Here is a 121896-nt window from a genome sequence, read left to right on the forward strand (position 1 = left end):
ATAAAACTGTGACTAATGTGGCTCTGTTTAGCTCATGAAGTCTTAATTCATCTTGGCAAACCGGCAGAACCTCTCTAACAAATTTTTGACAGGTTTCACTTCATTTGTTTTATCATAAAGTGAAATTTAGAGCTTTTTTGTCCTGACTCCAAAAGTTAAGTGCAGGAGTTTCTATTTTGAACCTGCACTTGAATAAAGCAGTAGAAGAGGAGGCAGATAAGATTATATTTTTATGTTTGGATGGAGGAGACGGAAAACACAAACTGGTGAGACTGTCTGCTGTTGAAGTGCAGATTTTAACACTTCTCCTGTTTGCTCTGTGAATTTTTACACTTACTCAATTTTAGTTTGGATCTCAGCTCTCAGAGTTGGCCGAACGACACCGAAACTCCTGCTTCAAATTTCTGCTCGTTTTCTTGCCTGTGTGGCTGCAGAATAAATTTGCCTGTCAGGATATCTCTGAAAAAATGTAATGGATTCCTCTGACATTTGACGGACAGCTCAGCCCTGACTCATTTGAACGGTTATTATTTCCGAGGCGTAACCGTGAACCCGACGGCGACAGTGAAATCCTAATCCTACAGGGACATTTGTCAGGTGGAGAAAATGCTCTTAAAATGAAAAAGGATGGGGATGATTTATTTGGGTATAACAGCCAGATTAAAGCAGCAAGCTTGTCCCCGTAAATCCCAAAAATTCATCACCTTCAACTCGAAAAATGATGCTGCAGAAACCGACTCTTACTCCAGACGTGTCATGTTTCATGTTTAGGGTTGTCATCGTTTCCCCACACCATATATTTAATGCATATTTTATCTTTATTATGTGGTATTTAAGGTGTTTTTAGACGCTTTACTGTGTTTAGTGACACTGGATTTTACTTTGCAGTACAATGAATGGCGAATGTATCGTCTTTTTTGGAGAACGGGTTTATTTTTAAGAGCTGTTAATATTCAGGTACAGTATTTACAGTTACAAATAGTGTTTTTGTCCAGTTTTTCCAGGTGTTATATAAGTTATCAGACAAATAGTGGAAACTCTCTCGAAGAACTCCCTGAAGTCTTATGTCCTACCTTTTTTTGCTTTCTTCATCTGCAAGTGGGTTTAAATTTGAATAAAAGTGCACCAGAGAGGACTGAAGAAGGCTGGTTTAGACCCGGAGTGAGGAGAAATCCACAGCTCGATGTAAGATCCTGCTTATCTTGACAACTGTACACTCTTAATTATCATTTAAATAAATGGGCATGTGCATGTAACCCTCTATTGTGTCTTTTTTTTCCCTAGCCAAACCTTTAGGGTTGCAGGTTAAAATATGGAAATTTTACACTTTAAAGCTAGGAGGCCCAAGGAGGACATGCAACCACGCATTTCATTTTATTTATTTATTTTTTTCCTGTGATAACAGTATGTTCAACTTGTTTTCTGAGGATCTAAAGAGTTTATCGTATGAGAAAAGCACAGTTATCTAGAGCGGTGGTTCTCAGCCTTTTCAGAGACCGGGACCCCCACTGTACCTGCTGTACCTTAAGGTGGTTGAACACATCCATGCACAATCAAGAACAGTCATGTAAAGACATTGCCACCCATAAGGGGGGATAAATGGGAGAGCTTTCTGGGACCCAGCCAAACTGGGGGCCCATGGAGGTCAGGAAAATTAGGGTCCATTGTAAAGTTAGCTTGATATCCATATTTTATATTTGACCTGAATAATAACCACACTTAACATAGCAATAAATATATTTTTTAAGTCATTTGTGCTGTAGTTTATAGTCATCTTAAAAATGTAAATCCCTTTTCTTAAAACAGAATTAAAATAGTAAACTAGAAAAGCAGTCGGAGAGCGTAGACCTCCACCCTTAGCCCTATCTCCCAAAAAAATTCCTGGATCCAGACGGTGATCCGGATCACTCCCAAAATCTAATCTTCCTTATACCATTTCTGACATTTCCTGAAATTTCTTTAAAATCCGTCCAGAACTTTTTTAGTTATGTTGCTAACAAACTACTAGTAACTAACTAACAAACCCTGCCGATCACATAACCTCCTTAGCGGAGGTTAAAAAATGTCCAAAAAGGGTGGTAGGAAAGGTTGTTAAATGGGATTTTAGAAGTAACAGAAATGGGTTAGAAGTGACGTAAATTTGATAACAGTGGCAAAAAGAGCAAAAAATGGCAAAAATGGGTTGAAATGGCAAAAACAGTTGCAAAAAGTGGCAGAAATAAGTTTAAAGCAGCAAAAATTGGTGAAATAGGATTTAAAAGTGGGAAAACGTGCTGTAAACTGTCAAAAATGGGTTGAACTGGTGAAAATGGGCATATTAAACAGTGAAATGTGGTTGAAATGGGCAAAAATGGGCATAAAATGCAACAAAAAGGGGTTGATAGTGGCAAAATTGGGTTAACAGAGGCAACAATATACAGAAAGTGGCATAACAGGCAGTTACAAGTGGTGTTAAGGGTTTAAAATTGATAAAAATGGGTTGAGAGTGGAAAAAATGCATCAAAATTGGCAAAAATGTTTCGCAAAAATGGGTTCAAATTGTGCAAAATTTTTTGAAAAGTGGCAAACAGTTGTAATGAAATTGGGTGAGAAAAAAATCAATTCAAAAGTATTCTCCATTTTTTTAAGGCATCTGGCGACCCCCTCTTAGTTTTTCACGATCCCCAATGGGGTCCCGACCCCCAGGCTGAGAACCATTGAGCTAGAGAAATTAACATGAATGAGACAAAATCTCAACAAAGGAAGAATGAAATAATCATGGGAAAATAAATAAATAAAATAAATAATAAAAATAAATAAATCAATAATTGAATCTCTTTGAGTAAAAAAAGATTGATCTGGTTGGCATAGTCAATACTGTTAGATTCTGGCTTTATTTGATTCACATTGGTGATGTGCTGTAAGTTAAATAATATACATACAGCTGTTTTATCAACAGGTGATCTGATTGGTGACTAGAAGCATTAATCCTGATCTACTGATCAAATATTTTTATGGTTCTCCATCAGTCTGCAAAGTGAATTTTATAATTTGCGGTCAGAAGTTTCTTACAGGGTTAAAAAATATTAATTAGATATGGACATAATTGTAACAGTTTTCAGTTATGTAGATGTAGTTATATAAACTTGCAGTCTCCTTTTTTTAAATGTATTTTTAATTGCACTGTTGGGCTTCCGTAGAAAATTTCCCAGCATAATTTCCAATGAAGAAGTCCATAAACTTTTACAATAAACTGATCCCTGGGGAGTCCTGTGAGGATCAGTCAGGCCTACAGTGAGGGAGGGGAACAGACACACACACATTTACACGCACGTGCACGTGCACTCTGACGCTCGCGCACGCAGCCTGCTGCAGGCTGCATCCTTCCTCTCCATCAGTGTTTTGCACAGAGCTGCACGGATCTGATCCGACGTCTTCTGCAGCTGCAGCACCATGCACCGGTGAATCCGCGCGCTCATCGATTCCCGTATCAGAAAATAATCCATAGCCGCATGGTGACGTCACGCCGTTGATCGGTAATAGTGGCTGGGCGGGCTGGTTGGTGGGCGGGTGGCTGCTGGGTGTAGGTAGATGGGCGCATTGAGAGCGAACAGACGAGATAAGAGAAAAGGAAGAGAAATACCGCACGAGGAGTGCTTGAGGACGCGCGCGGGGACTGTTTTTGTTTGTTTGTTTGTCGCGTGGGGGATGTAGGAGCTGTCTGCAGGAGGAGGATGGATGCGTAACAGCACGGATCGAGCCAGCTGTGGCCTGCTTCTCACAGCAACATCTGGCCGGTGAGTCCACTGACAGCCGCAGCCGCTCCGGGCATTTCTGCTTCTATGTGAGCCAGAGAGATGGAGAGGGGTGAGGGGGGAGAGAGAGGGTGAGGAGAGGAGGGGAGGCTCGGTTTCTGAGCTCCCCTCCTCGGTCTCCTGCCCGGTGAGTCGCTGTGACCTCGTCCTTGGCTGACAGATGGTGCTTTGACTGATTGATGTGCACGTTTGACAGACAGGCTGCGTCCGGCATGCTGTATGATGAAGGCTCACCACGGACCGAGCTCGTGCTCTGATATGCAGGGGGGGGAAATCATGAACGTGACATGCTGTTAAATGCCTCGTGTGCAGCGTGCATGCACACCTGCAAATGCAAAACCTCTTTATGAAAACTAATGCAAATGGAAGTAAAGGCATTACATTCGTCATTTATGGATTAAATCAATCATAATTCCACCAGATTAATCAAATAAATATAAAAGTAAGCATTTTAATCTGTTTATTGACCCTCATTATTAATCCTTGCAGATATGGACACTATAGATCAGGGATGGGCAACTTTGGTTGCTCCGTCGGGACTAAAATATTCTCAATTCTAGGACTAATTTAACAAGTTTACTTATGATCAAACAAAGGGAAACTGCTAAAAATTTCATCATAATTTATCATGTTAGATTTTTTTTTAAATTGGCTAAGAAAGCCAATTCAAGCTCCTCTCAATGCATTAATTAACACAAGTTACTGAGGCAGACATGACTGTTAGTATATCCGGTAGGGATGGACTATGATTTTAAATATTCAAACTGCCATTAATTTATTTAAAAGCCAAAGATTTTATTTCGCTGTTTTTTAAATCAAAAACTATTTTTTCCATTGCTGAAACCGCGCCTGGCTGTAATGTGGTGCTGCCACCAGAAGGTGGCTGTAGTGCATCTGAAAGCTGTTTGCTAACCGCCATTTAGAGCCGTTCACAGCTGACGCTTTTTCGCGCCGCAGCGCTTACGTTTTATACAAAACTAATGTCGTCCAGTGTTTTCAGAGTTCAACGGCCTGCCCTTGGAGTCAGCTGTTTTTTTTTTTTTTTGTCCGCTCACTCGCGTGCACACTCATGGTGCAACCTCACCAAAAGCGGCCAAGCCGGGCAGCGATGGAGCGTCGTGCTCCGCTCTCTTCTGCGGCTTGCTTGCTTTTTAAAAATGTAGGTGTTTGTTCATCGGATACTGGATATTGCAGTGTTAATTTTGGCAGCTATTTTCAGTTTTAGTCTTTAAATGAAATGCATTTTAGTTTGAGTCACATTTTAGTCATTTCTATCCTTTTTAGTTTTAGTCAAAGATAACTCAAAACATTTCAAATGTTTTTATAAGTACTTTAAAACTGTTGGAGGATGAGGCATCTGGTTTTAGATATTTTGACTAATGACTTTTACTCTGTGACATGGATTTGTTTGATTTGTGTTTGTAATAATTTCTCTGTGTTGTTTGTAACTCTGTTCATTGTGCTGCTGCCTATCTTGGCCAGGACACTTGTAAATGAGATTCTTGATCTTAATGAGGTTCTCCTGGATAAATAAATTCAAATAAATAAACAAACAAATACATTTCAGTCTAGTTTTAGTTGATGAAAACTCAAAACATTTTGGTCTAGTCTTCTTGCCTAAATCTGAATCCAAATCATGTTAGTATGTTCTCTGCACCCTGCCAAATCTGGGGTCCCTGCTTTCTACAGCTGCATTGTTTTTTTACAGATTTACCTTCAGTGGAGAAATATCACAGATTTTGAATGTCTGACAAAAACTACATTACATTTTAGTCTAGTTTTAGTCATTTTCACGAAAACTAGACTAAAATGTAAGTCAGTTTTAGTCATCACAGATCTACTTTTGTTAGTTTTAGTCTAGTTTTTGTCATTGAAAAAAGGCTGTCGATGACCATTTTTAGTTTTAGTCACCGAAATTAACACTGGGTTGTTGTGTATCTATTAATTAATAAACAGCTGTTGTCGTTTCATGGATGAATTTCACACTTTAAAGGAAAAAGAATGGAGAATTTTGCCTCCCTGCAACAGGGTGGGAAATTAGCACCTGCCACCAACCAAATGCTGGTACTTTCTAGTGGTGTCAGGTGAATTTTCTTAACTTACCAGCCACTGGGGCAGGTGAATCAACATAGCCTAAATAAACAGAGTGAAACCCCTTATTTCCGCTTGTTCCTACTGACTTTATGAGCAAAGGTAAGCAGACCTACACTCTGAACCTCACCTCCTCCTCCCTGTGTCAGAGCTGCTGTCAAATGTTTACAGACAGCTGTGTCCTATCAGAGTACTTCTCCACTGCAACGTGTAAATCTGCTAAAGGTGTTTGACCAATGTCTTGCTTGTTCCAAGTCCAATAAAAGTAAGCAGAGCCTAAATTTTGGAAGAAAATGCACAAAAAATAGTAAATAATAGTAAGTCAAAAAACATATAATGCAGGAAAATGCCCATGAATTAACAGTACCCCTGTAGGGAATACAGCAAATGTTTGCATGGCTAACTAAAGGGAAAAAATGGTTGAAAAACGGTTACTCTTGCAACATAGCCTATTAACTTGCATACGATAAGCCTTGATTTTTATATTTGAGCCCATTAAATATTGCTGTTTGAGAATCCTCCAGCTACAGTGGCAGGCAGATGAAAAAGTGAAATTCCAACCCTGCCATGCAAAGCATTTTGGGAACATGTTTTAACGTCTTTCCCCCCTCTTTATGTGAAATTAAATACCAAACAGAAATGTTGGTTTACAGTTTAAAGTCCCTGTAAAGTAAAATCCAAACTTTGTGTCTTAAAACACGAGGTATGTTGGAATAAGGTTGATGAATTTTACATTTAGACCGTCAGAAAATTGTACTCCTCTTTCCTGGCCTGGTTTAATTTAAGCAGGGAGGCCATGATATCACTGGTCTTGATGGAGAATAACCCCGCCCCCCTCACACCACAACAATGTAAAATCACTGGCCGGTTTATCTCAGTGCAGTCTTTTATTAGCTGATGTCGCTGCCTTTATTGTAAGTTAACAGCCATGCTGCATGCTGTTTTTGTTTATTGTGAGGTAAATTTCCCAAATCTTTCAGCCACAGTAGCCTACGGGTCATTGAAAGTATAACAGGAAGATTTGTACCAGAAAACAGTAAATTTAACCCCCAACTTCTGTCTCCTGCTCTGGCACAGCGCCAGGCAGCTACGCTCTGATCAGCGTTGTTTGTTTTTTTCAATCTGAGTGGATCGTATTTCTCGTGGGCGTGGCTTTGGCTCATCCAACAGACACGCCCACATCATCCTTGAGCAGATTTTACGGTCTCATTTTTCGTGATTTTGAAGCTTAATTTGATAAACTTAGCAATGTTTTTCATGACTGAATCTTGGCCTAGTGGTTCATAACATAGTGCCCTGTCATGCAACACACCCGAAATAAATATATTTTTATTACTTTACAGGGACTTAAATAACTACTCCTCATGGAGTTCAGCTTTTATTAAAAAGACTTCTCAATTCAATAAAAGCAAGTAAGCAACAGAGGAGGACGGAGCACTATCCCCTGACTTGGAAAGCCACCGCTTTCTCACTGACCGATCAAAATCAAGCAGGGTTGGGACGTATGATATCAGCTTCTTCAACAGCAATTTTTGAGGAAATAATGATTTGACTCGTCTTTCGAAGGCAGTGTCAATCTCGTGGACTAAAACTATGACTGAAAATGTTCGCAAACAGCCCTTTTTTCCTAGAGAAAGATGAGACTAAAGGCTCATTTATGCTGTATGTGCGCATTGAATAGGTCCGTGCGTTATGAACTTTCTGGTGTCATTGCCCTCATACTGCTGTGCGTCTATGCGGTGCTGCGACACTAACTTTGCTTCCCTTATTTTAAGAAAGCATCCACTTAACTTCAATTTTTTAAACAATTAGGCTTATTGAACAGTCGATTAACTAAGAATTGCCCAGTTAGTGTGAATCGATGCTAAATCTGTTAGCTCAATAATGCAAATTCCATGAGGTGTTAGCATCAAGCTAACAAACTTATAAGTATATTCTGTCCAACTGTTATGCGTCTGAATTTTCTTTGAGTAACTGCCAGTGTTTCAGAGTATTCTCTATGAAATCTCTAGCATTTAATAATGAATATAAAAGTAGAAATTTCAGCCATTTTTATCTTCTAACTTCTTCAAAGATTAACATTTGACCATTCTTATGTTCACATCTGCAATGTATTGATATTTGAAACTGACTTAAGGGCCACATGTGGCCCCTGAGTTGTCCACACTTAATTTAAAACTAATGCAACTGGGAAAAAGGAAGTGCATGCAAGGATTAAATCACAATAATACCTCTAGATTGATGAGAAATAAATGAAAAGAATCATATATTGATCCTCTTTATGATTCCCTATAGACACTGATATTATAGATGCATAAATGCAATAATCTCAGAGACAGCATTGCAGCAATAGCGTGTCATAAACACACTATAAGTCCCTGCAGATATTCAAGAGGTCTAAACACAAAATAGCACAGAGGTTAAGGTCACAGAGAATCCCTGCAGGATTATTATAGGAGGTAAAACACAATATGCTCTGTGTAAACTCGCCCTCTGACGGTATGACAGTGATTTTCTGCTCCCCGTGTCCCCTCCTTGTCCACGTCTTAACCGGCTTGTAGTCCTCCCGCAGGGTCAGAGAGGGCGCCTCAGCAGCCAGCCGGTTCTGGACGATTGAGGGGAGGAGGCGGAGGAAGAGATGGAGATGGAGGAAGGGGACGCAGAGGGGGAAGGGCCCATGGTGGTCAGAGAGGGGACGAGCGGTCACGGCCTCCAGCAGGACGACAACAGTGGCACGACTACCACGACCACAACCACCAACCTCTTGGCTTCTGTTAAAGAGCAGGTAAGAGGATGAGGAGGCTGTGGTCACACCCATGCTGCTGTCCCTGTTTGTATCATCACCTCTTGTTTTATACTCACCTCTGTACACTTTTACTTTAGTTTATATCTGAGCTCATATCTAATCTTCCCTCCATGAGGATATAACCCATCTAACTCCTCTTCAAATGGTCAAAAATTGACAAGTAAATCACACAAATATAACAAGGAATAGTATTGAAAAGCAGCTGTTTCATGTATTTCCAAATGGCCTCGAGCCACAAACAGATTATGGAACAATGGGTCCCTGGACATTAATATAAAAGTCCTTAGACATAAAAACGAGAAGCTGTAACTAAAGAAGGCAGAGAATACATTGGCACTGTTTGATGTTTGCATCTTTTTATAGGAATTTTAATCCTGTTGTAGTAATTTTTTTTTTACCTCTGTGGTGGTTTTGTATCACTTTGTTGGCTTTTTTTCCCCACTGCTAGCCAGTTGGAGTCTTACTGTAGCTGGTTTGCATCCCTTCACAGTCAGTGCGATCTCTTTGTGGCTATTTTACATCCTATTATGACTGTTTTGCACATTTTCTTCGTAGCGTTTGTCCTTTTTATAGTGCTTTTGGTTCTCCTTATATAGATTTTGCATCCCTCTGTGGTCATACATATTCACTTGTGGCAGTTTTTTTAATCATATTTTGCATCGTTTAGTTACAATTTTGCATTCTAATGAAGATGTTTGCATCATTTGGTAATTTTAGTATCGATTTTTCACTACTTAGTGGTCATTTTTGTTACTTTTTCATCATTTAGCCTTGTTGCGGCTACTTTTGTGCATCTGTGCTGGTGATGGCCGAGGTTGGAGGCGTTATGTTGTCAGGTTGTCTTTCCGAATTGCCCGTCTGTCCGTCTATCTTGTCCATTGTTGTGAGCACAGTGTCTCAAGAGCTCTTTGAGGGCTTTTCTTCAAACATTGCACAACTTTCCACTCTTGCTCAAGGATGAAGTCATTCGATTTTGGAGGTCAAAGGTCAAGGTCATTTGGCCTCATGTTTATCTCTTCGTTGCAGGCGCATTATCTCGTGAATTATTTGAGGATTTTTCTTCAGACTTTGTCACTCTGACTTACTGATGAACATGGGATTTTTACGCCACATACAGAAATATGTAAGAATGCTGGGGCCACTTTCATGTACTGTACCTTGAGGATATTAAAGTGAGTAAATCCAGTCTAAGTAGGTTAAGATATTTTTAGTAATTGAGTTTGCTCTCATGGCTAGTTAGTGGCTGGCAAGGCAAACAGGTAATCAATTTAAGGATTTTCCGAAGGCCAATCAGATTTCAGGGGAACCTGGTTGGCCCTGGCCACCACTGGCTCCGCCCCCAGAACGCTATTGGTACTGCTATTTGTTGGGGTACTCAATTAGGTAGTTCTAAATGAAGATATCAATATTACTTTGGTAGCCAATATGTTTATCATTCATGTGCCATCTTAAGTTAATCACAAATTTTAAAAACATCAATAAATTCTACTTGTCAAAATGTTTGTTTACAGCATTAACATGCTGAAAGTAAGAAGTACAATAGAGTCAGGCAAAAGCTTCATTGTCAAATGTGGGCCATGTTTCATTTAATTTTCAAAACTGATTGCAGGCCAAAAAAAAGTTGAAGGCGGGCTGCATTTGGCCCCTTGGGCCATAGTTTGGACACCCCTGCCTTAAATCGAACATCAAGGGCACTGGGTGTCATGTTTATTCCTGGTCTGTGAACGTGTTGGGTGGTGAGTCAGGAGTGGGGGTTGGGTTAATCCTACATCAGTTGTAATCGAGGTAAAAAGTTAAATTAATCATGATTCTGGTTGTCATTTTGCATCCTGTAGTTCCATTATTTCATGCCTCTTTGTAACAATTTTGCATCCTTGTACACTTTTTGTCTCTGTCTTTTCAATTTCTGGAGTAACTCTAAATCCTGTGATGTCAATTTTACATCTTTTGGCTGTTTTAGGTTTGTATCTCTTTAAGGTATTTAATTTCTATTAGAAATCTGTCTCCTTTGGATCAATTTTGACTTGTTTTAGTGGTCTTACAGTGAAGTTTGGCATTATTTTGTGGTCAGTTTGCATCCAAATGAATTTGCTTTGCACCTTTTGATTCTTGTTGTTGCTTTAAGCATCTCTTGGTGGTAATTTATACCCGTTAAAGTCATTTTGTGTTGCCATTCTGTGGTTACTTTGCATGTTTCAGATCTCTCTGTGGTCATTTTTTCTTTTTCTCTTCTCTGTTTTGCATTTCTGTGAAGAAGTTTTGCACAACTTTGGAGTCATTTTGCTTCTCCTGTTGTAAATTAGCATTTGTTTTTAACAATTTTGCAACTCACTGTGACAATTTTGTCTCCTTTTAAGTCATGCAATTTTGTGTATTTGTTTTCAGTGGTCATTGTATCTCTCTTCATGACTATTTTGCATCCCTTTGTGATTTATCTGAACCACTTTTATTTCTCATTGCTTGTTTTGCATTATTTCATTGTCATTTTTCACCATCTTTGTGTTTTTTGTATCTATTTCTGTTACATTTGGCCTTTTTTTAATCTTCTCTGATCAGTTTTGTATTAAACTGGTTGATTTGCTTTCTTTAAGGAGGATATTTCATCTTTTTTTGGTGGTCATTTTGGATCCTTTTGAGTCAGGCTGCACTTCTTCAGTGTCATTTTGCACCTACCTTACAATTGCTCTGCACATAGCCTCTGGTCCAGGCATTTTTATCAGCCTTTTTAATAAATCCTGCAGTCCTAACAAGCCAACTCTTGCCTGCTACAGAGGGGAGCATCAACCGTCTGGCGCCGCCCCTGCTCACAGAAGAAATGAAGTCTGTGATTCACCCAAATTTACCGAGCAAATCCAGAGGATTATCTCCAGATGACACTGAAACGTAATGGGTCTCCGTGCTGAGCGTTCCAAATTTACATTTAAAATTCTATTAAAACTGTCGTTAATAATTTACTCATCAGGGACTTTTAATCTCCAAAAAATGGGATGGAAATCAGCATCAAAGAAACACACTGAGGGACACATTTTTTGACAGGTTTCATGCAGGAGTATGTTTATTTGATGACTCATTTGCACTGGACATATTTTAGATCTGAATATTTATGTGAACTGACAGGCAGGGATGTTAACTTTTGCTATTGACACATAAAAACATCAGATCTGTGGTGCATATTAATGGAGGAAATATAAAATCAAAGCGACTTGCAGCTGCAGCGTAAAATCAGCCCCCTTCTCTCCGTCTGTCTCTCATCCCCGCTGTTATTTTTATGCTCCTGTCTATCCCGTCAACATGGGAGCCTGTCTGTTCTCCTGCTCTTAATTATGCCTGGACCGTGGCCATGTTCTCAACTTATTCCCTGGGTGTGTGACTCTGAATTCGGCACACTGCTATTTAAAGGCTTATGATGTCCAAGAAAAGGGAATCTGCTCTTACTTTTAATCTGCAATTTTCCTCGGAGCGAGCAGACAGAAATGTTGATGTGAAGTTTAGGATGTTTTGGCTGCAGTGATGAGGCTTTGATATTCTTTTAACACAGCGGGGGCCGGTTTGTAACCCTTCGATGGTACTTAACGTCTAAAGAAGCTCTGCTTCCTGGTGGAAACCTGCTCATTTCACACATGGAAACCCATTCTCCTGCAGATTTGAAGTTTTGTTGGCTCATTTCTGCAAGAATATATGTGCGATGCTTTCATGAGGACAGCTTTCAGTCACAACAGAGCACTTCAGCCCATGTTTTGAAAATAAACAGTTGCATAATTCACAGTTATGATGCCACAGTAATTAACAGTAATGGATGCTGAACCAGTTAAGGGTCATTATGTCTGAAACTGTTATTACTGCTAAAAACTCCTTGCATCTGGATTATATAGCTGAAGCCTGACTGCTGTATCAGTCTGTAGACATTTTCAGGCCTATTACAGATATTTTTGATTTGTTTTTATGTCATAATTTGGATGAATACTTAAACAAACACCATTGTCTCTGAATGTTTTACTGAGGAAATAATGATTTCAGTGATTCAGAAATGTTTTTTCTCACAATAACAATTCTCTTAGTACTTTAAAAAGTTGATCAGTCGCTAGTTTATACAAGAATTGCCTCATAGGGAAGCTTCAATTGATTGTGCAGGATTGGTACACTGGAATGAATGCTTCAAGTCTCTGATCACCAAAACGGATCACCTGTGGTTCATTTGTAGGTGTCTGCAGCTGAAAGAGGCTCAAGCACATCAGTATTGTGAATTAAATTGAACTAAAATGCGGCACCTAAGCCACATAGACCGTTTCATCTCTCCTTTGCATGGACATATTCCATGTTCTTCTGGGAAAGCTCCCTTGGAAAGCGTTTGGGAAGGGCAGGAATTTACTTTTATGACAGACCAATCAGAGCAACAAGACAAAATGACATGTGCATGCGCTTCTCTTGAGGTGACAGGTCCCCGCTGCCTGGTCCCGGATCCGAGTGCTCTTGAGCCTGAAGTCCGGTTTGTTTTGATCGGTGTGAATACAAACGAACCGCACCTGGGCCCACTTGGGAGATGGTCTCAGGTGCGGTTCAAGTGGACTCTGACACGGTGCGGATGAGATGTGAATGCAGCCGTACCCGGATACAGGATAGAGTTTCATACCGTACGACGTCTTAAAAACTAAGCCTCTTTCCCCGGCGCGGCAATTAGCCAACATTTTTCCTCAATAAAAGGTAGAAATCATGAGACACAAGTCAATGAACATGACTCACGAGTTTGACTCAGTAAGATGAGATGCAAAGGTTATAAAAGTCTCTGCTGTATCCACACAGTGCGAGCTCATTCAGTCCTCTGAGCTGCACGTAGATGTGTAGATGTGAAGAACGACTTTGCTGGCATCTTAGTAAGTGATTTTAAAAACTTCCATGCTGGTAGGATGGACTTTTTTTCCAGGTTAAAACATAAACAATCTTCGCTCAGGTCCTGCCCTGAGTGGTTGCCATGGTCAGACTAAGTACACATGCAAGGGGGCCTGGCGTGGGTGTGAAAGCAAGCCAGCAAGGGGAAGGGGGAGGAATCCTGTGAAAGCACGCTTAGTTCTTTTTTTAAACAGAAAATGTACTCCAGTTCTGATTAAACTGCCACTTTCCTACAGCTAGATCCATGCTAGTAGCAACCACAGCAGCAGAAAATCCCACTGTAATGATTGCAAAACCATGCCGAAGCAGGCAGAGAGAAGGTGAAAACATCTTTTCCATCATGAAAAGCTTTTAGTGATGTTTTTACTCTCTATTTCAAACAGAAATGTGGTCTAGTTCTGATAAAAGTGCTGCTATGTTGTAGCTACGTCCAAGCTAATCACCGCACTGGAGGCAGCCATTGCAATCGTCTTGTACAACCAAAGCCCGCCCATAGCTACCGCCTCGTTATCCTTATTTAACGCTGATTGGTCTGAGCAGTATTCGGTGAAGCACAAACCTTGTGGACCTGAGATTTGCCTGATGACAGACATGGAGTCTGGCAAATTCGTCTACTTTGCAAGGTTAGAACCTTTCACCATCAACTTGTCTACTGCTGCTGCTGGTCAGTCATCCTCTACTCAAAGCAGCCGTGGTAAAATACCCCAGATTTTGTTGCAAGACCCAAGTTAGTAAAGCTACAGTGGTAAAAAAAAAAAAAAATCTGCATTTCTTTGCATCAATCACTGTTTTGATTTTTCAAGAAGCAATAATCGGGCCCTAAAATTTTTTTGTTGTGGTACAAATTTGCCAAAATTTTTGATACTTTCAATACCAACTGTTTTGAAATAGTGCTAAATCCATTGAGACATAACTGTATTGAAACAAAAGCGTCTCAGCACTGTCATGGACATGTGGCAGTTTCAATTGAAAAAGAAATCCGATGTATGTAAGCATTTCGGTTTCCTGGTGTCAAGACATGAGAAAGGAGTAAAGGTGACAGACACAGTGAGACATCTATAAACGAATTTTTGTAGCTACTTTGAATGGTAGATCCGTGCATTGAAGGGTTATATCAAGGACGTCTGGTCTTTCTTTAGATTCCCAGAGATGTTTGGCCTCTCATGGAAAAATCCTCTCCACTACTGATTGACTGGCGGGGAGTCTAATGCATCCCTTCACCTCTGCGAGGTTGCTGAGGTCACATTTTGGCTGTAAATCCACCTGACTGTCATACGAGAGCCGTTAGAGTGACACAAGTCAAGGCTTGAATGGGCTTTAAAGCGCTTTATAATCCTGCAGGGGCAATCCGAGCACAGGATAAACAACCTTCACAGGGACAGCCTTGTGTCCTTACAGTTAAGTTGCATACTGTAGAAACACAATATCCTCTGTCTGATCGCTACCAGGGAAAGAAAGCTCGCCCTGAAAATAATGCCTCTCAATAAAATGTTACCTGCATCTAGAGTGTGTTGAAAGCAGTTTTATTAGCTACTATCAAGGCTCAAAAGAAAAGTAAGTTAAAAGTAGGGATGTGTTTTAATTTAGCAGCTGGTTTAGGGGTTGGTCAGTCTACTTAGCTCTGTAGTTCACAGGGACCTCCTATAGGTGGCAGTGTAACCTGATAAAAGAAGGACAAAATCATCCTTACTCAGTCAACAACATGCATTTACTTCTTTAGTTCAGCAGAGCAGTAAAAACCTCTAAAGGAGCAATACAAGTATCTTACAGCAAGGAAAACAGTAACAAAATGTTAATTTTGTAACAGAGCATTATGTCTGCTTGTTTAGTCAGTTAACTAGCTTTTATCCTGCAGATTTGAATGTTGGATTTATAAAGCTTTGCAATAAATCATGCAGGTCGTGATCAGCTGACAGCCAGCTGATTCCAATTATCGACTCCCTAGGCCAGTGCATTTAATTACTTCTCACTAATCCCGCTTGCATTCATGATGATGCACCACATTGCTGCTAGCAAAGGTGAACCTCCTCCACCCCATCCACCTCCTTTATAGCATAAAGCTTGTCATTAATGTATCTATCCATGGTTTCTAGCCATGTGCTTCCTGGAAAGTCAAAGCATGTTGCTTGACTAACGCAGGGAGCATCTTTTGAGCAGTGTCGTCTTAACCAAGTAAAACTGCATATCCATTTTGCAATAAATGGAGGATGACTGACTGCAGTAGCAGCAGAGAAATCTCTTTTCAAACCTGAAGGCGATGTGCTTTATGCTTTTATCAGCCTTTATGTTACACTACACCAGTGTTAATTTTGTCAGATATTTTTAATTTTAGTCTTAGTTTTAGTCTTTAAATGAAATGCATTTTAGTTGTAGTCACGTTTTAGTCATTTCTACCCTTTTTAGTTTTAGTCCATTTATTTTCTTGCCTAAATCTGGTACCAAGTCATGGTAGTGTGGTCTCTGCACCCTGACAAACCTGGGGTCCCTGCTTTCTACAGCTGAGAGGCAGAATTGGTATAGATTCATTGTTTTTGCCAGATTTACCTACAGTGGAGAAATATCACAGATTTTGAATGTCTGACGAAAATTACATTACATTTTAGTCTAGTTTTAGTCATCTTGATGAAAATGAAACTTACTTTTTGTCAGTTTTAGTCATCACAGATCTATTTTTGTTAGTGTTAGTCTAGTTTTTGTCATGGAAAAAAAGGCTGTCGAACATTTTTAGTCATAGTTTTAGTCAACGAAATTAACACTGCATTACACAGCACATGCAGTACTTCTCTCAGCTGCTGACACCAGCGTATTAACCACAGATGATTGGATTGATCACTATCACTAACGAGAGACAGGAAACATGGGCATAGAGTCTGGGGGGGAAGACATGCATCAAACAGCACAGAGACTGGGAATCAATCCTGGACCAGTGCATCCTCCACACACGGGTGCCAGCTCCACCAAGTGAGCCAAACTGGTGCCAAGTCATGTATTTTTTAATGAAAATCAGCTGATAATGACTGGTTCCCAGTCTGACTCTTGCTTATAAGCAAACTGGAAATTCCAGATTTAAACAGTGCTGCTATTTGTGCACATTTTCAAACCTCCCTGTCACAAGGGACAAACAAATGAAGAAGTGTTGCCAATTATTCTGTAGTGAGTCTATGTAAATATTTGCATCTTGATGAGGAATATGTAGGCGATGGACACATTTTTGTATCAGAACCACTCTGGTTTGTAATCCAAGTAATATTTTTCAATCAACTTTGAGCATCCCATTGTACCATGCAGGAAACTGTCCACAGAGAGAGCTAAATATGTGGGAGGCAATTGCTGCATCACAATCCCTGAAGTCATCAGTCATTCTCTGATGATTATTCTAGTCATCTTTATTTTTGTAGCTAACAGTCCTCTTGGACTTAACATTTTTCCACTTCAGTTCTTTCATCTGCAGATTGTAAACAATGACCAGTGCTTGCAAACAAAAGTCTTCATCTGGATCCTTTCTCTCATATCTGGATGTCATCAGAAGCCTCTAGAAATTGGCAGAAGGCCCCAAAATATTTGCTAAAACATCGCCAGACCAGAGCCGCCGTTGTGTTCCCAGATTGCAATGAAGCAAAAAACAACAGAGCCAGGTTCTCGTTTGTTTGTCCAGAAAGCACTGAGGTAAATGTAGTGACTGGGCCGAGGCTGGCTGCAGAATTTGAGTAATAAGCAAACTATCTTTGACTTGGATATCGGAAGCTGCAGCCAACAGTCAATACTGGCTTATTTATTTTTATCATTACTGTTATCTTTGCTTAGGTTGTCAGAATACCCATTACTTTGACCTTTTGCAGTACCATGTGTTTTCAAATGAAACAGTCAGTCTTATCGCAGTGATATTTAAAAGCACTAAGACATCTAAAACCATCTATTTCATGAGACGTATCTTGGAGAAGGCAGACCCAGAATGCTTTAGGAGGAGCTGGAAAACGTCACTGGGGAGAATAATGTCCGGGATGACTTGCTTAGTCTGCTGCCAGAATTTTATGATGCTGAGATAAGGACTGATTCCATCATCATTCCCACATCAGCCAATCTGATGTTGCCATCATGTTGTCATGTTATATAAGCATCCAGATTCTTAGGACTTTTATATTTGACTGTCTCCTGACGGAAAAGGGACTAGAAAGACGGTGGAAACTAAAAATCCTGAGAGAAATCAAACCACATTTCATGTTTCATTTTATTTTTATTTTTTAGTTTATTATCCCAGCCTAGAACAGCACACATTCCTGCCGATCCTGTGCTTACAAGGAAAGCCTGAAGCAGGTAGAGAAGCAGCAAAAACCCCAGAGCAGAGCAGGCATCAATGACAACATAATGACATTGATTAAGTCATAAGCAGGATAAAGGAGGAGCTGGGGTGGAGGAGGGTTGCAAAATTGCAGAAGCAACTGTAAAGAGAGGCATGCCAGAGAAGCTTAGAAAAGGCAGCATTAGTGTGATTAGCCAGTCGCGGAATTACAGGCAAATCAGCTGGCCTCAATTATATGGCAGTGCTTGACTCCATGGCCTGCCTGAACTAATGCTTTAGGCTCAATTTGTTTGATAACGACAAGCCAGTGATTTCTGGTCCACATGCGTTACTCTACTTTGGGAACCACCATGTTTATGTATCATGTGTGCAGCCTTTAGTCACACAAAAACATCATTTTAATACTTGCACACATCTTCTAATAATGCAAGCATTTTCTGTTACTCATCCGTCCAATCTGACAATTTTTTCTGTCTCTTTGGGGTCTGGTGGTAGCAGGCTAAGCAGGTCAATCCAAACATCTCTCTCCCCAGCGATACTTTCCAGCTCTTACATGGGGATTTTGAGGCATTCCCAGGCTATATAATCCCTCCAACAAGTCCTGAGTCTACCCCGGGGTCTTCCACAAGTTGGACACGCCCGGAAGACCTCCACAGGGAGGCGAACAGGAGGCATCCTGATCAGATGCCTGAACCACCTCAACAGGCTCCTTTCGAGATCCCTGCGGATGTCTGAGCTTCTCACCTTACCTCTAAGGCCGAGCCCCCTGAGGATTCCCCTTGTATCTGCAATCTCATTCGTTTAGTCATCACCTAAAAATCCTGAAAATTGAGAGCTTCGCCTTCCAGCTCAGCTCAGTTCAATACAACATCTCGTGAACCAGACCTCAAGATACTTGGAAGTCTCTCATTTGGAACGAAGACACCCTCCCCGGAGCAATCTTTTCGGTTTGCCCATGATTATCAAACATACATATTAACCAGGATGTGGTTAAATGATAAAGTTAGCTCCATTGTAATGGTAGCTGTTGGGTTAATAAACATTGTTTGAGCATGAAATGTGGTCTGATCTCTCTGTGGATTCTCAGTACCCATCATCTTTATATTTACCTTTTGGCTGGGAACAATGAAATAAAAAACGTTGTCAGAATCTTAACTTTTATACAACCAATGACTGGTATTGTAACAGTTCAACATGACATTATGGAAATTTGATATATTGCAGCTGAACTTCTGCACTATGTCAAAAATTGCACAAGTATGTTGGAAACATTTTGGTATGGAAATGTTGCAAACATGCTTGTGCAGTGTAGACAGTTTGCAGGAGATTTTCCACCACTTTTAGGAAGATTTTTAGGGCTTTTTGCCTCTATTTGGACAGGAAAGATAGGGAGAGAGTGAGCAAGACATGCACCAAGTAGCTCTGGGATCGAGTTGGAACCTGTGACCAATGCAGAGCCCTTGCCTTTGACAGATATTTTTAATAGTTGAACCAAGAAATTTCCAAATATTGGATGCCTAGGGCTTGTATTTTTCCCATTGTTTTGAAACAGGTTTTCAGTATCAACAGATTCTTACTTGTTAGATATACCTGTATAAGTTGTTTTAGTCACTTTGCATTAAAAAACTTGCAGCTGCAGATAGTTTTTTGTAATCTTCAGATTAATCATTCTGATCTTGTTGGTTATATTTTTAGAAAAGATACCTGGAGGTCATGAGCTAGACTGTGCTTCTGAAAAATGGGGGTGGATTTTGTTTATAAGACAGCGATAGATGGACTATTAAGCATTTAAAAACAGTCTTTAACATAGAGCTAGACTGCCATTCTGAACTTTGAGTTTGCAGATAGCAAACATGTTATCTTGTCACTTGTCTCAGACTATTGAACAGGCTGCGACTGGAAAATATAATCAAGTTGCTTTACAGTTCTCCGTGTTGAGATTCATGCTGCAGCGCTGCTGAAGCGACAAATCTACCGCCTGCAGTTCCTCCGCAGAAATGTCAAATTAGACGTGCTAAATGGAGCACATCAGTTATTGCCTTCTATTGTGTTCGGGGGCCTGATGCTTTTTCACTTTGCCCTCATTTAGCCCATTAAAAGTTGGAGAGTGATAGACGTGAGCAGGGAAATACCGAGGCATGGGGAGGAGAGGGGAAACATAAAACCGATGCTGTGTCAGCGCTCGGTTTAATTTTGTCACTTGGAGAGCAAACACACAGAGATTGATTCCATGTTGAGACAACAGCCTGCAGCGAAGATGCTGCGAATTGAAATATGAGTCGGATGTTGCAGCTATTTGCATCGTTGTGTGGATTCAAGAGTGAAAAATGTCTCTGGTATTAGATCTAAACAGTTCACAGCGCTGTCACAATATGCATCAGAAGTGTGCATGCACAGTTTGTTTGTTGCTTTTATCAGAATTAATATTTATCTTGACCTAGAGCCTCAAGAATGACACTTCAAATGAAAACTAGAAGCCTGGAGGTCATGTTTCCTCTTGTTCATCTAAAACATCTATCAAGGAAACACTTTACTCTTTAGAGAATGCTTATTTGATTCTGCAGACAGACAGATGTGAGATTTATTCCACTCTTGAACCTAACCACCCCAACCCCACTATTTCAAAACACACATGCTGTTACCTTCCTTTCATGTGCACTGACAAAGTCCAGAGATATTACAGGATGTTATGCAAGTTTTTTAAGGTAGGTCACAATTCCAAGCCTTGACCCCTGAGTCCTCACCAAAGCCTGATGCTAACACATACATGCTACATTGCATTAAAAGACGGACAACCTATGGACTTAAATTGTCATAAAGTTGGAGTCAATAATAGCAAAATCTGTGAAGAAAGAAGTAGCAACTGTGCTAAAACGGTTGAAAGCAAAAGTTGCTGCACAAGGTGGGACTATTTTGGACCTAGAGCGTTCGGCTAGCAAACACAGCAATCAGCTTACTAGCATGGAAGCTAATATAACTGAGTTCTCTGTTATGGGAGGCTCAATTAAGGTGGGATAGTATTCGACTAGTGGGACTACCTGAGGGATCCAAGGGTTCCCGACCTACAAATTTTAACTTTTGCAAGACTTGTTGAAACTCGAGACTAAGCTAGGTTTAGGATGGAATGCAAATCTGACTTTGCTAGTGTATACAGCCTGTTATTTGCTAACTGTTAGCATTTGGAGTGAATGAATATGTAATCAGTTATTGTCATTATGTCTACAGTCTGTGGCTAAATGGCTCCATTTTAACTGCTAATCTATCAAATGCTAGTTGAACATTTCCATCCTAATGAAAGTTTGCTGTCTTAATTCCTTGTGACATTTATAATTTTTTTTTGGGGGGGGGGGTTTCGTGCATTTATTAGATAGAGGAGGACAGTGAATAGACTCCAAAAGAGGGAAGAGAGTGGGTAGAGACATGCGGGAAGTGCTACAGACCAGATTTGAGCCTTGGCCGCCTCGGTGCGCGCCTCAACCACTCGTGCGGGAGGTGCCACAGGCCAGATGTGAACCCAGGCCGCCCGCTTACACGGTGCGTGCCTCAACCACTCGACCACTGACACAACCCCCTTGTGACATTTATACTGATACCTTAACAGTGTGATATCACCTGTCGGCCAATCTCAAAGTTTGAATTTTTTCTGCTGTTGTTTCTCTGGCGAAAGCAACCAATCAGGGCCAACCAAACATCAGCAAGAGACATGATAGTTATCTGCCAGTTTAGAAAGGCAACAAATAGTCCTCTGTGGCCCAAATAATGAAAACAGGGTGTTTGCACTCCTAAAACGGGATTCATGGGAATTTTATGCACTGGAATACCACTTGTGCACAAAATGTGAATTGGTATTAGTATGGTTTGTTCAAGGTTTTTTTTTTTTTTTTTTTTTAAGGTTTATTTTGGGCATTTTTGTGCCTTTATTTGATAGAGGAGGATGGTGGATAGGGTTGGAAACAGGGACAAGAGCAGGGGACCACCTGCGCCCCAAGGTTTGTTCAAGTTTTTATATATTTCCTCCTTACAGACAAAGCCTGGAGGAGCTAAATGCAGATATCAGAAGTCTTGGTCGTTGTTAAACTGTGTGTGATTTGTATGAAGTTCTATGAGATTTATTTTTGTTCTTTTACTTGGTCTTTCAACGTTTGATTCATTCATCTGAATTCCTGTAGCACACATAGTCTGATAGCTGAGGTTGTCCTGAAAAAATATGTCTACAACTTGATTGTTCACCTGAAAAAATAACAAAGGAATCCTAGCAGGGATCACTGCATAGCAGGCAGGCCCTCCAAGGTCAACATTGTCGTGTAAACAAGAAAAGACACAGGTTACAAAAAGTTGAATAACTTTTTTACTCTTCATCCTGCCATTGTGCCATTCTAATGACACTATCCATGCTTTTGTGGCCCTTACAAAGGCTTTTCTAGCAAGGCTGGAACTCCTGAGACTTTCCTGGATCTTTAAAGTTTAAATCCACACTAGTAAAGTTGATATTAAAACTATTTTTTTTAATCAATTTGAATCCATTTTGGATGGATTCTGCAGCTAGCTTAGCATGCTATCGACCATATTGTTTTGTCACATAGGCTGTGACAATCATGCTTTGTCAACTGTGCACATCTTTACTCAGATCCTTCAGGAGATGACCTGAATAGCTCATAATGGAGAGAAAGAGAGACAGAGAGCCTGTGACATGTCCTTCTGTGTCACTGCAGACAGGAACTACTTTGTATAATGGCACAAATAGAGCCAATGCAAAGAAGTGCAAGGAATTTTTGTAAATATGTGAATATTTTTAAGACTTTTTTGTCACAGAATGATTTTTTTTTTTTTCACTTTTTGGTCCCAAAGAGTTGGAAGCACAAGCTTGGGTAAAAAAAAAGTCTTCGTTGTCATCATTATATGTGTCACTCATAAAAATCTTTGAGTTTTAATCTCTGTTTAGCATTTCTTCTTGTCTTAATAGTCCCAGAACTTTTAATTTCAAATTCAAGCGAGACTGCTGTAGCAGACACATTCTTAAAGCCCAGGTTGTCCTGAAAAAAGGATGTTTAGAGCTTGAATTTGCAGCACAGGGTTGATGTTTCACAAGCATTTTAAGACAAATAGTCCAGGTGAGACAAAATGGTAAAAAATAACAAATGGCTTAGAGGGTTAAAATTCTGGTGTTATGGCAGCCTGATTGCTACCACCATGAAAAATGGGAAGAAATCAGACAGACAGATGTTTGAATTTTATTAAATACTGAGCTTTAGACTCAAATCTGGTGAGCAGACTCCTTCTGAATAATCTCTACCAATCTCTTCTAAGTCTTTTAAATCATTATTAAACTCTTAGGCACTTTTGTCAAAATGTTTCCATGACTTTCTTTTTGAAAAAGCACTAGAAATCCTTTACCAACACCACACAATTGGAAGAAGTTAACGCTTTTTTATTCACACATGCCGTTATCTGATTTTTGCAGGAACTGATCAAAGCTGCAAATGTTTAGATTATTAAAAAACTAAACCACCTAGTCTGCTGAAAACATCCCAGTCTCCTCTTCCTCCCTGCACACATTTCTCTCTGTGATTCAGTTCTGACATATTTAATATCTTTGGTTACTTGCCTACAATGTGAATTAAAGCTCTCATGGTTGGTACAATTCTTGGCTGCACAGCATTAGCTCGCATTTACGGCCCAAACAATCGCTTCAGCGTGGGCGAGCAGGTCAATAAAGCACAATAACATCAGACTAATTCCCCCATAGGTCTGCTTTTTATCCTGTTAGGGAAAACAAAGCAAGTTTATGTTTCACTATGTCCAAAATACTGAGGAATTATTCTGCCAAGCCGATATCAGACATTCATTTGAGGACTTGTTTGCTTCCCCGAGGCCGTCATGAGCAGACTGTTGCTGTGCGGGGCAGCTCCCAGGTGTGCGAGCAGCATCCCAGAGTATGAGTGTGACGCATGGAGCTGCTGAAAAAGAACATGCCTGCTCAGCGAAATGCCTTCCCAGGGTGGAGAGGAGCTCGATAAAACAACAACAACTGGGCCAAGTCAGCCCTCTACACGCTTGGATTGATTTCAGCGACGAGGACAAGGAGCTACACGCTAAACATCCAAGCAAATTAACCAAATAGCAAAGCTTGATTTTGATTTTTTTGATGTCGCTGTGTGGCTTTGTTTCTGTAGCAATTTTCTCCGCAGGGTCCCCGTTTGAATCTGAGGGGTTAAACCTGCTCCCTCAATCCAGTTATGTCTTCCCCTCAGTGCTTCCCTGATCATATCTGAGGCACAAAACTGGATTTCTCTGCCTGATCTGTGATGTATTTGTGGAAAAACAGACCGATGATAGCCTTTTTTTTGTGGCCTTTTTTGCTGAATCCAAATCGCTGATTCCCAAGGTTGCATTCTAGGTTAACAGCCTTAAATGAAGTCTTTCTGATGGAAGATAAAGCCGATTTTCTCTTTATCCATTGTGCGAGGAAAATCACCCTCAGATGCTGTTTTAGATCACATAATTCTTTGTGTTTCCAGGGGTTATTTACTCTCCACCTGCCTCTTCTACTTAGCCACTTCCACTGTCTACCAGAATGCCTCATGACAGCCCTCAAAGAGCTAACACGACTTGTTGCTTCCCATTAAAGGTGGGTGTTTGGGCGTTTAAAGAGACTTGAAGTGTTTTAATCCATCTGTGGGTCAGAAGTGTAGGCGTAGAGAGCAGAAGAGACGGATAAACACAAGCGGATGTACGGCGTTCTGGTCAGATGAGGCTGTTGTGGGTGTAGTAGCTCGTATATCTGCTTTTTGCTGTGATGATTTGTCTTTTTATCATTGTTGTATGTCAGAGAAAAATGGAGCTACAGGAAATAAAAAAGGACACGCAACTAATCAGAGGCATCCATACTATCTTTGAGTATTTCAGGTCACTATGATATAAATACCATCCGTTAAGAAGGATTTCTGCGTGGTAATCACAACTTTTCATGTGAATTTTACAACTGTTGGTGCAGGCACTAGCTTACAACTTCCTCAATCACAACAACTTCCCTGTTTGCTAACAGTCACAGCATTAAAAAGGCCCAAAATCTGGCAGTGGTGAAAAGGCACAGACTAAAGAGATGCTGTTGAGCTTGACCTTGGCTAAATTTGTGCGAACTGTGAGTTTTTTACATAGAGTGGCAGCCCAATCCTTAACAACTGTTTTGAACATTTTTGCAGTGAAAATACACCAATAATGCAGCATAACTTTTTAATTCTACTATCAATCATCACCAAACTTCACAGGGAAGTTGATCCAGAATACCTTCATACATCAATATCATTACTTTGTTACAGCGCCCCCTTCTGGCAGTGAAACTTTACCGCCTCTGATTTTTTTACATTTTCCCTTTAAATATTCACCCCCACACACCTTTCAGCCTAGGCTTATGGTTTTTGGTCTGCATATGGTTCATCACAAGGCCAACAAAAAAGTCTCTTGGACCCATGCCAAAACCCCAGCAGGAAGTCTGTGAGCTTTATCTCTATTTCAAAATAAAACATTTTTGATGGTGCCAGTTGATTTTAACCTATTATAACTTTACTATAAAATATTCTGTGATCTTCTGCTCTTTCCTGCAAGGCAACAGTCACACTTGACAAGCACATGCAAACATTTCATCATAGCGCCTTCTACTGGCAACAGGAAGTGACACAAATGGGTCCTTCCTCTTGTGCTGAACCCAGGCGTGTCCAAACTTTTTCCACGAAGGGCCACGTCCAGAAAAATAAAGGAATGGTGGGGTCACTTTGCTATACTGCACCTTGAGGTTATAAAAGTTAGTACAACCAATCTGATAGGTCAAGATAAGCTTTAGATAAGATTAGTGATGGGTAAGGTAGATGACTAATAATGGCTGACAAGGTAAATTAACTTGAGGATTTTTGGGCGGCCGATCAGATTTCAAGAGCCTTGGTTATCTGTAATGCCATTGGTGATATTGTTTGCTGCTGTAAGCAATCAGGGCATTATAAATGAAGATGCAGTTATTATTATGGTTATTATTGTCTAAATCTGATTTGTTAAAAAACATTAATAAATTCTTCTTGTCAAAATGTTTGTTTACAGAAATACTGTAGTAGCACTGCCTTGTGCTAGAACTAGGAAGAACAAAAAAATTAATCGTTAAATTGTTGGCCATATTTTACTTTTATTCTAGGATTTGCTGCGGGCCAATCAATAAGGCATCGTGGGCCACATTTGGTCCCCGGGCCATAGTTTGGACACCGCTGGCTTAACCTATTAAGCTCTGATTTGATAGAAAAGCCTTTATTATTGGCCACAACCCAGATAGGTTTTGATGACGGATGTCTAACTGGTAATGTCGAACATTTCAATGTCTCGCCAAATTGACAGGAAGTAAGTGCAACACTCATACCAAACACCTAATTGCCTCTCAATTTCATATTTAGGATCAAGGTTAATGTCATTGTTTTGTTGTAGCACCCCTACTGGCAACAGGAAGTAACACAATTGGGCAGTTTCCTTATTGGCGAGCAATTTGTTATCTTGCCATTTCACAGGAAGTCACTGTAACTCTTATATGAAACTTCTGATTTGCATCAAATCTCATATGTATGATTAGGGGCTTCCCCCTATAGATTATATATATTATTATAAAATTTTTCATTATATTATAAATGTGTAATACACATTTTTGCAAATGCACCACCTACTGCAAGCAAGCAGAAGCATCTCTTAGATAAACTGCTACATTCTTTCTAATTTTAACTGAAAAAAACAGTGGTTGTGACATATCGACATACGCCAGGGTGTGAGGAGAATAATTTAAGTTTGCTAAATATGGCCTGAGGTTCAGTTAGCTTTAGCTCTAACAGTGGGTAGAAATATCCATCAAAGGGACACTTTTTGCTCTCAGACTGAGGCCGACTCAGAGCCTGCACCTTTTCACCTTACTTCAGTAGAGAGGTTGAGCCAGGACTTTATAATACGAGCACTTTTTTCACCTCTGCATTAAAAGCCATGCTGAAGAAGTTCCCCGCTGTATCAGGCATGTCTCATTATGTCACGGACAGTATGTTGGGCCAGATATTCGTGAAAGTGTGAGTAATGCTTCTTCAAGCAGCAAAATGGGCTTGAGAAATGTTAAGCTGCCCTTTTTTTAACAAAGTCTTTACGGGTGAATTCTCCCTTTAAGACGGCGAGTTACAGCCAGAGCGGCAATGTGTCGCAGCGGCAGAACTAGGCCGAACATTTCACGGATATCACAGATGCGGTCTGGATAAAGTGAACTGCCGGGCTATGATTAGACACGGCAGAAAAGGGAGAAAGACGCAGAGGTCTGCGGTTGGTGTCACTTGATAAGAGAGAGAAACACTTTGTGACGGCACACAATACGCAGAGGAGAAAAGCCTGGTAGCCCCCAGCTGGTACAAGACATCGCCTGGCACGGCTCAGCGTCGGCCTGGCAGGGTGAGCCGCGTCTACAGAAATCATGAGGTGACTGGTGCGGGGCAAGACGTGGCTCTGTTTGTCCCTCCAGGCCTACCGTAACATGGCGAAGCTGAAACAAGGAGAGCTGTGTGTTTGTGTGCCGTCTCTGGGCTGCTCTGAGGTGATGTAAGGAGATGTCAGGGAGAGTCAGCAGCTACGCTGAGACTGTATGCAGCACGTTTAGACACCGTGGGTTTTGAATGGCTCACAGCTGTGTCTTTTTAAGTGGTGAATGCATCAATAATTCATCTCACATTCACTGCATACTTCAGATGATGTCTCATCGACTTTCTCTGACTTGAAATACACCTTAAATCTCTCTCTTCATTTGATCTAACTTTTTTGTGCTTTTCTCTCTCTTAGATCGTCTCATCCAACAGTGTTGTATTTCTTTCTTCTGTCTTCTGTTCTAAAGGGACAGCTCAAAGCCTTACTTGTGCAACGCTCTTTGTTAAATGGGATTTTTTTTGTCCAACTTTTTGTGTGGTGGATTAAAACCCGCCTCAGCTTCACTTCTTTCTCTCTAGGATGATCTGAAGTAAGTTTGAGACAGCGTTTTCAATCTGGTGACCGCCATGGGATGGCTAATGAAGGTGGCTTCAGTAACCCAATGTCACTCACGCGAGGCAATCTGTACCATGCATAAATACATTTCAGCCCCATAGTCCAGTTTGTTCGACCTCTGTGAGTGCTCCATACCGCCCTCAGGCATCGCACACTTCTTTGCCCCTGGCATGGATGAAAGAGATGTACTTTGGTGTACAATCATGTGATCCCAAATGTCAAACCCTGTACAAACCCTACACTTAACTATGATTTTAACAACTTTAACTGATTTATGGTGTGGAGTCAATCAGTATCACAAATTACCCTGTCCTACAGACCTCCTAGCTTTGTCTTTGTCTGATGAAGGGTGACAGGAGTCTTGGGGAGTCTTGTACTGAGCTCCAGAAAAGGTCCAGAAAAGTGGCAAAAATTGGTACAGAGGAAAAGGAGGTGTAAAGGGGCAAAAAAATGGGTTAAAATGGAAAATTAATGGAAAAGCAGGTGAGAGGGATTTAAAAAGTAGCAGAAATGGGTTGAAAGTGGCAAAAAGTTTCAGAAAGGTTGGTGAAAGGGCAAAAATAGGTTAAAAAATCCAAAAATGTCCAGAAATGTTAGTAGAAGGGGACAAATGGGTGAAAAAGGTGGTGAAAAAGAAGCAAGAATGGGCTAAAAGTTCCAGAAAAGGTTGGGAATGAGGAAAAATGTGTGGGAAAGGCAGTGAAAAGGATTATAAAAGTAGCAGAAATTGGTCTAAAGTTGCAAAAATTGTTCAAGATGCAAAATCTTGCCAATGGGGAAGTCAAATAGGCAGAAAATTTTAAAAAATGGGCCAGAAGTGGCAAAAAGGGGCAGAAATGGTGGTGGAATTGGAGGAATGGTTAAAAGTAGCAAAAAAATGTGTAAAAATTTAAAAAATGGGTGGAAAGGGTGGTGAAAAGGGATTTTAAAAGTAGCAGAAATGGGTCAAAGTGCCAAAAAAGGGGCAGAAATGGTGATGGAATGGGAGAATTCGGTTGAAAAGTAGTACAAATTGGTTAAAAGTCGCAATAATGTGGATAACAGGGGCAAAAAAAGGGTTGGAAGTGGTAAAAAGGGGCAGAAATGATGTTGAAATCACAAAATATTGGTTTAAAGTGACAAAAATGTGTTAAAAATGGAAAAATGGGTGGAAATGTGGTGAAAGGGGATTTTTAAAAGCAGCAGAAATGGGTTCAAAGTGGCAATCATGCATTTCAAAGTGACAAAAATGTGGATAACAGGCAAAAAAGACAGAAAATGACAAAAATGGAGTTACACTGGCAAAAATGTGTTTAGTGGAAAAATGAGCAGAAAAAAGAATGAATTGGGGTTCAATTGTGGCTTGTGTTGTAAAGTGGCTAAAAATATTTTGTAAACAGATAGAAAATAGTGTAAAACTGATGAAAAGTGAAAAGCAAAATGGAGGGGAAAAGTGGTTAAAAAGTGGTACAAATAAATAATTTGCATTTACTGGTTTAGTCAGGGTCCAAGCCAAAATCTGTGGGCAGGTCTGCTCCCACTGATGGTTTATTTTAGCATAACCATGACTAGAACAGTTTAAATGTAATGAATAATTCATAGATTCCTTTAAATACACCTTTTTGTCTAAATGAAATGAATTTTCTTTGTGCTTTAAACCTCTTTGCTATTTCAAAATGATACTGGGTATTTTGGGAATTCCTCTCAGAGGCATATGAGCCCCGGCAGTGGACAAAAACACTCAGATAAATTCAGTAGAATCTTATTTTGGATATGCAGACCAGACAGATCTGAGGGTGTTTGTGTGTGGGGAGAGAGCGGTGGAGCAGCAGCAGGTCAGCACATCTGGAACCTTCCGCTGCAGTCAGCGTCATCTTTTGTTATTGTATTGATTCAGAGCCACCTGGCAGCAGAATTACAGGCTCTATGTTTAATGATGACTATTGAAAAAATATCAACTTCTCAGAGGTTTAGAGGAAAATAAACCCCACAGCTTTTTTACTGCCCTCGGTTTCTGTTTTATGAATATTGCTCACTTGGCATGTTTTTGGAGCTGCTGCCTCTGAGGCACATCAGCCTGATAAGTGGACAAACATCGCTCCTATTAAGTCTGAGTAATTGCTCCAGAAAAATCAACACTTATTAACTCTGCAAAACTAGTTTTGTGTACCCAGCTTCCTCACGGGGTTCATTAAAGTTTCATACAATCAGAGCTGCTGTTATAGTTATTATAGGCCTCTTTCTATACTGTACAGAGGCTGCATATGTTCCTATACTCAGAAAGTTTGGATTTTATGAGTTCAGTTTAATGTCAGAAACAGACTCATGGTCTTCGAAATCAGGCCAGCTTACTTTGTTTTCCTTCGAGTGCAGGCTTCCCCAGTCCATCGTGGATGAGACGTAAATAAACATCCAGCATGATGAGACTTTTGAATAAATCACCCGTCTGACTAAATAGACGGTCAAGGTTATGTTATTCAAAGGGACAGACGTGACCTAAATACAAAAAGCTTTTATACAGAGATATAAACACGCTGAAATATGTCGTTTCTACAACATTGTAATTTCAGGGACTTTTCTTCTATTATACTGAAGATAAAAAAAGGTACATAGTGAAATAAATGTACCATTTTCTATGCAATTTAACATGTGTTTGAATTGTATTTTATTAGTACACATTCACCTTCTCACATTCATTTATGATAGATGTTCAAAGACTGTCAAAGTGCATGTTTGGGCCAAAGATTCAGGCTGAAATAAGGCGTAGATGTGGCGAGTAAGCTGCCTGGCAGGCCCCATCAGGCACGAAGGATTAGCACAACCCCGGTCATACTCTGGATGTCCTTGCATATTACCAGGGGAATTGGAAAATAATCTATTGAAAAAATAAACAAAATGCACACCTTAATGGGATGGATGTGGCGAGTAAGCATGGCTGAGGGCAGTGGTTCCCAGCCTTTCTCCTTTGAGCCCCCCCATACTTGCATCTAAGAATGTTTTCGAGGCCTGCCCAGGACAGATGTGCAAAAAGAAGGGATACATTGTGGTAAAATATCAACATTCATTTAAATTCTTTTATCTTGTATGAATTATTCAGAGGTGTTTTATCATGACTTTAGTCGGAGTATGCAAATCTTCCGCCTCCGAGCAGGGACGACCTTGTGCGCCCCCTGAAATCTCTGGCACCCCCCTAAGGGGGGCCTAGGGTACCGTCTAGTTGGGTCGTGGGGTAACCTCAAGGCCTTGCTGTACTGTAGATGTCCCAATGGCCTGTAATCTGCCGGCGTCTCAGGGGGTTGAAAAGTCTGGACAAAAGAGATGCCGTTGAGCTTGACCTTGGCTGCCAAGTGGCACATGTGTCCAGCCTGACTCCTGCTTCTTTTAACTTCAGAAATGAACGATTTTACTGAAAATTTTTTGTAAGTGACAAATTATGTAGCTCAGTCTCGTCACATAAAAACAGATGATTTCCTAAGTTAGAATTAGCAACAAGCAATGCTTTTCTGTCAGCCCATTAATGGTAATTTCCATTACGCTTTTGCATGGAGTTAACACGCAGATGTACATCCAATTCCATCTGTAAAAATCTTTGAATTTTCTTTGAAGTAGGTTAAAATGATAATCTATTTGAAATGCACACCTCTTACTTACAATAACTGATGTATTGGCTAGTAATACACAGTCAATTTACCTGAGAAATTTTACTCAAATTGAATACAATTTTACTAACATTCGGTTCAAGTCTATTCAGAGTAAAATTCACTCTGCTGGCCCAAGGGCCCACACTGGACACTTGGTGTGTACTAATAGAGTTTGAACCCCCAGTCTCCTGTAACAAGACAGATGTAAACTGAGTTATCCAGCTGATATATGAGTTTATGAGCAAGATAAGTTGCAGGTGCAGTGCAATGTGTTGCCCTCATTATAGTAAACTTGGCTCATAAGTACAGTAAGAGCATGGTGTTTCCAGCATTTCCTGCTGTCTGGCCTCATATAAACTCGTCTTATAATCTCTATGACATATATATTTTACTGCTAAAATGTAATTTCCTGTCAGTTTTTTTGTTCATCCTGACCAAATAACCCCAATTACACTCTCTAATATTGCCTTAAAACTAAAAATAACTGCAGAAAACCCCGACTGAGTGTATCAAAACAAACATAATCGACCTTTTCAGACCTTTCACTCCAATAGAAAACATTTCCTGGATTACTTCACAAAAGGTTTCCCGGGGAGCGGTGTGTTTTCCAGCCGAGTAGTTTTATATTTAGACATTATTTGCAGACAGCTAATTCTCTGGTGGACCTCCGTGATGACACCAGCTGTGGTTTTCGAGAAGATTTATGAAGCAGCTGGGAAACCTGGGTGTTATGTAACTGAATTCAAATGAGAGGGTGTCGGAGCTACCAGCCACTCGGCGACAGTCGGTAAACATCTGCTTCACTTTCATACCCTTGAGCAAGGCATTGGATCCCTACCAGCTTTTAGAGCTTTTAATAAGTAGAGCGTGAAGTGCTGTGTTTGTATTGTCAGGTTGCCAAAAGTAAGCTCTAATGACTAACGTTTATGGATATTTAAAGATAAATATCACTGGGTTCTTAACTAATCGACTTATGGAAATGTGCATACTATTTTTCAGCTTTCCATTTAAGTTTAAATTTGGTTTTCAGGCTAAAATGGGTCATATTTGATCAAATTAATTATCTAAACTATAATGTATTTAGCCAATAAGCAGCATCTGATTCCCATTAACACACAAAAGCCGGTTATTCCTTGTCCAGTAATGAATGAGAGTTAAAGGCCTGAAAGTTACATGTTCTAATAAAAAGATCTTTACTTAAGGCCTTAAAGGCTTTTGAATGTATTCATTGAAAGTCTTACTTTGCAGGAAAAAAAATATTACTGCAGATGAAGGGCTTAACAATGCATATTTTTGACATCCAAACCATACCACATTCAAAATGACAAAATTCACAATCCGTCCCCATCTGGCTCTCAGTTTGATCTTCTTGACCATGCCTACTTCCCTAATCGCATTGTTTCCTGATGTTTGATTTTTTAAATTTGGTAATCATTTTGGCTTCAGCCAATGCATTTTGCTCCCTCTGTACACCTTTGAGGCAAACAGGCAAAAAAAATGCTATTAAATCATACTTTCATAATTTTTTTCTACGTTGCCTCCATGACAGCCCTCCGATTGTTTTGCAACCATTCCAGTGTACACCTGTCATGCAGGAATACTCTTCAAAATGAAGTCATCTGTTTAACCAGATAAGCTAAACACAGATGAAGCCCTCTGCTGGTTAAATAGGAGCATTGCAATTTATATTTTTTTCCAGTTGATTTATGTTGTCCATATTTGTGTAAATTCTGAATTTTGTCTGTACTAATTGTCAGTTCCACATATTCTTCCTGTGTTAGATATACTCAAGATAGGTCTATTTTGATATTTTCTATTTTACTTTACAGTAATATTTTCCTCTTCTGTGTACACTGCGGCCTTGAGATTGATATTTTATCTTTCTCTGCTCCCTCCTTTGTGCCTCCTAAATAACATTTTCTGAACCAAAGCCCATGACAGAGCTGTGGACACAGCTACAAATTTTAAAGAAGCACTGCAGTCCCTAACAACCTCACAAACGATTAGAAACAAGTCACACAGATAAAAAAAACACTATAAGGGTTTTACATTTAATTCTAACTGGCATCAAATAGGCCTTTCAAAGGAGGCTTACACTGCAGTGTCACGGTGGATATGGGGATGTAATGAGTGCCGTAAATGTCTTCCCACAGGAGCTACAGTTCGAGCGGCTGACTCGAGAGCTGGAGGAGGAGCGGCAGATTGTGGCGAGCCAACTGGAGAGGTGCATGCTGGGAGCTGAGTCACCAGGGGGAGACAGTAGCAGGTAGATATTTTTGCTTCATGTCACCTCTTTTAATTTCCGCACACTAAATTAAATTATTCCGAAAGGAGTTAACCCTCTGGGGACCTGGAACCCAATTGGGTCCTTTAAGATATATAAAGCATTTTAAAAAATAAATTAAAAACCCTCATAGTTCTGATTAGGACTGAAGCAAATTAAAAGATTTAAGCTTTGAAAGAGGGAAAAAATGTTTATTCATATGATTCTTTAGCACTTTTTCTAAAGGGACCGTTTTGGTTCTTAAGGTCCTAAGTGTGAGTTTTTGCAACAAAATCAGTGTTGCTTTAATTTTTGATATATACAAGGCTCTGAAAGTCACCCTTAATATTCCACTCTGCAGCTCAAAATGTATATTTTGCATTTTTAATGTTAAAATAGGAGGTTCTATTATGGCAAAAATGACAAAAGTGTAAAATATATCCAAAAAATGAATTAAAACTTTATAGCTCTGATTAGGGCTGAAGCCAATTAAAAGATTTAAGCTTTGAAATTGGAAAAATATAAATTGATATGCTTTTATAGTACTTTTTCTGAAGGGACCCTTTTGGGTCCGAAGGGTCCTAAGTGTGAGTTTTTCTGGAGGGATACGTTTTGGTCCCAAGGGTCTTAAATGTGATTTTTTTCTGAAGAGATCCTTTGGCCCCAAGGCTCCTAGGTGTGATTTTTTTCTGAAGAGACCCTTTGGCCCCAAGGCTCCTAAGTGTGATTTTTTTCTGAGGGGACCCTTTGTCCCCAAGGGTCTTAAGTGTGAGCTCTTCTGGAGGGACCCGTTTAGGTCCCATGGGTCCTAAGTGCGAGTTTTTCTGAAAGGAGCTGTTTAGGTCCCATGGTCCAAAGTGTGATTTTTTTCTGAAGGACCCGTTTAGGTCCCGGGGTCCTGTGAGTTTTCCTGGAGGGACCCCAGAGCATTAAGATGCTCTATGACTTTCTGATGTGAAGTGACAATGAGGAACCACTAGCTAACTTTCTGCCACCAGTTTGGCTCCGCCCACAAAACTTCATCACTGTAAACACCAAAATGGTCTGTACGGATTGTAGCTGGCAGTAAATCAAGCTTGGTTGCAGACCGTGCCGTCAGACCTCATAACGTTGATATCTGTCCTCACGAGGAGTGATGTTCAGATAGTTGACAGTCACATTGTGCTGTCACAACTCACATTCATCAATCTAAGCACAAACAGGGAGACTCAGATGTACAAGACAAAAAAACGGGGCTTTATATCAGCACAGCATTTATGTTTAATCATCCCTGACCCTCTGATGTACCTTCATGATTAATAATCTTTATCTTATAGCTTAAGTAGGGCTGTGATTTTGATTGTAATCTAGCAGATAAACACTTATCAGTGCAGGTAAACACTTCTTTTGTCCTTGTTATCAGCAGAAATGATTTGTCTTCCGGCCCCAGCCAAGATAACACAAGTCATGGCTGTGTATCAGGTTATATAACATCCGTTCCTCAGCTGGGGTCAACTGACTTCAATTTTTTTTAACAATTTAAAAAGTAAATAGCAATTCACACAAGGCTTTATTTGCCCACAAGTTCCTGTACTGTAAATTGAATGTGAAGCAGTGATTTTTATGTGAATATTTCATTTTTATTTCTATTTCTGTAACATTTTAAACACTTTCCGGCTTCCTTTTCCTGCACTGATTGAATATGAAGTCTCTCACCATGACTCTGATTTGATTTATGTCTCCCTCTGCTCTCTCCTCTCCTCCATTTCCTCCTCTTCTCCACTGCTGAAGCTCATCTGAGAAGTCGTATGCATGGAGGTCTGCAGGTATGGTTTCTTACCTTTAATGCTTTATTCTATATAGATATTTTGGAATACTGCAGCTTCAGATTTTGTAATCAGAAGTGAAGAATGCAATTTTAACATCCCAAACTGTAAACTAAAAGTCTTGTAGCTCAGATGCACAGGATTTTGGCTTTTAAGGAGGCGTTTTCCAGATGTATAAAGTCAATTTAGCCTCCAAAGGGGCTGAAAATTGGCTGAAAGCAGCACAGGCTGGTGGAGCAAAACAAAACAATGTTTCCGCCAGAGTATATGGGCTCTGAAATGGAGCCATTTACTATTCTGTCACAGATCCCTCTGCTCCGTTTCCTGGTTCATTCCTCACTGTCCGCTTTGCAATAAAGCGAAAGAACGGCTATAAAATATTTTACTCTTTCCTGTCAATGCATCGACACTTGTAGTCTCTTTCTGTCTGCAGAGGTGAGGCTGCTAAATTGTTTTTGATGGACTTTGGGAGCATTTGTTTTATACTTTCTAGCTTTAATGCACATATATATTAATTCATATAATCATAACCTACACATTTAGGCATGGAATTAACTAGAAGATTTGCTGAAGTTCACACTGAGCATCAGAATGATTAGAAGGACATTTAAAACATCAGAGGAGAATGACCAGACTGGTTCAAGCTGTTAAAAACAGCAATATGTTAAATAACCACTTGTTATAACTGAAATAGATGCAGAAGAGCATCTCTGAATGTTGAGGCTCAAGCCCCTAAACACTGGGAGTCAGCTAAAAACAGGAAACTGAGGCTATGGTTCTCAAAGGCCCACCAAAACTGGACAGTGGAATAACATTGGTGTGATGAGTCTCAACTTCCACATTTAAATGGTCTGACATGAACACCATGATAGCATGGATCTGTCCCTGGTTATATAAATGGTTCAGGTTGCTACTGCTGCAGATATAATGGTGTGGAGATTTGTTTGAACATTTTAGCAACTTAAAATGAAGTAAAATAAGATTTAAATGTTTCTTTGCAACAAAAAAACTGAACCAAAACTCCTCACTGTGGTGGAAATCATTCGCTATACAGCGCCTATTAAAGCATTCCCCCTTGGATGTTTAACCGACTGATGGTTTTTAAATTAATCATGGTCAGTATTACATATATACAATTACATATAAACCTCTTTAATGTCAAAATGAAAACAGATTTCTGCAAGGTAATATCAATATAATAAAAATATGTAATGTAAGATAAGTGACTGCATAAATGGGCTTTGGTGCGGCCACTCCAGAACTTTTACCTTTTTGTCTTTAAACCAGAAATGCATGTGGTTAATCGCTAAAACATGTATAAAGTTAGCCGGCGTGGGATTTATGAGTCTGTTAAACAAATCACCCATCATTTTTATACACACAGCCTTTAAATCTCTGGAAAGTTTTTTAAAGTAGTAAATGGAAATAAAGTGGTATGTTGAGGATTGAACTCATGTATAACTTCCACCTGAAGTGAAAACACGTCATCAAAGCACAATATTAGACTGTAATGCGGCACTAGCTTTTAACATTAGCCTTGCTGTAGAGAGTATATCAGGCTAACATCACACTTGACTATGACCCTGGAAGGAACTTGTCTGTTTTCTAAGGCTTTGCTCTCTTTAGACTAGTCAGTTAAACTAAATTTAAATGAGCATTCAACAGAATACAAAAATAGACGCTTAGGAACATCCTTACTTTAAACCATTCTGTGTAGCTTTCTGGGTCGTTGTCTTGCTGGAAAATAAATCTTCTCTCAAGCATTATTTCTCTTGCAGACTGCATAAGATTGTCCTTCAGGCTGTCCTATATTTTGCTGCATTTGTTTTACCCTCTACCTTAACAATCCTTCCAGGACTGGCTGCAGAGAAGCATCCCCACAACATGATGCTGCCACCACCATGCTTCACAGTGGGGATGGTGTGTTTGTTATGTGCAGTTTTAGCGTCTTGTCTGATGGCCAAAAAAGCTCAGTTTTGGTCTCATCAGACCTATGAAGTTTCTCCTACTTGACCGTGGAGTCTCCCACATGCCTTTTGACAAACTCTGAGTTTACTTCAACAGTACCAAAACATCCAAGAGGGCGAATACTTCACAAAGGCACTAATCTCATGTTTTTGACAAAGATTGTTAAGTTTAAAAGTCTATGTTCTCCACAAACTTATCAGTGGCAATTGTTAGTAGAAATTTTCATATCTACCATATGATAATTTACCTTGAAAGCTAATACCAACTGATATCGATATCGTGCAGATAATATCCGCCATCCCTACGTCCTTTTGACCGTGTTTCAATAACAAATCAAGTCTTGCAAACATTTGAGCTTCATGCATGAAGTAGCAGATTTTTCTTGGTGAAGCATTAGTTAAGAAGTAAGTTTTCCTTTTACATAACTTAACTCCCTCAACAAATTGTAGCTTAAATTTTCAGCAGATTGCAGGGAATTAAGTGTTTGATGTTAAGAATTTCCTGGGGGAATATTCCTAGACACTTCCTATTACTTGTGCCTCCAGTGAGCCAAGGGGGTAAGCTTTAGGACCCCCTGAGCTGGCTACTGTTTCCCACAGGCTGACTACTCCATATGTTAGTGGAAAGCCCTGCTTTAGGCTTGTTAGTACCACCTGAGCATCGTTTAAATGCCACAGCCTACCTGAGTATTAAGACTGACCGTATCCATCTGCTTCTGACTTCAGTGTACCCATCTTCTGCACCATGCACAGTCACCAGATCTCAGTTTAATAGAGCACCTTTGGGTTGTGGTGGAGCAGGAGATTCACCTCATGGATGTGCAGCTGAAAACTCAATAACTGTTTGATGCTATAAGGTCAATACAGACCAAAAACTCTTATGTTCTGAAGTATTAAGGCCTTTCTGAAGACAGAGGAGGTCCAGCTGGGCTCTAGTAAGGAGTAGCTAATAAAGTGATCTGTGAATATATATTTTGAGCTTAGTAACCCATCTTTTCTGCAGGTGGAGAGTCACAGGTTGGAGCCATGGAGGCGTCTGGACGTCACATGGAGGCAGAGGACGGACTTTTCCTGCCTGAACCGGACCGCGCTTCCCTGCATGACAGTGAGGGTCTGTTAAATTTACACACCACACAGTCTGAAGGGCCAAATGTTAAGCATTAAACACAAAACAACATAGCTCAGTTGTAATTATTAAGAGCTGGATGCTGTCTTAGATGTTTTTTTGTGAGGAAATCTTCTTTTACAATGAGGTTTATCAACTTTATGTGCTTATTAGATGCTTTTTGCTATTTTTCCCTTTTCTAAAATGGGTCAGCAGGGAAAAAAAAGGTTTCAGTTGGAGTCACATGATATAGACTTAATAGAGATTAGACTTTTATTACTTTATTTTTGAGTAAATGAAATCAAAAGATGCAAAGGACTCACCACTTTGACTTAAAAGCCCCAAAAACCGTGGTTTAAGATCAGAACTATGTCTCTGTAAAATGAAATATTCATGACTAAAAAGTACATGAAGAAGTGGGTGGAAAATAACACACATAGTTATGATTTATTAAGAGCTTGTTGCTTGAAAATTCAGCCAATCTGCTTCATCAGGACTCTCAGTGTGATCAGATTTGACTGACGTCTCCATAAACAACATCTGAAAATCTGCTTTATCCTTATTGGTGCATAATGTATGTTACATCATCTTTTTCCATCTGAGACACTGAAAGATGGGGAAAAACACCAAAGTCCGATCATTTTTGTTGTTGAACAAGCCAAATTTCATGACTTTAATAGGAAATAATGAATAAATAAAGCACCATATTACCTCTTCTACAATTAAGTCAATGTTAAATGAATAATTTGTAAAATCAACCACCTGGGGGAAGATGGTGTTAAGGGTAGTGGGGAATCTTAGGGTGGTAAAGAAAGAGAGAAGAAGGAGGTGCAGAAACAAGGAAGACGAAGGTACAGAAAGAAAGACAAGAGAGAAAGAGAGAAGATGGAGGTTCAGGAAGACAAAGAAGAAAAGGAATGCAGAAAGGAAGACAGGGAAACAGAAAGAGAGAAGAGGGAAAAGGAGAGAAGAGGTAGACATAGAAAGAGGGAAGAGGGAGATACAGGAAGAGAGAATAGATGTGTAGAATGAGAAAAGAGGGAAATGCAGAAGGACAAAGAAGACAGGGATTAAGTATTAGAGAAGAGGGAGAAACAGAAAGAGAAGAGGGAGATGTAGGAAGAGCAGGGAGGTGCAGCAAGAGAGAAGAAGAAGATACAGAAAGAGGGTGATGCAGAAAGAGAAGAGGGAGATGGTGTTGATAAATGAGATAAAAATAATGACTGCTCTGGCCATAAACTTGAACTTTTTTTCTTGAATATCAGTTTTCCGAATATGGCTGTCGCCAAAGAACAACTTCAAAAGTCAGCTTCAGTAACCAGTGCTTGACATCCTCCAGGAAAGCTTGTGTAACAGATTGCACAGCCATTAGGAGAGGGGAGATCATGGTCCATGACACTCCAGCAGCACAAAACATGAACATAGCGACAGCTTCCAGTAACGGTTCACAGTCCTGTATGTTGTAGTCCAGCACTTTTGACTCATAAACCAATAGGATTTAAGTATTACTGTGTTGTAAATCTTTTAAACCTTTCCTAAATTTATTGTGTAATTTTAAGAAAAATGGGTTAGTTATTTCATAAAACATGGGATCTGCATTTTCTGGCAAATCCGTTAAAAAAGAGATGCAGTGTGTTTGTTTTGGACTATTTTCTGCAGTGGATTAATCCACATGTAGAGCTCTAGTGAGTATTTAAGGCAGTAGGATGATGTACGTGGGATTAAACGAAAATACAAGAGTGTTTTGTGTCACGTAGGACAACATTTTGAGCCATTGACGTGTTTGTATTTATTTTTGGAGCACAGTGGATCCCTGTAGCACAGAGAGAAAAGATACATCTTTGAACAGGGATTTAACTGGGACACCATTGGCCTACTGGTTATGTCAGCTTTTGTCCTCAAAGTGCGTGGTTTCCTGCATGTCAATCCCTCTTCCTTCCTTGGTTTCTTACGCTATCCTCAGTTCTGGTTGAATAAAAAGTTTGTCTAAATAAAGGCCTAAATATCCAAAAAGAAATCTTAAAATAAACTAGGGCTGAAAGCAGAACTGAAGAACCCTCACACCCTGGCATGTGAGGATGTGAGGTAACTGTGTGGCAACTGCGGATGTATGGGAATAACTGGGTGTTAGTAATCTATGCAGTGTGCTGCAGCATAGAGAGATCCTCCCAGGACGCTCATTCAATTCAAAATAGTGAGTGCATTGCACTTTGTATATGAGGTAGTACTGCCTGTCAACAGTAGGTGGCATTATTACAAAGGAAGATTCTGATCTATAGAGGTGATCAGGGCAGGACCAGTATTATAATTTGCAAAATTATTTTAAGCAAATCAGATTTTTTATATCAGAATAAGGCCAGCTTCCTGTCAAATTGGGGAGATACTAAGATGCTCCCCATTGGGAGTAGATCATCCTTTAATAAGACATGTCAGCCCTATAGGGGGCGCTGCTGTAAAATTATCAAATTAACCTTTGCATGTGTAGAGGGGCAGCCCTTGATCATATATGTAAAATCTGAAGTGAATTAGATGTTTTATATTAGAGTTTTGGCAACTTTCTGTGAAACTGGCGAAATATCTGAATGCTCGCCATTGCCAGTAAGATGTCTATGGATATAACATGTCAGTGTTATGAGCACTTACTGAGGACTTCAGTTGACAAATCTGAGCTTGATAGGTTTGGCACAGTAAGAGGCCTAAACAAATGGCCCATTTGTGTCACTTCCTGTTGCTAGTAGGGGGCGCTATGTTAAGTTGCTTGCGTGTGAACGTGTTGTCGAAGCTGGAGGACTTCCTGTTGGGATTTGGGCATGGGTCCAAGAGGCTCTTTTGTAAGTCTGATGATGATCCAGAAGCAGACCAAAAATCATGAGCCTAGGTTGAATGGTGTGAGGGGGCTGAATGTTTAAAGGTGTTTTTGAGGAAAAAACAAAACTTAATGGAGGAAAAGTTCAGTTGGCAGGGGGCGCTGTGGCGAAGAGATGATATTGATGCAAAAATGTATTCAGGATCAATGTGTGATGATTCCTGTTAAGTTTGGTGATGATTGCCATTAGCACTGTAGAGTCATTTAGAATAGAAATAAATGGCTCACTTAAAAAATATCAAAAAAAGGTTTTCCAACTTTGGGCTCAGGTTACGGCCCCGCCCTGTGATGAAAACTCCTGGTTCATACAACTTAAGATATCCATCTTGTCTAGAATAAGCACAAAAAATGTTGAGGCAATCTGATGAAATTTGTAGTTGGAGTTCTTTTAGATATGACACAAGTGATGCAGCTCAAAACAGCCAAAAGTGGCCCCAGTTTGACCTTTAACTGTTTGTAGTGCACCTCCTGTACATTTTAGAGGATGGTCAAAGAGACTTTTCTTTTTTTCTTGATCTGATACATATGTGTACTGATTTTCATGCATGTAGCTCGTACCTAGTCCCCTATCTCACATCCCTCTGCAATGGGCTCGAATAAAAAAATTCCACTAAAGGTGCAGTATTCTGGTCCTTGCTCCGAGGTCGGTGCTCAGGCCCTAAGAATACATGATGAATAGAAAGGTACATAGCTGCCACATTTACAAACTTCCACAATTTCTGCTGCAAATTTGCAGAAATCTAACATGGACTGTAGCTGTTTTTACACCTCAGCAGGGGGCTAATGCGCATGTTATGCTGGAAAGTCACTGACATTTATGTGTAATTTAGAATTTAAGAATACAGTGACAAAAACTCAGTGACAAAAATTGTTCATCTGTTTGAAATGAGAGGTCTGCTCCCTTCTACTTTTTTATTTCTTTATTTCTTTCACCATCTTGTCAGGAAAGTTTCACATATATTCACACCTGGGAGCTCTGCAACACAACCACAGCCGGTCGCTGTTGGACATTAGGCATCTTCACTGGAGCGGATGACATTTCGGTCCATCAAGCTCCCTCGGATCTCATGTTAAACCACAAAAGATGGGAGGCCGATAGAGCGGAGCGCTGAAGCAGTCAGTGCAGCTGTGAAATCATATGTGTGCTGGAGAGCATCTATTTTATCCTTTTTTTTTTAACCAGGAAAGGGTTTAAAATGCCTCAAAACATGTCAAAAGTGCAGCATCCAAACCCAAAGATGATTCAACTCTGGCTTTATTTCAATAAATTACAATATCATAAGTACACATAGCTGCAGTGTAGCAGTTTGAAATTTTAAAAACAAACTTGCCTTTGGTCTTATTTATATTGCACATACCCGGAGTGGTCTGATAGAGTAAAAATATCCCCCACATGCTCCCTCCTCTTCATCCTACAGGAGAAAAAAGTAGGCCAGCTTTATTGCAGCTGTACACTATATATGCAGATTGTTCCAGGAGCTTAATGCAGAGATGTGCACGAATGTATTTATATGCACAACGGCTATGACAAGATATGAGCCCACTGAGATAATATGCAAATCGATAAATCCACAGCAACTGATGTGACGGCTGTAATCACACCACAAACTTTCACAAGAAACTCTGGTGATGTAATGTAGATTTATTGTTTGTCCTTACCCTCTTGTGTCTCCGTCCTGGCAGGTTCTGGAGGTCTGTCGGCCCACATGACCTCGTATTCAGACAGCGGCTACCAGGACAGCAGTGTTAGCTACTACAGCAACCAGAACGTGGTGCGATCAGAGCCCCGAGCATCCATATCCAGAAGCCCAAGAGCTGAAGGTCAAGCCTCGGGGCAGGTAAGCTGGATCCTCACTTGGTTATTCCATCCTTTGTGATGATGATTTTTTAAATTATAAATGTAAATTGCACATGCACCAGTCTCTGGCAGACAGATACGGAAAGTCTTGCTTTTCAAAAGGGGCAGAGGTTGAAGGCCCAGCTTTCGATTTACCTGCTCATTCATGCTCCAACACTCACCTACGGTCATGAGCTTTGGATTAAGACCAAAAAAAGTGGCTGCAGATACATGCAGAGGACATTAGGTTCCTTTGAAAGGTGGCAGGACTTAGCCTATGGGGTAAGGAGCTTGGTCTTGCTGCTAGTTGAGCCACAGCTTTGCATCAAAGAAGTAAGTTTAACCCTTTAAGGTGCAAGGAACTATATATACTAGTATATATATATATACACTATGACCATATATGGTCACTTTGGTCGACTTCCTTCTTGGCCTCCCCCAACTCTCTCTCAGCTCTGTGATACAGTAAAACCTGAATGATTTTTCTCAGTCAATCAAGATGGAGATGATGTCATCCTTAAAGTTTATTAAACATTTCACCTTTTTCTTTGCAGATGATGTCATCTTTTAACCCTTTGTGGGGCAAGGAACCATATATGGTCACTTTGGTTGACTTCCTTTGTGGCCTCCCCCCAACTCTCTATGATACAGTAGAACAGGATGAATTTTTCTCAACCAACCAGTGGCGATCAGTCAACATCATGAAATGTGACATCACACCATCTGACCAATCAGCAGTGGCCCAGAGCATCTCAAACTTCCTGTTTCCTCCAGAACTCGAAAAATGCAGTTTTACGTTTCTTTTGGTCCCAATAAAATCATATCTAACCATGAAAAGTTGATGAAACACACTTTACACCAGTAAATAGTAGTGCTAAACATCATGGTAGGTTTTGTGTGTAGGATTTCTAGCAATTACTTGAATTTTAGCACGAAAAATAAAGGAGCCATATTTGGACACAGACCTGTTTAGAGGTATAAATCTAGCAACCATACTAAGGGTATTTTCTTGAGAAATAAATCATCATATTGATGGTTAATAGCACTCTATAGTGTAAGACAAATTTGCCACAGGTTTGTAAAAACATAAAGTGATGCAGTGGTAAATTTGACTATTTTTTTTGTAGTTTTCCAGGTATTATTATCAAAACAGGTGTAATTTTTGTCCAGTTTTATAACATGATAACAGTTTTATTATACTTATGTTGTTTATAACGGTTTTTATTTTTATGGTTAGCTTCATTCTGCTTAGATTAATTCAGATATTTAATATTTGTGATGTTTCTTACGGTTTTGGGTGCAATTATAAAGAAAAATAAGTGGTATAAATAGTGAAATATATGTGATTTTAGTCAGTTTTACAACAGCATAACAGTTTTATCAAACTTAAATTGCATATAGCAGTTTTATTTTCAATTTACATAGCTGTTTTAATGTGCAGGTATATACTCATTAGACTCATTAGACCCATATATGATCACTCCGTTTACCTTACCTCACCATTATAATAAAAAACTATGTATTCGTGACAAAAGTAAAAAAAAAAAAAGAAGTATTAGGATACTGTTGTAGGGCTGAATTTTGAATTTGTGACTATTTCAATGAGTGCCCTATAAATGGTTTAGTGGTTTGGACATCTGATTAGGAAGTTTCCTTGGATCCTGTAACACCCACCAACATAATAACAGACCACAAATGTAATAAACCGCAAATGTAATACAGATCTGCAGTTTTAATGTAATAATCCTGCAAATCTAATACATTTCTGCAAACATAATTTCTGAAACTTTTTCAGATAAATCAATGGCTCTATTATGTGTTACACTTACTTTAACCCACTTAGACCTAAGGCTGACCAAAAACATACCCTAAAACTGAAGAACTGTTTGAAAAGAACATCTGGAAAAACAGCACAGAATTTCATCATTTAAAAAATCAGCTTCTCTCGACAGTAGACATGAAATGAAAACTGTTTGGAAGCTTCTTTTGGTATTTCAATAACACTTTGAAGGATTTTCTTCAAACTTTACTCAAATGTCATGTCAGTGTCAGTGATGAACTGATCAGAGTTTGGAGGAACATGGTCATGGTCACAGTGACCCAAAATAATTCAAGGATGAATCGAGGGATTTTTGAAATCTAAACTTCAAGGTGAACTCATTAGATTTTGAAGGTCAAAACTCGCTGCGCACTGAAATATTATGAGGTTGCAGTGACCTTGTTTCATACTGTAGCCTCTTGGAAAATAACAAGCAGTATCAGTATGTTTTTCTTTCTAGGGACCAGTGGTTCCCTAATGATTTGTCAAGGACACTGGTGTGCTTCGAGGGAAATAAATGTACGCCATGGAAATGTGTGCAATATGTTATTTCTTCAACTGCACAACAGCTTAAGATACTATAACACATGTTTAAAGGGGCTGTCCTGAATGGACAGGGGTGAAGTGTGCCTTGAGATTTTGACTTGACCTTAGACGGATGGCCTAGCAATAGCCCGTGTATGCTTCTTTCCTGCATGTCTCTCCCTCAGTCTTTTATCCCTGTTTCTGACTCTATCCACTGTTCTCCTTTCTAAATTAAGCCATTAAAAGACCAAAAAATATATCATTGGAGAAAAAAAATTACTGCTGTAGAGTAACATAAACTTGAGGAGACATACAACAGAAAACCTGTAATAAATAAAAGGACTGAGGAGTTCTAGGCCAGTGGTTTGCAACTGGTCTTGCACCAGGATCCATCACCTCCATAAGTCCATCCATCCATCCATCCATCCATACACCCATCCTCCAATCAGACATCTCTCCTCAGCAACATTTCCCAGCTCTTCCTTGGGATTCAGAGGCATTCTCAAGCCAGATGAGATATATAATCCCTCCAGCGAGTTCTTGGTCTACCCCGTGGTCTCCTTCCATGTTGGACTCGCCCGGAGGACCTCCACCCTCTGTAGAAAACTCATTATTGCCTAAATTGAAAGTGTTGCCTTTTGGCTCAGCACTTCACCACAACAGACCAGCATAACACCTGCAGTACTGCATTACTGCTGATCAATCTCACACTTCTTTTTACCCTCACTCATGAACAAGACCCGAGATATCTGAACTCCTTCACTTGAGGCAGATACCGACTGGATAGTTGGGCTCACCTCCTTGCACAGCTCTGGTTCCAGAACCAAACTCCTAGAGAGGGGCTGGACTGTCCTTTTGAGGAGTTGCCCAGGTGTGGGGATACTCTCTTTTGGAGGGGGTCCTGCCTCAGGACTCTATGGTTCTACTGGGGGACTTTTAGCTCATGGTAGGACAACCTGGAGGGGGGCGATTGGGAGGAACGACTTGCATTATCTGAATCCAAATGGAGCTTTGTCATTGGGCGTTTATGCTCATCATAGACCGTCCATAACAAACACAATGTTTTTTTTGCTTTTTTTTTACAATGATAGTTTAAATTTCCTATGATGGTTAGAAAGGGTTCCTTTTGTGGTAAAATATACCACTAAGTCCTTCAGAAAATCAAATCTTACCTTTAGATTGTCTCCAACCAACACAACACCATTCCCTTTCATGGTGGCCAGTCTACATCATTTCTTTTCATGTCAGTAAAACATTAATTGTGGCTAATAATGAGCAGGTTTGATGAAACTAAGCACCCTCACTGGATGGGTTTTATGTCTCGGCTCCTAATTTCCCTCCAAGGCGTTTGAAGCTTTGATGGATTATGGCGGCACAGATCAGCAGCCAGTTGGCCAACTTTGTAATTGAAGGACAACATTTGTTAACGGGGGAGGGAGAAGTAAACATTTCACCAGATATTTGAAATATTCTATCAAATAAAGCATAAAATATCTGCTTTCAGCAGAGCTTCACTGATGTTGTAATGAATTTAGGCACTAATTCAAAAGCATGCATGTTCAGTTAGTTGAACAAATGACAAAGATAATGGTGCTTTTCATCCAGAGTGATGAATCACCCTGCCTTCAAGTGTCATATTATGGGTAATTTGGTGACTATATTTGCAAACTGGAGCAGAGTACAATTTTCTCTTTTTTTCCCATGTATTTAATGAAATAAGAGAACTGGTGAATTGTCAAGAGGGGAATGGATGTAATGCTCAGCATATTTATAGTTTGATTAGGCTTAATGTAAACATGAAATAAAGGCAGTGATTTTCTCTCACTCTTTCTGCAGGTGTCTGGTCGGATGCTACGCAGGATGGCCTCCCTCCCCTCCAGGAGTCAGTCTCCGGGTTGCGGCACTGCCGGCACCGTCTCGCCTTCCCGCATCTCCCTGCGAACATCCCAGGGCAGTACCTACGACTCGCCCATCCTCTCTGAGCCGAAACCTCTTGCTGCCGTTTTCCCCGGCACCTCCATGCCGCCTTCCTGCCCTTCACCGACCTCCCCAACTGACGGCACACAGGCCCTGGGCGGGGGCGGTGGCGGAGTAGGAAATATCGGAGCAGGAGGAGGTCGTCTTGGCTCCACGCTCTCGCTGGTGGAGGGGCGGGGTCTGACAGGGTCACCGCTGCGTTCGGGGATGACGGCCGTGCCGCAGCATTACGGCTCCACGCTGCCGAGGCAGAGTCAGCCGCTGGCGTACGGGGCGGATCCGTACGGCCTGTACCAGAGGAGCGCACTGCCCCGCCCAGACTCTCTCATAGGTCAGTCTGAGACATTTCACATAAAAACTCACAAATAACGTTAAAAAAACACTTTCCTGAAATATAAAAAAGATAAATTACATCCTTAATAAATTCATAAGTGCTTCAGATACAGGTGGCTGGAGAGCAAAAAATCACAACAAAAAAGATCAGAAATCAGTAAAATTAAGCATAGATGTGTTAAATAAAGCAAAATAAACACCAGGTATAAAATCATGCCTAATTTGTGATGCCATATAAATGAAATCAGCTAAGGAAGAAAGAGAGAAAGAGGGAAATGCAATTAAAAATAGTAACAGAACAGTCATCCAAAAAGCTTGTAATTACACTTGATCTCATATTTTTGTACCTTTTTAACATAAAACTGACCAATCTTTACAAATCCTGCTCAATTGTTTAACTCATGTTTTAATTAAACCGTTTAAATGAGAACAGAACTTCAATCTAGTCTAAAATCATCTAAAATCACCCCAGAAATGTTGGATACATCAGAAACTGATTCACTCAAAGTATTTTGAACTATTCTATCTATTCTATTCTGTCATCCCTTTGCAAATAAACTGCTGAGAAATCCCAACACCATCTGCCTTTGGCTGCAGATTTGTGGTGCTGTCTTTCACATCATGTTGCTCTGCAGCATCCAGACAACAATCTGATTTCCTGGAGGATTCTTGTCTAGATTTGTTGAGCTGTTCTTCAGCTACGAGACCATGTGCAGGACGGAATGATCTCGATTTCTCGTCTCCATGGCCTTTTGAACTTCATGCTGCAGCACAATCAGAAGAGAAAATACAACGCAGAATAGTCCCACACATTCTCTGCACCCATGAACCATTGCTGTATGTTTGTGGTGTTATTACAAAAAAGGGCCAGCAGTAGATTTCACCTAAACAAGATGAGCATCCCCTGATTTGTGATTCCTGCAGGCTTCATTTGAAGCTGATTGGATGCAGATTGAATATTCACACAGACAGATGCTGGTGTGACCGCACCTTAAAGCTGCTTTGAAAGTTTTTTTTTTTTTTTTTTTTTTTTTTCCATGCTGGCAGATGTTTCACGCTGTCAGAAATTAAATTAGAGAAACGCCTGGAGCAGCAGAGGTTAGAAAATAAATATGTTATGAACTACTTCAAGACGAAATACACGCTTCTCTTTTATTATTGAAACCTAGGAGCATGTGCATCGAAAAGAGGGTAGTGTTTTGTACTTTTATGTTATGATTTGGACATCAAAACAGCAAAATTAAGCAACTATTAGCTTCCACTTGTAATGCAATTACATTTTTGGGGCTATTTTTACTTGATTCAGATCATATTACATCGTTATTTTCCCTCCTAAAGCAGAAACCAAATATGGGGTTAATAAGAATACGGTTTTATCTGCTTCCTGAGAGATGAATGAGATGAAATGTAAGTTGTATTAAACAGAATTTTCTAGTTAGTTAACCTCTTTGGACAGGCTCTTCAATTAAAACATCGTCCACATGTGACATGGCACAGATAAATATCTAAAAAAGAGGACATCTTAGCACTGAAATGTCACATTTAATTCAACATTTATGGCATATATATAAAAGACATATCAGTTTTTGAAATAAAATAGAAAACAAGTAAATCTACTGAGATAAAAAGGTCAAGTTCTATTACATTTTTAAAGCATGAATTTAACTCACAATCTCAGTGGCACTCTTTAATGGCAAGGAGGGACTTAATTCAAGCATTTATTTGCAACAAGGGATGTTTCAAGCCATCATACTTGGATTGAGGTCTGAGCTTTGACTAGATGAGATTGTTTTCAAGGATTTTCCTGTATTTTGTTGCATTCTTTTTACTTTTACAAGCCCTCCAGGGCTGGTTTGTCAAGAAGCATCCCCACAGTATGATGCTGCCACCACCGTGCTTCACAGTGGGAATGGTGTGGTTTTACCTACCGAGCCATAGTCACCTCCTGTTGAATTGTGATACAGCAACAGAACAGCAGCTTTCTGGAGCACTATGCAGCCGTTTTTCACGTAGCATTCAGTTTTTCCATTTTGAAGATGAACAAGTCGTTTTGTCATGGTGGCTCTGTGATGATAGCCACAATAATAAGAAACATCCTGTTACAGTTGTAAAAATAAAGACTTGCCTGGCTTTGAAAAATGTTGGAAATACAGTACCTGTGCCAAAAGTTGAGGCAGGCAAGTAAGGCCCCGTTTTGTTGTATCGGTTTTTCATCCACACAGAAACGGCGTTTTGGGCGACTGTAAACAATATTTTTTTGAAAAATGGGTCCCAGAGTGCATGAATCCATAAACGACTACCGTTTTGTCTTCGTGCAGACGGCTATCCACATCTTTCTTGAAACCATTACGTCACACAAGTGTAGCTCTCTGAAGACGCCTGCGCAGGGCCGACCAAAACAATAATGGCTGATTACAGGGTTGTGTTCGTGCTGCAGAAGCTACTGAGCTTATTATGGCTTTTACTGCAAAATCTGATGGTCCTTTACAACCACTGCGAAACGTGTACACCATATGTCCTTAAATCCAACGCGGAGAACAACCAGAAGGGTTAGAAGAAGAAAGTTTGTGTCAGTTTTCTGCGATCTTCTTCTTCTCTTTTGGTGCATTTCCATGGCAGCAATACAGCGCCACATACAGGCTTGGCATATGCACTACAGTGTTTTCAGTCGTTTTCAGTGGCTCCGTGTTTATGTGGATATTTCCTGAAATGTTCCCGTCTTTACGGAAAACTTTTTCAAAACGAAACGGCAATATATAATTTTTGTCTCTGTGTGGACAGGGCTAAGCCTGCCTGAAGGCACCAATGGGGGGAAAGGAGGATTGACGCAACCCCAGTCATGCTGTGGATGTCCTTGCATGTTACCAGGGGAAGGGGATAATGATCTGTTTTAAGTCCACACTTTTAGGGCCGAGTAAGAGGTGTGTGGCGAGTAAACACCCTCTCGAGTACCATCCAGGTGGGTAGTAGGGTTGCCACAAGCCCCTGGTCATGCTGTGGATGTCCAAAGGGCCCAAAAACCATCAGTGTGTCAACATGGGTGAAACGGCCAGAGAAAAGAAATGCAGTTGAGCTTGACCTTGGCTGCTGAGTGACACTATATGTCGACATGTCCAGCTTGATTTGGCTGCCCCCAGACATCTCCAGCCCTGGCTTGTGGCACATTAGTCCCCATGATGAATCCTACATGCCTTAAACTTATGCAAATTACTGTACTTGAAGTAATGTAAGAACTCAGCTGTCATTTACTGATTAATATTGGCATAAATAAATCTGCATATTGTAGCTTTTATTTATTTTTCACCTGTCTGCAGGGAAATCTGATTAAAAACCATTGTTTTAATCAAAATAGAAGGATTTGGCACCAATGTCTTGATGACCAATCACACAAGACAGTGCCATGTTGACATTTTGCCCAACCCTGATTGATTTTTAAAAGCATGAAAATCCAACCCACCCTCTTCACTGTTGTTCTCTTACCATCCCATAAAAAAGGCCGGCTTGAAGCAAATTAAATGAGACAAATTTAATGGCATGATTAAATCCTTATTGCCTCATCAAACCCCCATGAGAGGACATTTGTGCATACATATCTGCATGCAGGAACCTCTGGGGCCCTTGCATCCAACGCCCTTCACTTGTCTTTTTAATGGTGTTGTGATATGTTACACACAGGCTAATAAATACATGCTCATACAGCCCTGTGGTTGTTAAAAATGCTGTATTAATAAAGTTAGAGGTGCCAGATCATGTCCATGGAGGTCAAAACTGTGGGCTGGAATCACATACATAAAGTTTCCTGCTGAGTTTCAAACATGGACGCTGCAGCAGACGACTGTGTGAGAAAGAGTGCGTGTATTCGTGAAATATTTGCTGCAAGCCTTCCCCTTGTAAATAAACAAAAGCCACGCTCCGTAGCCTCGACAACCATTTCCTCTGTTGATTTAATAACCTTTCCTTTGTCCGGGGAAAGTTGACTGAGCAGTGCTGATTTAATATCGTGGCACACAACGCATGGACTGTGCAGGATCTCTGCAGAGTTTCTCTATCTCTGAGAGAAATTATCAAACAAAACCGCATGTCGAACAGAATGGCTGTGAGGCAAAGTGCAAGCTCTGCAGGTGATTTTATCTCGTTTCCAGGCTCAGAGAGCTCATTTCATGCTGTTTTTAGTTGAATTATCTTCCCACACTGCAAGATAATGCTGCTGGATTTGAGAACGTTTTATTTGATGCATACAAGTATGAAAATAAAGAGAGTAATCTTTGAAGGAGGGGGATTTTGCTCTCACCAGGTAGATGTTTGAAGTAATCCTGTGTGGCGATTGATCCAGAGAAGATCACACTATAGAGTATAAAAGCACACATCTAGAGTACAAATGACTCGCAGTTTCCTTGTTTAAGTGTGCTCTCTCTCTCTTTCCCCCTTCTCTCTCTTACGCCTGTCGTTTAGCAAACAAACTGTGTTAGTATCAATTGGTCTGGATATGAAGCGGTCGATAGGAGCAGGAGAAGGCAGCGGGGGGTTACAGTCCAGTGTTTCCTCTTGACTTGTTTCATGCGGCTCAATTTTTTCCTTCACAGATGCAGCCTTGTTAGCAGATTGGCACACATGCGGAAATACTTTGTTAATGGACTCCAGGAGGACGAGTAGTCTAATTTTAGATCGATGTTTGGCCGTCTTCTGCAGAAATAAGGAGCCTTAATAGCTGGGATGAATGCATGCCAAAGCTAAACTGAAGAGGCATTCATAATGGAGCCAATTCTACAGTAAAATGAGGCTGATATGTCATAGTAATACTGCAAAATTTACTGTGTCTTTAGTGGCTGGGCATTTGTTTCATTTAAGTCATGTAAAACTAAGATTTCTTAAAAAGAAACCCATTAAAGTTAACTTACAATGAACAAAAGCACGCTGCATATACTTGAGAAAAAGGCTTCTTTAAAGTTCCTATAAAGAGTATTCTGTCCCTTGGGTGTTTAACCCTTTTATTGATTCTAAAAATCAATCACGATCAATTTTATTTGCTTTAATATCAAAGTGAAAACAGATTTCTACAAAGTAATGCAAATTCTATTGCAATATGTAAGGTAAAATTAGTGACTGCATAAATATTCACCCCCTTCATGTCAGTACTTAGTAGATACCTTTGGCTGTAATCACAGCACTGAGTCTGTGTGGACAGGTCTCAGTCAGGCTTTCACATCTAAACACTGTAATTTTACTCCATTCTTCTTTTCAAAACTGCTCAAGCCATGTACAGGGATTGGGTGTGAGCAACTCTTTTCAAGTCCAGCCACAAATTCTCTATTAGCTTAGGTCTAGCCTTTGACTCGGCCACTCCAGAACATTCACCATTGTATGCCTCGGGTCTTGTATGTATTGTATTCGGGTCTTGTATTGTATGCTCACCATTGTCTTGTAAGAAAGTACATCTTCTCCCTTGTTCTCCTGCAGACTGGATAGAACTGTCCTCCAGGATTTTACTTTCCCTTTTGCATTAATCTTTCCCTCTACCTTTACAAGCCTTCCAGGGCTGAGAAGCAGCCCCACAGTATGATGCTGCCATCACGATGCTGCCATCACCTTGTTTCACAGTGGGGATGGTGTGCTTGTGGTGATCTGCAGATGATTTTTGGTCTCATCAGACAAAAAAACTTTCTTTCACTTGACCTTGGAGTCTTCCACGGGCCTTTTGGTGAACTCAAGAGCAGATTTTATGAGTTTTCTTCTCCTGTGCAACAGTTGTTGTATGCAGAGTCTCTCCCATCTCAGCTGCTGAAGCTTGGAACTCTTTCAGAGTAGTCATAGCTGTCTTGTTAGCTTCTCTCGCTAGTCACCATCTTGCACAGCCCCTCAGTTTGTGAGAACGGCCTGATCTAGGCAGTTTTACACATCTGCCATTCTCCTTGAACTCCACAGATGTTCAGTGCCTTGGAAATTTTTATTGGTATCCATCCCGTGACTTATACTGTTCAATAACTGTTTCTCTGAGTTGCTTGGAGTGTTCTTTTGTCTTCATGATGTAATAGCAGTAGGAATACTGATTCACCAGTGACCGGACCTTCCAGACACAGGTGTCTACATACTACATTCACCTGAGACACATTCACTGCACTCAGGTGATCCCCATTGCACTAATTATGAGACTACTAGCACCAGTTGGCTGGACCTCTGTTGAATTTGGTTGGTCACTTTAAAGGGGGTGAATATTTATGCAATATTTTTCAATGGCCTCAGTTGATGTCTGGGTAATCAGGTGAGCTTCAGCAACCTTTCTGTGATTGCTGGTCATTATTTGCCCTGAGCATTTTTCATTTGTTAACATGCACAATGCCCCTAAATGTGACTTGTTTTTCCAAATACAGTTAAGACCGGAGTAGTTACCATGAACACTAGCAGCTCTGGTCATTTATCTCCCTGGATAACGAGGTGCTCTCTGACACCTGGGCCTACAGGTGTCGATTAGAGCTAATGAGCTGCTGGAGCACAGGTATCACAACAGTGGCTTTAAATCTTAACTTTTCCTTCATCCAGCACAGCTGTGGTTAGATTGCAGGTCTTCCTATCAAGCTCTTTAGAGTCACTTTTGTAGTATTGATCAGTCTGTTAGTGAATGCAGTGATGAATCAATCATTTTACTCTTAGATCTACTAAAAATGCCAGGTGCCCTAGAGGACTCACTAGAATAAGAAGCTTAAAAAGTCAACGTACAGTTATGTAAATACAGGGGGGAAGTCAGGCTGGGGTTTCATATTGGCAGCTGTTAGGAAATTCCTATTTGGAAATATGTGTATTTAAGGCATTACATACCTGATAATGGAGATAATAAGGGGGCTTTCTTTGAAACTAGCAGCTTTCAAAGTGTTGAGAGCATGTCAAAGACACATAAGGTGCAGTTTAGAGTTAACAGCTTCTTTAGTGTCCATACTTTTGGGAAAAAATGCCTGGAATTTACACATAAGTGAGGCTGTAAATGTAAGGGATTAATCTCAGGCTCCTTCATGGAAGCAACAGCAGTTACATTTGTGAAAGTCCAACAAAGACATTTAAAATGTTGCTCTCAATATTTTCCTAAATAAGAAAGTCAAGCTTTTGAAAATACATTCTTTAAGTACACACAGAATAGTCAGTAACTTCTTGATAAACATTTTTTTCTAATTTATAATTATATCTTTATCCATACAGAGCCTTTAAAACCAGACAAAGCAAGGACAGGAAGTCAGGATGACGGCAGGATAAGCATCAGTAGTAAAGCCAACAGAGAGCAGTCTCCAAAATTCAAAGGCAAGATCAAATAAAGGCAGAAACAAAGGATCAACAAGAATTAATTGAAATATGGGGATATAATAGAAAAACAATAGATCTAAAAAGCTGTTCAAGCAATTAAATTAAAGAAGTGAAAAAAGACAGAATAAAAGCAGTAAAATAAGACCAGAACATGAGAGGAATTATGAAACAATGATAAGACGGCATCACATCATAGGAGATGAAGATAAAAGGATAAAAACACATTTAAAAAATGTAGTTAGATAAAGGAAGGTTATAGCTGGAAAACTGAAGGCCTGCTCCTCTAGGTTAAATTTGGACTAACTTTGCAAAGACAATAGACTGTTAAGAATCTGTTTCTGTCATCAGGCTGAGAAATCCTGCAAGACTTCAAGCTAATAGGCTTGTCACTGGTCAGAGAATGACCGGACCAATCAGCATCAGAGGTGGTAGTAAAGGGCCTGGTTTAGGTCAAGCAACTGCAAGCCTGTAAACAAAGGTAGCTGGTGTAGAGATTAGTGTGGATGCAGCTATGGAAGCAGTTTAAACAGAAATTGACATTTCTTTATGAAAAGAAGAGCAAAGAACTGAACAAGAATAGATATTTTGTCTTTTTCCCAGCTTCAGGAAGAGTTTAATTTATCCACTGATAGTGAATGATGACAACGGCTGCTTGTCAAGTTTGTGTTATGACACCAATACATCATACACCAGTGGTTTTCAAACTTTTTTTCCCATATATCTAACTGAAGTCTCAAGCCACACCGTATACCTGTTCTTGCAAAATAGCCTCTTTTACATGTGTTGCAACATGTCCCAAATACATGCATGTGAGCGTATTTACTCATGTGGAAAACAGTCAATTTACCGGGCAAAGAACTGCATATTTAATCGATAACAGATAGACAGTGAGCATGTAATGTTGCATGATGCAGTTCAATGTCTGACACTAAGGACATTGGTTATAGTATCTTTCGTTGTTGCATAGTTGTAGTAATGATATTTGGTTACACAAATTCCCAAGGCACGCCTAGACTTGCCTCAAGGCACACTATTTGAGAATCCACTGTCATACACTATATGGAGGGAAGTATTTGACCACACCTGGAAATTGTTGAATAAAGGTGTTTCAATCAGACCTGTTGCCACAGGTGTTTAAAATCAATCAACTGGTCATGCAGTCTCCATCTGCAAACATCAGGGTCGTTCTGTAGAGCTCAATGACTTCAACCATGGTACTTTGATAGATGCCGCCTTTGAAATAAGACATTCATGAAATTTCATCCCTTCAACAACTGTGAATAAGGCTAGTATGGCTAGAATGTATGCTGCAAAAGCGTACATTTTGGTATGTGTTTATGTTATTTAGTTGCTCCAAAATGTTGTGGAAAGCCTTCAAATGAAAGTGGAGGCTGTAAGAGCTGCAACAGGTAGGGCAACTCCATATTTAAGTCCATGTATTTGAATGCAGTATCATTATAGTCCCTTTTGGTTCTATATAGTCCATATTTTGTCGTTCTGATTGGTCCGTTAAAAAGGTGCCAAACTTCCGCTGTTTGACCAGTTATGCTCCTAATTTTTATTTCGGATGGTTCTGCCCTTCCCAAACACCATCTACAGCAGTGATACTGAGCCACATGTGGCTCTCTGGTGATGACTTGTGGCTCCTTAATGTCTCAATTTAAAAATATTATTCCAGAAAACCTTAAAAAAGGGAAACTTTGACTTGGAATTATCCATTGCAAGTCACATTAATCTGTTTGTTTCCCCACACTTAAACAGTTGGCTTTAATGGTCAACCTTTATTTTTTGTCTGGATATTTCCATTGCTGTTTTTTTGCAATTTTTTGCCAATTTTTCCCCAATTTTTGCCACTTTTTGTTATTTTTTCTCTTTTTTGCCATTTTTAACCTGCCTTTTGCCATTTAATGTCACTCTTCCCTCATTTTTGCTACTCTTTGCTGCTATCTGCCTATTTTTCCTACCTCTTTGCTAATATTAGTCATTACACTCACTTTTAGCCATGTTTTTGCTGTTTTTTGTTTACCTTGCCCCTTTTTGCTGACTTTATTTTGATGCCACTTTTCACCACTTACATTGGGGCTCTTGCAAAGTCATTTTTCAACAATGTGTCTCTTTTGTTGAGCCGGGTTGAGTAACGCTGATCTACAGTGTCTTGTCCAGATGGATGTGAATTATATCCCATGCCATGGATATGTGAAACAGTATCTTTGGTGTGTTAAGTTTGTTTAAAAAGCAGCAGTAACATATTCAGATAATTTGCTTGCAAGTGAAGGATTGGAGCACTGGTTTACTTTCACTCTTGTTATTTTTTCTTTGCAAAATTGCAGTTGTGAAGTTTCAAAAGCAACCACTTTCTCAAGGCTGTTTTTATTTGAACAAATCCTTAAATGAGGGTTGCCAGACAGTATCTTTGAGCCCTGAATACTGGAAAAAGAAGGAATTAGACACTTTGAAATGTGCTCATTATTTTTCGGCCGTATATTTGTACTCTAGAAAATATGCCCAACTTTAGGAGATGATGCTGCAAAGAGAGGGTTTTTCTCTTTTGCGTCCCTTGAGATCTGTTATTCATCTTTAGTTAACTCAGCTAAGGCTGCCTGAGATGCTTTAAGGAGGGATTATTTCTGCCGGCTGGTTACTGAGTCTGGTTTACAGACGTGCTTAAGGAGCAAACCAAAACAAACATCTGGTCGCATTAAACTAGATCTATTTATCATTGCATCTATGCCTTAGGGATGTTAAATTATGCTTTTCTTTTCTGTATAATGTCAGAAATATTATATTATAAGACAAATTTTCTGCACCCCCTCCTTTTTATTACCTGGTCATCAACAACTTTCCCTCCAGGCTCCGCTGTGTTGCAGGATTTACTGCTGAAGTGCTGCTGATGCTGCAGCGACACAGATTTATTCCTCCCTCCTGCCCTCTGTCACTTTACTAAGCCGTTCCCACTGACCCATATAGGGGTGTTTCTATCACAAAGCCCCGCGGAGCATCAGCATGTGATTATCAGCTGACGGCACTGGAAGGCTTTATTATGCTGCGATCAGTGTGCGCCTGCCTTAATTCAGCCCATTTTTACATGACGTGTGTCCTTGTATGGAGTCTGCTTGTGCTCGGTGATGCGTGTTTTTGTGCATGTGCACATACATTTCTGCACCTTTTGTGTTGTGTTTTGTTGTGTTTGTGCATGTGTGAAAAGCGGATATGTGTGTAGGAGGCAGAGTCAGTGGACTAAATAAAATGCCTCCTATTCTCTAGCTGAGTGAATCTCATCCTGCAGTTCTGCTAAGTGGCCTAATACGCCGCCTAATTCCTTATTCCCAGCTATCCTGCAGATCCAGCATAATCCCAGATTACATGAGGGAGATAAGCAAGAGATGGGTATACAAGATTAGGCTATTACCGATCAGCAGCACTCATAGCTTAGGTAGTGAAACCTGGTGAGCAACCAAAACACAGAATAAGCTGAGAGAGAGATGATCTCTTTATTTCTGTGGATTCGACCAAAATGTAGGAATGTCATCAGCATGGAGGAGGCTTTAACGGTGAGAACATGGGTCTAAACAAAGCTGGAAACAGAGGAGAAAAGACGCAGGAGACGGTGGAAAAGAGGAGCTAGGAAACAAATATGGAGTTTTGCAAGTCTGCAGTGACTCTAAAAGAGAGTGCGTGTTCTCCAGGGCGCCCTCTGGCAGCCAGGAGGTATGTGGAGTCCATGCAGATGTAACTATTTTAGGAAAACAAACAATACTCTTTGAAATATGAGCAATAATCACAAGCTAGTGAGCATTTAAAGGAAGCCATAACTAGATAGGGAGTCAGTAAAAATGGTTCTAATATAGTGTGGATGTAGGTAATAAGAAAGTTAAAATTTAGCTGATAACTATTGAAGACTAGCTAGTTAACTAGCTAGAGCTAAAGCACCATATTGACAAGAAACAAATAAAAGAGTGTTTTACAGTATAAAACAGAGCCTTAAAGAAAAAGTTACTTCAAGCAAAGGAAGGAATTTGAAAGGATAAAATCGCTATTTTCTATTTTATTGCCATTCAGTCTTGGGGCTTGTTTTCAACTGAATGAGGGCGTGGCAACTCTGGAGAGCAGGAAGTGATGTTTCACTGCTCTTATGGATAGATGGATAATATAGAGAAAGGTATAACTTTGTATTCTTAAGACAAACACTATTTGTTAGTTATTAAAGCATCCCCGCACCATGTGGTCTCAACTTTTTTAATGCAGAATGGGTCGTTCTGAAGAGTTCTGTGACTTTGAGTGTGGTATTGTGATGGATGCCACCTTTGCAATAAGACGGTTTTTGAAATTTCATCCCTGCTGGATAGTCCACAGTCAAGTGATATTATTAGGAAGTGGAAGCATTTAGGAACAACAGCGACTCAGCCACAAAGCGGAAGACCATGTAAAATGACAAAGCAGGGCCAATGACCTTTAAGGCACATGGTGCGTTGAAGTCGCCATAGCTGAAGAGTTCTGCTATGGGCTACACCAGCTGTCCGCTAAGTTCAAATGTAGCCTAGTTTGAACGCAAGTTCTTACTTACAATGGACTTTACACTCTCCTAACATTTACAGTGTTGCACCAGCTGAGGTAGTTTCAACGAAGGCTTAAGTTCTAACTTAAATCTCTAAGCGTGATGCTGTCATGGATGCCACCTTTGCAATAAGACAATATGTGAACTTTCATCCCTGCTGAATATTCCACAGACAACTGTAAGTGGAAGCGTTTAGGAACAACAGCAACTCTGGGTGTCTATGGCTGAGCAGCTGCATGCAAGTCTCACATCACCAAGTCCAATGCCAAGCATCGACACTGGACTGTGGAGCAGTGAAAATGTGTGGGTTAACAAATCACGCTTCTCTCTTTGGCACTCAGATGGCTGAGTCTGTGTTTGGCAGATGCCGGGAGAACGTTTCCTCCCTGACTGCACTGCACCAACTGTGAAGTCTGGTGGAGGAGGGATGATGATCCGTGGCTGTTTTTCAGGGTTTGGGCTAGACTCCCTATCTCCAGTGAAGGCCAGTCTTTATGCTTCAGCATACCAAGATATTTTGGACAATGCTATGCTTCCAACTTTGTGGCAACAGTTTTGGGAAGGCCCTTTTCTATTCCAAAGCAAGGACTATAAAGACATGGTTTCATGGGTCTGATGTGTGACTGGCCCTGACCTCAACCCCTTCAAGCACCTTTGGGGTGAACTGGAATGGAGATTGTGAGCCAAGCCTTCCAAAAAGAGGCTGTTATAATGCAACTCCATATTAAAGTCCATGTTCTTGAATATAATGCCATTACTTTGCCTGTTGATTAGTTGGCTGAAGACTTTCGTCCATATAGTGTATCTAAAGAAGCAGGGAGAGAGTGGGAAAAGATATGGAAACTTTGATATTCTTCTATAGCAGGAATTTTAAAACGATGCAGTCTTTATTATGGTAGTATCAGAAGTGCAGAACCATTAATAATCGACATATATTTAAGATAACAGTTACGTCTAAGAGGAATAAGTCCATAAAAAATTGCAAACAAACCTCTACACATATCATCAAAATTGCACTGAAACAGCAGAAACTTTCCAGTTACCAGTTGGCCTACAATTTTTGATTATTGCACAACACCACCACCATGAAATTGACTTTTTCGTAACAATTATAATGCTTTTTTCAGCTTTTTTATTAATATGAATTTGTACATTGTTTTGGCAATGAAACCGATGATGTTTTCCACGCCAATAAAGCCAACTGAACTGATTTAAATTGAATTTAAACCCCCTCAATTTGTGCAGAAGTTCTGATTTTGTTGATGGTTGAAATGACGTAGTGTTTGAAGACAAACTCGACTAAATCAGCCTCAGTGTTGACATTATTCCTTTTTGCTCGTTTTGTCGCCACAGTCCGTTTCGTGAAATTTATGTAAATGTAAGAACAGAGAGCTGCAGAGGCAAACCGCTCCTTCATCACCAGCTCCGACTTTAAACTGTGTTCTTCAGCAGTCGGTGTGATGCAGCGCGGCCGCCCCCCTCGTGCCCTAAAGCCTCTTTATAATTGGAGCGCTCTTTGAACTGATCTGCTCTGAGATTGGAGGATGGAAAAACCCTCTGCTCGGCTTGTTTGACTTGCTGATGAAGATGCCTGCAGCTCATTCTGAACGACCCGAGTCTTCGTGGCTTTTATGAGCACAACGGCGTTTCGGGATGAGTCGGCGTTATAAAATACAATGTTTGGTTTGAGCTTGATTTGCATGATGGTCTCACCTAAAGATGACTCAACTGTGAGCTGAATAACCAGATGATTTATGTGGGACCATGACAGGCAGAAAGAGGCTTTATTTAGCTGGTAGTGATATTATGATAAATGCCTACAGTTTTGAATTCAGCACAGAAAGCCCTTCATGTTTGTTGCTGCAGATTCTGATAAAACCAAAGCTGCACTGTAAGGATTTTTTTTTTTTTTATTGTAATATTGATTCACAATTTCAGCATTTATTCTGCTGCTGGGCCTCTTCATTTAACCAGATACCTTATCTGTTGGCCTCCATGCAATATGCAAACACAAAAATATGAAAGAATGGAAGATGATTGCTTTCCAAAAACAATGGGAAAGCCTCAGCGTGGCAGTGAAAGCAGCAACAGATGTTTTAACTTATAAGAGCATGTTCTCTTTAAAATGGCATTTTGGGAAAACTGCTGATAACAGCACAACTTTGACACGGGGCCAAGACTGTAAGCATCCTCAAATGTACAATTTTATGATTACTGGCCTTAAATCAAACATCGCTTGAGCAGCTTTGGTGTTGTGGAGTGATAAAACTCCCCAAGGGCTGTCAAATGTTGGCCTCTCTCTCATCTCCACCCTCTGGTTAACTCAAACTTATTTCATATCTTACATTTCAAGTCATAAGAGATGCAAAAAGGGAATTTCAACTCCTCTAATATTGTCCAGTTAGGAAGGAGGGAAATGTCTTTTGCGAGGGCCCTTAGGGCCCCTAAAGTAGAATTAAAGGCATTTATTGTCTTTATACTGGGTGCAAATAAGAAAAAAAAGAGGTCCAACTTGACTGCACAACTTCCATGACAAAGTAATGTAGATTATATTGCATGATTGATGGCTTATATTGCATAGTAAGGAAAATTTTAACTGCACTGGAAATAAGACTAGGTTAAAACCTGGCCTTAACTATCTGGGATACCTGTTGTAATGTCCGACAGGGGAGAGGAGTAGCTCTGCCTACTCCCCCAAACAAAGTATCCACAGCACAATAGACAGAGCATTAACCTGACACGCCATGTCAACTGTTTTGTACACCCATTGCATGGATATTTCACATTCATCTGGGAAAGCTCCTATAGGAAGCGTTTGGAAGGGGCAGGACTTTTCAGAAAAATCCTCGGAAGGTGATTAGAGGAAAGTTCTGTCTGTCACGGGCCAATCAGAGCGACAAGACAAAATAACGTTCTGCACATGAGCTGACAGGCTACTGCTGCCGTAAATTGTTAATGGCGGAGCTTCTCTGTGAATTAAATTGATGCCAAGGCCGGAGACGTGCATAAACATCTCTGACAAGACAAGCTTTCAGTGCAGCTCTCTGCTCTTGTTTTGTAAAGAAATGTGGTCCAGTAGTGATCAAACTGCTGCTTTCCTACAGCTACATCCGAGCTAACAGCTAACGTGGCAGCAGCCAGTGGATATACCAGTTTACCCCACCCGTAATGATCGCAAACCTGTGCCGAAGCTGAGTGAAAACATCATTCCTGTCACAAAAAGCCCTAGTGTTGCTCTCTGCCCTTGTTTTAATAAAGACACGTTGTCCAGTTCCGACAAAACTGCCGCTGTGGCTACGTCTGAGCTAATGACTCCACTATCAGCCATTGTATACAACTACTCGCAACAGCTAACACTTTACCCGTAACTACCACATTCTCATGCCAAAGCAGGTCAGCAGAAGAGCAGAAAACTACTTTAAAATCATGAAAAGCTTGTTGGGTTGTTTTCTGTTTTTATGTCATACAGAAGCGTGGTCCAGTTGTATTAAAACTGACGCTATGCTAACGCTATATCTAAGGTAATCACTACAGCAGCCATTTCATACTGTATTTCCCTAAGGATACATAAAGTATCTATCTTTATCCGTCTTCTTCTATGCCTAAATATCTTTAAATGCTGTAAAATCATTGATGTTTTGGGTTTTTAAATAAAGTTAGAATGCTAACATCTGAATCTGTCTTCTTGCAGGGCTTCACAGCTCGTATGCCGGTCACTCTGGGCAGATCGATCCCGAGCTGAGGGCGGCGTTGTCTCCAGACTGCCATATGACGCCTGTTTTTGATGAGCGCTCCTTCCACAGCCCGCTGTACCACAGCCCCACCCACGAACCCCAGGGAGCCCTCTACAGGCCAAACACAGGTACAGCAAACTGAAGAACTGTTAACGAACTACGTGCTTAACTGGGAATATCTTTGAGTTGGTGGCTATTCTGTAACATTTGGTTGTGGTTGGTTCTCTCTTAGAAGTTGATTTCAATCAGATGACAATTGAACAACCAAAACTGTTTAAAAGATCAACTTTAATTCTTTATTTTGTCTGAAAATCATCATTTTTGGTCTTACAAACTGCATTCTAGCTGATTTTTATGCAAAAAAGCAAACACATACCAAAAATTCAAATATTTATAAGCACTCCAGGATTTTCCACAGTGATATCGGCATAAATAGCATAAACACCGTCAGTGCTCTGAGCGGTACAGCTCAGTTTTAGCGAGGATTGATTCCCTTAGAGCTGCTGTAATATAAACATTGAAAATTACTCAAACAGCCCCATTTTTCACATCAACATCCCTCACTGTTACACATCAACTATGCGGATTATTTCTCTAAAATCTGGAGTGGAAATCAGAGTTTACAGGCATAGGAAGTGTTGTTATTATCGCTCCCCGAGGTCAGAACTTAATTAGGCTGAAACCTTTCATGTACTCGGCGGCGTCTTAATTGAAGCCTTTGCAGAATGATTTAAAGCTGAAAGCTCTGCGGGGTTTGATAGTGGAAGATCTAAGGAGCCATTTTAGTTTCATTTAGTGTAGATTTAAACCCGTTTGTGGCTTTAGAGATGTCCCATTGCTTTTAAAAGGCGCACTGTGTGTTCGACCCATTTTTCCATACACAGTTTTCCCTTTTTGTGACCTTGGCTGTTTCTTAAACTGACTCTATCCCAAAGAAAACAAAACCTGGACTGGATTTACTTCCTAATAATCTCTTATCCTCCTTTAATTTCCTCAGGTATGGGCACCCTCCCTCGGGCGACGAGTCACTGCAGCACGCTGCCCTACCAAAGAAGCAGCAGCTACGGGCTGAGCACCGCTGCTCTCTACGTCGACCCCTACAGGGTGTCTGGTGAGCCCGTTTTCTCCCACCGGCACTCGGGGCTGGTGGACCGGGTCGGCACACGGACCCCATCCATGGAGAGCATCCATAAAGACCCCAGGTACCCTAACACTAATGCAAACGTACGAATTAGGAACCGTGTAACTCAATAGAGACATAAAAGTTGACAAACTGGCGCCATTTCTCATGGAAATAATCTGACGAATGGTTAAGTTACAGAAAAGTTACAGATAATATCTGGTTATTACAGTCTTGCAAGTTTGGAAAAAATGCAGTAATATTTAACATGCAGATCCAAATCTGTCTGAAATTCACCACCAGGGGGCTCTAAATCAAAACAATAACTAAGATAAGGAGAAGAAACACGCTGCTCTACTCAGCCCACCGCCGTACTTTTCTGCTTTTGACGTTAGAAGTCTTTTCAGCAGAAACTGAACGCAACAAGGTTTATTTATTAAACTGTAAACCTTTTTGCTTCATGAATGAATTTTGAAGAAGAAAAGGTGTAAAAAGGGCTCTTCCTGTAGCTTGCAGCATGAACTCCAACGGGCACTTTTAACAGCTTTTCTCCATTATTATATAAAACGAATGGTATGCGAGGCTTTTTTTCAAAGACTACTTATTTCATGAGAATAAATAACCCACTGCTATGGTGTAGGGCAGAGGTCATCAAGTTCATTTGCACAAGGGCCAGATTTAGTCTCTGCAGAAACTCTGGAAACTTTCAAATAAACAAAAATTATATAAATATTTGGTCTGATTAACATATTGTGCAGCAAGCCACAAGTAGATGGGCATGCCCACAGAATTGGCTGGACCCCATGAGCCCTCCCAAATTGTGATTTAGCACCAGTATTAACTAATTTTTGACACTTTTAACCTCTTTTTGATATGTTTTGCCCCTTTTTGCCTCTTTAACTCCTTTTTTGACATTCTTTAACCCCTTTAGAACCACTTTTCCTGCATGTCTTATCCCTTTGTGTCACTCTTTTATCAATTTTTGCAACTCTTTAACCCCCCTGCTTTTTTTTTTGCAGCTTTCTTGCTAATTATTGCCCCTGTGTGCCTTTTTTAACACCTTTTCAGTACTTTGCCAAGCAATTTTTGCTTTATTTCTGCCCCTTTTCACCCCTTTTTGATAGTTTAACCCAATTTTTGCCATTCTTTAACCTCTTTTAAATCACTTTTCCTGCAAGTTTTATCCTCTTTGTGCCACTCTTTTATCCATTTTTGCAACTTTTCTTGTGTTTTTGCCACTTTCTAACCCATTTTCATTGCTTTTTTGCACTTTTTTGCCACTTAAACCATTTTTGAAACTTTGAAACTCTTTGCCCAATTATAACCTCTTTACACCACTTTTCCAGTCATTTTTTGTCCCTTTGTGCCACTCTACAACCTATTTTTCCACTTATCACCCATTTTTGCCACTCTAACCCCTTTTTCATCACTTTATATGTCCATTTTTGCAACCATTCTGCAGAATTTAATCCTATTTTAAATTTTTCTCTTACTGATAATGCCTGGCAAGTAAATTTCTATTAAAAAAAGATCAAATGATGATCTTCTAGGAGCCAGACAGAAGTATTTAGGGGGCCTATCATGGCCCCTGGGCCGACAGTTGGTGATCAGTGGTATAGGGGATGGGGATTGATTGTTTGTGCATCTCTTGTTATTTATTTTTTTTAACTAACCTTTATTTAACAAGGAAAATGTTATCAAGATTATAAATCTCCTCTCTCAATATAAAGGCAGGTTTTAATCCTGAAATAGTATCAGTTCTAAAATGATAAAGCCGGTATTCTCAAACAGACAGAGCTTACATAATAACTGCTAATAACCACTTAGTAGCATGCATACTTTTATCTTTTTTGGCTGATAGATATAAGGTTTATTTTTTCATCCTTTGGCCATAAACTTTAACATCACAAAGACCTGTAAGTCTGTAAACTGACTTCACAAACAAGTCACAGAAAAGAGGATGTAAACAGTTCTCTCTGTTCCCCCCTCAGGGAGTTTGCTTGGCGAGACCCCGAGCTGCCGGAGGTCATCCACATGCTGCAGCATCACTTCCCCTCCGTCCAGGCCAACGCCGCCGCCTACCTGCAGCACCTGTGCTACGGAGACAACCGGGTCAAGGTGGAGGTGAGGCGACATCTCACGCTGAGCTGGAGTAAAAATAACACGACAGACGTCACAGACATGAGTCACTCTGCAGGTGGAGAACAGTGCTGCCATGTTTGAGAGCTTCACTGACAAACAAAGACAGAAATGCAAATATAAATGAAGGCAGATCTGGTTGCTCTTCTGTTTAAACTGTAAGGTGAATGTAGCAATGCTTAGGATGAGCCAAAAGAGTGTCAACAAGAGTTATTTATAAGGAGGGTTTCAAGATAAGGCTATAAATACAGGCTTTCATTTATGTGCAGTCAGCGTTTTATCATTTTATTTTCATATTTAGAGCTAAAAAATTCTAAAACAATCTTGCTAACACATCAGTCATTGAAGTTATTTAACTAAGAGGAACATCAAATATGTGTTTCTTGTACATAATCTTTAGTTTCAAGGGAGGTAATGAGCATTATTCAGGTTACAGCTTATAGAAAAAATTCCCTATACACTTTACAGATATCAAATTTTTTATTTGGCCACAGATTACTGGATTTATCCAAATGTAAAAATATATATCAGGTAACTTACAAGGTAAATATGCAGTTTGAAATAGTTTGCTGTGTGCTTTTGGAAGATACAGCTCAAAAAGTACCAAAAATACTGAAATTTCAAGAAAACTCACAGCATTTTTAAGTATTTATGCATAGAAATGAACAAACATGCAGAAAAACATTAGCATTTGAATTTAAAGTGTAGCAACCAAAATAAATATCAAGTTATTATAAAAATATCCTCATGAAAAAGTCAAAAATAACTCATAAAAACCCCTTCCTTACTTCTAGAAATTAAAAAAAAAACATATTTAGCCTAAATAATACAATAAAGGAAGGGTTCCAGGTATTCTTTATGACCATATTACTACAACATCCCTTAAGAACTATTAACTGTCTTTCTTCAACTGTTGCCTCAGATTTATTCTCTAATATCCCTGCTCTGTTTCTCTCAGCTTTCAGGGATTGAAATTCAAATTTTATTAGCGATATTTGCTGCCACTCTCCGAGCCAAAATGCCATCTGCTTAAACAAAACTTTAAGTCACATCGGAGCCAAATGTGCCGGCTCTCCGACACACTGAAACGCCGCTCGCTCTCCCTTTGCTCTGCTTCCCGAGCAATAAATAACTTGAACACGACGGCAGCGGCAGCAGCGCTTCATGCGAAAGCCCCTCCTCGTGCTGTGTGGTTCGTTTGGTGATGAGCTTTTAATTAGCCTTTGGAGCAGCCTGGACACGGGCCTGCTCGTTTAGCCAGAAACAAATGTTTTCAGTGACGGTTTGAACACGGAATCAGAGAGAGACAGGAAGCGTCTGCCGCTCTCCTGAGACGGGTTTTTATTTCTGAGATGACACAGGAAAGTTTTGAACACGTCACGGTGAAGGCTCAGCATGATTCAGCTCAGGATTTAGTCCAAATATTTCAGAGGCTCATTGTTTCATAAAATTACTGCAAGGTTTTCTCATTAAGTTATCTGGATTGTTTTAATTCTGACACCTGAAAGAGAAAGGTATCACAACAGGCTGCAACCCCATCAATGTCTGAAATAGTTTAGCTTTTTAGCACATTAACCACCTACAGATAGGGTGATTAGTTTTCTTAATAATGCTCTTTTATGTGATTTCGAGCAAAGCACAAGATGCATGAAGGATGCTGATGCTTGGGTGGTACATTATTGTGGAAAAAGAAAAACAACAAAAACGTCAAAAAGGTTATCAGTTATACGTTGCCAATTAGACATGACTAATAAAGTATAAATATTAACAAAAATCATTTACATCAACATTTGAAATCCAGTAAATCAAACTTAAACAAATAACGATGGGAAACAAGTATGAAAATTTAAAGGGGACTTTAATTTGTCAAAGGAAATTATCTTTTTACTCCATATTTCACAGAATATACAGTGCTTTTAAAAAGTTGTGAATATGTCTCAAGTGATTGAAGTATAAAGACAGCTGTGTCTTGAAGATCCAGCCACTGGTTAATCAGTATTCCTGGCTACCATTACATCATGAAGACAAAAGAACACCACAAGCAACTCAGAGAAAAGCTTATTGAAAGTTTAAGTCAGGGGATGGAGACAAAGAAAACTTACAAGGCACTGAACATTCCCCAGAGTTCAGTTAAATCCATCATCAAGAAACAGAAGAAATATGGCACATGTGTAAATCTGCCTCACAAACTGAGTGACCGTGCAGGAAGGAGACTAGTGAGAGAGGCCACCAAGATACCTATGACTACTCTGAGGGAGTTACAAGCTTCAGCAGCTGAGATGGGAGAGACTCTGCATACAACACAACAAAAAATTCATTAAATCTGGACTAGAGTTCAAATTCCAAAAGGCACGCGGGAGAGAGAGAGATCAAAATGGGGCTTTTTGGCCATCGGACAAGATGCCAAACACTGCACATCACCACAAACACACCATCCCCACTGGGGCTGAACGATTTAAAGAAAATAATCTAATTATCATTTTTTCTCCAAATATTGTGATTGCGATTTAATATGCGATTATTCTTGGGTTAATCTTATCTATTTTTTGACAACTTCAAGCAATAAATAATTTAATGTGCATAGAAAACAATGTAATTATTTCCAAAGCAATTAACTCTTTGTAGCATGAATCTGAATATGAGGGTACAACAAGCTTTAAGTTATAAAGGAGGCGGCTGGGGTGGGGCAGGTGAGGCTGGCTACCAGCTGATCACAGCTGGGGTATGACTTTCTTGAAGTAACGCTAGGTTTCATCAGTTTTAGATAGAATGAGCTAACTATTTTGGCTCGTATTGCAAATGTGATGTCATTTGCTTTGTTTAAGGGTATTATCATTTTATGTCACTCATTTTGATTAAGAAAATCATACATAAAACACAAAAAGCAGAATTTTTGTAAACCATTCTAAAAAAATGACATTTGAATGTTTGCATAATATGCATAAAATCTCTGCCACTACAAAAAAAAAAAGGATTTATTAAACTGGTATTTTGATACATTTCAAGTTAAAGAAATATTGCAAATTCTGCAATTTGAAAATTACAGCAGGCCATCTTGCATTTTAATCTAATTTGTGATTAATTTCCCAGCCTTAATCCCCACTGTGAAGTACGGTGGTGGCAGCATCATACTGTAGGGATGCTTCTCAGCAGCTGGGCCTGGAAGGCTCGTAAAGGTAGAGGGTAAAATAAATCCTGGAGGACAATCTCAATCAGTTTGCAAGAGAATTTCGGCTTGGGAGAGGATTTATTTTACAGCAAGACAATGACCTGAAGCATCCATCCAGCATCCGGGTGTATGTTTTGGAGAGACAGAGTCAAAGCTCAGACCTCAAGCTAATAGAGAATTTGTGGCTGGACCACCAGATCCCCAAGCAACCTAAAAAGTTTGAGCAGCCAAAGGTGACTCTACGAAATACTGACTTAAAGGGGGTGAATATTAATGCTGTCCCCTATTTTACATTACAAAAAAGAGGGTTTTGTCAATTTTCTGTGTCAAAAGCTATATTATATAGACCATGCACTGTGCAGTCAGGTAGCTGCTTGCCAACTTGTAACTGGCTGAAGATGGCCTATCACCACCTAGCCTAGCATAGCAGAGTCAAGCATACCTCTGTCAACCAATCACCCCCCCGATGCTCTAGCTGAGCTAAGCATGACTTGACATAACAGCAATACTGCAAACTATGTTGGTATTTACTAAGCTTGTAAGTAATAAATTGATTTTCGTTTGACCCTTGTCAACCAGATTGTGTTGTTTTAGACAGTCTGACTCATGACGGTACCAGTAATCTTCTGAATTTGAGCATTGTGAATCCCAAACTCTCATAGCACTTTAAAATGAATCACTTCTGTCTCATTTGTCTCCTATGATTGAAGTTTTTTTGTTTCTAATCTGAAATAAGACGAATAAAAAAACTCCTTTCTCTTCTCTGTCGACCTGCTATAGATTATAAAACTTTGTCACTGGTTAACAGCTGCTCCTTTGAGGGAACAAAAGGATTTTTAAAAAGCTTTGTTATAATGAATGGTTCTTTAATTTTCTTTGATTTATGTGGTTTTACACGCTAATAACTTCTCTTCAAAATGGTTTAATTCATAATACCTGTTTTAATGATGATGGCAGGCGACAGGAGGATTTAAAGAGTGACTTATTCCCTTTATTAAGTGAAGATTTTGTCTCTAAATTGAAGTTTTGTCATTAAAATGCATTGTAGAACTGTTAACCAAACCTGCTCTGCTCTTCTAAATCACTACTACATCATAGGTGTGTCATTTGGGAGGGATCCAGTTCCTGGTGGATCTGCTGGACCACAAGGTGGCCGAGGTTCAGAAGAGCGCCTGTGGCGCCCTGAGGAACCTGGTGTATGGCAAAGCCACGGACAACAACAAGGTGGCGCTGAGGAACTGCGGTGGCGTTCCCGCTCTTCTACGGCTCCTCAGGAAGACGACGGACAACGAAGTGAGAGAACTCGTCACAGGTAGGTTAACCGTAATTTTGTGGCATTTTTGTTTTCATCATGATCAGTGTGTAGACAGTGAACTCAGCCAGGAAGACACCATGTGTCTTTTAGGAAAGCCTAAATTCAAACTCTAACTTGGTGGATAACTTTAGCCATGGTGCACATGTGTTTCTCATCAAATAAAATGACAATCCACCAGAAACATTATCAAAAACACCCCAGAAGATATCAAAGGGCAACATCCAAACACAACTGAGCACAAGTAAAACACACCTAAACACTCTGCCACCTTTTAGATAATGTGTGCTGAAACAGGCCTTTCTCAGATTTTCCCCTCATGATGAGTAAGCCCCACCCCCTAGGTTCAGTTAGCTGAGAGTAGGATGAGGATAGCCACATCCATTTCCTGAAAGGGGCGGAGTCAGACAGCTTAGACACAGAAACAGCTCATTCTAAGCAGGGCTGAAACAGCGGGGGTTTTCGACATTCAAGAATCCAATACTGGAGTGTTTTTTTGTTTTTTACAAAAAAACTTCAAAAGCATGTTTTGAGGACCTCTGGGACCAATATAAACTTGCCTTAAAAGGGTAAAATATATCCCCTTTAACCACATGCACTCAAACCTGGAGGCAAATATTTCTTAAACTCGATAAAAACTGCTGTCTTGTCCTGCTCCTCTGGTCGGCTGCTGTGATTCATGTTTATATAAAGTTTAATCCTGTGACACTTCTCACCTCACTCTTTCTACCTAAACTCAGGGGACAATTCCCTCTGCTGCCCACTGTTGGGCGGAGGTGTGTAATGTGTCATGAGCGCACTTCGCTTTGTTGTCCTTCCATATCGGCGTTTACAAAGATTTTTTAAAAAGTTTTATTGTGTAGAACCTGGTTCCTCTGCTGGCAGTCTTCCTCTATGTTGCATTTCTTCTGCCCTCGTAGTTCTAATGACAGCTTCTACTTTTCAGCCAGCTCACCGAATCGGTGGCAGAAAAATGTCTTGCTTGGAAACAGGCATTCTTCAATGTAGCTGCAAAAATGCTTTTTATGATTTATGTCACTGGGAAGCAAGCAAATAAAGAAAACAAAATGTAATGTATGAGAGAGAAACATCAACAAAGACATTTTTTAGAGGGATTACAATCCTGAAGTCTAAAAATAGGTAAAACCAGGTTGATTTATTGCTAACATCAGTCTTTACTGGTTTGCATTCTTTTTCTTTTTTGATGCATTTCCTGGTTGATTTCTACACTGAAGCAAACAGCTGTTATTGTGGCAAATATTCTAACTTTATTGGCTAAAATGTGTATTTTGTCAAACATTGCTCAAAATTACATAAATATTGGAGGCTAGAAAGAAAGGGAAAGAGTGGTATCAGTTTGGGAAAAGGGTGTAAACGAAAAATAATTACATTCTAATAAGAATTAAAGCTTTAGGAGACTGCAAACATCTGTCTCAGTGACTGTTGTGGTTGAAACAGCCTGTAGCCTTACACTGGCATGATTGTATACATAGTTGTAGGCGATCAAAGCACATATGCTTGCTTATTTCTTTCAACTAGTGCACTATTTTGTTTGAAAAGTGCAGATATTCTTTTAAATAAAGCCTCACAGTGTCCTAGATTGCACTACAAATCTGTCACTTTGGCAAAAACTGTCTAGAGCAGTTGGCGAAAGAAATAAAACGAAACAAAGCCATCCAGCTGGTGAGACAAAGAATGGGAGCCTCTAATACTCCCCTGCGGTGGGAATTGTCGACTTAAGTCTGTCTTTTTCCTCCTTAAAGGGTAAAATCAGGTGACAAAGACAGTTGTCTGATGCAAAACCCGACACTTTGAAATCCCGCTGTGATGCACTTGAGCGTCCGCCTGCTTGTGAGGTTCATTGGCCGGGCGTCGGGCTGTGTCGCCGTCTGACTGGCTGCCCGCCGCCCGCCCGGCTGGCTGTATTAATCTGCGTGTCGGCTGTTCTGTGGGAGGTGAGAGCGGCAGCGGCTCAAACACTCAGCGCTCGGTGTTGACAGAGCAGATCTCGGCACAGTCATCGGGACAGATGCTCAGATAGCGTGGTTTGGAAACAGGACGAAGATCTGCAGCTACACACACACACACAAACACACACACACACAAACTGACGAGTACGAGGAGGAGTGAAGCTGCTAGACGGCTCGGATTAGTGAGGAAGTAGAAAAGTCTGGAGGCTTTATGCCTGTTAGGTACACATTTGTCAAACAGTGGAAGTACAGAGGTGGGTCAAAAGGAAAGAGTGGGCTGGTTTTTGACTTTGACCTTGTAAAACATGTTCAACCTTCAGATTTAGGTCTCTAAGAAAACATTCAGTACTTCTTCTGTGAGTTGTTAAGAGTGGATGGTCTGTTGCTGTAAGAGAATTAAAGACATTTTAGTGGTTCATTGTTTTCTAGAAGACTGTCATGTATTTGCATCTTTTACTCCCCTGTGGTGGCAGCCAGAAAAAAGATGATATTCAACATCCCACCCAGAGTCAAGCTTGACATATGCGTCGCTCAGCCAAGGTCAATCCAGCATCTCTTTTGTCTTGGCGTTTCACCCCTGGTGATACATCTGAAGACTGCTGGCAGTTTTCAGGCTCTCTAGGAATCCACAGCAGGACCTTGGGCTTGTGGGATGCCGACTACCCACCTGGAGTCATATGCATCGCTCAGCAGCCAAGGTCAAGCTCGACGGCATCTCCTTTGTCTGGGTATTTCACCCCTGGTGTTACACCCGAGGCTCAGTGGTGGCTTTCAGGCCCTCTAGGAATCCACAGCAGGATCTTTGGCTTGTGGCAACCCTTCTACCCACCTGGAGTCAAGCTTGATATGCATCACTTAGCAGCCAAGGTCAAGCTTGACAGCATATCTTTTGTCTTGGCATTTCACTTCTGGTAATACACCCAAAGGTCGCTGGCGATTTTCAGGCCCTCTGGAAATCCACAGCTCGACCAGGGGTTTTTGGCAACCCTACTACCCATCTGGAGTCAAGTTTGACATATGCGATGCTCAGCAGCCAAGGTCAAGCTCGATGGCATCTCTTTGTCTTGGTATTTCACCCTAGGTGGTACGCCCAGAGACAATTGGTGATATTCAGGTGCTCTGAAAATCCACAACGCAACCAGGGGCTAGTGGCAACCCTACTACCTACCTGGATGGTAGCCTAGGCTGTGCTTACCCGCCACATCCACCCTTTACTCCATTCTTAATGCGTGGACTTATTTTCTGACAGATTTTTTTCCATGCCCCTGGAAATATATCCGGAGCACGACCTGGATTGTGTCGCAGCTACTTTTAACTTAAGTCTTAGTTTTGGTCTTTGAATGAAATTAATTTTAGTTTTAGTCACATTTCAGTCATTTCTACCGTTTTTAGTTTTAGTCTAGTTTTAGTTGACGAAAACTCAAAAACATTTTAGTCTAGTTTTAGTCCATAAAATGTCCTCACATTTTAGTCTTTACTTTTAGTCCAAGCATTTGTTTTCTTGCCTAAATCTGGTGCCAAATCATGTTAATGTGTTCTCTGCACCCTGCCAAATCTGGGGTCCCTGCTTTCTACAGCTGAAAGGCAGAATAGCTACAGCTGCTTTTTTTTGTTTTTGTTTTTTTTTTGACAGATTTACCCACAGTGGAGAAATGTGATGGATTTTGAATGTCAAACGAAAACTACATTACATTTTAGTCTAGTTTTAGTCATCTTGATAAAAAATAAAATTAGTTTTTTTCAGTTTTAGTCATCAAAGGTCTATTTTTGTTAGTTTTAGTCTAGTTTTTGTCATGAAAAAAAGGCTGTTGACGAATAGTTTTAGTCATAGTTTTAGTCGACAAAATTAACACTGTGTTGATCCTCCTTCCTGCTCAGGCAGCTTACTTGCCAAAATTATGCCTTATTGTGGCCTCAATTTTTGGCAAATATGCACAGTACTTTGTCAAGTTCATGAGCAAAGGATGACCATGATGTCAAGCAACCATGACCTTTCAGCTTCAAAATCTTATCAGTTCAACCTTGAGTCAAAGATGGCATTTGTGCAAAGTTTGTGAAGACAACCCCTCACATTTCCCTCAAATGTTGCCTTCACAAAAATTACCCTAACAGGTCAACCTGAAAACAAACTGCATCCAGCCCTGGCTATCACCAGCGCTGAGGCATCATAAATGAAGGGTGGAATCTTTGGTCTGTTGTAAAATTCTTAATAAGTTTTGATTTAAACATTTCGGGTCAAGATCTTAATTTATACAGCTGTATTTTGTTGGGCCTAAAAGCTGCAAAAACTTTTTTCATATTTCTACCTAAAATAATTTAATACTAAAAAACACACCTTCAAATTTAAGGATAACACCTTACTTTTACTTAATTTTAAAGCAAGAAAACAAAACATCAAAAAGCAGACCCCTTTCTTCTTCCAGCTGAAGTTTTCTCCACCTTCCTGCATATGTTCTTCTCTTTGTGATATAACCAATTTTTTGATGATGTATTTTTTCCAGCGTTGACTTTGTACCCTGCAGCTTGCAGGGAGCAGCGAGGCTCTAACTCTGTTGTGCTTTGATTCACACCCACGTTTAAAATATGTGCCAAAGTATATGGCTTTGGGAGCTGCTGTTATCCTACTCAGAGTTTTTGTCTTTTTAAGCTTCATTGTACCCTCGTTGGCTCTCGAAGGTTGTTTTTTATCATTGTTTTCCTTTTACACAGGGAAGACTGTAAAGAGTTAGTGCTATGCAAAACAGGATGCTTTATAGGAGCGGTAAAATGTAAAGACAGAGATAAAAGTGGAAGTAAAACATGGAAGATCTGGAGGCAAGAGAAAGCGGAAGACAAGAAGCAGGGTTTAGGGAGATTTTGTCTCCCAAACGTGCAGTTTTCAAACACCACAAGGATGCAAACTTTTGTTTTTCTGGTTGACCCCAGTCAAGTAATCAAACCAAATAACCCAAGGAAAAAGAAGTTTTCTGTTATTCCAGCTGCTTAATATTCACCAGGCTACTTTGTAAAATGTTCTGCTTTAAGAGGAGATATTGTTAAAAACAAATATGATACTTGAGTTGAACTGGACCCCAATTATTTTTGCCAGTTTTTCTTTTCAACTTCTCCTTAAATTAATAATTTAATTGATTTAACAAAGCAGCATCCACCAGAAGTAATGACACTAAATCAAACAAATGACTATTTTAAAACAACAATCTCATGACAAAGAAAAGCATGGTGAACATGTGTGTGAGAGTGCAAGCGAGTAAAAGACAAAATGGCGGTGGTTACACATGTGACTTTACAGGTAGTTGACCGAGGACAAAGCCGGAGCCTTTTGGCAAAGAAAAAGCTTTAGCTTGTAGCAACAAACTCAGTATAACTTCACACAGAAACCCAGTGGCTAGACTTTTGTTCCATAGCAGTAACACAAGTGTTTGTGGAAGTGAAGGCGGGCATAAATGGACACAGAAAAGTAGGGGAGAATGGGGTTGGTTGTCACACTTTTTACTCTAGTGTGAATTTTTCATCATCAAAACATCCGTCAGTAGTCATTCCTGGATGAAATCGAAGCTTGAAATGTGTATCCCTCTCATTTTCCAAATTATTGTATCAAAGAGGTAATTAATGATCAAAATCACTCTGACACATTGTGACAACCAACCGCATCACAGGGATAGTTGTCACACAGTATGGGTTTGCTTATCACAATGTTGTTTTTATGGGAAAAACCTTCAAAAGAAGGCAAGAAGTCTGAACTAAAGTTGAAACTGCAAACGTCTTTAGGCCAGCCTATAGCAACATAAAGAACAAAACAAGTGGGCCTAACAATAATAGCCTACTCAACTAGGCTAAACACATTCATTACCATGTGACAACTAACCCCTAAATGTGACAACCAACCCCAACTGGAATTTCTTACTAGCACCAAGGCTAACATCTTGTTAGCTAGCTGAAAACAATTGAATCTATAGCTTTCCCTTCACACTTTTTAAGGGTAACAATTGTTTTTTTTCTATAAACTCATTGTGTAAAAGTGTAGACGAAAAATACAGAGGAGCTGAATATTTACGATGACATGAAAAACACAAAAAGTCCTCTCAACTCAAGTTCAGCTGTCCTACTCCAGAGAAGCCTATGCAGGTGAGCTGTGATCCCACTTATGGAAAGTTGCATCCCAAGTTTTGGGAGACAGCACCCTCTGGTGAGGAGATATAATAAGTGTGACAACCAACCTGTGTGACAATCAACACTTTTCTCCCCTAAATCAACAGCACATAAGTAGAAACGGAAAAAGATTTGCATGTGAAACACTTCCTACAGTTAAGTCCTACTAGATTTACGTGTGAATTAATGTTCCTTCCACAGACTGGGTGCATCTTGAGCAGGCTAATAGTCTTGTGGCATCAAGAATCAGCTTAAAAACGAAAGCAGGGCTCATGGAAAAAGTGGCACAGAACTTTTTATTACGAGTGCCACATCATAAGACGACTGAGGTTTTCCCTCTGTCTCCTCTAATCAGGGAGGAGAACGTGTCCTTTTCACACCTTGGTGTGAAGTGCTGCAAGGGCTACTGGGAAGTAGAGTCCCTCAGTTTTTATGGCTCTGTCTGAAAATTTCCCTCCCTTTTAAAAGACAGTACCCATCCATAACAGGCAGGAAGTTGACATGTTTGCACACTTAAAGCTTTTGTCTCCCTGCTCCTGTAGGCGTCCTGTGGAACCTCTCGTCCTGTGACGCCGTGAAGATGACCATCATCCGCGACGCTCTCTCCACTCTCACCAACACGGTTGTCATCCCGCACTCAGGCTGGAGCAGCACCTCGCACCGCGATGAGCACAAAGTCAAGTTCCAGTCGTCGCTGCTTTTGCGAAACACCACCGGCTGCCTGAGGTAAACAAAACAAATGCACCCCCTTATAACTGTTGTATCTTTTCTATTTGTTGATTCTTCTGGAGTTGAAACCGGGAACAACATACCGCCATGTTTCAGTTATCCATCAGTGTCATTAATAATCCCTTCTGATGATGTTTACACATATTTATCACAGAAAATTAAAGCCTTTTACAGTTTAAAATGTCCAAAAATGACGGAAATCCATCTAACATCTTAATGAAAAAGATGTAACAGAGTGCCAAGCTCATATTTAGCTCATTAAAATCGACTCTCGTTAGAAATGCAAGGATGACTTCTGGATTTATTGGTCGTCTGTGCTGCTTTCTGTGTTTCCTCTTTTTATTTTAATGATTCTGTTAAACCACAGCACATAATCTTCGCCCCATAATCGTCAATAAAAGGCTCTGTAATGGAGATTTTATGCAGCAGTGAAGTGTTAAGGGTGCATTTGACCGCATTAGTCTACAGAGAGAAATAACAGTGAAGAGATGGCAGTGGGTCTTTAAAGTCAGAGCCTAGAGATGAAGGTGGAGATTAATTATCTGCACATTTTATATCATAAAGTCAGAGGAAAAACTCTCAGCTCACTTGATAAAACCTCCACTTATTCCAAGATTTCCTCTTAAAATGAAGCACATAGATTTCCAGAAAGTTCAGCCCGTAACATCCAAAAAAAGCTGCAGTTTCATGTTCTTAGAAGAAGGAAAGGATGTAAATAAGGTTTCATCCAGCAGCTTTAAACACTTCTATGTCCTTAGGTTATCAAGTGCAACATAATTTGACCTTAGAATCAATAAAACTGTAAAATATTCAACAGCACACAGCCTTGAAGGATGTGTGTAATGTTTTATAACAAAGAAAAAGACCTGCAGCCTTTGAATATTGAGCTTTTAATGCATAAATGGATTCTAACACCCTTCTTTTTTAATGCAGAGTGTTAAGAGCTTTAAATGATGGGACTGCATTTGCAAAATGACTTGTTCTGTCTTTATTTCATGACACTTAACTTACTCAACTTACTTTACTGGCTTTGTTTTCTTTATGTGCTGATTATTTTCATGGTATTTCAGTTTTAGCCTTCTTAAAGATTGCAGCAAAAAGCAGAAACAACTCTGCACAGTTGCTGAACGCCATAAACCAAAACTTGACTGAATCCAAATGTCTCAGAAATCAAGGATTATGATCTAAGGAAGACCACAAGATAAAACGCAGTGATTCAATGAAGTATTTCTATGGTATGAGGCAAGTTTATGGGCATATCTCCTTCTTCTTGCTTTTGTTTTTACTTGACTCGTGACATGCTTCTCACCAGCTTCTCTCTTAAAGATAACTAGTCATAAGTATTACATTCAGTGGTAGACAGGAGATTTAAATGGTCGGCATTTAAACTAATTTGCACGTCTAAAACTTGCATCGTATATCTCCTTCATGTTTCCCGAGATTTCTATTTACAGTGGCTTTAAAAAGTCCACACACCGCTGTTAAAAATTAGGCCAGGCTTTATCATTTCAGAGCCTTTTCTTCATTTAAAATCAATCAGTCTTTGTTTGAATAGCGCAAATTAATAACCAAAGTTATCTCAAGATACTTAACAAAGAGGGGAGATCTAGGCCTTACTGTCTGTTGTGGCTTATAATAAAGGCCAGCATTAATCATTAATGTTATAATTAAGACTATATGTATATATACAGCCTATAATAAATATTCAGCCCCTTGGATGTTTTACCCTTGATTTGATTTTATAAATTAATCATGGTCAGTTTGGCTTTTTTGACAAAAAAAAAAAAAACTCTTTAGTGTCAAAGTGAAAACAGATTTCTACAGAGTTAAGGTAATGTAAAATAAGTGATTACATAAATATGCACCTCCTTTGAAGTGACTGACCAAATTCAACAGAGGCCCAGCCAATTGGTGCTCGTAGTCTTGTTAATCAGTATTCCTGGCTACCATTACACCATGAAGGCAAAGGAACACTCCAAGCAACTCAGAGAAAAGGTTACTGAAAAGTACAAGTCAGGTAATGGACATAAGAAAATTTCCAAGGCACTGAACATCCCCCAGAGTTCAGTTATGAAAGAAATAGAAGGATTATGGCACATGTGTAAATCTACCTAGATCAGGCCGTCCTCACAAACTGAGCAACCGTGCAAGAAGGAGACTAGTGAGAGAGGTCAACAAGACACCTATTACTACTCTGAAGGAGTTGTCCAGGTTCTTCACCAGTCAAAGATTTGGTGGAGGTTGTTAAAGAGAAAGCCACTGTTGAAAACTCAGATTAAATCTGGACTAGAGTTCTCTAAAAGTCATGTGGTGGATGCTATGGTCAAGTGGAAGAAAATTCTTTGGTATTATGAGACCTAAATGGAGCTTTTTGGCCATCAGAGAAGACGCTAAACTCTGCACGTCATCACAAACACACCGTCCCCACTGTGAAGCACAGTGGTGGCAGCATCATGCTGTGGGGATGCTTCACAGTAGCCAGTCCTGGAAGGCTTGTAAAGGTAGAGGGTAGAATGAATGGTTTAAATACAACAAGGTGAAAGTTCTGGAGAGGCCGAGTCAAAGCCCAGATAGATCCAATAAAGAATTTGTGTCTGGACTTGCAAAGGGCTTTATATGTCTGATCCCTGTGCAACCTGACAGAGCATGAGCAGTTTTGGAAAGAAGCCTGGAGTCAAATTGCAGTGTCCAGATGTGCAAGCCTGATTGAGACCTATCCACACAGATGGGGCAAATATTTATGCAGTCACTTACACATTACATATTTTTATTTAATTGACAGTACTTTGTAGAAATCTGTTTTCACTTTGATATTAAAGAGGTTCATTTGTAGTTTTTTTTTCTCAGTAAGGGCAAAATTCTATCAACCATGAGTGAATTATAAAATCAATATAAGGATAAAACATGCTTTTATTAGGCACTGTAAACCCTTTTATAATAAAGACCAATGTTAATCACTGGTAGCTCACCACTAGCAGTATTTAGCCCCATTACAGTGGCGACTAAAGCCTCCCTTTAAGGGGCGGGACCAGACTTAGTGTTCTAAAGCAGTGCTGGGGATGGAAAAAACTAGAAACCCATAACCAAAAATATGGAAATCTTTCAGGAGGATTAATAAAAACTAGAAAAATACTGCTTGCTTAAACATTCACAGCCATAGACTATTAAAGCACCTTTTGATTTCATTACACTAGTCAGTCTTTTCTGTGTAACCTTCATTTCAAAAGTGCACAATATCAATCAGTCCTGCACCACAGAGCAGAACTTCATCAGTAAAAACATCTACAACCTGAAACATCTTCCTCCTACATCTCTGATCTACTTTTAAAAAGAGACAAGCCCCCTAGGACTGAAATCCTCCTGCAGCAGATTTTAGGCTGGAGGAAACGTGTTCCTTAAACTCCTTTTTCAAGGTGCACCATGGGAGCAAAAACGTTTAGTAGCAGAGGAAACTTCCTTTCACCAGACTTCAGAATCGGTATTTCTCTTCCAAATCTGATACGCTGATTTTCCTCACCAGTAAAACAAAGTTTACTGAATGAATCTGGCAGATCTGGTTTTCAGTATCCCTCTCTGATTGGCCCGTGTGTCTCCTAAATCAAATGAATCAAACCTGCTGAGTGGAGACTTCATGTCCACATGCTGCCAACTCTCCTGACTGGACCAGTGCCAGTCTGTCTTTAGTATTAGGAGCCAATTAGGATCCAGTCCAGGTGTGTCTCCTGAAGTAAAAACTTTCAAAAATTGTAGTTTCTGTCATGCAGTAAGTTCATTTAAAGAGGATGAGTTACTGTGTGGTCATAAAGCATACTAACCACTGCTGATTTATGGCGTCTAATTTATTCCCTCTGTGCTGCAGGGAGTCAGTGCAGCCCTCAGCGTCTCTCTGCATTAACACCGGCTGTATATATTGATGGTATAGAAATGCATTGTGGGAGTCATGTGCTGTTGTGCAGTCCTTCCATGCCAGCTCTCCATTAGCAGCGGCTGCAGGCTCCGATTGGAGGATCGGCTCCCTCCTTTACTGTATCCGGGCAGGTTTTTCAGCCACCCTGTGGGGGAATCCAGGCACTGCATCTCGCTCTGAATTAATCTGTGTCTGTGTGTGAAAGGAACCTGAGCTCAGCAGGGGAGGAGGCGAGGAGTCAGCTGCGCTGCTGTGAAGGTCTGGTCGACTCGCTGCTTCACGTGCTCAAAGCCTGCGTCAACACCTCTGACTACGACAGCAAGGTGCACACAAAAACACACATATTTGCCCCCAGGGGAGCTGCCCTCACATTAACCTCATCCTAACACAACTATAGCTCATTATTTACCAGAAAATGTGACTATTAATCATTTAGTTTCCACAGAAAGGAGCAGAGTGGGTCGATTTGACCACAGAGCAGGAGTTAAACCACATGAAAAGTGTTTAAGCTTTCCTCTAGCGCCCCCTTCAGGCTGCATTTGCACAAAAAAAAAAACCTCAGGAATCAAACTTGACCCTTCGAAGCTCCACTCTGACCTCACATATTTACACGTGTTTTTTTTATTTTTTCAGATCGTGGAGAACAGCGTGTGCACTCTGAGGAACCTCTCGTACCGCCTTGAGGTGGAGATGCCCTCCTCCCGTCTCCTTGGAAACCAGGAGCTGGACACCCTTCTGGGCTTCTCCTCGCCCGCCAAGGAGCTGGACTACCTCTGCTGGGGCAAGAGGAGGAGGGGCAGGAAGAGGGGAGGCTGGCCCGATGACAAGGTAGAAAATACAGGAAGGATTCCTCAGAGAGGGGAGGAGGGCGTGGAGACTTTTATGGCAGAGTTACAGATTTTCTTTCTGAAAAGAACAATAAATTAATTTCCTCTTTTCCATTCTTCAGTTGGGGAAAATTAGACTTTTCCCCCAATGACCAAAGTCAACACTGTATTCAAATCAGCCTTTTTGCTTCTGTTTCTGAGCCAAACACTCTAAACATGCTCAGAATTTCTTAAATGATAACCATAATTTAAAGTTTTTCATCCTGATGTTTTGTCAACATCTTGGCCCAGTTACAGCACATTTAACATTATAACACTCGTTCGATGGATGCGCTAGTCAGTGAATTTATCTTTTAAAATATACTCAAAAATCTTAATTTAATGATCATTTTAAAGAAACAATGGCCATGTTATTTATATCAGAGTTTGTGCATTGTTATTTTGCTGATTTTTCCCCTTTCTCTGAGAATTTTCTCTCTAAAATTAGAATATTGAGGTTAAATTTTAGGATTAAATAAAAGCAAAGGCCATAATGTGTATTTCTATCATTTGTGGATTAAATTTATATCCAGACAGTTAAATAGACATCATAAAAATAACAACAAGGCTTTTTAACAGTTATAAAGAGATATTCTTATTTCGGAACCAGAAGACAAAAAAGATCTCTTTGTTTGATCTGAAATAATTAAATCAATAAATATGTCAGCATAAATTTGATACGCCATGAATTGGCATATCTCAATTTAATTTCATGCTTTTAAACTGGCCAAAGCTTTATAATCAGATACTAAAAGCTGGGTTTTTATTAAAGCTGTAGCCTGTTGTTGGCCTAAATCCTTGGTTCCCAGCCCAGGGTCCGGGACACTATTAGGGGAGCGTCAGAGATCTCACTGGGGCACAAGCCTCTGTCTTCCAGAGGTCGTTAAAATTAGATTCGCCCATATTAACAGAAATCATGGTATAACACTTGTAAATAATTCATACAATGGTTGTTGGGTAAAAGAATGTGTGTTTATGGCTATTTTGTTTGGATTTACACAAAAAAAATGTTAATTTTGGCCACAAAGTATCAATATTTTTTATCACTATTATTTCACAATATTTTTATTGTGATATTTTTATTTTATTTTATTATTATTTTATTATTTTATATTATATATATTTATATTATATTATTATTATTTATTTTTTATTATTATTTTATTTCGTTTGCATTTTTATATTACATGATGATATTTTTATTTATTTTTATTGTTATGTAGTTATTTATTTAACACAATTATTTTGTGTTGGTCCTGGGCGAGGGGGGCGGGGGGCTCAATGGAAAAAAGGTTGGGAACCACTGGTCTAAATAACAGAAACTCAAATATGCAAAGTTTATTGCATGTTGTCAGAAAGATTGTTATTCATTTTCAGTGGTATTTAAATTTGATTTTTATTTGTATTTTTTTAAACTATTTTGTATTATATGTTTTTTATTATTTTATATTATATATATTTATCTTGTACAATATTTATGCTTTTAACATTTATATTATTGATATTTATGTTTTGTCATTATTTTATGATTTTATTTTATTTTTATATTTTATAGTGATTTTTTATGATGATATTTCTATTTTGTTTATAATTATAGAGTTATTTATTTATCACTAGTTCTTTTGTGTTGATCCTGAGGGGGGGCTTAGAGGAAAAAAGGTTAGGAACCACTGGTCTAACTAACAAAAACTCAAATATGCAAAGTTTATTACATGTTGTCGGGAAGATTTGGGATATTTTTTGGTGTTTCCTTGCAGTGGGACGGCGTGGGGCCTATCCCAGGGTTCTCTCAGCCTCTGAGGGGAGCAGAGCTCCTGTGGCACCCGCTGGTGGTGAAGCCGTACCTCAACCTGCTTGCTGAGAGCTCAAACCCCGCCACGCTGGAGGGCGCCGCCGGCTCGCTGCAGAACCTCTCTGCTGGGAACTGGAAGGTAAAGGTCCTTTGGTTTTATAATTATTATTGTTATTACCATTTATTTATTAATTTATTAGCATATTTTAATATATTTTACTCTCCTTATTGCTTGAATTTAGGCTGATCTTACTGGTTTTGCCTTTATCTTTATAATGCATGTATTGCTTTAAGTGTTTCCTGTCCTCATATTTATGCATTTATCTTTATTTTTACTGTATTTCTTTCTTATTATTTGTGGTTCTTTTTGTTTATCTTTTTGTTACTTTTTGAATCTGTGGTGCTCTTGTAGTTGGTTTATTGTTTGGCCTGGTCTTCATGGGTTCCTGTGGTGTCATGTGACGTCTTAGCCCATGTGATGACAGTACTAATGATGTTTCATGATGTCTGAGTAGTAATGTTGTTTGGGTTTCATATATAGGTTAGATTCCTTTACATTGATGTTGTTTTGCCTTGTTTTTATAAGTGCTATACAACTAAAGTTATCAACATTTAAACAAAATACAATTCTTTGTCTGTTTTATAGTTTTCTGCCTACATCCGGGCAGCAGTGCGTAAGGAGAAAGGTCTGCCCATCCTGGTGGAGCTGCTGAGGATGGACAATGACCGGGTCGTCTGCTCCGTCGCCACAGCGCTCCGAAACATGTCGCTGGATGGCCGCAACAAGGAGCTGATAGGTCTGAACACACACTGAATACATTTAACACACACTGAATAACACACAGCGTGATGAGTCAGGCTGTGAAAAGAACATCTTTACACATGAATCAGGAACAGATTGTTCAAAGTGGATTTGAAGTCACACCACTTTGAGAGCACATCGCCCCCTGGTGGAGGAAAGATGCGCTGAAGATGCCACACAAGAAACAGGGATTTGTTTTACATCTGTGTTATCAGCAAAGTATTAAAGTTCTTTATAATGAAAGAGTATTGGTGCTTAGAAAAGGACGTAAACAAGCTCAGCATTTTTAAGGCAGTAAATTCAGAGCAGCGGGACTCAAACTGTGACGTACAAAAGGAGTTTTTTTAGCTGACACTTTAAGGAGTCAACAGAGGGGGTGGATCTGATGCATAAACACTAAAAAACAAACATAAAAATCCCTTTACACGTCTTAAGCTGAGCAGCAGTTTGAGTTAGAGGTAGGAGGAGGTGAAGGAGTGAAAATATGAAGAATCAATAATCCTAAATATCAACCATGCTGAAATATAAACAAGGCCAAGAGGAGGATCAGGAGTCTCTCATGTCTCAAGTTAGCTCTGGTGGAGTCACGCATACTGTATGCACTTTTAAATCTAAATAACAGGTCGGTTTAGATGTAGAAAACAGCAATAAAGCTCAAAGATGCTTGTTTTCAAGCCTCTAAATAACATCTGATTGAAACCAAAATGCTTAGCTGTTTGTTTGAAGGTCAAACATGTCCTTAGAGTAGATAAATAATGTTAGAATTGTCTTAAAGAAGGACATTGTGGAGTTTTCTGGTGATTAAGATATCCAGATTTATTGCAACTGAAAAGCTCCTAAAATAAATTTCATTTTAGTTGAGGATGTGCAGCACACAAATCATTTTGTACTGATGCAGGGTAATACTCAGTGTAAGATTTTAACTGATATTTTCCAGGATTTTGCAATGAAAAGAGCATCAAAACCTGATTAAGTGAAACTACTCTTCATTTCTTGCACAGGCTTCAAGCTTAGAAAAAAAACCTGTTGTCTCACTGATTCATGATTAGTAAAAGTAGAAAACCTCTGTGTGTTTTTCACCCAACAAAAAGAAGGGATTCAGTAGATAATAAGTATAAATGATGCTGGTATGAGGAGCAGCAGACTTCACAAATATAACCCACTAATGAAAGTTTTTAAAGTTGGTGTTCATCTTTGTCTCCCATAGGAAAATACGCCATGAGGGATCTGGTGAACCGGCTCCCCGGCAGCAGTCCCTCTGTGCTGTCGGACGACACAGTGGCGTCGGTGTGCTGCACGCTGCACGAAGTCACGAGCCGCAACATGGAGAATGCCAAAGCTTTAGCGGACAGCGGAGGCATCGAGAAGCTGGTGGACATCAGCAAAGGACGAGGGAAAGGGTACGAGAACGGAAATCTGTCTTCAGTGTTTGATTAAGGGAGAAGTCTCTGCAAAACACACTGGTTTTTATGATTTAAGTGGTTGGATTTTCATTAAATAAACTAAAAAAGTTATTTTAGTTTATTGTGACTTAGTTTTTATCTAGTTAAGCCTTTTTAGCTTGCCTTTTTCTGCTGAAATCAGATACTCCAAAAGTTTTTTTTCATTACTTTTTGTCAGTTTGCCATTATAAATGATTTTAAGCCATCAGACTTTATGCACTGTGAAAATAAATGAGTTTTGACGTGCCGTGGTCATGTGTTTTTCAGGTATTCGATGAAGGTAGTGAAGGCAGCTGCTCAGGTGTTGAACACGCTGTGGCAGTACAGAGAGCTGAGAACACTCTACAAACAGGTCAGTGCTGCAAACGTGTTTTCCTTTTATTTTTGTAGGTTTAAAATTATTTTAGAAATGAGCCAAACACAGACAGAATTTCATTTGGTTGTATTTTTACAGTCAGGAAAGAATTTGAAAAGAATGAGGGTAAGAAACTTTGAAATACTGCAGTATTAAAGTATCAAAGCTTTGCTTTTTATGTTTAACTATAACATTAACATCATTTAATACCTGGTGAATACACAGCAGTTTGTATAGAAGCCAATTTCTACCACTTAAAAAAGAAAAATGGAAAATTTAAGTAATAATAAAAAAGGAAAAGTCAAAATTGTGAGATAAAAATTAAAATTATTAGATCAAAAAATCAAAATAATGAGATGATAAGTCAAAATTGTGAGATAAAAATCAAAATTAGTTGATAAAAAAATCAAAATAATGAGATAAGTCAAAATTGTGAGATAAAAAGTCAGTAATGAGAAAAAAAGTCCAAATGATGAGATAATAGTCATAATAATGATATAAAAGTTGAAATTATAAGATAAAAATGTGAATTTATGGCATAAAAAGTCAAAGTTATGAGATTAAAAAGTCATTGTTATGAAAAATAGGCCAACATTTTGAGATAGAAAGTCCAAATTATGGGATAAAATATCATAATTATGAGTTATAATGTCAAATTTATGAAATAAAATATCAAAATTACGAGATAAAGGTAGAAATATTAAGATAATTGTCCAAATAATGGCATAAAAAGTCGAAATTATGAGATGAAATGTAAATTTATGACATAAAAAGTTATACGATAGAAAAGTCATTATTCAAAAAAAAAAAGGTCAAAATTATGAATCAAAAGTTTAAATTTTAAGTTAAATAGTCATAATTGTGAGAGAAAAGGTCGAAGTTCTGAGATAAAAAGTCATAATTATAAGATAAAAGTTAAAGTAATGAGATTAAAAAGTCAAAATTATGAATTAAAGTTGAAATTATAAGATAAAAAGTCATAACTATGAGGAAAAAAGGTCAAAATTGTTAGGTAAAAAGTAATTACTATAAGAAAAAAGTCATAATTTTAAGATAAAAGTCAATATTATGAGATAGTTAAGCTGAAATTATGTGATAAAAAATCATAATTACAAGATAAAAGTCAAAATTTTGGGATAAAAAGATGAAATTATGAATAAAAAGCTGAAATTATAAGATAAAAATGCATAATTATGAGTAAAAGGGTCAAAATTATGAGATAAAAACATTTAAATTATTTGATGACTTTATATCTCATACTTTTCACTTTTCATCTCAGTTATTAAGAATTGCCTGAATATTTCTTTTTCAAGTGGCAGAAATGGGTGTCCATAAGTCTGGGTGTCCTGCAGACTAAAACAATAGTGATCTAATTAGTTAGGTATTTACTTGCAAATTAAACCTTAAAATTATTGAAAACACTCTTAGTTTCTTTTGATTTGCAGTGCACCTTTATTTTTCTAAGAGTTAACCAGCAATAACACACTAATACCTTCATTATTTCCTCATTAATTGTTATTAAACAACAGAAGTACTGGGTATTTCTGACTGAGTATGTGTGCTTGTGTAGGACGGCTGGAATTACACCCACTTCGTCACCCCCGTCTCGACCTTGGAGCGAGACCGCTACCTTTCACAGCCAACGCTGCCCACCAGCCCGCTGCAGATGTCCCCTGTCATCCAATCAGGTGAGAGAACCGGTGAGTGAGACCAAATTATTACATGATTCCTTTTATCACTAAAATCCCATAGAACACTGAACCAAAACCACAGCGATTACACAAAGATGAGTGTGTGTTTTTGTGATTGTGTCCTCAGGCGGTAGTGCGACCTCGTCTCCGGCGATGCTGGGGATCAGAAGGCACAGCTCGAACTATCAGAGGGCGCAGTCATCTATGCAACTCGACACGTATTATGGAGACAACAGTTTACACAAACGGCAGTACACAGGTTTGTAGAGATCACTTTTGTAAGGTGGCGTCCCTCAGGGATCCATGTACGGTCCTCTGATGGTTCTGTTTACATAAATACATCAAACAGCAACTTATGACCCTCTAACCCTTATCTTTTCTCTTGTGTCTCCATCAGGGTCTGAGAAGAAAACTCCGTATTTCATTGGGACATATTCTTCTCAGTCAGGAGAGGATTTGAGAAGGTCCCAGGTAGGAAACTTAAAGTTATTTCAAAATCATGGCATCTCAGATTTTTTTTTTTTTTTGCAACTTATGGTAACATAATTTAGAATAAAGAAACAAAATTGTGAAGTTTTTTGCCCCAAACTGGAAATTTTGGTGTAAATCACTCTAGAAAATCTTTGGAAAAGTAGCAAACAAAACTTCAAAATGTAGTAAATCTAAAACATAAAACTAAAGTCAAATATTTTACAATCAAAATAATGAGTTTGGCCCACTTATTGAGGATTTTACAGCTGAAAATGCATCAGAATTGTCTCTAATGTCCCGCTGTGGTGGTGTATAACCAAAATGAGAGCTGTGTCTGCGTCCCATTGCACAGTCGGGAGAGGAGGGTCTAAGCGACCTCAGAATTCCATCTCTGATTTATGCAGATGATGTGGTTCTGTTGGCTTCCTCAGCTGGGGACGGTTTGCAGCTGAGTGTGAAGCAGTCAAGATGTCCAAGGCCTTACTCTCTGCTGGAAAACGGTGGATTGCTTCCTCTGGCAGGGAATGAGTCTCTGCCTCAGGTGAAGGAGTTCAAGTATCTCAGGGTCCTGTTCATGAATAAGGGTAGAATGGATGGTAAGATTGGTGCAGCGTCAGCAGTGTTGCAGACGTTGTACCAGGCTATTGTGGTGAAGAGGGAGCTGAGCCAGAAAGCAAAGCTTTCAGTCAAGCTGGTCAATCCTCATTCCAACCCTCATCAACGGTGAAGAACTCTGGGTAATGACCGAAAGAATGAGATTGCAATTGTAAGTGGTCAAAGCGAGAATCCTTCAGAGGGTGTTTGGAGTTACTGAAGAAGAGTTGCTGCTCTTCGTCTTGAAAGGAGCCAGTTGAGGTAGTTTGAGTATCAGGATGCCTCCTGGACACCCCCCTGTGCAGGTCTTCCAGGCAAACCTAACTGGAAGGAGACCCCAGGGCAGACCCAGGACTTGGTGGTTTGTCTTGCTTAGCCTGCTGCCTCCAGAACCCGGCCCAGAAAAAGCAGAGGAAAATGGATGGAAGGAATATCCCTAAAAAAGCACAACTGATATTGTTTTCCAGGGCAAATCAGAGTCTGATAACTTCCTGTGGAGGTCTTCCAGGCATGCCGAAATAGAAGGAGACCCCAAGGCCATTCATCAGTCTGATAACCAATATTTGGAATCAATCTGCATTTATAAAAAACAATATATCCTTATTGTTAGAAAAGTAAAAGAGCATGATAAAAAAAATAAAGGGAAATAATTTGAGAAAGGAGAGAGAAAGGACAAAGCAACACAGTAGCAGCAGGTAAACAGGAAGTGATGCCATATGCTCACTGAATCAGACTTTAACATTGATTGTCAAGCACTGGTGTGACATCTAGATTTTGCTCTGGCCAGAACATTAGGTGGGAATTTTCTGTCATAAATCTGGTGTTTTGTCTCCCAGCACACAGAGCCATTTTACGATGAGCCCGACAGGAAGAACTACAACAGCTACAGAATGTACCTGTCGTCCCCTCAAGGCTACGGAGACGAGCACTACGAGGACGAGCCGGTCCACCTGACCCCGTCCTCCCCTGACGGCTATGCCACTCAGTCGCTCCGATTCAAAGCCAACACCAACTACGTGGACTTCTACTCGACCACGCGGAGGCCTTCAAACAGGGCGAACAAGTTCACCGGCTCCCCCGACTCCTGGGTGTAGAGACGCGGCCATCGCGGGCGCCGCGTACGTCCAGCTCCGTGTGTTTCTGTGGGCGTTTGTGACGCGAGCGTGTGTGGGTATGAGTGGGTGAGGACGCATGTGGATGTGTGTGCATCTGTGTGTAAACTGTGAATGAGCAGGGCTCGGTCTGCTACACGCCACTTTGACTGAGCTACATCATAGCCACTATAATGCAGATAAATCTGTAAATTAGATGCTCCTCTTTGGTTTATTTTTTAAAGCTGGAGCTCACCTGTCACTGTAGAAGAGTTTAAAATGTCACAACAAGGTGCTAATTGAACTGCCATAGACCACTAGAGGGCAGAAAACTCCCAACTCCCAACTCAGGTGCTAAAACAATAGATGTATCACTGATACCTGGAACAAGAAAAGCTATATACATGAACAACTCTGTCAAAACACAACCATTTCTGTTCAAATTAACATTTTGTTTGTGCTGAAAAAGCATCTTAAAAGAAGAAGGAATCAAAAAATTTAGTCTGTTAGAGGAGTTTGACCTTCTAAAAATGAATATATTTCCTTGGAGCCTGTCCTCCTTGTTTCTAAGATGAGTTGAGCTGCACCTCTGATGATCGCTGAGACTCCTTGGGGGTCCCAGTACCCAAGTTTGGAACCAGAAGTCTAGATCAGTGGTTCCCAACATTATCCCCCTACTTATACCAAAGAAGGGGGATAATGTCGACTCCTATCTCAGCGCCAAACTGTTCCATTTTAACATCAATTTTACTTGTTTTCATTGATTAAACCCAACGTAACAGTCCTAAACACATTTCGCTCCCTACAAAGACCACTGTCTAATCTATTTAGTGTGTGACCCGTGACCCGTAATGTCCGGCCTGAGGGTCAGGAAATGGAGGACAGCCATAAGGAATGAATGGGAACGGAGGAAAGTTAGTACTTCATGTCCTAAATGGATTTGTACGCAGCACTTATCAGAAAATTACTACAAAAACTATCACAAACTTGGAGTACGATCCTACTAGGTCTCATAGAACTCCAACTCCAAGTGTCTAGTGTCATCTAGACCAGTGGTTCTCAACTGGTATGGCATCCTTACAAAAAATCGCGACCCAAATTATTCAGGATTTTTAGGCCTGTAGTCAACCAAAGAAAAACTTGGTCGACCAAAATTGCACCCAGGCACCAACCGGTCGATTGGTCGTTCAGGTAATGGATTAAACTGGTCTTTGTTGGGGACAAAGCTTTCCGACCAAACACTCGACCAATCAAATGGAAGCTGTCAGCCCTAAAAATTTACAACCATTTGAATGTAATTAATGAAAAATGTTTAAAAAAGCACACCATTACAGAAAGACAAGAAAGCATGCATTTTAATTGACTCAATTTTTGTAAAGATAGCACACAAATTTAGCAATTTCTCAAGGAATTTCCTAATTATTTTGGGTAAGCCAGCTTTGTTCTCCAGGAAAAGGAGATAAATAAATTTATCTGTCACCGCAAAAAAAAAAAATCTAAAAAAATTTGTTGATGTTCTGTATGTCTAATTAGGGCTTTAATACATAAATTTTTTTCCCGGCACTCATTTGGGACCTGCTGAAAATAGCTTTGCGATCCACTTTTGGGTCCTGACCAACCAGTTGAAAACCACTGATCAAGTCAGATGAAGGGAGACAGTCTGGAAGAGCTAAGAGCCCAGATGAGCTCCTTTAAAATATTAAAAAATCCTTATTTTGTCACAAACATGCTCCTAATTTACTGTTTAAACCTTGTGGGGAAGCGATTGAGTAATGATGTTCAATGAAACAGATATTTAATGTCAGCCACAGTAGCTAGCTCCCATTTGAGTGCGAGTTTCCTTTCCTCCGTCCTTTATCATTACTCATTTCCAATTCAAAATGCCAAGACACGGGTAAAATCCTCTTGACTTATGAATTAAAACAAGTGCTTTTTGATAATTTAAAAAAATCTACATTTTAAAAATTACAAATGACATAATGCTGTATTTCCACATCAAAAGCTAGATGGAGAACAAGCGATCTTTACCTCTTAATACCAAACCTGTCATATAACAGACTTTGCATTAGCTCCATTTGAAGGCCGTACATGGCAGAGGATAAATAAGGATAAATAAGGCCAAATGTGACTTTAACTAGCTTGTAGAATCATGGCATTCATCAAAGCATGAGTAAAATAAAGCAGACTTTTTCTAAATAATTGTAGTGATATTTAAATACAGTAAACAGTGGATAATGTCAGCCCTATCCCTATGCAGACATTTGCCAGCTTTATCTGCATTATTCTGCACAAACATGTCGAGTCTCTGACCGTCACAAAGATGAGCTCAGTCAAAATTTGCGTTTTGAGGAAAAAAAAAAATCTGCCCTGACATTGTTGTTCACCAGAGTGTTTGTTAAGGTCAACTGATTTCATTTTCTCTGCAGTTAAAGTGTGCGGTGTGTTGGCTTTAAGACATAAATATTGTTCGCCAGCATCTTCATCAACACGGGAGAACGCTGTAAAAAGACAAAACCTGGGACAAATGGCTCAAATACACCACTGAACAGAGTCAAGTCTCTCTGAACTTTGTTTGCGAATATTTGTCCCAGGTTTAATGAGAAACTCACCTTAAAGAGAACCTTTAAAGACTCAGAGAACCGGGGTTACTCCTGTAACTCTTTGCTTTTCTGTCTGTTGGCCAAAAAGTGCAGTATATCATAAAACCGTGTGAAATATGTGACAAAAACATGTGAAAATCTATTTGTACAGATGCAATGGTTAAAGCGTCCTGTTACATTGTTGTACTCGATATGTAGAACTTTCTATGTGATTGTGTGGAGAAGATTTTTTATTATTTATTGATTATTTTTATTAATTTAACTTGTGACCTGACCAAAATACCCCATCTGTCTGTGTCCAAAACTGATGATGACGATGTGCAATGTTACAGAGGGAAATATGTATAGGGATTAAAGATTATATCACGACGGACACCTGAGTTTGTCCTTTTTTAGCACAAAAAAAGACAAAAATGAAAGTTAGAGTCATCTTTATTCGCTTTAATTGCATCAGTTGAATATACGTTGGCTCAGTCCCATTACACCCCTTGCCCTTCGCCCTGCCTCTACGTTTGCAGCTATTTTCAGCACAAATAAGATTAGGAAATATCGCAGCATCCATCTAATATCTTAATTTGATGTTGCTTTAATGCTTTATGGATGTTATACCTGGAGCAAGCCTTTAAAAAAATCAAATCTAGTAGAAATGTCCGGTTATGCCTGGGAAGAGCAGTAGAGGCAGGAGTAGCAGCTAGAGATGGGACTGAGCCTTAGAGTTATGATTCCACAGCCAAAAACAAACCAAAAAACTGCTAAAATGTACATCCTGATGAGGTAAAAGCACAGAAACATCCTCAGCATTTTCCTCCCTGAGCATGCTGGTAACACAAGCTCGAGTCCATGCACTTTTCATTTATTTATGCGCCGATTTTCAGCCGCCCTTCGCTCCAAACAGCCACAAACAAACGGTTAAACATCAAATAATCAGGCTCAGAAATGGGACGCTCTTCGGCAACTTTTAAGGCAACAAGTTGCCACTGTAAAGTTGCTGTTCGCGTCGCCGATAAAGGAGAAAACGTACTGCATTCAAAGACATGCTAAAGTGGCAGCACAGAGGGAAGCAGTGCAAACATTAAATACATATTTCTGATTAAAGGGTGAATAATAGTTCAAATTTATACGCCTGTAGATATCTGGTAAAAGCAACATAGATACGTCTGTTAATCAGGTGATTCTGAAGGCACACGGTGTGGCAGAGTGAAAAATTATGATTGTTTTACCCTTGAAGTTTGCGTTTTTATTCTGGATTTTTCAAAGTTCAATCGACTGGCACAGTCTGTGTTTTCAAGGTCTCTGATTGGCTGATCAGGAGCTTCTCACAAGACTCTGCTGCCAAAAAAAATACAAATTTTAAGGTTTATTTTAGTCAAACTTCCTCATGTTCCTGAACTAGACTGTTCTTGAGTGTCGGGGCCCCTGATTGGCTGGTCAGAGACCCTGCAAGACAACTCTAAGAAATGTTAGTACAGCTTAGACTTTTACATCACATTAAGGTGATCAATCATTTAGATTCCTATTAAAATAGTGACATTTTTAGTTGTTTTTCTTTCTGCTTTCTGATGAAAAATATCTCAGCAGGTGATGTGTTTCTTTAGATTGACGATTGTCACCTAAAGGTAGTCAAATTTTAACTGAAAAAATGACCAAAAAAGTGGCAAAAGCTCAGAAGACAAACCGTTTAGAAATAAAACCAAAGCCGATTGGTTGTTTGTAGTCATGTGAACCAGAATGTCCATTGGGTGTCAGCAAGTGGGGAAAGTTAGAACTCTAAAGCTTTAAATGGATGCTGCAGTTATCATCAGAAAATTTCTACACACATTAAATACGACTCCTAAACTTTACAAAACAGAGATTGTTACCACAGTGTGACAGATTTTCCTGGCATGGAGGCGCTCATTATCATAAACCACTCAGTTCTGCAGACCTACAAGCGTTGTCTAGCCAGATGAAGGGAGATGAGTCTAGAGGAGTCTCGTGCTGAGCTAAGAGGCTAGCTAAACCCGTTTAACATAAAAAATCACAAACATGCTTTAAATTGAAACAGTGATGAACTATCAACAGTAGAAACTTTGTGGGGAGATGATGTGCTGTTTATGAACGAGCCTGTGTGACAAAACGGCTCTGTAATGTGAGCCACTGTAGCTAGCTCCTATTTGAGTGCCTTTCCTCCATCCTTAGTTGTTATTTAATCCACTTTTAAAAAAGCTAAACTGTTAAAGAAAAAGAACCAGCTCTGCTGAGCTGAGCTGAGCTAACTGATCTGGATTTCTACAGAGAGACGGATTTCCATTCACAATGGGCAAGACTGAGGAAACAAGGGCAAGATCAGAGTTTAATGATCTAAACCAGTGGTCTCCAACCATCAGACCATGGACTGGTGCCGGTCTGTGGCTCACAGAAATCATAAATAATTACAATAATCCTCCACTGCTGCTTCACATCATCTGTGAAGAACCTACTCACACGCTAGCAGACTGAATTTCCATCTCATCTTTAAATATTTCTGTGACTAGGTGAGAAAATCGAAGCCTTTGGCTGCTTAAGTGTCAGATTTGACATTTTAAGAGCTATTCCTACTTGTTTTGTTTGGCTGGGAATTAAAGGGTTAAGATTGGCACCACTTTAAGGTCTCTGTGCTACAAATAAAGCTACATCCTGTTAGCTTAGCCTAGCCTATTCAGACTGGAGCCAGCTGAATTGTAAAGGTCAAACACACAACTGCATATCAGGGCCGCTCTTATGAATTAATAAAAACAAATATGATCTGTTAATTTTGAGAAAATAAATCAAAATCTCTGAGAAGATGAAAGTCATACATTTATAAGAAACAAACTCATAATGTTCAAGCTTAAAAAGTCGTAAATATACCAGGACCAAAACCATAAACTATTCGAGATTGTAAAGTTGAAACCAGCCTATGGAGTGGGAGAAAATCCCACTTAAGCATAAGTTGTGCATAAGTGAGCTGATAAAATTGTATTTTTTACTTGTAATAAGCAGAGAGAGACATTATCACTAACATCAGGACCAGGGCTTGATGTAAACTTTTTTGGCCACTTGGGCTACTTGTTCTTTAAAAGTCACTAGCCACAATTGTTGTGTTTGGAGACTATGTGTATATGTCAGATTGGGTACGTCTGGTATGAGATGAAACACATGCTCCGTTTCTCTCTAATATTAAAACACTGGCTGTTAATTAACTTCAGTCAAACAATCAGAAATGCAGATGGTTTCATAAACATATCTAATCCTCACTCAGACAAATCTCCACCAGATAAGGCTGAGGTTGTGACACTAATAAATTCCACCGGTCATAGTGGCTAGTTGGAGTCAATCTGGTACCTGCCACGGCTGAAATCCCCCCACATTTGGCTAGTTAGCAGATGTAAATGTCAAGCCCTGATCAGACTCTGGGGAAATTTTTTCTCTTAGATTTCTGACCTTTTAAACTACAAAATCCTGAGTTTAGTTCCTCAAAAATGTTGACTTTTTCTTGAAAAGTAACAGATCCATATTTGTTTATTACTATTCAAACTGACCCTTTAACCCCTTCAAAGAAACAGATCCACCTCTTCAGTTATGAAATCAAAGTTTTGGCTTGTTGGAGGGGTTTTATGTCATGTCATGTCAAGATTAACTTCACCTTTCATAAGAGCCAAGCTCTAAATTTCCTCTCGTTTCCAGTCTTGTGCTAGGCTAAGCCAACCAGCTGCTCACAGTAGAGCAATATAACTTTATTTTTCCAATTATTTGTTTAAAAAAAGGGTAATTTGATGAAGTTTCCCAAACTTTTAAACTTTTTTGAAATGAATTCCTGCCAGTTGGAGATAAAATAAGAAGCTCAAGTCTCAATCTTAGCTTTGAATCTCTAGAAACTAAAACACCTTCTCTAAACATTCATATTTGAAACGTCAGGGCCTTATTTAGAAATGCCTCACTTGAAATTATGCAGATTTATTGATATCAATAAATCATTTATGATCAGGAAAACGCTGTCATTTTTACCTAAGATTTCAAACAGAATATTTCTTCAATGAGGCCTCTGACTTCTACATTCAGCTAATGAAACACGTTTACTCCTCATGTTAGTTTGTACACCGTGGATGTTTTCTTCTCAGTCTGTAGTGGTGACCTCCCATTGGTGTTCCAGCAGGAGGGGTGGGGCTTATAGTGTCCAGGTGAGGCGATGGGCATGCGTTGAGTTGTTGATGGTCTGTCTGCAAGAGGAAATGTTGTAAACATCAACATTTATCAGAGAATTTCAAAGAAATGAGAGGAAATGGTAAAAATAAAACTCACTGGTTAACTTGGTGTTGTGGTTCTAGTTGTGGGCGTAGACTCCTCCGGCTCTGATGGTGCTGCCGATGGGTGACGACAGTGGGTGATGTCCAGGTCGGATGGGTTTTGCTGCACAAACAATAAAGCATTAACTCAACCTTTTTTCCTTACCTAACGAATATTTTTACCAAGCTTACCAAACTCACCGATCTGTGCCGAGTAGCCCCTCCTGGCCATGTTCTTGGCCCTCACGGCCTCCTTGATGCGGTCCACCTCCTGCTGGTAGCGTTTGCGGTCCCTCATGGCGTTCTCCTTGGCCTCCTTCAGGGCGTTCTCCAGAGCTTTGACTCGCTCCGCCGTGGCTCGCAGACGCTTCTCCAGCTTGGGGAGTTCACAGCGGAGGTCTGCATTGTCTCGGACCAGCTGGAGGGATCCACGGAAGGGAGAGAAGTACTTTAAGGTTTGATGTTATAACACCAGTTTTCTTTACATTTATCCGACAAGTTTTGTCAAAGATTGCATGGAATAAAGAGACATTTTAGACATGATTTTTTGCTTATTTAATTGCTTGAAGCCCCAAAAGATAAAACCACTGAAAAAAAAAAAATATGTAGGAAAATCCTGACACTGAAGACAGAGACTAGGGGGCTTGGAAATAAATGTCACATTATTTGACTTTTGCATTCATTATTTCCTCTGCACATAATTTCTCTACCCTTGCCTTAAAACAACTTCTACTGTATTCTGTAAATAAAAATGTTTTTTGTGTCTTTACCTGCTTGTGGACCTTGGTGAGCTGCTCCAGGTTGTTCTCCAGGAAGGAGATCTTCTGTTTCTGAGCCACGTTTCCAAGTCCCTCCTCACAGTCCAGCTCTGCACTCTAAAAAACACACAAAGAGCAGAGTTAAATGTAAATCTGGAATATTCAGAGAGAAAATAAACATTTAAGAGAGAAAGAGGAGGCCTGTACCTTCTTGACCCGCGTGGTGAGGTCCTGGACGAAGAGTTTTCGCAGGTTGTGAAGAGTCTGAAGCTCTTTGGCCTGAGAGGACAGAAAAAAAGATGATTCTGATAATAGGCCATATGGAATTTTTGCTCTTTTTTTTCAGCAAATTTCAGAATGAAAATGCATTTGTTTTATTTTTCTGCTTTTTCTGTCTTGAAAACTCAAAATTTATGTTTCAAAACTTTTTCAAGTTTTTTAAGGCCTGTATCCAAATCAAAGACTAATAATACTTAAAGCTTCTCTCTGCATAGCTCAACAAGTTGGAGTTCTGCCTCTGAACCTGGAGATTGTGGGTTCGAATCTTACAGAAGGGAACTTTTAGGAGCTGGTGTACAAAGAAACGAGTAATAACCATGGAAATATTGCAAAGCCAACTGTTCCTATGGTTCAGTGAGACAGAAAACTGACTGGAAAGCTCGAGGTTTGGGGTTCAAGCCTTGTCTGAACTTTGTAATCTAACCATGAGCTTCTAAAGTAAAGACATCAGTAAAGTAGAGAATATCAGGAGATAAAACATTCATAGATCAGTCCTAAACACAAGTCCAGAAATCCAAAGGAAAGGAACCTCATATCAAAGGTCATTAATGTGAGACAAACGGACTGAACAAGAGAGCTTGACTCAAGGTATGAACACACTCTCACAGCAAAGATGTTCACATGTAGAGATGTGCAGCTCATGTATGAAAACGGTCTTCAGCAGTCAAGAGATTATCACGTAAAGGGATGTGCAACTCAAGTGTGAAAACGGTCTTCAGCAGCAAAGATTATCACTCATTGAGATGTGTAACTCAAGATATGAAAATGGTCTTCGGCAGCAAAGACTATCACATAAAAGAGATGTGCAACTCAAGTGAAAACTGTCTTCAGCAGCAAAGATTATCACTCATGGAGATGTGCAACTCAAGATGTGAAAGTGTCCTTCAGCAGCAAAGATTATCACTCATGGAGATGTGCAACTCAAACTGTGAAAATGGTCTTCAGCAGCAAAGATTATAACATAAAGAGATGTGCAACTCAAGCTGTGAAAATGGTCTTCAGCAGCAAAGATTATAATGTAAAGAGATGTGCAACTCAAGATGTGAAACTGGTCTTCTGCAGCAAAGATTATTGATTGTAGAGATATTCTACTCAAGATGTGAAAGTGTCCTTCAGCAGCAAAGATTATAATGTAAAGAGATGTGCAACTCAAGATGTGAAAATGGTCTTCAGCAGCAAAGATTATAACGCAAGGAGATGTGCAACTCAAGATGTGAAAATGGTCTTCAGCAGCAAAGATTATAACGCAAGGAGATGTGCAACTCAAGATGTGAAAATGGTCTCACAGGAAAGTCTCAGGGACACTGTGGCTGGCTCTAGCCTGTGTGTTAGCTCAGTCAGACATGTGACTGCCTTAGAAATATGAGGTTGTTGGTTCAAATCTTCTTTTGGCTCTGTGGATTTTTGAAAGCTGCTGGTGTAAATCACTGACTCAGGAGTAAAGAGGACTGCCATAGAGTCTGAAGGTTGTGGGTTTGATTCCTGGTGCATTTTTAAGTCCAGTTCCCTAAAGCAGAGATCAAGAGATCCTCTGAGACACTATAGCTTAGTGGAAAAGCCAACTGACTTTGGATCAGGAGTTTACAGGTTCAAATCTTACCATAGTTTAATCTAATTTAAAATTATGAGTCCACATAGAGACTTCAGGAGACATAGACATGGAGGAGTTGGCCATTCAAATATAACCAATATTTTTAAGTTTTCAAGAGTTTAGTCCAAATAAATCAGGAAAAGTCCATCTGAAGCCCTGCTGGATGTCTGACTCTGTAGCCTAAAGAGATAGTGGACTGACTCAGAGTCAGGAGGTTGCAGGTTCAACTCCCATCTTGGTCTCAGTTAATTTTAAAGCCACATCCTGAACAAAGAGGATAAATGCGCCAGGAGAAGAGCTGGTGGCGTGAAAGGTATGGCGGCGGTGGCACAGAGGACTGGACTAGACCAGTTCTGCACAGGGATGCTGGGGTTCAAACCCCACTGTGGCCGGTACCTGGATCAAGGCATGCCTGATGGAGGAGGGGGGACGTGGCGCGGCGCCCCCCCGGGGAGCCATGAGAGATGCAAGTAGGGGGTTATGCAACAAAAACGCAAACACAGCTGAAGTTTTACAGGATGGAATCTTTATTTGCATGCATGGATGATCACTGAGCCCCTCATGGGGACTTCATCTCCTCTGCTGTACAAACAGGAAATACTTACCACAGTCTCCTCCAGGCCCTTCAGGTCCTCTCTGGCCTGCTCCCTCTGCTCATTCAGCAGCCTGCAGACAAAAAGCACATTAACTCACATTCAACAAAAATAAACGTACGGATGAGTCCTTTACTCACATGAGTTTCTGCAGCTTGGCGTCCTTCTCCTGCTCTTCAGTCTTCAGTTTGTCGTAGTCTGACATCAGCCTCTCCTGCTCCAGCAGCAGACCCTGGTTCAGACTGAGAGAAGACGCTCGGTAAGCTTTGATTGTTCAGTTTTTAAAGGCAGAGTAACTGTCTGGAGAAATGCCAACAAACCACATCAGCATATATTCATTTTGTTTATCTGGTTTCTGGAAAGTTCTCCAAACAGTTATTGGGCTTCAAAAATGGTACAAGGCAGAACATTTCTAAAAATGATATAACATTACATCAGGGGGTCCCACCCTTTTTTCTTTGGGGTCCCTCTACTCTAAACACTCTAAAGCCCCCCCAGGACAATCTTTGAGAAATGAAACATCATTTTTAATTGTTTTATTGACAAAATCCCAGCATAACAGGCCTACATAAACTTGTTCTTGATAAACATCTGCATATATTTTTAATTTAATTTTTTTAATATTATTATTACGATGGCATTCAAGGGCCATGATAAGAATACAAAAATGAGAAGGTTCAGTCAATTTTTAAGAAAAATCTCAAAATTTTCTAATTTAACAAGTCATAAATTTACAAGAAAAGAAAATTGGAAATTTATGTCAACTAAAAGGTAGATTTTTTTTGACATTATAAAATCTGAAAGCGCTGTGGAAAAAGAAAATTGCAACAGATGAAGCTGTTTTCCTTACATAAGTCCTACAGTTGATCACCTAATCAAGAGATTTTTCTTAGTATGATTGTTCAGTGAGGAAATGATTCAAGAATTATCACATTATCATTGTTCCCTGAACTCTGAAGAGACATTTCTATTCACTGTTTTCAGTTTGGATCTTTGTAAATTCATTAGTTTAGAATGTTAAATTCTGACATTACAAACTTGAAATTTGTCATTTTCATGATGTCATAATTTATGACTTTTGAACTAAAAAAATCCTGAGTTCAGGTACTTATAAAAAAACAACTTTATAATCTCAAAAATTTACTTTATAAATGTCACCTTTTTCCAAGAAATTAACAGATCCTCTTTATTTTGTTGGACCTTTTAGAGGGCCTCTAATACACTAAGTAACTTTAAAAACGCACATTGTAAAATTTGCTAGAATTATCATGAGATGTACTCAGATGCCTCAAACAACTTCTCAGACACACAATATACCTTTGTTCTGCATGACTGATTGTGCCTTTTCTCAACCACAGACCAATTCATGAGAGTTGTACTCACAAGTGTGGCCACTTTTCACCCAACTTAAGCTGCTTATTTTTTACCACATTGACAATTTTTATCATCTGTAACTTCTTTTTTTATGTCACTTCTCAACCATTTTTGCCATTTAATGCCTATTTTGCACCTTTTCACCATTTTTTGCTGCTTTTGGCTGTTTTAGTCACTTTTCACTATTTTTTTTTCCACATTTTTGCAGCTTTTTACCATTTTAGTCACTTTTCACAATTTTGACCACATTTTTGCCACTTTCTGACCACTTTTATCATCTGTAACTCCTTTATTTATGTTACTTCTCACCAGTTTTTGCTACTTTTCACCTAGTTTTTGATTTAATGCCTATTTTCGCCTTTTCACCAATTTTGTTGCCGCTTTTTGACAGTTTTAGTCACTTTTCAAAATTTTTAGCAGATTTTTGCAGATTTGACCATTTTTTTCATCTGTGACTCCTTTTATGCCACTTTTCACTCAGTTTTTGCCATTTTATTCCAATCTGCACCATTTCACCAATTTTTTTGCTGCTTTTTGACCTATTTAGCCACTTTTACAACTTTTTCACCACTTAAAATTTGGCTATTGCAAAGGTTTATTTTCAACAATTTGGCTCTTTGGTTGGGCAGTTTTCAGTAACGTTGGTCTAAATAATTAGTATAATTATTTTACTGCAAACTCTGATTAAAATATCTCATGCCATGTGTTTCTTCTAATGTCTGTGGTCTCTAACATCTTTAAAACTGTAGTGAGGTTTAAAACAGTCAGACTTACTCTGTGAGCTCATCCAGCATCCTCTGCTTGTCTTCGATCTCATCTCTCAGTCGGCTCAGCTGTTTGTGGTGAGCCTCCCGGTGGTTCTCCAGCTGCTCCTCCAGAGTTTTCTGTGCCACACAGACACAAAAACATTCAGCTATGTCACATTTCTTTAACAGAGATTCTCAGTGACATGTTTTCCTCCTCACCTTTATGTCCTCGTCTCCGTCGTGTCTGCCGATGTCCTCCTTCTCCTTCTCCTCTCCTGACATCTCATGTCTTTTCTCTGAGAAGAACAAAGAGGAAAATTCCATCAAGTTAACCTGTTTTTACCTGAGCTAAGATGTTTTAATGGTTAATATAAATGTGCAAACCGTGAGCCTGCAGTTTAGCGAGCTCCTCGGTCAGAGCATCCTGGCTCTCCTCCAGCTGTCTCTTCTTCTGCTCCATGTTCTGCATGTAGTCCGTCAGAGACTTGATCTTGGCCTGGTGCTGCACAGATGATACAACAATGGCAACAACAATGTCTGACTCTTGAGTTCTGTTTGTTTGTGCTGCTCACTTCGTGCCCCCTTTTTTATGTTCCCATTTTTTAAATATCTACTTATTTTGTAGTTGACTGTCACTAGGAAGAAACCCGACTTCATCTGTCCACACAAACATTTGTGTGTCAGACATGTTTGTCTGTTGACATCACCAGGAGGATGCAAAGGTGTACGTGCATGTGTTTCATTATCAGTCACACTGCCATCTACTGGCCTGGCATGCATACTACAGCAGTTTCAGGCATATTAGTGGCATGGCCGTAGTGATAACTACCTGAGAGATGAGCAGCTGACACGAGGCCAGCTCCTTCTCGTTGGCCTGGATCTTGCGGTGGGCGTCGGCCTGCGTGCTCTCAAGCTGTTTGCTGCGGTTTACCAGAGACTTCACCTCAGACTTCATCTTACTGATGTAGAGCCGAGCCACGGTGAACTCCTCCTCCACCGCTGAGCCGTTCCCCTTTGACTCTGAGGACTGAGAGGGGGTTAGAGGTGAGCTAGCGTGAAAGATTAAGACACCGTATACTCCCTTTGTTTTTGTTCTTTCACCCCTCTTTGGGAGATGTCTTAAGATAACTTCAGTAATGATTGGTGTCTATTCTCACCAGGGCCGTCTTGATGTCGCTGGTACCGATGATGGCTCCGATGTCGCTTAGGTCTCTCAGCAGCAGGTTGAGCACCTCTGCAGCTCTCTTCCTCTGCAGACCGTTCAGCTCCTGCAGCTGACTCAGCTCCCTCTGCACGGCCGACAACAACGCCTGTCCACAAAACAAGCATCAAACAATCTGCAGAATTCAGGATGCATGCTTTATTTTGACAGGATTCCTTCTCACCGTCTTGTGCTGCAGCTCCTCCGTCAGCTGCAGGTTGGCTTGGTCTCTTTCCTCCACTTCTTGGCTCTTCTGGTCATAGTTCACAGCCAGCTCCTCCAGTGCCTGCAGCACCTCCTTCACCTCCTCCTTAGCCAGCTCGTTCTCCGTCTGCAGTCGGCACAGCTCCTCCTGGATCTTCTCGTAGTCTCGCCGCGTCGATGCAAGCAGCTTGGCGGGGAATAGAGTGTCAGTTAACTCGACCACCCTCATAAATCCTCTTTAAAATAAAATATTCATAGTTTTAATGTATTTTAAAGGTTAAGAGACAAACCTCTTCCTGGTCTAACATCTGCTCCTTGAGTTTCTCAGCCAGCTGGCTGTGTTGGTTGATCTCATCATCCTGTGGAGTAAAGGAGAAATTTCTATCAGACCATTACAATAAATCAGAAATGTGTTAAGATATAGATTTATCCACTTTAAAATGAAATATTTAACAGGATTATCAGCCTTGTTTCAGACCTTCAGCAAAATTTTCAAAATTAAGTGTCACACCATTTTTTTATACTGAAATAAAGAAAAATTAACATTTTTTCCCCTCAGAGAATAAAGGCCTTTTAGATTTCATGACTGTGTTTTAAATGAGACAAGTGACCTTTTAATCATTGCTCACCTGTACAGACTATTTTCTGTATTTTTCATCCTAAATTCTGATTCCTTTCATTTTTATTTACCTCCTGCAGCCCTCTTCCTTTAGTGGTTTGTCAATGAGTATGCAAAAGCTGCCATAAATGATGCTGTAAATATCATGAATTGCCACATCACTGAGTAGATTAATAAAAAAGGAAAATAATGATGCTATCCAGTCAGAGACGCTCTGATTAAAATATTCAGATACTGGAAACTTAAGGATTTACAGAGCAATCATCCATCCATCGTCCCTCCACCTATCCATATATCCATCTGTCCCTCCATCATCCATCCATCCATCCATTTTTTGTGACGCAAATTTTTCAAAATCCCATTGTCGACGTTTTAAGATTCATGATGTGCAGAAATAAGGTAACTTGGTCAAGTTTTTTCTCCCATTTTCAATAAATCTTAAAAATTTGTGGGTTTGCTTTATTATTCTGAGTATGATCATTGATAAAATGTCTTTTCAGGATCTCAGTCATCAAATTTAGCACTTAAAAATCAAGTTTTCTTCACCAAAATTTAGTTTCTTAATTGGCTATTATTTCATTTAAGAATCAATTTAAATCTGTTTTATTTCAATTTGCATGTAAATTAGCTCACGTCATGTGTTGTCAGTGATAGTATTTTAAGTATTTCCTTTATATTTAAAGACCCTGTAAAGTGAAATCCAAAGTTTTTGTCTTAACACTCTAGATACAGGGTTTCCTCCAGGATTTTTTGAAACTGTGGGGGAAAGCTTTGCCTGTACCTCATTTTTCATGATTTTGAAGCTTAATTTTATGAACTTAGAGATGTTTCAGTTGACTGAAATTTGATTTAGGGGTTCATAACACAGTGACCTGTCATAAAACAAACCTAAATACAGATTAATTTTCACTTTACAGGGTCTTTAAGTTCTGTCATTAATTCCCGTTTTGTCACCCTTGTACCCCTGATTGTTTTCACCTGTGCTTGATCATCCACACCTCCAGCATGTCCAGTATTTAGTTCTATTTTCCTGTTACTATGCCCCTTTGTCTTCATACTTTGTGTTTAATCTTGAGTCTTGTTTTTGAATAAAAGAGTGTTTAGTCTCACCTTGTCATCCAGCTGTTTGTACAGGTTGCTGATGTCCTCTTCATACTTGCTCCGTTCCTCCCTGCTGACCGAGACTACTCCTCCTCCTCCTCCTCCTCCTCCTCCTCCGGCCGGCACCAGGTTGTCAATGACTGGAGTGTTGTCGTTCGCTTCGATGCTCTTCTGGTCTTTGGAGCTCTGCTGCTCCTCCTCAGGAACCTCCTCCCCTGAAACATGGAGGGAGAGGAAAGCAAAGCTTGAAGTCTTCAGCTTAAAAACACTCAAACTAACAATTCCCTCTCATTATTTTAAAAATTATTTATTTAGAAAGTTCAAAATCACAACTAATTTCTATTTGATTTAAAAAGACCCAACATAAATCTACCATGAGCAAAAACCTTGCAATAAGAAAGCTGAGCCTACATGCAGCATATTGTGCTACTTCACCATGCATTTGCATTAAAATACTGTCATACTGCTTTGGGTTTTCTGTTGTAAAAAGATCTAAAAGTCCATGCACGGCCTGCTGGCACCAGTTTAACATCAGCAGATAAAAAAAAAAAAAAAACTGAAACCACATTGATAACTGAGTTTTTAATTAAGACTAAAAGTCATCAGCAAATGAGGAACTGGAGTGAAGAGGTGAAGAACTGCTCAGCTTAAATGTCTCGGCATGAATCCAGAGGCTGACTCACACCAGAAACATTACATCAGCAGAATGTATTTAAGTCAGCGCGTGGGCCGGTTTGTGTTTTCACTACGTAGGCTTTAGAGGCTGCTGAGCTGATTTAAGACAGAGGAGGGGGAGTTCTATCAGGAAGCATCCACCGGAGATTAAAACATAAAACACAATGTGCAGAGAGGGGGATGGAGAATCGAGGGAGAGAGAGGGGCGGGGTTTCAGCGGTTACCATGCAACAGAGCGAAAAGGACGTTGAGGATGCTGTGAAGGAGACGCTGCAGTCTGTGAGCAGAGGAGGACTAGAAACAAAACAACACATGTAACACCTTCAGCAGTGTTTAAATAGTACACGATTCACTCCATGTTCAATGACGTTAAAGCTGAACTGTCGAATGCCTTAGATTACTGTGGGCTACATTTTTGTTATCTGTAACACCAGTAGCCTTTTGCATTGTCTTTACATGTGTTGAAACTAGAGTTGTTGCGATTCTGACACAAGTAGCAGACATACGTCCAATACTCCTTAAAGTACAGGTACAGTGAAAACACTGCAAGCGTGAGCTACCGTTGTTAGAGCAGTGAGGAAGAGCTGAAGGACTCACTATAGCTTCAAAGAACGGTGGCAATGTGACAGTTTTTCTCTGAATGTGATCATTAAAATGCCTTACAGACCAGCGCTGTCATACACGACAAGAAGAGAAACAGTTAAAAGTTACATTTTTTCTTCGTGTTGGACCCAGCTGCCAGTGTTTGTCAGTCTTTTTCGCGCCTAAGCCTAAGCCTAAGCCTTGGTGCTGGATCTCAAATATATCACGTTCCCCACTGCCTTAGCCTGAACCTAACCATTCGGGTTTTAATGCCTAGGCCTAACCTTAGATGTACGGACTTCCGGTTGAGACTTCCGGTATGGGTTGGATGTATATTGGCCATCTTGTCTGCATCAAGGTAATCTTGGCATTTTCAGCGAGCCTGGAACTTATATGACTCGTTGCAACTTTTAATCCAATTATGATCATTTATTACAGCTAGCTTGAACACTTACCGTCATAATAACCCCTTTATGTGCAAATTTTAACAACATTTCACTATTTGTTGTGATCATTTTTGCCATTTTATCCAATCTCTGCCAGTTTCTACCTCAGTTAACCTACTTTTTGCAAGTTTAGCTCACTTTATAATCTAATTTCACCAAATTTTTCCACCCACTTTTGCTAATTTAATCCTATTTTGGTATTTTTAAATCCCTTTTTACCACTTTTTATACAATTTTTGGCCACTTTAACCCATTCTTTCCATATTTTGCTAATTTTTGCCACTTTAGTCGAACCTGTGCCACTTCTAACCCATTTCTGCTACTTTTAAAATCCCATTTCACCACCTTTTAACCCACTTTAGCCATTTTTAACCAGTTTTATTACTGATTTTAAGAAAATTGATGTACATTTTTAAGATGCCTATATACTGCAGCCCAGATGAAAAATGAAAGCTTTTTGTTGCTCTGATAAGGTTGGTTATTATTCAGGTTAAATATAAAATAAGTGTATCACAGTTAAACAATGTACTCCATGGGCCCCCAGTTTGGCTGGGTGGCAGAAAGCTCTCCCATTTATCCTCCTTGAGGAACAGCTTTGTCTGCACATGACTACTTTTAAATATGCATGGCTGTTCAACCACCTCCAGGGACAGTGGGGTCCCCGGTCTCTGGCACCTTTATTTTTGGGGATCAAGTGCTGAAAAGGTTGAGAACCTCCGCTCTAAATGGTGGAAGATCTTTTACAGAACGGGGTTTATGCATCCTTCAAATGTCACTCTTGTGTCTGTGTTTTTTTCTCACCTTTCCTCCAGCGGCTGAGTTCGGCCTCCAGCCTCTGGATGATGTTTTTCAGACTCTTATTCTTCTCTTTCTCCTTCTCGAATTTCTTCTTCCACTCCTCGGCCGTCAGCTCCAGGTTCACAGACACCGTGTTCTTGATGGTCTTTGCTCTGAAAGAGTCAAAAACAACCACAGCTCAATGTACTTGCATGTATATTTTTACATGGAGATCTGCAGAGGCCTAAATAGCCTACACAATAACACCTGTGCGGTTTGCCGTCTCTTCCTCATATTCTACTGTAATATAACAGTGGAAATCTCATTTCAGATTTAAGAGTCTCTTCCTCATTTCCTCTGGGTTTCTTCGAGCAGAGGGCAGATGGCTGAACAGTAATCAGACGTCTGACTCTGCTGTTGCTTCACGATTTATCACAAACAGTAAGCTGTCTGAACCTAATGCCCGAGACTCAGAGGACTGCGACAGCTGGATTCTTATCGTTTCACACACCACAAACACGATGCAAAATGTAATATTGTAATCAGAAGGAAAACAGAAAAGATGGGGTATTTAAACGAATAAAAAAATGAAGCACTGAGTCCATGAATGGAGATTTCACTGGAGGCATCTTTAAATAAACGCAGATGCACAGTAGGAACCGTAAAGCCATCTGTTGTCTTGTTTTCAGCACTTCTGTCAGCTATAGTCATAATGAGTCACCATTCACCTACACATATACCTCACTGTTAAGCATGCTTTAATTCTATATATAATGAAAAAGAGCAGATTCATTCATCTTCTGAGCATGCTCCAACTCTATACGGCACAAAAAATATCTCATAAAAAACAGAAAAAATAAAGCTCTGAATTATTTATCACATCTCCATTGATTAGCTTTTGAAGAGTTTCACGTACCTCTGTCCAAACATGAGAGTCGACTTCGTCTCGGCCTCGTTGTAAACGGACGGCGAGCAGCAGATGATGATTGTAGTGCGGCAGTTTCCCCCCAGAGAGTCCTGCAGGATCCGAGTCATCTTACTGTCTCTGTACGGGACGTGGGTTTTCTGAAAATACAAACACCACAGTCTCATAAAGAGCACTAAGTGCTCAGATATTTTCTCCCTCAGTGATTTAATTCTCTTACTGTTCCTTCAGCCAGAGCTGAAATGACGTTTCCCAGCGCTGACAGAGATTTGTTTATGTTCTTCGCCTCGTCCAGAACGGCTCCCTCCGCTCCTGTCTTACTGACCTGCTCAAACAGAGGACAAAAACTTTAAACGTCAACTTTAAGATTTATAAAAATCAGTACCTTTATGTAAACTTAGTCTGACGGACCTTCTCGCTGCCCGCCAAGTCGACCAGGTAGAGCTTCCCCGACAGCTTCTTCTCCGTCTCGATGTTCTCCTGTTTGATGTTGATGAGGAAGATGCTGTGGCTGCGAGAGCTGTGCTCGTTCATGTCTACATAACAATGAAAAACAAGACAAAATTTGACTTTTTAAACTTTTTAACGGGTAATATTGAGATATTCCATCGCAGCAGCTGCAACTTTCTAATCCACGTAAAAATGTACACTTAAACTATGAGGGTAACTTTTTACATACACATATATAACACAATTTTTATTTGATTTTACTTGGAAGTTTTTTTTATGCTTTGTTTTTACTTTAGTTAATCTTTGAAGCTAAGCAGATCTGATAAAGGGTTTAAATTTACAGTGGTAAGGACCCAGGACTTCTTTAACAACAAATTGCAACCCATTTTTAATCATTACAAAACATTTCTGATAAAAAAGGGGACTTGAGATGGAACAATAGATTTGACTGTGACTGTGACTTTTTCCAGGTGCACATCTGCAACTGACTGAAAATGGCTTCCCAACCCCAAAGGGGAGATTACAAATTAAAGATAAGCAAAAAACTGGATAAAAGACATCACTGACTGATGTCAGAATATGAAGATATGGGGTGCAGATGGCTTACTAGTTAGGTTGCACCCCATGTATGTGGGCAGTCAGGTTCAAATCCAACCTGCAGCTCCTTTTCCACATGTCTCACCCCAACTCTCTCCGCTGTCCTCCTTTAAAAGCATCAAAAGCCCCAAAAATATATCTTTAAACATATATAAATAAAGATACATACTGGTCACAGCCACATGTCTGTTGGCTTTGCCCTCATCGATGACGTCCATCACCTCTTCTGGACTTGACACAAAACGCTCAGTACAACCCTGACATAGACAAGATGGATTAAAAACCGTTACAAATGCATGAAATCAGATGTTTGCACCAAAATATGCCCATATAGATCAGGCATGTTGCTAGTGAAGCCACCAAAAGCTTCATGGAAGCTAAGCGGTTTCCCATTTATGGATAATGAACATTATGTGAGGTGAAGTTTACCCACCTTGACATATGGAACTCTGTTTTTGTCTTCATGCACGGAGAGATTCGTCTTTGACACTTGAGACAGAGAAAGCACAGCAGAGTCACATGATAATTCTTAAAAGTGTCTTCAAATGAAATGTTCCATTAATATCACCTTCAGTGCATTCAAACTGAGATCAATGATTATTCCTACCATCCAGAAGGTCTCTGATCTTGTCCAGGTAGATCTCAAAATAGGAAACCTGCAAAGAAAGTTTATAATAGCATCAGCTTCTTACGATGAAGGAGCTTCAGCATTAAAAAGAGCATGATTAAAACCTGAAAGAAGAAAACATTGCACACATTTTGGTTGATGTAAAGCTACTGCAACATACGACAGTAATTCAATGACAATGTGTAAAAACTTAAAAGTAAAGAGCCAGCAGAAGGTGGTTAAATCTGTGGAAAAAGCTTTGATTTCTGAGGACGTAACCACAAATTTACAGGAGATAAAACACTCACAATTCTGTTATTTCTTCAGGACTAAGAAGTCATAAATTGCAGGGAAAAAAACAGAGAAAGAGAGAGCAACATTCTGGAAAAAATAGTGTGTTATATCCTTACTTTTCAATTCTGAACTCATACAAATTTATTTCATGACTCTTAAACACCTTTTTCTGTTTGACTGTCACCAAACCATGTGCATTATACTCTAAGACAATATTTACCACGCCAAATTTTGAGTATTTGTCTTGTAATATTTGTTATAAATGACATTTCTCTCTCTTTACCTTGATGTGAAACTCCAGGTTCTCGTCCATGGAGTAGATGTGATCGAAGATGTCGTGGGCGATTCGAGGGATGATTCCCATCAGCTGGGGGTCGTGCAGTTTGCCCTAAAAACAGCAGTGGATATCCGTGTTTTTCATGCTTTTTAAACTGTTTGAATTTGAAGCTACTTTAAAGGGGATATGAGAGAAAACAGCAGGTTCAAAGGTGCAGATTTATGTAAGAACAGAGAGTAGTTTTATCAACGCAGCCCAGATCGGAGGATTAAGTAAAGGAGGCTTCAGGCGGCTGAGGCTATGAGCAGATGAACGATACAGGATGCTGTGAGTCTGATTCTACTTTTCAACCTGAGATCTACTTTGAAATCTGCCTTTGAAACCGGGTCGATCTGAAGATCCAAAGATACTGAGCCGTCTCATATATGAGGCGTTTCATTCCTCAAAGCGTACTCATCGTATGAGCCTGATTGGATTTACTGTTTGTTTTAAGTCTGTTACACAATGCCTGCTCTACTCTGAGCCTCTGATTGCAGACTCAAAGGTCCAATAAAGGTCAGTGCCAGTCCTCGTATGGTGAGCCTGGGATTTAACTGACAGAAACCGCAGAGAAGACCAGGAACTGAAGGAGTCTCTCACCTCCATAGTGTGTGTCTTCCCGGAGGAGGTCTGTCCGTAGGCAAAGATGGTCCCATTGTAACCACCAAGGACATCTGGAACGACATGGAAACACTTAAAATACAGGATTACAACGATATTATCGAGCCTATCTGTTACAGTAACCTGGCTTTTGATGTACAAGTGAATATAACAGCTATGACAGTATACACTAAATAAAGATTAAATGTCATGGCTTGCAATCACAACTACTTTTACAAGTATTCAGTATTATTTTACCCCTGATTTTGCCCATAATTACTGCTGCTTTTTTATCAAGTTATCAGGTCAAGTCTCAAATGATCAAATCAGGTCTCAAGTCCTTAAATCTACAGGTCAAAAACAAGTCTCAGCTCCTCAAATTAAGGTGACGGATCAAACTAAAATATACAAAAACCCATTAAAGTCAGGTCTTAAGTCCTTGAATCAAGTCTCAGAAGGGTCTGAAATGTTAAAAATCATCTCAAAGTCAAGTCTTGGGTCCTTGAGTCAAGGCTCAGACGAGTCTAACTGTTAAAAATAATCTCGAAATCAAGTCTAAGGTCCACTAATCAAGTCTCAGACGAGTCTAGATGCTAAAAATCATCTCAAAGTCAAGTCTTGGGTCCACTTATCAAGTCTTACACAAGTCTAACTGTTAAAAATAATCTCGAAATCAAGTCTTGGGTCCTTGAATCAGGTCTCAGACAAGCCTCATGTCCATGAATCAAGACTCAGACAAGTCTAACTGTTAAACATCATCTGGAAATCTATTCTTTAGTCCTCGAATCAAGTCTCAGACGAGTCTAGATGTTACAAATCATCTCAAAATCAAGTCTTGGGTCCTTGAATCAAGACTCAGGCACAACAGTCAAATGTATTCCAGTTAACTGAAACCCTTGAATCAAGTCTCAGATAAGTCTAGATGTTAAAAATGATCAAGTCTATGGTTAGTCCAACATATACCATTCATTTCTAGTCTTGAGTCTTTGAAGAAAGTCAAGTCCAAATATTCCAGTTATCTTAAACTTCTGAATCAAGTCTCAGGCAAGTCCAAAATTTACCATTCATCTCAATGACCAGTCTTGAGTCTTTGACTCAAGTCTCAGACAAGTCTAACTGATGAAAATCATCTCAAAGTCTAATCTTGGGTCCTTTAATCCAGTCTCAGACAAGTCCAAAATGTTGCACCCATCTCAATGTCAAGTGTTGAGTCCTTGAATCAAGCCCCAGACGAGTCCAATTTTTTCCATTCTTGTAAAAGTCAAGTCTTAAGTCCTTAAATCAATTCTCTACTACAAAATCAAGTCTAAGATCCTGCATGCACTCAAAGTCAGTCCACAAGTCTTCAGATTTTATCTGAAAAAATCCCAAGTCATTGAAAACAGCCTAAATGTTGCTATAACCCTCACAAAGTCTCTAACTGCTTGATTTGAATACTGGATAATGCATTCCTTCAAATATTGTCAGATTTACAACCCCAGTCATTCTATAAAGCAGCCTTATTAAAGGGTATTCTGCACATCCAAAAGCAGTCAGTTTTTTGAGATTATAGCAGGCTATATGATCTGTCTTCTGCACTTCGACCTCTGATCAAAAACACGTTTCATAATCGAAACCAAGCATGATACCAATGATACCAATACCAACCCCAAAAAAGCTGCAAATAAGGAAGTATTTCCCCTTTTCTGTTACATAAAATAAGACCAGAGAACCCTGATGAGGGGGATTAAGTGTTAGAGAGTGTAGAGCAGATATAGGATAGATTACAGTTACATAACAGCAACGTTTCATCCCAGCCCGTCTAAGCTGTCATACCTTTAACGATCTGTTTGGCACACTGGTCGTACACTTGTTCCTGCGATGTGTTTGGAGGCAGCACTCGGTCGAATACGTACGGTTTACCCTGTTTCAAAACAACACAGGACACAATGAATAACAGAAGATTACAGTGCAAAAAGAAGGACATGCAAATAGTGTAACATAACGACCCCCTGAAAATTAACTTTCTAAAATATTTCATACAGATATGTATATGCTGCAAATATTTGCACTGTGTATTCCAATTATAGTTTGTCTAAAGATAGCTTGATTAGTCCAATAAAGACTGTGATAATTAAAACAATACAAGTTAAAAGATTGAACATTGAGCAAAGCATGAAGTAAATTTGGCTTAATCCTTTTACTTGATGCTGGAATCTGTGAAACATTCACAAAAAACATTGGAGCTCTGACTCTATCAACTTTAACCCTTGTTTTGGAAGTTATAACCACTTCTAGAAAATAATATTACGAGTAGGGCTGGGCAATTAATCACAAATTAGATTAAATCGCAATATGGCCTGCTGCAATATTCTAATCGCAGACAATGCAATATTTCTTTAACCTGAAATGTACCCGATACAGTTTTTTGCAGTAGATGTTACTCAACCCCGCTCAACCAAAGAGCCGAATTGTTGAAATATACCTTTGCAAGAGCCACAATCTAAGTGGTGAAAAGTGACAAAACTGCATGAAGTACAATCAAAATAAGGTAAAGCTGGCAAAATGGTCAAAAAGCAGCAAAAATGGATGAAAAGGGGCGAAAATTGGGAGAAAACGGGGAAAATAGTCAGAAAGTAGCAAAAATGGTCCAAAAGTGGCAAAAAAAATGAGTGAAAAGTGACTAAAATGGGCAAAAAGCAGTCACAAGTAGCAAAAATGAGAAAAAAATAGGAAACAAGTGATATGTAACAGCAAAAGGTATCTTAAATGGGCAAAAAGTGACAAAATAATGGTGAAAATGGGCAAAAATCGTGAAAAAAGTGGCAAAAAGAAGAGGCAAAAATTAGGTAAAAAAGGAAACAAGTGATATTTAATGGTAAAAGGTAGCTTATTCAGACGAAAAGGGGCAAAAAATGGGGAAAAAAAGGGCAAAAATGGGAAAAAAGCAGCAAAAAGAAAAAGCAAAAATTTTGGGGAAAAATTAAACAATTGGTATGTAATGGCAAAAGGTCGCTTAAATGGGTAAAAAGTGGCAAAAAATTTTTGAAAAAGGGCAAAAAATTTGATTACAGTGGAATAAATGGGGAAAAAGTGGCAAAAGAAGTTTCAAAATGGCCCCCCAAAAAAGAAAAAGGGGTATTTAATGGCAAAATATAGCTGAAATTGGTGAAAAGTGGCAAAAATGGTGAAAATGGCAAAAAAAAAAAAAAAAAAAAAAAAAAAAAAAAGTTGTTTAAGGCGTTCTAGGGGAATCATATTTCAGATTAAGACATAAAAGAGCCCCATGTTGAGTATCACTGCTCTACACTATATGCAAACAGAGTTTCTTTAGTGGATTATTTTTTTAACAAAAATCTTACTTTTCACCCTCATGTGTGTGTTTTTCTTATTCAAAACAAGAATAACAAGAAAAGATATAAATCAAAATTCCTTTTCTTTTTTAAAAGTTATATATTCCTAGTTTTGTTTATCTAATATGGTGCTCTTTTTAATAAGGAGTGATTTATTGCTTGTGTTTGTTAAACAACACGTAAGATGGGGAACCCAAAAATAATCGCACATTAAATTACAATCGCCATATTGGGAAAAATAATCGCAATTAGATTATTTTTGCAAATTGTTCAGCTGTAAATACGAGTAATATTAATAAACTTGATAGTCTGAGGATTCTGCGTGTTGCTCTTCCTCTGCTGTTCTAAAACAGGATATCTTAAACATTCCAGGATCTTCCGGTACAACCATCCATCACTTTTCCTGCCCTTGTCAAAATTCTGACTCCGTCTCTTGGGAGGTTTACAGGCCTCACTTGGAGAAAAAGCAGCTTTCAGCACTCCAAGGCAGCAACAGCAGCACTCTGAGTCTGTCTGAACCTCAGAGATGAAGAAGAGAAACTACTGACAGGAGCAGAAATCGAAGCTACGGCTTCAGTAATGTGTCTGCAGTTTGATGGATGGCAGGGGTTAGTTTGTGTGCAATAATGCAACAGAAGCAGTAGGGTAGGGTGACTGATCTGCATCACTTTACTTCACAAAGTCCACTTAGATCTCTTAGCATGACTACACTTGGTTTCAACATTTTTTGGAGAAATCTAATTAAATGTAAAACAGAATACATACAGTTCTAAATGGCATGCAGTTGCCTGCATTAGCTCCACCCATCTGGGATTTTCAGGAGGATAAAACAAACACCAGACCTTATAGATGTCCTTGTTATAATGCACACAAAGGCAGCATTGTTTCTGTCTGTGTCTACACACTTTTGAACAAAGTATCCTGATGTTCCTGAAGCTGTCTGAATCAGCACATTTATAATGGTGCATGGTCATCGCAGCTTTAACATTTGACCTCTGAACGCCGAATACTTGCATCCTCTAAGTGGTTGCAATCATGAGAAATCAATATTCTCTGGCAGAAAAATCTCTCTGGACCAGTGTTAAAGGGTTTGTATTGAACAGCTGTAAAAAGCTGTTTCTCAGTGCAAGTTTATGACAGGCTAGAACTCTTAAATTTAGGTTGTATTAGGGCTGGGCAATATATTGACTATATAGGATATATTGAATTATATATTTTGTGTAGTGCTATTCCACATCACCCAATCTAAAGTCATATTCTGAAGCTTTTTTGACTGAAAAATCTGAACTGTAAGAGGAAATGCATCATGAGTGGCTCCTTAAGAATCACAAAAACCTAATACACAATGTTTTCAATACTTAAAGTCCCTGTAAAGTGATAAAACAAATCTGTATTTTAGGTTTGTTGTATGGCAGGCCACATTGTTGTGAACCACCACATCAAATTTAAGTCATGAAAAACATCTCTAAGTTTATAATATTTGGCATCAAAATCATGAAAAATGAGACAGTAAAATCTGCTCAGGTATGGTGTGGGCGTGTCCTTTAATGAGCTGAAGCCACGCCCACTCAGGAGAAATATGATCCTCTCAGATTTAAAAAAAAAAAGCTTCTCATCAGAGAGCAGCTGCCTAGCTTTGTCCCAGAGCAGGGACAGAACTTTGGGATTAAAGTTACTGTTTTCTGGCACAATTCTCTCTGTTATGTTACTTTAAATGACCTGTAGTCCACCATGGCTGATAGATTTAAGACATTTACCTCATAATGGACATAAACACAGCATGTAACTGGCTGTTAACTCAATGAAGGCAGTTAAATTAGCTAATAACACACTTTATTCAAATGAACTACTCTGTGATTTTACATCATTGTAACGTTAGGGGGTGGGGTTATTCCCCATCAAGACTGGTGATGTCATGGGTGCCCTGCCCAAATAAAACCAAGACAAGAAAGAGGAGTTCAACTTCATAAGTCTTCATGAAAGAAAAAAACAAAAACAGTCAAACGTAGATCTTTGTTTTCAAATGCTTACAGCTAAATTATTTCAACATATCTTGTGTGTTAAGAGACAAAGTTCAAATTTCTCTTTAAAGGGACTTTAAATGTTGATTTATTAGCTCATGTGGTACACTGGCATGAACTGCTGAAACAGGGAGCATCAAATATTTTTGTTTAATTCAGTTCTCAGTGACTCATAAAATTATACTGGAGCAGCTTTTACACAAAACAATGTTTATTATGCTATGGATTACATGCAAGCATCTATCATTAACCTATTTATAGAAACAATTACTCATACTGCAGTAGAAGCTAGTTTAACAAATAGTTTTACAGTAGGCCTGCACAATGAATCATCATTTTTTGGATATGAGCTTTTGCAATTAACTCATTGCAAAGCGCTACAGTTAACACAATCAATATGAAAATACATTTTATATACTTGAGCATTGTTTTCTTACTCAGTATGTGCATGATCGGCACGCTTTCACAGCGTTTTCATCTAGTCAGATAAAGAGAAGGAAAGAAACTGCAAATGGCTAAAGCTCAAACTAGTGCAGATTCTTTATTACTGATTTAGTATCAATATAGATTATCAGTGTCACTCTGTATCACATTTTGACTTTTAAATTGCTAGCCTGAAATAAAATAAAAGACTTAAAGTCCAAAAATATTCAACAATGACTGTTAAAATTTAAATGTTCAAGCCAGATTCAAGCCTTTAAAATTCCCTGCATTCATGTGGAGTAACTTTTTTCCCCTATCCCAATGTATGCTGCAGAAATTAAAGATATGATAATGTCACTCCTCCTAGTGTACTTTACAGTATTTCAGTAAACGTTCTGCATAATTTATGACATTTGATTTAGAGGATGCTTTCATAGAACAGTGTCTATACAGACAAGGGTGGGAAATAAGCACCCGCCAGCAGTCAAATGTGGGTATTTTTGAGCAGTGCCGGGTGAATTTGCTAAACTTACCAGCCTCTGGGGCAGGAACATAAAAGTAGTCCAACTTAAAATAGTGATTTTGCTTGCTCCTATTGACTTTATGAGCAAGGCCAAGCAGATTTCACTGACCAAAAAACTTGCCTCTGCCTACCCTGTGTCAGAGCTGCTATCAAATGTTTACAGGCAGCTGTTTGCTGGGAGGGTTTGAGTCATACGAGAGTAGTTCTGCACTGCAACTAATATCTGTTAAAGACAGGGGTGTCCAAGCTTTATCCACTTTCATACAAGTCACCTTTATGATACTAAAGTTAGTAAATCCAGTCCAATTTAGGTAAAAGATGTGCTTAGTGGTTGGATGCTTAAATGGCTGGTTAATGGCTGACAAGGCAAACAGCAAGTCATTTCAGGGATTTTAAGGAGGCCCTCCTTGGCCTTGGCCATCACTGGCTCTGCTTCAGAGTGAGACTGATGCTCCATGTACCAGAGAAATTAGTTTTATCTCAGTGTAAGTCGAGAAAAAAGCACATCAACAATGTGTCCTGTCAAAATGTTTGTTTACAGAATTAGCACCGTAGCACTGCCTGGTACAGAAATCAAAATACACACTAATCCACATAAAACCATACTGTCTTCACAAACTATAATTTCTTATGTGTTGTCTAATGCACAGATGAGTATAGGTTTTTGTTACTGTCCCGGATGAGCCCCCATGGTAACATAAAACTACAGTCAATAAGAAAACATCGTTAAAATATCACACTACAGTCAAGCTTCATGATCTAATGTGGGACATTTTTCATTTATCTTTTAGAAATTCTGTGGGCCAATTAAAAACGGGCCATGGGCCACATTTGGCCCCTGAACCTTAGCTTTGACACCCCTGAATTTTGTGTTAAAACTGCTGATATTGCTCAAAAAATATTAAATTCAAGCCAGTCTAAAACCTATAATGCAGGAAACTGTCTATTATTTTATAGTGCCCCTATGGGCAGCATAGCAAGGGTTTGCATGGACAAGCACATTGTCAAAAAAACAAGTTTTATTACTTGGATACTATATACCTTGATTTTCATATTATAGTAGAAATGTAAGTAGCTACTTGTTAAAAAAGAAGTGGCTGGTAAAAAAATTATTGTGGCTGGAAAATATTTGAATCCAGCAGTGACAGCAAAGTTAAATTCCAACCCTGATACAGGCTTTCAAATGTTTTATTTATTTTTATAAGTAGAATAGAGACCTTTACAAGCAGCATATCTGGCAGAAAACCCTTCATCATAGATTATCTGAAGACTATTGCTATTATGATTTCTCTATAAAATCTCTTTAACTCTATAAAGTTGTGTTAAATCATGCTGCCACTGCTATAGTATCCTCCTGAAATAGACCACAGCACTATATTGTTATTGCGCAACTGGCACCCCAGCCTCTCTGCAGAGCTCCAGGTGACTTTGTTCCTCTAAAACACTGCAGTATTTGTAATCCCAGCTCCACTCATAAGAGAAAGATCACAACAAACAATAACTGTCAGACTTACCGTTATGACCACGGTGTCGTCCTCCTTGAATTTGGGGATGTATTTGTCTCCTCGGTTTATTTCGGCCTCGTTCAGGGGCCTGAAGCGACACATCACCCTCACACCACACTCTGCAGCATCCATCATGTCTGCTGCTGGTTCTGTTTACACCTCTCCTCCAAAGAAAATGAGGATGCAGTTCAGTAAATACACAGAAAACAATGGAGGAAGAGGCTATATTTTAAAGGGTGGTGCCCTAAGTATGTTTCAGGGACCTCCAGAGGGGCCTAAATTATGCTCCTTACGTCCTGGACCAAGTGAGAGTTCAAGATTAACTAAGACAAGGACCGAAATGGCAAATAAAAAGTACTGGTTCCTGGTCTCCTCACAGCTACAAAGTTAAGGGTGCTCCAGTCTATCAGTGCGCAACGCGTCCTTCACCCAACCCGAAGATCTACGAGTTTCCTCGGCTGCGCCATGGCCGAACTGGATCCACCGCAGCGACGAGTCCCGGTGCAGAGACCCAGACCTCGGTGCGCAGGCCTCCCTCTGCAGCGGGAGCACCGACAGTCGGGCACAAATCAGCGGGATGAGTTGTGTTTTTGAAGTCTTAACGGAGGGGGGGGAAACTCGGAGGGAGCTGCCCGGTTAGCAGAGGGAGGGCTCGGAGGGGATGCGCAGAGACAGCCGCATCGTCCTGACTTGCAACAAAAGCGCGCTCCCTGCACGATCCTGCGGCGCGCTCCCGTTGCCTGCATCAGCACCGCCGTCACCGAGGAGCAGCGTGAACGTGCAAAAAGATAACAATGCTACTTTAAACACAATTTCTTCTTAATTTCATTGTAAAAACTTAATTTATTTCTTGTTTTATTATTTACTAAATATTTGTCCAGGTACTGTTTTAAGATTTGGATCAACAGCAGCCTCGCAAAAGAGAAATTATCACTTATATCACCATGAATCAAGCTTGAGCTACCCTAACTTCCTACTTTCAACATTATTAAACACTAAGCCCTACTAATCAGTAACTAAAATGATTCTATTTTTACTAAATATGAGCTGTTATTAAGAAAACGACGAGGTTAAATAATGACTACATTTACTTTTAATGCTTTTACCTTGTATGTTGATACTAACTCGACTTACTGCCTTTAAATATCTTTTAAGTAAAATAAAAGGTATTTTGAAGTATATTTTACAAATGTGCTCGCCGTTTCTAGATAATGACACTAGCTGAGTATAAATAAAAACCAGTAATGGCCGGGCTAGCTG

The 121896-nt window shown here is 39.7% G+C and overlaps 3 protein-coding genes across 6 annotated transcripts in view; 2 read left to right on the top strand and 1 right to left on the bottom strand.

Moving 5' to 3' along the window:
- The window catches only part of c24h7orf57 (chromosome 24 C7orf57 homolog), a 12775-nt gene extending 11524 nt beyond the window's left edge, over positions 1-1251 (top strand). Inside the window, exon 8 of the mRNA XM_041781934.1 lies at positions 1-1251. This exon is cut by the window's left edge and continues 2826 nt beyond it. The gene's annotated coding sequence lies outside the window, so the exon portion shown is untranslated.
- A 7272-nt stretch (positions 1252-8523) lies between these two features.
- Positions 8524-94177, top strand: LOC121506470 (plakophilin-4-like). 4 transcript variants are annotated; one of them, XM_041782296.1, is made up of 22 exons: positions 8524-8670; positions 33693-33805; positions 35573-35607; positions 38578-38685; positions 43229-43383; positions 47563-48034; positions 63573-63743; positions 64613-64817; positions 66727-66859; positions 71142-71355; positions 78017-78200; positions 82316-82433; positions 82744-82938; positions 84734-84907; positions 85415-85565; positions 86778-86970; positions 87280-87364; positions 88938-89067; positions 89186-89317; positions 89456-89529; positions 90960-91241; positions 93641-94177. In XM_041782296.1, exons 1-21 carry the CDS (start codon positions 8524-8526, stop codon positions 91215-91217), a joined length of 3447 nt encoding a protein of 1148 aa, XP_041638230.1. In that variant the 3' UTR covers positions 91218-91241; positions 93641-94177. The 4 variants fall into 4 exon arrangements, with proteins under 4 accessions (XP_041638230.1, XP_041638229.1, XP_041638232.1 ...); XM_041782295.1 differs by having other exon boundaries at positions 90960-94177; XM_041782298.1 differs by having other exon boundaries at positions 88938-89055; positions 90960-94177.
- A 51-nt stretch (positions 94178-94228) lies between these two features.
- On the bottom strand, positions 94229-121332 carry LOC121506338 (kinesin heavy chain-like). Its single transcript, XM_041782106.1, has 26 exons — positions 120646-121332; positions 114648-114735; positions 112833-112906; positions 112200-112304; positions 111623-111671; positions 111449-111504; positions 111185-111272; positions 110380-110504; positions 110189-110293; positions 109960-110108; positions 109068-109216; positions 106573-106778; positions 105134-105202; positions 104824-105030; positions 104596-104748; positions 104268-104465; positions 103823-103940; positions 103658-103734; positions 103467-103576; positions 101459-101560; positions 101331-101391; positions 99063-99134; positions 98868-98972; positions 98299-98515; positions 98114-98221; positions 94229-98031 (listed from the first exon to the last, which is right to left on the bottom strand). The coding sequence occupies exons 1-25, from the start codon at positions 120769-120771 to the stop codon at positions 98136-98138; spliced, it is 2895 nt and encodes a 964-aa protein (XP_041638040.1). The 5' UTR covers positions 120772-121332; the 3' UTR covers positions 94229-98031; positions 98114-98135.
- Positions 121333-121896: the final 564 nt, after the last annotated feature.

The sequence above is a fragment of the Cheilinus undulatus genome, linkage group 24 (assembly GCF_018320785.1).
Source record: "Cheilinus undulatus linkage group 24, ASM1832078v1, whole genome shotgun sequence".
Taxonomy (NCBI): domain Eukaryota; kingdom Metazoa; phylum Chordata; class Actinopteri; order Labriformes; family Labridae; genus Cheilinus; species Cheilinus undulatus.

Coding starts and splice junctions, on each gene's coding strand:
- LOC121506338 (XM_041782106.1), bottom strand. CDS start 120,771: ATGATGGATGCTGCAGAGTGTGGTGTGAGGGTGATGTGTCGCTTCAGG. Junction 103,577..103,657: donor ACGGAGACGAGGACATAAAG/GTGAGGAGGAAA, acceptor TGTGTGGCACAG/AAAACTCTGGAGGAGCAGCT. Junction 99,135..101,330: donor AGGGCCTGGAGGAGACTGTG/GTAAGTATTTCC, acceptor CTGTCCTCTCAG/GCCAAAGAGCTTCAGACTCT.
- LOC121506470 (XM_041782295.1), top strand. CDS start 8,524: ATGGAGATGGAGGAAGGGGACGCAGAGGGGGAAGGGCCCATGGTGGTC. Junction 78,201..82,315: donor AACACCACCGGCTGCCTGAG/GTAAACAAAACA, acceptor TGTGTGTGAAAG/GAACCTGAGCTCAGCAGGGG. Junction 82,434..82,743: donor CCTCTGACTACGACAGCAAG/GTGCACACAAAA, acceptor TTATTTTTTCAG/ATCGTGGAGAACAGCGTGTG.